This window comes from Copadichromis virginalis, linkage group LG12 (assembly GCF_057382275.1).
Source record: "Copadichromis virginalis isolate Kocher_CV1m ecotype Utaka linkage group LG12, C_Virginalis_male_GT1.1, whole genome shotgun sequence".
Lineage (NCBI taxonomy): Eukaryota > Metazoa > Chordata > Actinopteri > Cichliformes > Cichlidae > Copadichromis > Copadichromis virginalis.
In genome coordinates, this window is record NC_140629.1 from 35,899,692 (window position 1) to 36,021,587 (window position 121,896).

The 121,896-nt window shown below is 40.1% G+C and overlaps 6 protein-coding genes and 3 pseudogenes across 10 annotated transcripts; 6 read left to right on the top strand and 3 right to left on the bottom strand.

Moving 5' to 3' along the window:
* Positions 1 to 2,155: 2,155 nt before the first annotated feature.
* On the bottom strand, positions 2,156 to 6,649 carry LOC146697538 (natterin-3-like). Of its 2 annotated transcripts, XM_085476330.1 has the most exons (3): positions 6,600 to 6,649; positions 6,278 to 6,355; positions 2,156 to 5,589 (listed from the first exon to the last, which is right to left on the bottom strand). In XM_085476330.1, exons 1-3 carry the CDS (start codon positions 6,604 to 6,606, stop codon positions 4,430 to 4,432), a joined length of 1,245 nt encoding a protein of 414 aa, XP_085332456.1. In that variant the 5' UTR covers positions 6,607 to 6,649; the 3' UTR covers positions 2,156 to 4,429. The 2 variants fall into 2 exon arrangements, with proteins under 2 accessions (XP_085332456.1, XP_085332455.1); XM_085476329.1 differs by lacking the exon at positions 6,600 to 6,649 and having other exon boundaries at positions 6,278 to 6,573.
* A 1,374-nt stretch (positions 6,650 to 8,023) lies between these two features.
* LOC146697539 (natterin-3-like) lies at positions 8,024 to 10,607 on the top strand. Its single transcript, XM_085476331.1, has 3 exons — positions 8,024 to 8,102; positions 8,929 to 9,022; positions 9,340 to 10,607. Exons 2-3 carry the CDS (start codon positions 8,929 to 8,931, stop codon positions 10,425 to 10,427), a joined length of 1,182 nt encoding a protein of 393 aa, XP_085332457.1. The 5' UTR covers positions 8,024 to 8,102; the 3' UTR covers positions 10,428 to 10,607.
* Positions 10,608 to 13,227: 2,620 nt separating this feature from the next.
* LOC146697540 (natterin-3-like) lies at positions 13,228 to 16,662 on the top strand. The gene is made up of 3 exons (XM_085474216.1): positions 13,228 to 13,307; positions 14,409 to 14,523; positions 15,520 to 16,662. The coding sequence occupies exons 2-3, from the start codon at positions 14,409 to 14,411 to the stop codon at positions 16,608 to 16,610; spliced, it is 1,206 nt and encodes a 401-aa protein (XP_085330342.1). The 5' UTR covers positions 13,228 to 13,307; the 3' UTR covers positions 16,611 to 16,662.
* Positions 16,663 to 17,128: 466 nt separating this feature from the next.
* On the top strand, positions 17,129 to 24,686 carry ptrh1 (peptidyl-tRNA hydrolase 1 homolog). 3 transcript variants are annotated; one of them, XM_085476332.1, is made up of 6 exons: positions 17,129 to 17,239; positions 17,368 to 17,641; positions 18,602 to 18,821; positions 19,964 to 20,063; positions 22,733 to 22,778; positions 24,092 to 24,686. In XM_085476332.1, exons 2-6 carry the CDS (start codon positions 17,447 to 17,449, stop codon positions 24,368 to 24,370), a joined length of 840 nt encoding a protein of 279 aa, XP_085332458.1. In that variant the 5' UTR covers positions 17,129 to 17,239; positions 17,368 to 17,446; the 3' UTR covers positions 24,371 to 24,686. The 3 variants fall into 3 exon arrangements, with proteins under 3 accessions (XP_085332458.1, XP_085332459.1, XP_085332460.1); XM_085476333.1 differs by having other exon boundaries at positions 17,130 to 17,477; positions 17,556 to 17,641; XM_085476334.1 differs by having other exon boundaries at positions 17,130 to 17,367; positions 17,556 to 17,641.
* A 26,322-nt stretch (positions 24,687 to 51,008) lies between these two features.
* Positions 51,009 to 55,522, bottom strand: tor2a (torsin family 2, member A). Its single transcript, XM_085476337.1, has 5 exons — positions 55,305 to 55,522; positions 54,593 to 54,858; positions 53,873 to 54,048; positions 53,483 to 53,610; positions 51,009 to 52,365 (listed from the first exon to the last, which is right to left on the bottom strand). Exons 1-5 carry the CDS (start codon positions 55,423 to 55,425, stop codon positions 52,121 to 52,123), a joined length of 936 nt encoding a protein of 311 aa, XP_085332463.1. The 5' UTR covers positions 55,426 to 55,522; the 3' UTR covers positions 51,009 to 52,120.
* A 2,785-nt stretch (positions 55,523 to 58,307) lies between these two features.
* sh2d3cb (SH2 domain containing 3Cb) lies at positions 58,308 to 116,882 on the bottom strand. Its single transcript, XM_085476335.1, has 12 exons — positions 116,755 to 116,882; positions 107,408 to 108,140; positions 99,968 to 100,007; positions 98,700 to 98,828; positions 95,175 to 95,569; positions 94,707 to 94,804; positions 66,447 to 66,907; positions 65,988 to 66,103; positions 65,309 to 65,480; positions 60,929 to 61,040; positions 60,591 to 60,800; positions 58,308 to 59,423 (listed from the first exon to the last, which is right to left on the bottom strand). The coding sequence occupies exons 1-12, from the start codon at positions 116,771 to 116,773 to the stop codon at positions 59,254 to 59,256; spliced, it is 2,655 nt and encodes an 884-aa protein (XP_085332461.1). The 5' UTR covers positions 116,774 to 116,882; the 3' UTR covers positions 58,308 to 59,253.
* LOC146697544 (UDP-glucuronosyltransferase 2A2 pseudogene) lies at positions 73,525 to 75,497 on the top strand (annotated as a pseudogene).
* LOC146697545 (UDP-glucuronosyltransferase 2B31 pseudogene) lies at positions 80,008 to 81,739 on the top strand (annotated as a pseudogene).
* On the top strand, positions 89,270 to 91,369 carry LOC146697546 (UDP-glucuronosyltransferase 2A1 pseudogene; annotated as a pseudogene). Its single transcript, XR_014923413.1, has 2 exons — positions 89,270 to 89,633; positions 89,738 to 91,369. The product of XR_014923413.1 is annotated as a UDP-glucuronosyltransferase 2A1 pseudogene (transcript).
* Positions 116,883 to 121,896: the final 5,014 nt, after the last annotated feature.

Here is a 121,896-nt window from a genome sequence, read left to right on the forward strand (position 1 = left end):
GTTTTATGGACTGATGAAATGAGAGTGAGTCTTGATGGGCCAGATGGATGGGCCCATGGCTGGATTGGTAAAGGGCAGAGAGCTCCAGTCTGACTCAGACGCCAGCAAGGTGGAGGTGGAGTACTGGTTTGGGCTGGTATCATCAAAGATGAGCTTGTGGGGCCTTTTCGGGTTGAGGATGGAGTCAAGCTCAACTCCCAGTCCTACTGCCAGTTTCTGGAAGACACCTTCTTCAAGCAGTGGTACAGGAAGAAGTCTGCATCCTTCAAGAAAACATGATTTTAATGCAGGACAATGCTCCATCACACGCGTCCAAGTACTCCACAGCGTGGCTGGCAAGAAAGGGTATAAAAGAAGAAAAACTAATGACATGGCCTCCTTGTTCACCTGATCTGAACCCCATTGAGAACCTGTGGTCCATCATCAAATGTGAGATTTACAAGGAGGGAAAACAGTACACCTCTCTGAACAGTGTCTGGGAGGCTGTGGTTGCTGCTGCACGCAATGTTGATGGTGAACAGGTCAAAACACTGACAGAATCCATGGATGGCAGGCTTTTGAGTGTCCTTGCAAAGAAAGGTGGCTATATTGGTCGCTGATTTGTTTTTGTTTTGTTTTTGAATGTCAGAAATGTATATTTGTGAATGTGGAGATGTTATATTGGTTTCACTGGTAAAATAAATAATTGAAATGGGTATATATTTGTTTTTTGTTAAGTTGCCTAATAATTATGCACAGTAATAGTCACCTGCACACACAGATATCCCCCTAAAATAGCTAAAACTAAAAACAAACTAAAAACTACTTCCACAAACATTCAGCTTTGATATTAATGAGTTTTTTGGGTTCATTGAGAACATGGTTGTTGTTCAATAATAAAATTATTCCTCAGAAATACAACTTGCCTAATAATTCTGCACTCTCTGTATTGTCCTCACCACAAGTGGCAAATAGAAAAATGCAGACATGTCCTGTACCCATTAAAGGATCTCAGCTTTCTGAGGTAGAGGAAGAGAATAAGTATTTCTAAATCACCACAAAACCCAAACGTAATTTAAAACAGTGATCAAATATTAAAATTAAAGGGCAGATTACTGTCTATCAGGTAGATATATTGTATTATGGAGGGTTTGTCACGGCGGGGAACGCCAGCGTTTTATGAAACGGACCCTAAACGCAGACACGGGAGAAATGAACAGGTGTTTAAACAAAAAGCGAGCCTTTATGCGGCTGATACAAAACAAAAACAGAAAAACAAGGCGAGGTGAAACTAAACTGAAAACCTGAACTGGGGAAAATTCTGACTAACCATGAAAACAATGACTATGGACAAGAAAATGAAACTGAACCGGAACATGCGACAACATAACTATGAAATAAACCAAACACGTGAACACACACAGACAACCCTACAAAGAACACAAGGAGACAGATGACTTAAATACACAAGAGGTTAATAAAGGAAGTGGAAACACCTGGGGAGACACAGCTGACACAAATGAACATGACGCCACAGGGGGAAGTAAAACAAAACACAAAGAACATGGAAATATGAGACTCTAAAATAAAACCGGAAATATGGAGAGACATAGACATGACACACAAGCTTGACAACATGGACACAACACAGACATGAAACATGATAGATAACTAAGGAGACCTAGATGTCACGGACCGGCTCTGGGGACTCGGGGTCCGTGGGCAATGGGGACTATGACTGTTGTTATTATTATTATTATTATTATTATTATTATTATTATTATTATCATTTGGTGTGTCGTCCGCACTGCCTCTTATCTCTGTCCGCATCCGTATGTAGGCAGGTATGTGTGTGTGTGTTGCTGTTTTCTGTGGCCAAGTTACAGGCATCTTCAGGCCTGAGGGGCGTGGCCTGGCTTGAGGACTGGCCACACCTGAAGTCCTTGCCACACACCTGCTCCTCATCTGGGCTCATCGGGGGAGCTATTTAGAAGAGCGATGGAGCTTCCACCGACGCTGGATTATTGCGTTTGACTTTACGAGGAATGTGGAACGAGAGAGAGCATTGAGCACGGGGAGTGCAGAGACACTGGAGCAGAGAGCACTACACTGGGACTTTTTGGGAAGAAGACACGACACGGGAGTCTGGGATACTAGGGGATTTATTGTTGCTTACTTCACCACCTTGTAAATAAACACTGTTTGCACTGAAGAGTCCGGCGTTTGGGTCCTGTTTCCCCACCTCCCCATGGTCTGCCGACACAGACCGTGACACTAGATGAAACAAAAACTAGAATAAAACTCAACACAAAATACAGCTTTTCTGATTAGTTTATCCAGTCAGTTAATATCAGCAGCTCTGATGATGCTCTCCCAACAGATCACAGCAAATTGACCTGCACAAAAAAATTCAAGGAACACTTTTTAAACAGAGTACATCATCAAGTCTGATCTAGTCAGTGAAGTAGCAGAGGGGGTTGTTAATCAGTTTCAGTCGCTTTGATGTTAATGAAATCAACAGCAGGTGCACTCGAGTAGCAACAGCGAGAAGACCCGCAAAACAGGAATGGTTTTAGTGGTGGAGATTTCTGACATTTTCACTCTTCATCTTTTCTTACTTACAGTGTTACTGCTGTTAGCATGAGGTAATACTTGGACCCTACAGATCTTGTACAGATAATCCATCTCTTCCAGGATTGCAAATTTATATGTATCATCGCCAGAATCTGTCTCCCAGGGCAAGAAGATGAAAGAGATTCCAGGAGACAGAAAGCTACTCTAAGAGAGCTGGACAGGGATGTAGAAGGCCCTCAACCCATCGCAGGACTGGTATCTGCTCCATTGTGCAGGGACAGGATGAGCACTGTCAGAGTCCTGTTTCTAGGAGGTTACTGATGTGAATGTCTCTGACCAAACAATCAGAAACAGACTTCATGATGGTGGCTTGAGGTCCTGATGTCCTCCTGTGGGCCCAATACTCTCTGATTGGCACTGTGGACCCTGATTTGCATTTAATTAAGCTATCTGGCAATTAGACACTAATGATAGCAGAACATAATCCCAGTGGTAATAGAAGTTAGGACATGACAGCCCTGGAGTTTAGACACTGATGGTGGTGAAGATGATGATGGAAGCTTGAATGTAGCTTCTAGCGTCATGTAGACCAGAGTGAGACAGATCTGGACCCATCTGGACACTTCACAATATTAAAAACTATATCTCCTCATCTGCAGGGTTCCTTGGGGTTTCACATACCAGAGCTTTATTGTGCATTTCACTGGAGAGACTGCCTGGCATAAGATTAGTGGTGGGTTTTACAAATACTAGATATGAAAAAATAAAGCTGCGTGGGGAGCTTTATACAGTTGGTCACATCATAAATAATAATATAGCCGGGATTAAGCACTAAAAATATAGAAACAAATTAAATAAAGCAGCAGATATGATCACCTTCATTTAAAAATCCAGTGTAAGTATGTACAGTAGAAACCCCTGAAAGGCCTAAACTTGAATATTTGATAAATCCAGCAGATGGCGCTAAAAGACCACTTTGCTTATCACACACTGTGGCCCAGTAATCCCCAGCTAATGATAGAGAGTCACAATATACAACCCGTATTACTTTGGCTGTTCTTCATGGACAAGAAAGCTGCAGCATTCTCATACATTCCTTTCAGGACCTCCAGAGCTGTGGGTTTGAAACTAAAACATTTGTGGTTGAGTGACCCATTCAGTTTGGATCAATAAGTGTATGTGTGATAAAAATTGACTTGCATGCTCCTATTTAACATATACTTTATTTATCCCCGTAGGGATTTCCTCTCTGCATTTAACCCATTCACTCAGAAAAGCAGTGAATGGGTTTGTTTTTACTATGTCTGTTTCTCATTGCTTGCAAGCATGTGATACACTGAAAGTTACTGATCAACAGTAAAAGTTTCTTTTCTTTTTTTTAACCAATATTGCATTTCACTCGTTGTATTATTATTACTCTTTTTGGATTTTAGTGGCAGTAAAATATTTTTCTATAAATCTTAGGTACACAGCACCATGATCCACCTTATGGTTTCTGTCATTTTGATTTCAGGCTTCAAGTCAGCAGCACCAGAGAATTTCTAGTAGCAGCTTCTATACTAACCTTTAACCACAATCAGCTACTTCTTGTACACACTCGTATGTCAACTACATTGCTAGCATCTGCTATGGTTTGTAAAACAGGTAATATCAAGAGTGTGTTTCCTGTCATAAACATACAATAAATGGTAAAACAATATCGTCATTTCCAGGTCTAAAAAGTGAAGCTAACATGAAGGAATGATATAGCTCATAGGTGTTTACAGTCATTAGAAAGGTTTGCATAAAAGTTGGTAAACAAAAACTAATCTAATAATTTGCTGTTTCAGTCTAATTCAATGCCAATGGACAACAGCAAAGGTCACCGCATACTGATTCAAATCCTGTATGAACAGGAAAATGATGTAAAGAGAAGAAAAACAAGGTGTACATTATCAGACATCACACTGGATTTGCATTGGACTGGACAAGGCTTGAATTTTACTAGAAGTTCACATCGATCGACCACAGCCTGGACTTTTCCAACCTGAATGCTGTCATATGTCCCAATGATTGAAGTTGTGTGGATCTTTCCATCACCATAAGTACGCCTGAGGAGTGCTGTGAATGACATCTCAACTTTTTCTTTGTGCCGAACAGTGGAAAATTTACAGGAGTGGTTTGGTGGCACGGTAAGCACCACAGAGGCAGTGTCAGTCATACTCTCTGTCACAGTGGTTCCCGTTGTAAACTGAAACTGCACCTCTGTGCTGACTTCAACAGTTCCTCTCACAGTGAATGGAATGCCAGCCTTAATGGTTGTTTTAGTCCCGAACTTGATAGAAAAGGTGAAGTCCCACCTCTGCTGCACCTGATATGTCTTTGAGAGTGTCTCTGTTTTCACTACTGGGTGACATTCATAGTTGCTCATGGTTGCTTCATGCATGACCTCAGGAGGAAATTTGAAGATTTCAGAATGATCCTTGTTGTATCTGACATTGTAAATCGTCTGGCTGATTACATTTTCACTGATGGTCAGGACCTCATAGTTGTTGTACCAATGTTCTCTTTTGTTAAAAGGCAAGTAGAAAGCCTTATCTTGAGTGGACACCTTCCCCAGTCCATAATGGTTCTTGCCCACATATATTTGCTTCCCTGGGCAGGTCCAGACTGAATTCTTCGGTACTGAACCATACGAACCAGCCTTCCACTCCAGGATCTCAAAGTTGTCTTTGTTAACCAATATTTCAAATGGAAAACCTCTCTTTTCTATTGCACTAGGATAGTAGCAATATCGACCCTTTCCGGGCGTATAAAAGCCAGCGTCACACTTGTACTTACAAATATAATCAACTCGATTAGTATAGCCATTGTAAAGTGAGACGGTATGATTAGGAAGAGAGTTGTTCCAGGTCACCCACATCAGGTTAGTGCCATTCATAGGGACAACGGAGGAAGACTGAACTTGCCTCTTCTGTCTGAAGTTATGAACACTTAGAAGTGGCAGATTTGTTAGCATCAGTCTGTTCACTGCAGTTGGAGGGATGCCACTGGAATCTGTTCATGTGGATAAAAGTGGATAATAAAAAAAGGAAAATGACATGCATGAAATTTTAAAATGCAAGCACACAAAAAGTAAAATGATGAAAAAATCATTAACCACCAGAGTAAAAGTAGCAGTATAAAGATTTTTGAGATTTTTATTAATTGCTTTCATTTGCATCATTTTGCTTGATGACCAGGTGCTATCGAAATACAACATATAAGAGCATCATTATACAGCATCAATAGGAAAAAAAATACATAATCATGATATATTATCATTTTACTTCTGTGTATTTCCTTATTATACTATTAAGGAAATATTATAATATTTCCTTAATATTTTACTTCTACTTTTTTCCTAAAATGTGATTGTGACAACATGTGTTGGGAACCTAACTCAATATAAGAGGGAAGGGAGGGAGGGGTTGTTTTTCTGCTCTTTTCTTGGAACGGAATTTCCTTTCCAGATGTTATCCAAGAGCTGGGCCCAACTCCAAATAAATATTTATATTCTGCTTCTGTGTTTTATAATACAAGTATATACTGCTTGGGCGTTGTGCTCTATGTCTGTTTGGCACACTATACCTATTACTTTTAAACCTGTTTGAAACAGTATGAAATTAAGTTATTAACCTTTGCTGTCAGACATTTGATTATAAGCATATAATTTACCAAATTTCTGCTGACAGTTTGTGCTTACCGTCTTTCTGCTGTGTAGTGTTCTCAATGTCATGAGAACTGGCTGAAGACAGAATTAGCAGGATCAGCAGCAACAACACTGGGAAATTTATGTGGGATATGAAAACAGGGGGGAAAATCATGTAATCAGGAGTGTATAAAATCAATAAAAGCTCTGAACCGCAAAACTATGAAGACACTGAGTCAAGAGTGTGAACTGTCTCAAGATGGGGAATTCCCTTTGAAAGAGGAGCTAAAAATATGTTTAACAAAAATCTTTACGTTTACAACCTGTTTTAAAAATGTGTAGCTTTTGTTAAAATTGGCAAACAAGCAGTGCTCACCTTGCATCTTCGGTCTGCTTTCGCTTGCTTCAACTGCCCTGTGACTTCCTTGTGATTAAGTATGTGTGTGCTTACTTTTCCTTTCCACTCCCTTATAAGGAGGCCAGTGGGATAAAAATAGGATGTGAGGGAGTTCCCTGAAAATATTTTGCTGTTATATTTCTGTGATGGAACACATATTTTGGTTTACTGCTTGATATCAATACTTCACCTTTGGTGTGATTTGTGAAAATGCTGAGGGAATAGTGCCAACTCTCTGCCTTTACAGATTTTTCTTTCCTGCAGCACTGTTGGAATAAAATATACTTGTACTTATAAAATATACACTGTGTTCTGTTGATCTTATGTGCTGCACAATAATGTTTAATATTTAGTATTTACTGTCATATTCCCATATATCATTGTGATGTTGTTTATTCTATTACTCTTGTTCTCGTCTGCTTGTTTTCTTTTTTCTTTCTCAACAGGTGATCCAGGTGATTGATATATGCATTTTTTCTTTCCTGCCCATTCTGTTGGTTTTTGTTTTTTGCCCTTCTCCCCCATCCCTCTTCTCAGCTGTTTCTCTTTCCCTCTTTCTTTCTCCCCTTCTTTCCTCCAGTCAAGTCTGTCCCGTATTCAGCAAGTGAAAATAAAATAAACAATAAAAGGTGAATCAAATGGACCATTATGGCAAGGCTGGGATGGTCCATTTGGTAAAGTAAATCCGTTGGGCATCTTTCTTTGCCTTTAGACAATAATTCTGATGGCAAAAGAGCCAAACGGGACAGGCAAAAAAAAAAAAGGAATAAAATATACAGAAATAAAGTAGTAGGAAGTCGAAGTCGAAGACAAATTCCTAAATAATTATTTTAACAGTTTGTTTAATGCTTGGCCATTAAGCACTCTTGATGTTAAATAAATGAGGTGTAAACCAGCTGTTAGACCCTATGCTGGTGCAGCAGGTCTCAGGTTCCTCCTGGTGCACGTCAATGCAAATGTGGCAAGGATGCAGGCAGTTCCTGAAGGATCAAGGTGCTAAAACAATTGACTGGCTCCCACGCTCACCTGACATATGTTTACTAAGGTTTAAGTAATTTAGGAATGGTGATGCTATTTCCTGGAGAAATATCTGGTGAATTGATTGGACAGGTGGCAGAGAAGAGGCACAAAGAAGTCTAATAAGGAAAAATCCTCACGCTTTTGTTTCATTTGAATCATTTATGGTGACTTAAATGCAAAAGAACACCTCTACGACATTGTCGACTATGAAAACACATCTTATGTGTTATGTATATTAATGTGTAAATTAATAATTATGTTCTCTTTTTGTCCTGGTTATTTGGATGAAGAAGTCACACATTCGTGAAAAGGAAGTTTATCTTAATCTGACAACAATCCCCACAAAACCAGTAGTATCCAGACACAGTGAAAGTGCACAGTCTGCTTTATGATTCAGCCATAAAGCAGCTATATAAACCTGGAGGTGTCCCGAGGTGGACTCACCGGAGAGCGACAGTAAGGGTGAGTGCTGATCAGTACATTCATGCTCAAATTTCAAATGACAATAATCTGACATATTCAGATGTTAATTTCCTTATGAAGTGGGATATTTCTTTTTATTTTATAAATGTGTTTAAAATAAAAACCTAATCAGATGTGGCAAGAGGAACTCTACTATTTTAATATATAGTGTGGTTTTAAGAAATGCTTTAATATTACCATTTTAAGGCAATAAGTCATCAAATGTAAAGTTATTTTATATGCTATATGTGTGTTTATAACTTCCACCTGACCTATAATGGAAATAATAACATGATTGTTTTTAAAAACTATTAAAAATATAAATCAAATATAGATTTATAATGCTTTAAATTTGTATTTGTTTTGTTTCACTGATGCATACTACTGTCATAAATACTGTCTCTTTTGGGTCGGTGGGATGGGGGGAAATGTAGAATAAATAGACCCAATACACCCAAAAATGTAACATAGAAGATAAACTACATATAAAGCGTTATTGTGGTGGCACAGATGTTTATTTCTTCTATATTTTGGGGGTTTTCAGTGAAAATGGAGTTCACTATGTTGGATTCTAACCTTTCAGAGTAAAGTCAAAAATAAACTGCTGTAAATTTAGTTCTTTGTCGTTTAAGGTGTTTGACACTGGTGAAGATAAACATTGTAATAACTGAAACCAGCTGAAAGAAAGAAATAATATTTGAAACTGTAAAATATTACACTAATTTGTCATTTGGATAGCTGGATTGGTGGAATAATATATTCTGATGTTAAAGATTTAGTTTGTAAAAAGATCTCATAACTTAGAGGTTTTGTGTTTCACCTTCAGATGAAGCTGTCTGTGTTGTTGCTGTCGGCCCTGCTGGCTCTGTCCTCAGCCAGTCTGCAGGACATTGTGAAGAAGAGCATACAACTCAGAAAAGGTAAGCATATCATGCGTTTTATGACATATTGTATAGAGATATGGATAACAGCTTTGTAGTAGCACTTAAACCGAAGTAAACCTGAAGTGTGTTGCGTTCAACATCCAAAGATCCCCCACAAAAATGTAGTTTCTGAATATTTTGCATATTTTGTAGCTAGAATAAAAGAAAGGAAAAACAACCTTAATTCAGGATCATTCAAGTGTTAAGAGGTTAAAAAGAGATTAAAGCTTGTTGCCTGAATTGAGGTTGATGTGTTTGACACTTATCTCTTCTGTTTTATGGCATTTTTTCTTTTCTTTGTCTCTCTTATATAGTGTCCTTATTGAAACCAGAGGTGGAGGGCCGGGTCCCTGAACCAACTGGTAACAGAAAGGTGTTGGGTCCTCTAAATCCTGCTGATCTGGAGCAGCAACAGGATCTGCCTTCCTCCTTCCTCTTTGGCGATAATGTCAGCCTGCAGTGGCTGACCTGGGATGGATCTCTGCCCAATGGAGCCGTTTCCATCTACAACGGCTATACCGAGCGTATTGACTATGTCTGCAAGTACAAGTGTGAGACTGGCTTTTATAACCCTAACCTGGGTCCTTACTGCCGCTACCCCTATGGTGACCGTGAGTATTACGCCCCTGAGTTTGAGATCCTGGCTAACAAGGACAACTTTGAATTCCTGGAATGGAAGGAAGGCTCCTACGGTTCACTGCCACAACATTCAGTGAGGACGTGTGCAGGAGTTGACATCTACGTTGGAAAGAACAAGTACGGTCTCGGGAAGGTTGTTCCTCAGTTTGAAGCCTTCTTCCTGCCCTGGGAAGGTGATGAGTACTGGTATAAGAATTACCAGGTCCTGGCCATCAACAGGGACACCTACACCCAGCACATCTCTGATGTTAAGTACGGCATTGATGAGGTCACCATCTTCCAGTATCCTCCTGAGACCATGCGTATCTCTGGTATCACCAACAATGAGTGCCAGACAGTGGTGAAGACAGTCACCATCACAAAGACCTCAGAGGTGGAGACTACCTGGAACATCGGACGAGCCACGATGCTTGGTGTCACGGGCAGCATCACAGCCGAAATCCCCTTCATCGGCTCCGGGGGCATTGAGCTTGGTGCTGAGAAGACGCTGCAGTTCTCCAGGGGAACCACCGTAATCGAGACGCTCAGCCACTCTGTGTCTGTGGAGCTCAGAGTCCCACCAAACCACACCTGCAAAGTCCGCATGGAGGGACGCAAGATCAAAGCCGATATCCCCTACACGGCTCGCCTCAGCCGAACCTACCGCAACGGAGAAACCCAGTGGACCACCATCACCGGGACGTACGACGGCGTCCAGATCGGAGAAGTCCGGGCAGTGGTGGACCGGTGCGAACCTGTCATAGATGCCAAGCCTTGCCCCTAAAACCTGGGAGAAGATACACGAAATAGTATTTTTCTGATCTTATCTGGTGATTGTGATAATGGAAGCAAATGATATGTCACAATAAAAAATACCACTCATGTCTTTGTTGGTAAATTTAAAATATCTTTCATGTGCGCAAGTGTATGAGTTTATTCAAAAATAAAGCAATTTGGCACGTTTCTCCTGTTTTCTGCATTTTGTTAAATTAGCTCATTAAAATCAATCACCAGAATGTGCCAAAAAAAGGGTATCTGGACAATTGAGGCCAGATATGTACTCAAGCACGGTTTTCTATTTCTGCTATATCATTTGTAAATTGGCACAATAATTGATCTACTTTCAATAAAGACATATCCCTCTATTAACCCACAGCATAGCAAACATAGTACTATTTCAGATTCATTAGAAGGCATAAATAATAATTTGACTTCTGACACACAGTTCTGATGTCATGCTTCTCATTATTACAAAGCTGTAATTCTAACAGGTGAACCAAGACTACAGGTTGAGTTACACAATTGAAAAGTTTATCTTTATTTTCACTGTCAGAACTTGTGTTTTTAAAATGTTTCCTAAGTTCTAAAACATTCAAATTTCTCTTTTTGGAAGAAAATATTTACCCACAGCTTTCATCTGGTCTCACTATAGCAACCCAAGGCAGCATCAGCATGGGTTTATAGGCATAATAACTCTGTGATAGGCCCTGGGGTATATATATTTTTTCCCTTTATATTATTCAGTTCTTGGTTAAACTTTTATTCACAATTCACATTAGTATCATAGATATAAATGTGTTTTGGTAGAAGACTGAATAAGCGGAAAAGAGACATTAGTTCAGTCATTTTTTCAAGACAACGACACAAACTGATTTCAAACATGGGTAAGAAAATAATTTGTTGCCGTTGGACAACTACAGAAAAACTTTCTGGAAATGATGCGCTAACACATAGTAGAGTTTTTAAAAAGCGCTTTTAATTTGTTTTGTAGCACAATCCATTGTCCAGTTTTGATAATGAATAAAATAATCATTTAATTTGAAACTGTAAATCACACTGAGAACATTTAGCCTCTATTGTGTGAAAATAAAATGGTGAGACAGAAAAACATCATCAGCTGTCTGACTGAATAACTGCTTGGCACGCTCACTGATATAGGCTGAATCTGAATAGCATAATATAAATGTTCTTTACAGACAGAGACTGGATGCTGAAGCAGCTGAAACTGGTGACTGTGCAGTTTAATCAGTGCAAATGACCTTTGCACAGCCTTGTTTGATACACAGTCCTCATTCAGACCTAAATAAATAAATTGATAATAACTTTCTGTCTGAAGGACGCACAGAGATGGCCCTGACATCAGCGATTTTCAATGATAGCACTGTGTGTGGAGAACAATGTCCGTGCTGAGCGGCTTCTTCTCCAGCTGAATCTTGGCAGCCAGCGACATTACGCAACAAGGCCCGTCTTAATCACTGACCCGCTATTACAGGAGATCTAATCAACTTGTTCTCTGTCCGAGCTTATCTGAACGTACAGGATCTTTTCATCAGCGGCGAGAGAGAGGCCACAGCACTTTGGACATCATGTGATCGAGTAGATACGGCACACTAAATCCAAGCAAATTTATTTATGAGGCACTTTTAACGATCTTATTAAATAAGAGCAAGGATCAATAAGGAGTCCTGTTATCATCAGGCGCATGAGGACTTTTGTTTCCAACACTCGTGAGCTGCAGGCTTTCAGGTCAAGGTCAACCGCAGCCATCCATTCATGAGTCTTTAAGCTGACCTAAATTCTTTGCAAATTTAAGGAAAACCCTTAAATCTTGACTTCCACAGTGAAGGGAAACTGTGGCTGGCATGTTTTGGGTTCTCACGGTGACTAAAAACCAATACAACAGATGAAAGTGCTCCTCATCTATAGGCCAAGAGGGGTTTGATGGGGAAGACAATGCTGTAAGCTAGGCTCCTCATACATCTGTTGGAGTTTTGTACACTGATAAAAAGCTTTCATCAAACACCAAATGATGGAATATCTCAGTGTCTTGATGTTATTCTAAAAAAATAATCAGTCCACAAACCCCCTCAGGAGCAGCTCTTTTTTTTGCACAGTACATTGAAAAGTTTCGCCACATACTATTAAACTGTTCCACATTATCTAAGTACCTGACCTGTCCCTATGTACGCACATAGGTACGAGTGAGTTCACACAATTTTTCCAGCATTTCATCACTTCATAGAAGATATTAACAATTCATTTTGAGGGCTGAAAAAATGTAAGTTGTTAAAACAGTGCAACCAAATTAGTTTTCTCCTTGGGTATCACAATGGAAAAACAAATTCTTTCTTACTTCTTTCAAAATTATTTTACTTATAACCAATTTTCAATTCAAGTTTCAATAGCAAAACTGCACCAATTCATCATCTGCATTGTAAAGTAACAGAAACAAGCATTCGTACCCTGGATGTTTGACCTATTTTAGTTTTTCAAATCCTCTGAGCAGGCAGAAGACTTCATGACACTCACAGCCTCTGTAAGACTGTGTCCTTGAACAAGACATTAAAGCTGCCAATTGGCTGTAACTGTCAGTATGATTACACACCATATGAGTGTAACGGTATGTTGCAGAAGCTCAAACAAACTCAGTTAGTTTTCCTCCCTCCATAGAAGTTTGATTTGAAGTTTCACGTGCAGTTTTTTTCTCTTCAAATCCTTCGATAAAAACATTTTGATTCAAAGTGAGCTGCAGGACAGCAAACTGTGAACCAGACAGACGAGAAGCTTTATCTCTCCTGTTTATTGAGGGCAATAAGTCTGAAGGGAGGTTTTAAAGCTTCGCACTTACTGCAGGTAAGAGTCACTGCAGAAGGAACCTGTCAAGGTAAAAAAAAAAACAACAACAAAAAACCCAACTTCTCTATATCTGAATGAACGGCTGCTGTGGGCATGAATTTAAGGGGTTCTGTTTTCTTTTTTTATCTCTGTCTTATCTGTCATGTGAAATCAATAAACAGATCAACAAATTTCAGGTCAAAATCTTTCTTACTGTTTGGTTTTATACTCGGCATTCAGGAATGATTTCTTAAGTCTGATCTTCATTTAGTAATCTTATAAACATACAGTAATGGGACACTCAGTTTATAATTTACTGCCTTAATTACTAATTTATGTGACGCTAATCCTGCTGTGATATCCTGCAGATGTGACTTTCTTTTATTTCATTCACTTACCTGAAGTAATTTCTATACATTGTATGTAAGGGCATGTGATACTGGTACTATTTAGATTCAGAGCTGGTTCTTTTTTCATTCATTTTGTTTCATTTTTAGAGAAAGATTTCTGTAAATAGGGATTTATATTTGATGAATTGTAGCAACATAGCTGTGTATATGGGTACAGTCATTTATAAACACCAGTGATCTTTACATAAACAACAAAATAACAGTCTTTTCTAACAATACACTATTTAAATATATATATTTTAAAGTACACAAGCTAAGTCAGCTGTGTGTGTCAAAGGCTCATCACACACAGGCAGAATAATCAGTGTTGCATATATTATGCATACAAATGTAAAAGTTTATAAATGCATCTTATTGTATAAAGTTCTCACGTCTATTTTCTGACTAAATATTTATATCAATAAACTAAAAGTCAAGTAATATAATTTTGATTGCCTCGGACATGAATAATAATTCTTTCAATGTATTCTGACTTGTCCAACGCAGATTACTGGTAAGTATTCCTCTATATCTGTTTAATTAAAAATAAGCAAAAAATTAATTGGATTAAATTTGACTCCTATTTTTAATAGTTTTCCATTTTTTTTCCATTGATTTAAAACTGTGTTGACCACATGAGTTTTTTAATGGTTGTTTATTTTTAGCTTTTAGAAGTGTACATTTCCATGTTGCAGCGTTCGCGCACAGTGATTGCCAACTGATGATGACATACTACTGCTGGTGTTTCTTTGTGTGTCCAGATGAGGTGGTGTGTTGCTGTTCTCCTGGCAGTGCTGCAGCTGTGCAGCCCGGCGCTGCAGTCTGACCCGCTGCTCTACGTTTTCCAGCTGCAGGATAGGGAAGAAAAACCCAGCAGTCAGTCACATTATAATCCTACAGTTTATCACAGCATGTTACTTTAATGACTACATGACTCCTCCCACTAGAAAAATAAGAACCGTATCTGAGCTCCAGTTCTAATCACTTGCACCTGTAATTTCAACACTCGAACTTGCACACAGCTGAATCATCTACTTCTGTGTCAGACTGATAAAACCTGTATGTCAAGGATCATCAGTGTTCGTGAGAGCAAAGTCTGCAGTTTGAAGACTTCTAACTTTTAAAAAATGCATTGCTTAAAAATGTGTTTTAAAATTTATTTAGGTTTTTCAGGGGAGAAGAAATTACACTGATAATTTAAAGTCTTAAAACTTAAATAAACTCATGTATCAAATATGACACACTGGGCATTAAGGGGTTAAAGCAAGGGAGATTTTTCTGGCCACACCAACCCTACTCAGCCTTCTTGGCAGATTTGGATTTCTTTATTTTAGTTTTTTCTCATTTTGTTTCCCCCAAAATATATTCAAATGATGCATTGGTCTTTTGGCTCTGTAGAACATGTCCAACTTGCATCCGAGATGTGTAAGTCCAGTTAGTCAGGCAGGGACTAAAAATAAGAAGAATGTTGGAAAAGGTTCAGAGGAAATAGCAACCAGGTTTAATCGAAGGGATTGCTTTGTAACACTTTTTCCCATCACCTCATGTATGGTGTTATGGTGTGTTAAGATTGTGAAGGTGCTGAATTTATATTAAGACCCTAACCCAATAACTGTCACTAGTGGATACACTTTCATCCTCACGGTGCTTAAAAAAATAGGTATGAAACTACCTGATGTCAACAATGTTTCTTTCTGCTTAACACTTTGGTTGAAAGCAAGTGTCAGTCTTTCATTCAAACTCGATTCTGCTTTTTTTTATTTTTTAAGAACACGTCTTAACAGTTTTGGTAGTAAATGTTTCAAATGAGTTGAAACTTTTGTTTGTCTAGATTAAATCCTACAGCCACTATCTTTCTATATTGTCTTACAGAGCCATGGCTTAACCCCACCTTGGGAAATGTTGTTCCTTCCCGGGGAGCTCTCAGCCCCCCTAAAGTTGTAGAAACCTCAGAAACTGAGACGACTTCACACTCAAGCCCCATGTTTGGCGAACATGTCAACCTTAGGTGGGTCACATGGAGCGGTTCCCTCCCAAATGGCGCTGTTGCCATCTTCAACGGCTACACCGAACGTACCGACTATGTGTGCAAAGTCAACTGTGAGGCTGGTTTCTACACTCCCAGCAAAGGGAACTTCTGCCAGTACCCCTACGCTGACAAAGAGTATGCATCCTCCAAGTTCGAAGTCCTGGTTAACGTGGACCACTTTGAGTTCCTGCAGTGGGTTGAAGATTCATATGGCTCTGTTCCTGAGTATGCCATCAAAACCTGTCCCAACTCAGACATATATGTGGGTAAGAATAAGTATGGTCTTGGTAAAGTGGTGACCAAACATGAAGCCTTCTTCCTCCCCTGGGAGGGGGATGAGTACTGGTACAAAAACTACCAGGTGCTTGCTATCAACAGAGACAGCTACAGCCAGCATATCTCTCATGTAGAGTATGCCATTGACCAGATGGAGCTGTTCCACCATCCTCCAGAAGCCCTGAAGCTCACTAAGGTCACCAACCTGGAGTGCAGAGATGTGGAGAAGACAGTGACACTGGAGAAGACCAGTACAGTGGAGAAGAAATGGGACATCGGCAGGGAGACCCGCAATGGCTCTGTGTCCACCATGACAGCCAAAGTTCCTATCTTTGGTCCGGGTAATGTGGAGTTGTCCAAGGAGCAGACGGTGACCTTCTCAAAGGGGACCACCATTGTGGAGTCAATCAGTCACGCTGTCTCTGTGGAGCTGCTGGTCCCACCCAATCACTCCTGCACCGTGAGGATGGATGCCAGAAAGATGAAGGCTGACATCCCTTTCACCGGCCGGCTGAGCAGGACCAACCACAACGGAGACACCCACTGGACCTACATCACAGGCACCTATGACGGCGTGAGTGTTGGCGAAATCAATGCTGTGGTGGAACGGTGTCAGCCAGTGCCTGATGCTGTCCCCTGCTCCCCAGATCAAAACTGATGATGAGTCTGCTGATGCTTTGTTTTTCAAATAAAGCGCAATCAAAATTCAAGGTGAATCGTTGTTTTGTATTCTTTAATTTTTGGAGGATTTAAAAGAATTTTGACTCATTGAGCTCCAAAGCCCTACTGCTTATTTTGATATCTACACACTAATTTTAAACATGTAGCATGCATTACATTTTGCTGTTCATCCGTTGATGAAAAGTTTCCAAAAGTTCAAGTGAAAGGGAAATTGCCAGAAATTGGGAAACTACTGTGTTCCACCACAGCCACAGCCATTAAACACAACAACAAAAAGTAGTTCTAAATAGAGAAGATGAAGTAAAATAAAGTAAAATAAAATTCAGTTTGTACATAAAAACACATTTCGATAAATGTAATCAAAACTCGTTTAAATTCAATATTTATTGAAATGTAAATAGTGTTAAAAGGTTCATTGTTTGCTATTTTCAGTCAATAGACTTCCAAATTTGTGTTTGCTGTAATAATCAAGTCGCCGAGCTAGATGGCGCTGTGTCCCCACAGAGGAGAAAAAGTCTGTCCGCCATGTTTTCTTGCTAGCGCTCGTTGAGCGGTTGGTAGCATGACAGGAGGGCAGGAAAAGGTTACTTTACATTTTAAAGACTGGTAATAATTACGGAAATTCTTATGATTAATTACAAACAGATAATAAATATCTGACAAAGTTACAGTTCATATAGTGAACCCCAGACGAAATCGATGAATTGACAGAATCGACATGAATGCCCGAACAGGTACTGTTGCTTCATGACTGTAAATACATGTGGAAACGCCTGATTTCTTATTAACTGTCAAGAGAAGACAATCGGTTCTATGAGCCGAATGAAAAAGGGCTCAGTTTTAAGTAAGTTTTGCCAGTATTTGTTAAACTTTTTCAAGAAGTTGATTAACTTTCTAATGATGCGACGACTTTTGACGAGAGTCATAAACAGAGTTCTGCTGAGTGATCCGTTTTCACCTGCGATGATAATCGAAGCAGAAATACACAATCAAGGCCGCCGAAAGATGGTAAGTGTTAAACCTCGTAATCAGCTACATACTGTCTACTACACTCCAAGTTCTCGGGCAGCTGTATGTGTTTACTGCTATAGGTTTTGTAAGCCCCTAAAACCAGTCGTCAGATCTCGCCAAACTCCATTGAAAGATCTGAGAACTTAAAATTTTTGTAGGGTTTGTCATATTGTTCATCAACTTACTACATTTTCAAAACACTTACTGAGTTACTCAAACCCCCCTTTGTAATTTGGCGTAATTGTCCTTAAAGTAATTACTGGTTAATGTGGGGATAATTTTAGAAGGAAAATGCTTTCTGAGCCAGCTTGGGTCTTTCCTTATTGTTGTATTTTTTTCTATTTTATTTTAATCAGCATATCTAACAGTTTTATTTTAAAATGATGTAAGCTGTCCTCCCCTGTGTTAACTTGTCTTTGCCTTCATAGGCTTTTGTTAAAAATGAATGAAACCTCAATAAAGACCCTACAGTGTTTGCAGTTTGTAACATTACAATGTTGTCTATAGTTGTTTTTCCTGTTAACAGAGCTGTTACTGCTGCCACTGTATCAGTACCATCAATACAAGGCAATGGCTGTATATTCTACGTGTCCAAAACACAAAATATCTCGTGTTTCTGTTGTTGTTGTTTTTTCCCCCACTTAAAAACATGATCACTGCTCAGATGAAGCGAATACCAAATGAACGAAATTTACACTCAAGTTCAGTTATATCGCTGAAGTTTGTGTTAATGAGTTTTTGGTCATTTTTAAGTCTAAATCTAGAATCTCTCTGTGTTTGCATCTAGCTCCAGTTTAAAAAAGCTTATTTACTCAGTTGCTTTTACTTTGTCTGAATATATGTGTAAATATGTATAAAAATGTAACAGTCTGCTTCCTTTGACTCAGACAGTCTTCTGTTCCTGTAGCTTCACTGCAGAGGTGTATGCCTTTAACTGTGTGTCTGCGTTTGCTTCAGGTGGTGGGGCTGGGTAATCCGGGGATGGAGGGTACCAGACACAGCGTTGGTATGACAGTACTTGGTGCTCTCGCTGCCCGGCTCGGTGTGGCAGACCGCTGGCGTGGCGACAAGTACGTGTCCGGTGAGGTCATTTTGTCAGAAGTCCAGCAAACGAATGTGGTGCTGCTTCGTCCCCGGCTGCTGATGAATGTCAATGGAGTATCAGTGGCCAAAGCAGGTGAGGTCATTTCTGTCTTTGTAAGTGATTTTCATTAAATAAATTAGGCTTTTTTTCTTTCTTATCATCAGCTGTGAAATGTGGCATGTCTCTGCACAAGCATACTGAGGTGGTTCAACCTCCGTCATCTGTCACTCAGGCAGCCAGAAACAATTCAAGCTGGAAATTTAACTCCATTGAGGTTCAACCTGTGTTATTCAGCCCTGTCACTATATCAGACTTCTGTCTATGTGATTGAAAACAATCAGTGAATTATATTATTGAATGTAAAGAAAATTTAGTCCATGAATTGGAGACTTGTACAATATTTTATGTAGAGAAGCAGCTGCTCAGTACATGCCTTGGATGGATTCTGAGAGTTCTGTCTACTCATTCCTGCTTTTATAATATCATAATTGTAGGAGCCATTTTTGTGTTGTTACCTTATGTGTAACATTTTTGTGTTTTCACAGGATGTTGTGTTTATGGGACTGTATAGACGTGTAATTAGCATCAGGTGTTGTTGGTCAGAAGAAGTGAACAGTTTGTGACCGCTGCGCTGTTGTGAGTTATGTTAAATGACGTTGGATACTAAGAGAACTGTTGAACAACAAATACAACCGATGGAATGCAATAAAGATGTTAAACAGACAAGATAAGTACGGCTCGAGTTATTGGACTAAGTCAAGTTTCATTCCTAACAGTGGCACCGCATGACCCCCACCATCGAACACCTCAGTGGCTTCAGGCGTAGGCTTAGCCTCTACAACAATAATAAAAATGTTCAATCTCACAGAAAACCAAAAAGACTCGACCACTTCACGCGGCCTTCATTGGACATCGCTTCTGCTGAGAGGAGTCTTGTGTTGATCTTCTGATTGTGTGCTCAGTTTGCTTTAGGCTGAATAAAGACTTTGACACATCTTCTTTATTTTACATGTGAGAACTTTGATTTTTATTATTATTATTTCAGACTTTTTGACAGTTTACAGGTGTACGTGATGTCTGTGTGTTTATTTTACTTGCACATTTATATGAACAGAAGGAAGCTCAGGTTCAAAGTGTTTAAGGGTTCTGTACTAGTAAAGTTTTGTTATCCTGCTATATTCTTAGAAGCAACCAAACTAAGAAACTTTTTTTTTTGTATGTTTTGATTTGTTTAGCTGCCAAATATGGCGTCAAGGCTGAAGATATCCTGCTGGTCCACGATGAACTGGACAAACCTCTGGGGAAAATCGCCATCAAACATGGAGGAAGCGCCAGGTGGGTCATCCTCTATCATAGTGTTGGGTCTTGGATTGCTTCGGACTCGCCGCGATCTGTTTACATCACCAACAGTATTCATTATCTTAAGCGATGTATTGACAGTGGTGAGGGAAAGCAGTCACTAAAGTATCGTCAAGGAACATTTAACATTAACTTTAAGGCCAATAAACAAATATATTTCTGCGTGGAAGTGCAAGTGCGGCTTTTAAACTGCATTTGCACTCATTCGTCCAAACTTTCAGACTGGAAAGTTTCTGTCTTTGTGGGGAAAAAAACAACAGCAACAAGGCTCCACTATATTTTAAAGACCTGACAGTGTCTTGTCCCAATAGAGCACTTCTCTCTCACACTGCAGGTTTACTTTAGAGCTTCCAAAAGTAGAATAGGAGGCAAAGCCTTCAGCTTTCAGGCTCTTCTTCTGTGTAATCAGCTCCAGTTCGGGTTCAGGAGACAGACAGCCTCGCTACTTTTGAAACTAGGCTGAAAACTTCACTTGAAACTTATTTTTTAATCAAACCTGGATCAGATGGAGGGATCAGGTGACCTCAAAGCATCCATTAGTGATGCTGCTATAGTCTCAGGTTGTTCAGGGACTTCCCATGATGTGCTCAGCACTTCTCTCCACCCCCTTTATTCACTCCCTGTGTGTTTATGCGTCACCACTGCAAGTCATTAACTCGAGTCTTCTTTCCTATGCAATTTGTGTTTGTCCTTATTCTCTCTATACTCTCCTTGTTTTTTCCACTTCTCTTTTATCTGTTCTCTCTAATATTTTAGGGTCTTTACCTTTCACTATTAAGCAATTTGAAGCAACTGCTGTTGGGAATTGTCTTTGTACACATAAGATTGAATTCTCTCTTTTTTTTTTTTTCTTTTTTTTTTCTTAAATGACATCAGAAACAGCAGTATGCGACATTACGTGATGGCAGAGCTTCAGTTCATCCTTTGTCATTTTTTTTTTTTTTTTAATAAATAGGACAGGGGGAATGAATGAGAGAGAGAGGGGGAGAGAAAGAAAGAAAACCAAAGAGGAGAAGAGACGGTGAGAAGGGGGGGGAAGAGAGAGAAAAAAAAAAAAGAACTCCTGGGTCACCTGTATGGAGAAAAAAAAAAACAAACAAACAAACAAAAAAAACAAACAGAGGAGACAGCAAACAACAAAGAGCAACATAATAATAGAGAAAACAAAGCACCATCACAATAAACTAGCTAGTCATAGATATCAATATTTACTAAATAATAAACGATATTGTGCAGCACGCAAGATAGACAGCGCACAGTGTGCTTTGAGGTAGCAGCCAAGAAAGCTTTAGTCCGCGTCTGTGAATACCCATGTGTGCATACCTGTGTGGATCAGCATGCTTGCATTCCAAAGGTTTCTCCATGTAATGATCTGCTAGGGAGTGTGGGGGGGCACAGCCCCGTCCTCCAGGGTGTGAAGCGGGTATGGAGGAGATCAAAACTCCAGACATCCAGAGGCCCCCAGAACACAAGAGACCATGGAAGACCAACAGAGGGGCAGCCGCGCCACTGTTCCAGTAAGAGCTGAGGAGAGTCCCAGATGAGGGCTCGCCCAGCAGCCGCGGAGCAGAAGTCAGGGGGAGTTGCAGTGACGCGCCCGTGAGCTCCGCCGGCCCCCAGCTGCGCCTGAGTGACCGAGCCCTAGGCCGAGAGGCCGGGGGCACCCCACCTCCAAAGGGGCCCGAGCGAGCCCCAGGCCCCAGGCCCCGACAAGCGGCCGCCAAGGAGTGAGCCGGTGTGTACCCGGACGCCCACCCCCAGACACAAAGAACCACCAACACACCGACACCTGAGGGAGTCCGCCACCGGCAGGGGAAGTGGTGGTGGGTGGAGATAGGCCTCCAAACCTTGGAGGGCCTGAGGTGTCCCCAGAGAGGTGGCGTCTGATACCCAACCTGACATATAGACACAGACATACAGGCACACACAGATACAAACATCCATTCCCACCCTCATGCTCTCATATGTTAAGATTGAATTCTCAACACCTCAGTGTTCAAACTTGGAGCATGTGTGAGCTGCCTGAGCTCTGCCTGCTGTAAACCTTGGTGTCTTCCCGATGTCGAGACGAGAAGACAGAAGCAGCACAACCAGAAATAACAGCGAAATGAGGCCTGTATTTTAAAACCAACAAACTTCTAATCAGCACACACAGCTTCTCTCTTGGGCCTTAGTCATTCTGGTTCGTCTCTTGTCTCTTTTCTTCCTCCTGCTACTATTTTTTGCTCTTGATTGCGCTGTTGTGATGAAGCCTCCCCGAGCTCTTCAGACTCTTATGCCTGACTCTCATAATGTTGCAAATGGTCTGTTTTTATTAATTTTATGCCATGACGCTGGTTGTATCTCATTAACTGTTTTGTCATTTTACTTACTAACAATAAGAATGGTGTTCAGTTAAGAGGCATCCCCTCTCAGTACGTTTCTCACTGCTACTCAGAACAAGCTGGATAAAGCAGTTTAATCCTGCTTGAAAAGCTACGTTAGGCATTCCAGCCGTGTATAACCAGATGGTGATTTATGAAAATTTAATGTAATGCAAGAAACTGCAACTGGTGCATCTGGTATCCTGAAGATGGACAACAAAACCAAAGAAGAAAAGAGGTTGTCAGATTGATAAAATAAATCTCGCTTCTCCTTCCCCACAGAGGTCATAATGGAGTCCGCTCCTGTGTGGACTGTCTTCAGACTGATGTAAGTCACTGCTCTGTGTGTGTGTGTGTGTGTGTGTGTGTGTGTGTGTTCACTATCACACTGAATTCTGCTCTTTTTTTTATTTTAATGTCAGATTTATACTGAGAAACGTTTCGTCACTGCAGGTTTCCCCAAACGTATAAACAGTACATTTGCATAATGACTGAAACCAGTCCACTGAGGGAACAATGGGCTGGGAGGTCAGTTAGCTGAGACTGAAGAAGTCACTTGGATGAGTGACGAAACGTTTCTCCCACTACTTTGTTTATACTTTGTTAGGAAAATGGGAAATAGATGTAACGATTTACTGAAACATGCAAACATACATGGAAGTGCAGTTTTCAGTTCTAGCAGGCTGGTATGACCACCATCATTCTTATTCAACACATTCTGAACTCTGTGAGCAGCTTTCTTGTCATTTCTTTAAATAGTCTTCAGGAATAGTTCTCCAGGCTTCTTTAAGGACACTCAAAGCTTTTCTTTGGATGTTTCTGCATTTTGTTACAATCTCTGTTAAGATGATCCCACACTGCTTCAATAATGTTGAGGTCCAGGCTCTGATGAAGCCAATCCATGCCTGGTAGTGCTCCACTGTGTTTTTCTATCCATGTATGCTTTTACTACACTGGCAGTGTGTTTGGGATAAGTGCATCAAGGGACAGGTGCATGCATCAAGATGTGTTTGGGATCATTTAATGCTTAAATATGAAGCCATTGCCAATCAGATGCTTTCCAGATGGTATTGCATTGTAACATTTTGCACTTCATTATGTTCATGACTTATTCCGTTTTGACATGATCCCTAACAGCACTCGCTGCTGTACCTCTTTCTCGACCTCCTCTGTACATATTGATGACAGTTTGAATCATGACGCTTCCTCAAACAGTAGATGGATCAGCTGCAGGTCTTTTCTGGATTTTTCCCCCACAGTTTCTTAGGAACCTGACTTTCAGATATCTAGAGCAGATCATCTGCTGTAGATATTATTTAGGCATGGCACTCAGCAAAAGAAAAGATATTGGTCAGGTAAAAGGACTGGACTGAAAAAGTAAAAAAAATAGGCCGTGTCCTAAGAAAAAGTTTGAAAACCCTTCTGAAAGGTGAAGAACTATTTCTCAAGCTTTAAAAATTGAGGTGTAGAGACTTTAGTATTTTACTGTAGTCAAATGCACTTTGAAAACATGGACATATACTCAACCAAATCTAAAATAGTAGCAAATAACAATTAGATGAAGATATGTGTTTACAGCTTAAAACGCAGAAATAAAAAACATGTACATTGTTTAACACCAGGATCTTTTTTCTCCTGCAGGTGATGCCTAGACTTCGGATCGGGATTGGCCGCCCGACAGGGAAAACGTCTGTCGACCGTCATGTTCTGGGCAGATTCACCACAGAGGAACAAAAACTCCTGGATTCTGTTTTGGTCCAGAGTGTGGACCTCCTCCTTTCCCAGCTTTCCCAGCAGGACTCACAACAGGACTCCCCGCTCCCCTCCTCACCAGCAGGGGGCAGACAAGCTGCACAGAAGAGAAACGAGAGGGCCCGCTCAGGCTCACCAGCTGAGGACTCTGCAGCAGCTCAGAGCTGAAGCTGAAACCTGAACTCTGTTATCACACATAGAACTGCCTCAAAGAGAAAACATGAACCACTTTATCTGTATTTATTCACTTAAAGGTGATGTTGTTACATGAAAAGTCTCAGAGAACAAGAGGAGAACCGAGAAATCTTGTTGTCTTCAGGTTTGTTCCCTACACGATGAACCAGTTTTCTTTATTCACTTCGCTGAAAAGCCGGAAGTGAAGCCAGAAGCTTGGCTCAGTCTGTAGCAGAGGACAGTCTGTCTGTGAGATATGAAAATAAATCGTTATTAAACGAAATAAATTTGATTATCTGATTTTCATGCACATTAAGAGCAGTTGAGCATTTATTTACATTAAAAACATTTAAAATCTGCAAACTATAGACTCTCTGACACCAGTACTACTATACTAATACTAATAATACCTGCCCTGACCGACTAATTCTAATAAACTCACTGACCACTTCATGAGCTTCACCGTGCTCATACAGGTCTGGACTCCCTTTTGCCTTCAGAGCTGCCTTAATTCTACCTGGCACAGATTTAACAAGCTGCTGGAAACAGTCCTCAGAGATTTTGGTCCATGTTGACACGATAGCATCACACAGATGCTGCAGATTTGTTGACTGCACATCCATGATGTGCATCTCAAAGGTGCTCTATTGGATTGAGATCTGAGATCTGTTGAAGCTGTTAAAGTACAGCAAAGCCATGATATGTTCAAGAAGTTTGAGACGATTTGAGCTTCATGGTGTGTTTTCCTGCTGGAAGAGGCCCCTCTGATCATAAAGTGATGGACGTGGTCAACAACAATAGGTGGGCTGTGGCTTTAAAGTAATCCTCAGCTGGTAATAAGGGGCCCAAAGCGTGCCAAAAAATATTTATAATATGAATATGTCCTCACAAAGATAGCCAAACTAACATGCATGTATCTGTGTGAGAGTCCTACACACAGAGTGGAGCAGGCGGTCACTATGCTGGTAATAGAAAACAATTTTGAGCCAAACCACCACCCTAATCCTACCGCACTCACTCTGATTCACAGCAGTTCACTCATAGTTGCAGACACACTGACATATCTAAAAATATTCAATTTACCTCCCACAAGTGACGCATACAATATATGAAATACTCTTCTTAATATGTGATGGGATGCTAACAACAGTTTATTATACTTTGCACTCTGCATTTGCACTTTCTTCTTGCAGTCGGTCAAAGGTCAAAGTCTCTGAGCCTTCAGTCGTGTGTTATTGATTTTTTTGTTCTTTATTTGATGATCATGTTCTTTAAGTTAGAGGCTTCCTGGGTGTTTTTTATTCGTGAGCAATGTCAGTAGAAGGAGCTGAACCGCTCTAAAACAAAGACTTGTTGAAGCTCATCTTCTCTTTTTTTGTATCTGAGAGTCCACATGTGACTCTGCCCCCGACATACAGTTCTCCTCTCCAGCTCGTCCTCCCTGTTGTGGCTCTTTTGGCCAAAAACATATTGATTTCCTCTTCCGATTGTCCCACTAATTGCGCCTCTTCATCAATTATGTGTCTTTAATGAGTTGCATCCCGTCAAGAGGTGCGCTGCATTCTCACACTGCTGAGAATGCCAGAGGAAGGTTAGCGGAGGAATGGAGGGTTCGGCGGGGGAGGTGGCGTACAAAAAAAGGGCAGAAAACAGCGGAAAGAGGCTGACGAGCCGCTGAATGAGGGAAATCAATACAAAGGAGGCCAGTAGATTGCGATGGAGGGCAGAAGAAGAAAGGCAGGCGAGAAACAAAAGGGGGCAAACATTGTTTAGACCCAGATTTTTGAGGCCTTCTGTCCTGCTGTAGCTCAGAGGTACAATAGCTGTAGGGACACACTTGTGGACATGAGGGAGAAAAAGGGGGGAGCTCAAAGGAAACTTCTATGACACCCCCCAGCACACACACACACGAACACCCTTCGCCCTCCTAAACCCCCCATCTTTCTCTGCTGTGACCCCGTTGAGCCACCTTTTGCTTCCATCAGGCCACTTTCCCAGCCCTTCCTCTCTGGTCAGCTTTATGAGGCCTTACCAGCAGCTTCAGTAACTTTTCTTCTGTGTGGGTCAAAGGTCAAAAGCAGGCTGAACACCCAACCTTTAGAGAAAAAAAATAAATTTATTCAAGAACAGCCCTCAAACCCTCCCCCTGCGCTCTATTCCCTGGAATAGCAGCCCAGTGGGGGGTCTTCCCTCTAACTCTGAAGTAGCACAAAACGAGCCCTCGGACTCCGCTGGCAGTGGGAATTTAGATAATTTAGCTTATTAAGCAGAGCTATGTTAATGGTATGTATATGTTTAATCAATGATACTTTATATTTGGCCCTTTAGAACATCATTTTCCACACTTGAATAAAAGTTGGTCCTCACTTGGTGAACCCTACTCCCGACTTTTCCCAAAGCTTGACCAAAGACTTATATTTCTGAGTGAAATGTCTCAACTTTAATGGATTATTTCGCACATTTCTAGCTCCATGTTTTTATACTTTGACTCTACCAGGGCAGCTCAGGGCAATTCAGAGTTCAAAATAATCCTTATTCATCTTACATTGGGAAGTGCTGCAGCCCCTCAGTTTATCCCTAATGTGAAATAAGCTGTTGGGGGTCCTCTTTCTTTAAGGTGATCCTGCCTTTAAACTAGCTTCCTTCTGATTGGTTTCAGGAGGTTTGAAACGCAGGTAGGTGGGGCTTCCTGTCTTTATGACAGCATACTGATCCAAATGTAGGAAAAAACTCCTTGAAACTAAGTGTCTGAAGCCTGAACTTTTGGGATAACAGGGATTGTCTTTACATGCAGTGACCTCATAATATGATTATCTGAACCTTTAGGAATGTTAAAGGATAAGGCCTGAACCTCCATTTTAGCAGAGTAGACTTCCCTGGAAAAGCACAACAAGTCTTTGATGAGTTTTGATTAGGCAGAAGTGTGGGGACAGCAGCTTATTGAACTTGAGGATGTTTTTTCAGTGGGATAAACAAAATCAAGAACTATCCTCAGAGTATTCTTGGGTTTTTCAAGTTAAATCTAAAACCACTAAACTAATGTCTTAGCTCTGACTCAGCTTAGAGGTTCATAACGTACATACAGTGTCAATGATCACGTACTTCCATACTTTAAATATGTACTTTGACTCTGTAAATGTTGTCATGCTATAAAAACAAAGCTACAATAACTATTATCAGAGAGAGAGAGAGAGAGAGAGAGATGCCTCTTTAATGACACAAGTTTGAATTTATTTTGGATTTTCTCTAATACACACAAGGTCAAAAGTATACATAAAGGCTCAAATACATACACTCACTTAAATCTTTTAATAAGTGGGGCTAAAGCTTCTTCTAAGTTGACAAGGCCTAACCTAACTTCTCTTTAGTAATCATGATTGACTATAGCTGGTAGTTTTTCTTTCTGAACTCATCGGATTGATCATTGTTCAAAGCAGTGGGAAAGTCCAAGAATAGTAGAGTTGCACAATTTTACCTAAGTACAAGTTATTCTAATATGTCGCCCCTTTGCCAGCGTCTGGAACAACACCCAAAATGTCACCAGTGCAGTCCAGAAGATAATTGATTAGGATGTTCAAGAACAAACCCAGAAGCCACCAAGACTCAAGCCTGCCATGAATTGAAAGTGCTGGAACACCAGGGTGCTGGCAGAGAAAGAAGCTTCTGCTCAATGACTGACATGTTCAAGCTTGACTGAAATTTTCTGCAAGCCAAATGCCTTCTGGAGAAAAAAGTTTTATGGTGAAACGAGACAAAGCTGTCCGATAACTTCATGAGTCTTTGGACAGCCTATAATGTAAACTACATAAGTGGCCAACATCATTGTTGGAATTTATGCTGTGGTGGTACAATATGTGCAGTTGTGGCAAACGCGCTCCTGTGAAGTCCTCCAAAATCCTAATTGTGCATCTTTGGAAGATAAATCCTGTTCCATAAATGCAATTACATCAAGTCAGTGCAGTCCACAAAACTGTGACTGGTCTGATTGTTCCTGTGAACTTTTTCTGTGCTACTTTTTGGCGGCAGTATTGTGTACAAAATATGTACAAATATATTTGCCCCCCCTCATCTACATCCTAACTTACAACGTAACCAGAAACCCCTCTTAACCGTACACAACATTTTACGCCATTCATGTTGTAATGGGCTGGGTGGACCCAACATGTAGTTAAATTTCTCGGGAGGTGCACGTCAAGTTACATTGAAGGTTAAGGTAGGGTTTAGAGCTGTTTCCGGTTACGTCATAAGTTACAACGTAGATCTCCCAAAGCATAATTAAGCCGTTACTCCTTAAGTTGCGATGTAGGGTTTCAGAGGAGTTTGCACCTATGTAGCTACGGCACAGATTTCCCGCTGCAGTAACAGTAAAGGTGAGGCTTGTAAACCTAAGAATTCTATTTTTGTTGTTGTTTTTCTGACTGGTGCCAATATTTTATTTTACAGCTGAAATTTTGTTAACCTATTTAAAATTATATTCTTACAATGCTGTACTGAGTTATGATGATAGTATGGCTGAGAATACCTTCATGATTTCCTAAATATATCCTTTATATATCCTAAGGGACTCACTGTGGTGCTAAATAGTAAGCTAACAGCGACCTTAGTGTGTTTTATCTCTTCATTTATTACTGTAATGTTACAGCAGGGACATGTGCTGCATCTGAGGTCCTTCAGTATCACTACAGTTTCTTTTTTTTTTCTTCCATCATCACAGAATAGACTGAAGCCATCCTGGTTTCCCATGGCAGTTCAGCGTGTTACAGTGAATCCAGGCCCATTGGGGACCCCTTTCTCATTCGCCTCTTTCCGATGAGCAAGCATTAATAACGCGTCCTTTTCTCCTTTCATAGCCATAATCTCCAGTGATCTCAGGCCTCCCGCACTAAATTATTCTTACAGGCCCATGAAAAGGCAGCAGCGGGGCCCTTTAAGAGGCAAATGAGCATCCAACGTGCAAAGATGTTCCCAGCAACGGAAATGTTAACTCACCGTATAGAGCAGAGCAGGGCAGAGGGAAACCACTGGCATGTCTGATGAGAAGGGATGGAAACATTTGCCATCGCCCTGAAGGCAAAGCCTGCTGGGTAATTTATCCTTTAACCCCTTGTCTAACTGTTTACATTTGGCTTTAAGCTGATGGGTTTATTTAGAGCAGTGCTCAAGGAGTGCAACCGTAGAATAAAAAGAATGTTGACTCCACAATGTAGGATTTATTTCAAGCTTTCAGACCACCATGAAAAACCAAATGTCAACCATGACCGATGCCAATATTTAGATATACTTTGGATTTCACACACAGCCGTACATTTCTAAGCATTTCTCTCATTTTGTATAATTCTGCACCAAGTGATTTTTGTTTGTAGTGCAGTAGGTAGTAACACTTTCAAAGTAAAATACAATTTATAATCATATTGTTTCCAAAATCCTTAACATACTGTAGTTGCCACATTCAGATATTTTAGAACTATAGAAATATTTTGGTAAATGTGTAAAATACACAGCTTTGCACATAATTTTTGCCAGAATATCTTTCTTTTTCTTTAAAAGACATCATTTCATAACAGAGACAGCTGAAACAAGTATTTACACTGTCATTTTTCAAATAAAATAACACATATGCTATATTATTACTGTTAAACCAGATATAAGAGGTTTCTCTTAGATGGCCCTCAAGGTTTCAGTATAGGAAAGGGCGCCTCTTCTGCTAATTTCCAGCTTTAATCTTGCATTATACAAAAGTGCTTGAGTGATCCAGACCTCTATCTATGTTCGGTTGGGCACTGGAGCAGCCCCTCAGTTAATAGTCTGTCTAAAACGAGCTCTTTTACCCCCCCTCCCTGTGAGACAACTTTAATCTGACTGGTTGCCCCTCATAAAGAGAAAGTTTGAATAGCAGGTGGGTGGGGCTTCCCTGCTTCAGATGACCATATTAGGGATGTCTCTTTTAATGACATCATACAGATCCAAGTGTTGAAAAAAAAAGTCTCACAAATTCAGCCTGTTAGAACCGTCTGAAACCTGAGCTTTGTTCTTATAAGATTAATGGTTGACTGACTTCATCGTTTGAAACTTTGGCCATGTTTAATTTAAACATTCACCATGGAAACAATGTATAAATACAACTGAAGGTAAGGATTAAGTGATCATGTATCAACCCTGCGCTCATTGAAGTTCTCATCTTTTTAACGTGCTATATCAGTCATTGAAAGCTGAGTCTTGGGCCAACTAAGATTTAAGAGTGGACATTAAGCTTAGTTTCGGGAGATTTTCATAGCACATAATCTAAACCATGTAGAAACATTGTAATGATCAACCTCATGTTGTGGATGGACTTCTTTTAGATGTTTTCTTTGCAGATGTTTGATACATTCATCTCCTTTAAGACCTGAGGGAACAATTTAACCCTCACATTTTCCCCATACTAAAGTGTTTAATTAGCCTAACCTTAGTACTAGCTATATCGTTATATGTCAGCCAGCCCATTTCACTAACCTCGTCAAGCCTCTATGGCATTTAATTTTTCTTCTTTGTTTGTGTACAAAATTATAGCAATTAAATGGCAAAACATAAGGAGCTATATTAGAGGAAACAAAAAGGGTTGTTTCTGCCACTGTAAAAAAAAAAAAAAAATCGGATCAAAATTTCAAGTTATTTCCTCAATTTTGAGCTATTGTCCCAGATGTTAGTGAGTAAACTGTTTGACCTCAAAAAACTTTTGAGATTTTTTATTTTTATTTTCTGGTAGTGCAAACAAGCTCTCTTGGTAATGTGATTTTTATCATTTAAAATAGCTACCAAACTGAGAGTTTGTGATTTGTCTGTGAGTTTTACTTTTATGATTGTTCACTACCATAAACTGTGAATATGTTCACAGCTGCTGACAATAAAGTAATTGCACACTTATATCAGTAGATATATGAGGAAAAGTGTTCCTTGATGGGTTAACAGTGATCAAAACAGGAAAGTTTACATTGTTATTAATTATTATTTTCAAAATCTAAACAAAGGTCATTTTTAAAAAAAATTTTTAATTAAATTTTACATTTCTCTTTAACTTTAATATGGTAAGTTTATTTATATATACTTTACTATAAGTTGGATTAAGGATAAAATTTAACAAAAACCTCTGTTTATGTTTTCTTAATAATCTGATGATAAATTGGAGAGAGTTCTTTATGGATTAACCAAAAGCTTAACCACAAAATATTAATTTGCGTCAATTAATTTTTTTAAGGTGTTAGGTCTGCAACACAAACATGGCTCAAAGTGTGTTTATTATTTGACTTAAAAAAATTATGATTCATTAGCAGGAATAGATTTTTATGCTTATGTTGACTTACAAGGTCAAAAAGGCTTTTACTTGTTTTTTTATTTGTTTTGTTTTGTTTTTTGTGGGCAAACATAGAAAAGCTGTAGGAAAGTTTAGTTTTCATGATCCACAGCTCATATTACAACATCTGTTCTGTCACGTGATAGAAAAAAAGACGCATTTTTTGCATTTTTACAGGTTGTTGACCACCTTTAAATCCTTCTTTAATCTTTATTTACTAATGAATTAATTTTAATTTGTCTTGTACAAAGCTCCATCTTCCCAGTCAGATGGAGAGACCCAGAAGAGAATTTCATTAGCTTTTAGCTTAGCATGATTACTGAGATAAGGTGGGAAATTCTATAACTGCTCGCTGATCGTGATTTCTTTCATGCTCCTAGTTAAATTAATGAACAGCTAGAATCTAGAATTTACATGCTAATAAATGTACAGTTTTATAATTTACATGATTTCTTTCTTAATTAAAATATTTTCCAAGCACATACATAACAGACATATTCAAAAATGTAATTATTACAACCAACGAAAGTTTCTCTATATTTTTAATTATATATTTTAATTAAGACTCACTTTCACAGGCTCCTGTGATTGGAACCAGCAGCATTTCTTCTTTAAATGTTGTTTCTAACTTTCAAGCTCAACAAAAAAATTTGATCTGCTTCAGGACAGAAATAAAGAATATAATAAAGAATGAATAAAGACCTTTTCTTTAAAATAGGGAGCATTTTACGGGTAAAAAAAAAAACACTGGCTGTTTATGATGCACAAGTTTCCTTAAAAAAAATCTCTTTGCTTGAGGTCACTGTGATTTTATGTCCCCCTCTTTGTTTGTTGTTGTTATTGTTGTTGTTTTCCCACCATCACATCATCAGCGAGGGAAGTCTCTGCAAGCTCCAACTATCTTAGCAAAAAGGAAAACGTCATGCACACACAGTGTGTGTGTGTATGTGCGTGCGTGTGTGTGACAGAGAGAGAGAGTTACAGTGCAGTGTTTGTGTAGGAGGGTTAACAGTGTTTTGATTGTAATTAGGAAAGAAGAAAAAGCTGAAAAAGAGAGAGAGAAAGGGGGAAAATGAGACCGTTGTTTCTTTAAGAGGTTTGCTCCTTCATTGGCAGCTGCTCTCTCTCTCTCTCTCTCTCTCTCAGTGCAGATTCATTACTTCTTCTTCTTCTTCTCCTCCTCGGGGCACAATGGGCATTTATCATCACCCCCGCGGTGCGTGTGTATGTGTTTATTCAAATCTCTGTACCAAGAGCGGAGCGGCCCCACTCCGGAGCTCTCTCTCGGTGACACGGACGCACGGGGGCTCATTGTTGGAGGAGCCCCAGAAAAAGCCCACCAAATCGGCCAGTAGGAGAGAATGAGGAGGATGAAGAGGAGGAGGAGAGCAGCAGCGACAGAAGGAGTCGGGAGTCAGCAGCTGCGGTGCTGTTGATGGTAGCGGCATGCTGTCCACTCGCACGCCGTCTCTCCATGCGACCATCCGGGGGAGCGTCCAGCTTCGCTGTCCGTCTCTTTGCTTCCATTTCCAGCATCTTTTTCTCTCTTTTTCTCTCCGTGCTGCTGGAGTAGCCTGCTGCTTCCAATTCGCTCTCCTGGAACTACACGCGGAGGAGCAGGTGCATCATGCAACCTGCGTGTCATTTGTCCTTTTTCTTTTCAGGGGAAAAAAGATGAAAAAGAGGTAGATGGTAGTTTCATCTTTTCTTTTCTTTTAGCTTTTTTTTTTCTTTTTCGGGGGGTAATGAGGGGGGGCGACAAGGGGAAAGGAAGGATGGGAGGATGGAGGAGAGATGCGTCTTAACAGGTGCAGATATGGCGGAGAGGAGGGTTTTTTTTGTTTTTTTTTTTGGGCACAAAACTGCTTTGATTCCCGGATTCCTCCTTTGGTCAGCAGATGAGTTCGTGTCTGGGTTTGGTGTTTGTGAATGGAGGGAGATTTCCTTTTTCCCGCTCCATCAGCTGCTGTTTTGGGAGATTTTATTTTGGAGAGTGGCTAATTAACGGCTGTAATTGGATAATGTGGCTTTATGTGGCGCTGCTGTTGACCTCACTTTGAGCTCAGATTGAATCGTGATGAAGGAGAGTCACTTGTAAACACCTGAACCCCCTCCTTTAAAGCCTCTCTCTCCCTCACGAGCGTCTCAGTTTGGCTCCTTTTCCTTTTTCTGGTTCATTTATTTGTCTTATTTTGAGCTCTAGCTGCTGATTGTCCAAACGCAATTCTTGTGAAATTTCAAATCCAACCCGAGAATTGTGCCTGGACATCTGTTGCTGGACGCTCCTGCACCTCCTGCTCCTCCTTCACCAGGATAAAGTCTGTTTTTTCCCTCCTCTGCATGTTCCTCGTTTGGTTTTTCTTTTAAAAGCATGATCACGTTTAACGCGTTTGTTTCCATTTTGATGTGTGCTGAGGGATTTCTATCAGAGGACCACTGTAGTTTTTTTTCCTGACATCTTAAACTTTCATTTCTCCTCATTTTTGATTCATTTTAGCGAATCAGAAAACATTTAAACACTCGCTTTCCCTCCCCTCCAGATTTCGTTTCATTACGGGCCTGCAGGAGTTGGAAGAGAAGGAGGAGGCCAAGCAAAATAAGTAAATAAATAAATAAAGACTGATAATTAAGTATTTTACAAGCTGAGACGTTTTTTCCAAGTTGTTGGAGTGAAACTAATATTTCTCCGGCAGGCCCAGCTCCACAGCTTCTCTCTTTATTCGCACTTTTCCTGCTGAAAACCTCGCTGGGAAGGTTTGTTGTCGCTCCACTGGTGAGGTTTTGTTACCGCCTTTTGTTGGCGTTTTGGGGATTATAATTTGCATAATTCTTCAGGAATGTATCATTTTAATTTTGTTTAACAAACCGTGACCTTTTCCAAACCCTTTATCCTTTTGATAAAGGACGCCATTACAAGCCAATAAAGAGGAATTCGTTTGTACTCATTCTACTGTTAATGAATAATAAAGAATTAATGATCATTGGAAGAATCCGATTTTTTTTTGTTCCATTTTTCTTCTTTTCTTCATGTTTTTGTGTTTATTTCCCTCCACATGCATCACTTTTTTTTTAATTATATTTAATTTATCAGAGCATAAGTTAAAGTTTATCATGTTAAAAAGTTGGAAAAGGAATGAATGAAATGAAATTTTCTTTTGATCCAAAAGGCCCACCATGTTCAGTTTCTTTGGGTGCTTGGTTTTGGAGTCCCAGTTTATTTTCTTTTTCATGAGAAGTTTGGATTTTGGCAAAGAAAAGAAAAGAAAAAAAGAAATAAACGGCCAAGTTTGGGAAAAATTTTGGTTCTTAAGTTCATTAGATGTAAGACAAACTAAATAAATCCATTAAAAAATACAATTGCAATTCATATCAATATTTTTTTTAATAGAATTGTTCCCACAGTGAGATTTTTCTATCTGAAACAACCCACTGAAGATTTTTAATTGTATTTTTTCAGTTAAAATCGTGTGAAAACTGTGGCACCACAGGAATCTGAAAAGCTGTCAGCAGCAGGGTAAACCAAACGCTCAGTTTAACTTTGGCCTCCTTTGGGTTTGGGACAGGGGTCTGTTTGATTTTCACACCACAGCATCACCTCAGCTCGGATGCGTTGGGTGTCCTCAGACTAATTTGCTGCTGTAATCCGCTCTCAGCGTGTTGCCTGAGGAGCCGAGCTGCTCTGGGATGGAGCTCACAGGATTAAAAACTCAGGGAGGTGTGTGTGTGTGTGTGCGTGTGTGTGTGTGTGTGTGTGTGTGTGTGTGTGTGTGTGTGTGTGTGTGTGTGTGTGTGTGTGTGTGGTAAATGCACCACCACCCAAGTTGGGGAGACAAAAGAAAGAAAGAAAGAAAACCACAATGTTTGTCTGCTGAGTGTCACTGAATGCCCCATAATGAGTGGATCAGACAGGAGACCCTCTCATATCCAAACAACATCTTGAGATCAGGAATGCTTTAAATTTGAGTTTCAGGTAACAAAATTAGCCATAATTTGGATAAAACACTAGATTTTCCTTTAAAACCAAAGAGTGTTTTATTCGGGAAAAGTTCTTGTAGCTGGTATCAGTTTTGAATTGGCAAAATCTGGAATTATGAGGTTAAAAGTAAAAATCAGAAATCTCTGTTTTCTGATTTTGTTTCTTGATGTACAGACTCAGACTGGTTAATCAAAAAATGTCTGGTTCTTCCACTTTTCTGTAAAACTCTACATAAAACCAGTTCTCTTTTTGCAACCCCTCATCTGTGCTCGCTTTCATTTCTTTTAGATGCCCGAGGAGATAAAAATCATCAAGTAATTTACTAGAAAATTGCAAAATTTTAAAGCAAGAGCCCTAAAACAAAAAAACTAATAACTGTGTAACATTGGCAGGGATTTCTGGGCTTCTGACTAATTGGTTTAAATTTGCTGGATTATTACATTTGGTTTGATTTTCAGCTTTTTAAAAAATTATTCTGAGGAATAATTTTTGAAAATATAAAATTATAAATGATAACATTTCTAGTGGGAATGTTATATAGTCATTCAGCTTTGAAGAGCATTCAAGCATAGAACCAAACGCTCAGTTTATTTCCCATCATTTGAAGAAATTCTACAAAGTCGCAAAAACGTTTGCAGCTGAAGTGCTGATGTAGCTGAAGCTTCACTCGTTGTGGCATTGAGGGTAACTTCAGGCGCACTTGCAGCTGAGTGCAGCTCAACGAGGGATTGATCAGTATCGGCAGTAATATTGATGACAAAGATATCTTGAGGAAACAATTAGGAGAGCAGTGTAATGATTAGAGGGATCATTAGAGCCATTTAACCTCCATGGCATCTGCTGATGAGGTATGGACTGATCGCTGATGTGTTTCCACTAACTCTGGGGTCCTGAAAGCTCGATTGTGAAACTCGGGATTGTTTGGTGTAACTTGAAATCTTTGTGCTTGAAATCACAAACTATAGGGGGAAAAATGAGCATTTGGACATATAGGTTTGAAAAAGCTCCTTTGTGAGCTGCCGCTTCACTGTTTCAGGCAGACATCTTTGGCCTGCATCTCAGAACAAAAGGACGAGTTCATGTCCGTCTTCATGTCTTTGTCTCATCACACATATTCTCCGGATTAATTGAATATAAATATGATTTCAGGTGCTGACGCAGCTTTAAAACCTTTGAAAATGCTTTCTCTTCCGGTTTCGGCCTCCATGTTGGTCACCGCCGGACGGCATTCGTCTCGCTTGCGTTCTGCTCTGGGTCACTCACTTCCTCCTTCACATGCCACCTCCTTCTGTTCCCAAGAACACCATCACTTCCACAGTCACATGGCCCGAGGTTGTGTCATCGTCAGGACACACACGCGCACACACACATTTAACGCCGCAGAGTATAAAGCACGGAGGACGGAGATAGAGATGAAGGGAGGGGACCGGATGTGGGCGGAGGAGGAGGTAGAAGAAAAGGAGGGGGTGTGGGAGCATCACAGAGGTGACGTCACATCACGACCTCCTTCCCAGCATCCCTCCCTCCCTTATTCCCATCACACACACACACACACACACACACACTCAGGCAGCAGAACCAGCATCTCACAGGCGCCTACAGGAACGCCACGGAAATGACCTCCTGTGACTCCACGGAGACGTGACGTCTTTTCAGTAGACGCGAGGAGGCCGTTCGTAGGTACATCTGTGTGGGTGAGCCCCTTCGTCTGCAGAGGCGGTTGTGGACAGGTACAATAAGCGGGTCGCCCCCGCTGAGTGCTGGTGAGGCTGAAAGGGGTTAATGCTTTTGGTTGGAGGTGTCAGAGGGACTGCAGATGTCCATATGATATGATCCCCTCCCCTTCTCATTCCCAGCAACGCACACCCACCCAAACGCCATCATCAGCGGCAGCAGTGAAAATATCACCGCCGCTGGCGCTTTGCAGGGAAAACTGACGGCCATGTTTTGGCCCTTAAAACAACGGATCTAAAAAAAGTGGCTACCTTTACGACTCACGCACACGAAACACTAAAGTGCGTGCTGCCTGTGTGAACTTACACCCTTTTCATCCTTACATCCTTTTCTTTGCGCCGCCATTTGCTCTACCATTTCATCGCCAGCCAGCAACGCCTGGGACGTCTTCACCCGTCTGCGACCGGGCTGCCATCACTACCATACCACCCCCCACCACCACCACCTTCTCTAACCCCACACTGCACCACTGTTCAATCCCAGTGCAGACACACAGCTGCAGTTCAGCAGGGGCGCTCTGACATCACCGCCTCCTTCCAGCCAATCATCTGCTTTGTTTATTTTAAGCAACATTTACTGCTTGGCCAGTGGAGGACATGCTTTTTTTATGTAGCAGCAATTTCACATGTCTTTGTGGTCGACTGTTCCTGTAACGAGGAGTAGAGGTGTTTTAATCAATATCGTAAAGAGGGTGGGAGGTTTTTTGGGGTTTTTTTTAAACAGTGAATAGAAAGAAAAGTCCTTCAACTATCAACGCAGCAATGCATCACTGCGATGACGCCTGTGCGGTTGCAATAAATGCAGCCATGCAGAGTTTGGCTAAAGTGCCACAAATAAAAAAAGACAGCTTTAAAAAAAAAGCCTTCATGGAGGAAAGGCCGGACTGACCTCAGGTCGCGGTGCTTTCTCAATAAATCAGTCAAGGAATTCCTTTCATTCATGTTCAGCACTTTGCGTTGGCTCTATTTTAGGCTGTCGTCTTGCTTTCAAAGCACTAATATTTAAAGACAATGTTATTAGAGCTCTTTAATTCCCTGATTTAATTACTCTGAATCATCACTAACTGATTGTGTCTGGTTAGCAGTTGGAAAGAGTCAAAGAATCTGGGTGAAGATTTATGGGTAAATTTGTTAACAGTAAAGATGCTGGTTGGAGTATAACTTCCAGAAGTTGTTTAATTGTTCAGTTGAAATGATTATTTTCCTTCTTTCCCTGATTTGGGATCTTACCCTATCCCAGCATCCTCCTGTCACACCAACTTCATTACAACCGCGAATCTTCTCTGTGGTCTTCCTGGCAGCTCCATCTTAAACATCTTTTAGCCGGTACATCCACTATCCCTCCTCTGCACCTGTCCACTCCATCTCAGCCTTGCCTCTCTAACTTTATAAAACTGCCCAACCTGAGCTGTTGCTGTGATGAACTCATTTCTAATCCTGTCCATCGTGGTCACTACCAATGAAAATCTTAGCATCTTAACCCACAAGAAAGTGGTCCGTTTTTCATAACAGCCTCCCTGCTGTCAATCACAGTCTTTAATCTGGCATCTGGCAACTGTACAGAACGACTGAGGCTCCTTTTAACAGAAGTGTTAAGGATTTTCTCAGGAGGTGTGAGTGTGTATACTGCTCTAATAATAATGTTTGACACAGAAAAATCAGAAGGCACACCTGGCCATGCCTCGCAGCATACCAATGTACCTCAGCACACCATTTGGGAACCATTAAACAACAGAGGTGTCAAAATCATTTTGGTCCATATACAAATCAAGTAAAATCGCTGCGATCCATTCTAAAAAACCTCCAAAACAATGCTTCCAGCTGTATGCTAGACACTCCTGGTTAGAGGATAAACTGACTGGGTTATAGTATTTTTGCACTGTTGAGAATTAGAAGGAAGCTCCAAGGATTTTGCACCTGTGATTTAGACTATTATTGAGCAATTTTGGAAGAAAAAGAAAAGTCATAGCACCCCGCTGTCTCGAAATATAATTGTCCTTTCCTACAAAGAAGTGATTAGTTCTAGATTACTCTGTTTAAACAGTGTTCACATGAATAAAAATGTAACAAGGCTGTAAAGTGTAGATTGTTTTCTAAATGAAATAACTTGAAGCAATCTTTCTTTTCTCCAAGTTACATGATTTTCCTTCTTTTCAGCGAATAGATTTATTTATACATTTTGAAGAAAAAAAATAAATCTGACACATCTTGGATTAAAGGTTTCAGAATTTGAGAAAAATATTTTTTAAAAAGCACATGTATGGTGGGGAAAAAAACAATAAAACAGTATTTAACTATTATTTTTAAGCAAACAATGTCTATAAAATGTTAAAGTATTTTAAACTATGTGTTAAACTATGTGAAACCCTTTGATTGGATTATGATATTTAGACTGGATACAATATGAGGTTTAAAAAGTAAATAAATAGTCAATTCAAATAATTTACTATTATTATTACCTAAGGGTCAGGAGGGTTTTGTGTGTGGGAAGGTTAAATTTAGAGGGAAAAAAATCTTTAAATGTGCAAAGACTATAAAAGATGGAAAACTTAATAAACACATATATTTCCTCTTCCACACATACACACCCATGAGGCTTTTGGTGCACTCATTCCTGCACGTAAACAATCTGCCTAAATGACATCTACTTTTAAAAGCAAACACTGCGATTGTGCTGCTGCTTGTTCGGTGGGATCAGCGAGCTGTGCAGAGCAGCTGCAGAGTCGCAGCTCCTCATCTCTTTCAGCGCTATTACCATAATATGTGGTGGGAAAGAAATCGCTCATCAATCAGAAGTGTTGGGAAAGTGACCACGCCAAAGACCCGGGGCTGGCTGTTTGAGCAGCAGGCTCACAGGGGTCAGCTGGGGTGCTCTGTGTGTGTGTGTGAGCGTGTGTGTTTTGTCATTAATCACTGCAGGTTTGAAGAGAGCGAGAGGCGTCACACCCTTTATCCTTCCCTGCTCTTCATCCTCTGCCTCCTCCCACACGGCCGGTGGCCTTCGCACCCCATCTGACCATCACATTGAGGCCAAGGTCAACCTGATCACACCCCCCCCCCCCCCCCCCCCCCCGACTAACAACTCATCTCCCATCAGCCCTCTCCAGGAATCAACCTTCACCCCCAGCCCACTCGGAGACGTCCTCGCCTCACATTCCCCCCACTGCGTCCCCTTTGTTAACCTGTTGTCCTGGAGACTCGATTGCCACTGAGACCACCCTCTACTGTGTGTCCATGTGTGTGTGTGTGGCAGAGGTCAGGACAGAAGCTAAAATAACAGATAATCCCACAGAGCACCGATCAGGCTATGACACCATGGAGGCCACTCAGAGGCAACCTAAACAACAATAATTTCACAAAAGGAAAATTACACTTATCACATAAAATACGCGCACAACACAGAAACAAACAACTTAAAGCTTTTTTCCAAAACACCAATCTGGAAGCTTTCTGGCTTCTCTTTAGTCTCCTTCTATTAGCCAATCAGGTCTGAGCAGGTAGCGTGCCGGTTAATAGGGAATGCCAAAAAAAGGGAACGCCAAAATTCAACGTTGGAACCTCTGAAAAAGCCAATTGCAGACAAATTGGCTTTTTCATTGGGTTTTTTAAACTCACCTGCTGCTTTTAACAGTGACTGACACATGGAACAGGACGTCTTAGCTAAAAGCTCTGTGAGGCACCATTTCAAGGTTAATGCTCATCTTGGGATGTAAAATAAGGCAACTCTATCACATGGTACAGGGGTATTACCTTGTCGCACATTATGTCCTTTGGGTGCCTTGATGCAGTGGCTGCAGTCAAACAGGCCACTGAGAAGTAACGGTCCAGTTTAAGCTATATCCACACGTACACGGTATTTCTGAAAATAGAGATTTTACTCTTTCATTTTTACAAAAAAACCCTTAAATCCATAAATCTATATCAAGCATGCTAAAGCAACAAGTAATGATATAACCCCAAAAGTATCAAAATGTTAGCTAATCAGAAGCCTAAAGGTAAACGTTATTAGGCGAACACAGATGAAGAAATGAGTCTTCTATTTAGAGAAACAATAAGGCTGAACTAGTGTCAGTGTCACTCTGGAGAAAACGTGGACTGGGAGACACGTCGGGAAAAATCCGTCGACATCTGTGCTCTGTTCTTACTCACTCCGATGCCTCAGTGTTTCTAAGTGTGGGGACAGTAGCTGTGGGCAGACAGTAAGATTAACAGCAACTGTCATTTACTATGCACTGAGAGATCAGAGTGATGGCAGCTACATAAATTGCTGGTTGGTCGACCAGCTGGTTGGAATACTTTGTTTAGTTTTTTTCCCCATGCTCATTAGATTTAGGCACTCAAAAACATGCTTTGATCTCAAACATTGTGTTATTTCCTTCTGAATTATTACTTAATCTAACTGTTTCATCCCAAAAACATAATCTTATTCCTAAACCTAACCTAAAGTTCTTTTTTGTCAGGTTGAAATCAAAGGTTGACCCAATGCAGACCAAAAACAAACAGGAAAAGCAACTAAATGAGAACAAATCCAAAATGCACAGGCTCAGACAAAGAGGAAGGAAGGACTATTTATACACGGAGGAGTAACCAGGGACTAGAAACAAACAAACAGATGAAAGTAATCAAGACAACAATCTATCAACCAATCTACCAAAGTAAAAAAGGTCACAACCTAAAACACCTGTTCCTAAACATGGAGACAAGAATACTCCCATCAAACACGAAAACACGATGAAGGGAACACAGAAGGACAAATGCATAAACACAGAAAGCGAGAAAGGACAAATGAAAAGGGAAACACTGAGGGAACTAAACACTGTAATAAAACTAAAGTTAACCATCCAAGAATACTAAAGAAGAAAAAAATCAGGAATAAAAAAAAAAAAATCTCACTTAAAATCAAAACGTCAAACATAACAAATATGGTGAAACCTAAGCAGAAACCCAAACTTGAATATATTAAAAGAGTTATCTAGTGGCGTGAAAATTTAGGAGGTACTGACACAAGTATTTTAATATGGCGTGTCATGATCTGCCATCAAAGAGCACCTTCTGTGTAAAGGAACCATATCTGTTTAATAAAGTAGCATTTTACATCTGCCAAGGCTGGCAAAAATGTCACCAGATATATCAAGTATAATCAAAATGTTGGACTCGAAATAATAGTCTAGTCTGCTGTAAGCTTTGTTACAGGTTACTGAATGGTACATTCCATTCTCCTTTCGTGTCCCCACCATATTGTCTAGTGTGTGTATACACCCCACCAACCAGCCCTGTGTTTGCTGTCCATTGAGATGAACTGGAGAAGCTGGGTTGGATCACCGTTCCTATTGTAAAGAGGACTGCAGCACCTTGCAAGCTGTAAATAATTATATTAGAATGACAGCTGTGGTTGTAAATTGTTCTGCACAGGTTGCTGTTCTTGTCTAGTTTTTGGGTTTTTCTGGGGTTGGAGACACTTTGTTAAATGCTAAATTCTGAGACTTTGTTTCTAGCATCTCACCGTGACTTCAGAAAGACACAAGAATGTGACTTTTCCTGGAAGAGAAGAAGAAAAATTGCTAGTGAGTCTGATCCAGGCAGCAATTTGACAAATATTTAGTTGGCAAAAGCATATTAACTTGAAGAAGGAAAGCTTCTGCAGGCTTTTTCACTAAACCACAGCTGTCAGCACCACAACATCTGGTGGCAGGTTTTCTGATCCAGAAGCTGCAGTGCTTAAAAAATGTATTCGACCGTATTTCAGACATCTGGCAACTTGTTTAAAACTTATTTATTTGGCAAATAACAAACAAAAATCAAGTTAGTGGCAGCTTAAATTTGGCTAAGTCGGTAATTAATTAAATATAGCATTCCACCATTAAAATGAAAATATTCTGTTCAGGAATGCAAGTAAACAAAAGTAATTTAACAACAAAATAAGCTCTTTGCCATTTTTTACAGCTTCTTTGTAAAACAGCACATTTTAAAATTCATTGATAATGACAGCAATTGTATTTTAGCATTAAAATATTATTTTGATTATAGAGCTTGCACATAATGGTAAAGTGACGCTTACAGAAACATTATCTTAGTAACTACCAATGCTATTTATTTACGGTACCTATTAACCACTATCTATGACTCTAGCACGTCAAAAGTGATTATATTGAGACCATTGTAGTGCTTAGCTGTCAGCTAATGCTACCAAGTTCGGTTCTTCATCAACAAATGTCATGAATGCAGCAAAGACACAGATACTTCCTAATTAGTGATGAGTAACATGCGTAACCTGTGTCGTTGTTGTATCATTCTGTTCTGTCTGGGGTTGCACTGTCTTGGTTTTGGTTTTTTTGTAATTTTTGCACACTTGCACTTTATGTAGCCCTGTGTTGATTGCCTATGTCACATGTAGCACCATGGTCTTGGAGGATCGTTGTCTTGTTTTGCTGTGTACTGTACCATTGCACATGGTTGGAATGACGACAAAGCAATTTGACTTGACTTGACTTGAAAAAAACAACAACTAAAATTACACTGACGGCAACGCAGACTTCTTGAATGGTTGTGAATACAATTAATCTCACAACAACCCAGATTATTGGTCACATAGTTGCAGTAAAATTCCTTTAAGAGACTTTAGCAGAATATGTAGCAGTCCATTTCAGTTACTCGATTGTGGCTTGGACAGTCTCGGTCGTTGTGTCCTTGGGCAAAACACTTCACCCATTGCCTACTGGTGGTGGTCAGAGGGCCCGGTGGCGCCAGTGTCCGGCAGCTTCACCTCTGTCAGTGCGCCCCAGGGTGGCTGTGGCTACAATGTAGCTGCCATCACCAGTGTGTGAATGAGTGGATGACTGGATGTGTAAAGTGCTTTGGGGTCCTTTGAGACTAGTAAAGCGCTATACAAGTACAGACCATTTACTCAGTTAGCTGAGAGTGTACTTTGCAGACATTTTGCAGCTGGAGCTACCTGTGTTTCAAACACACCTGTTAATCAAAATATCTACATCTCTTCTCCTGTAACCTGCTTTGTATACCAGCTATAATACTGGGGGATACTGGCTACAGTAAACATGTTTACTTCTCTGGTAAAGCTGGGTTTTTTAAAATGGGAGTCCGTGGGGTCGGACTTGCTTTGGCAGGCTTCTTTCTTTCTTGATTATTACATCATGTGTTTGAACTTTATGGTTTCGGTTAGATGTCAAACACTTGGTGTCTTCACCGAGTGCTGCTGCTGTCGAAATATAAATCATAAAAGCCTGACACTGCTGAAGCTGCAGTATTGTACACTGTACAGGATCAGATATGTTTGGAAGTCAAACTTCAGGCAGTAGATTACTAAAATGACGGTTATTCCATATTTATTTTCCCCATTACATTTAAAGGTTGATAGAAGCCAGCGTGGTCACAATTATATTTCCTTTTAAAATCTATGAACTTTTGCATATGATGGTATGCTATTCTACACACACAAATTTATTGAAATATCATGTGCAACTTTTGAGTGAGCTCTCACTCTGGTCATTCCTACACCTCATTCCTACATGCCGTCCCATTCCTCTCCATCCTACTGGGGGGACAGCCGGCTGCAGGAATGCAGGCCCGTCCCAACCGTCCCAAATGACTGCACACACAAAAAAGGATTTAACTCTTTGTCACAATTGTCCCCTCACACTCCGGCCTGCAAAGGGAGGAAAAAAAACAAAACAGCACAAGACTCCTGAATCCACTGCCCCTCCACCATCTCGCCACCCTCAACCATGACCCACCCCCCTCCCTCCACTGTGGCCCCTACCTTTCTCCTGACCCCGGCCGCGTGCATAAAAGACCCATCAGAAGTATCGCTGGCCACATTTACAAGTGAAAGAGGCTTAATAATGGAGCGGTTAGGGAGAAGAATGAGAAGACAGAGGGGCACTCACAGATGTGGAGGTGCAAAGGGAGGGGGGAGGAAGGAGCAGCGTCCCATTGTTGCCCCCGCCACCGTCACCACCCAGCTCTGGTGGAAGGAAGGAAGAAGGGAGGGTTGGCGAGGGGTGAGGAGGTAAAGTGTGAGGTGAAAGTTACTTTTTACACAGATTTTGATGGAGGAGCAGAGAGGAGGAAGTAAATGTGGTGAATAGGAGGTTGGGGGTGGAGCACAACATTAAATTGCAGAAGAATAAATTAATACAACTACACTACTCTTACCTAGGAAAAAATAAAGGCTTGTCCAGCTGTTCTACTGGGAGCGTGTGAAAAAAAAGCTCAAAGGTCGCGGTGTGTGTGTGTGTGTGTGCGTGCGTGCGTGTGTGTGTGTGTGTGTTACGGTCATCCTGGCTTTTTCTTTCCCTGCGTCTCTCATTGTCCTGAACTACATAGATGGCAGCACACAGCAACAGCAGCTGGGGTGAAGAGGCCTCTAAGCTGACCTTTGAACCCCTCCTCTTCCTCACACAGCCTGTGTGGTGGTGCTATTGGTGGGTGGGGTGGAGGGCGGAGAGCAGAGGGTGGGGGTTGATGAAGTCATCACAGCAGGGTCGTGGTGAGATGTGGCATATATAGGAGGCAGCCTGGTGCCTTTTGAAAGGATGAGGAGATGTTTCCAAAATTTCATCAAGCAGAGAGGAAACTGAAGTTTGGAGTTTTGGCTGGTTTCCTGTTTGGGCGGTCACCTCCAGCAGGTGAGAAAAATGGCAGTTGGGCATCTCCAAAGAAACCAAGTTGGCTGAGAAAACAAGCTACAGTAATCTGTAGTAAATCTGGCAGCATCTGAAAAGTTTTCATTGGCCTTGGCTCAAAATTTGACATTTAAATGACAAACTTGACTCTAATGTTGTTTAACTTGACGTTTCTTGGGGTGCATACTTCAAGCACATCTCGTTGCTCAAGAGAGTAAAATCTGACAAAATGAAGAAACAATATTTAAACCAAATTTTGTCTCACGCCAACCTCATCTCCTAACATGAATCTACAACCAAACTGCTTCATTATGTTTGAGAAACGACCATGTTCTCAAATCTCTGAAGCACCGTGCACCATGATTCTTACTTTGGATGACACCAACATGACCTACAGTTCTTCTGTGATGAATATTTTTGATGATTTGTGATTAATTTATGTTCTTTAATTCAAATAAGTCTGCCTTCTTTCATCTGGGAATACTGGTAAAAATCAGAAACTTCCAGTAATGCACCTCTCCTCCAGTTTTCCCATGAATTTATGTGGCACAATTCCTTATTTTGTGTAGTTTCTGCTCACACTCTAACCAGTCACTTTAGATAGCTGCCCCTCCCTGAGCCTAGTTCTGCCTCTTCGTGTTTAAAGGGAGTTCTTCCTCCCTACAGTTGCCAGGTGTTGTTTAAACAGGTAAATTATACTTCTGTGTCAGATCATCGTTACTTACATCATGACGGGACCCCATTTTAACTCTACGTCGAAACCTGACGTGCACCTCCCTCCCAGGAAACGTAACTACACGTCGTGTTGACACATACCACGGCGTGAATGTGTGAAAGTGCAGTGTGGGGATAAAGGTAGTTTCCGTTTACATCTGTTAGGTTTACCTAAAATAAAGACAAACAAAACCTAGAAGTCTGTCGCACAAAGAGAAACTCAAGAAGTTAACCCAAAGCACACTGCTGCTCACACACACTACCAACAAAGGTATTCTGGCACTGGAGTGCTCTTCTTTCTCGTGCTCCCTTATCTAATTACTGAATGCGTTTAGCTGTAAGACGCGGTACCTAAGGCAGCAGAGAGAAAATGCAACACATGTCCACACATGCAAAATGGGCGCTACACAATAAAACTGAATTGAAATGAACATATGAAGATGTAAATTTTTAAAAATAACTTTCACCCCAGAGTTTTGACTCCAGGGTTCATTTTTAAATCTCATGTTTAGGTGACTGTGTGGTAGGATTTAGAAAAAGCCAATTCCAAAAAAAGTGGCCAGACAGTGTAAAATGTAAAGAAAAACAAATACAATTGTTACAAATCTCATAAACAGTTATTTTATTCACAATATAGAAAACATATCAAAACTTTAAAGTAAGAACACTGAATACTTTGAAACCATACTGTTAATGATAGTATGAGTGCTTTTAACAAGCCAGAAGGCCACTCTCCTCTTTAGTCTGGAGGATGGTGCATCCATGTTTTCCACTTTGCCTCAGTTGATAATAAACAAGCTTTGGGCCAGAGAATGAGATCTGTACAGATATGACTTCTTCCATATATAATGGAGCTTTGCTCTGCATTTGTGGATGGCTCCATGAGCTGTTCAGACACTGATTGGTGGAAGTGTTCCTGAGCCCATGCAATGATTTCTATGAATTAATCATGCCTGTTTTTTAATCCAGTGTTGCCCTGCAGGCCATAAGATCACAGGCATCCAATTTAGTTTCCAAACCTTTATCCATTACACAATCTCTGACTCATTTGATATCATGTACTGTAGGTGATGAGATATTTTATACTTTATACTGCTCGTATCATTCCCAATCATGTTACTAATCTCCATCTATCCTAACCTGTTACCAGTTAAATACACGATATTGCTCCAGCGGTTTTCTTTAAGTAACACCAACGTTTTACAGCATTTTGCTGTCCCTGTCTCAACTTTTTTGAGACATCTTGCTGCCATCAAACTCAAAACTAGCTCTTTTGAAATATATATTTTCTAATTTTTTTTTGTGATTAAAATGTGCATCTATGAGATTTGCAAATTATTGCATTCTTTTTTTTTTATTTACATGCTACTCAGTGTCCCAATAGAGGGTAGATAAGAAATCTGATGGGGTGGTGCTTTTACCTAAATATTAATATCAGCTGATGTGATGATGTTTATCAGGTATAATTGTCTAGGTTAGGTGGATGAGAATCTCAGCCTCAACATGAACAGGAACATCTAGTCTAGGGACTGTGAAGTATTGCCAATATTTATATCGAAATCAATGCAAGAACTTTTTCACAAATTGTACATAAAATAATGTGAGTTAGTTATAAATTCAGTGATTTGTCCCATATTTCAAGACCATCTTGCACCAGCCTTCCCTTTTGTTTCTCCAGTGAAACGTCCAGAATTTGATCGCTAAATTTTAATTTACAAAATGGTCAATGGTAGTGATGAAGAACCACTCACCAGTGCTGTCACCTATTGGTTAATGAACTCCAGTTTCGAGGCTTCGTGCATTTGAGCCGCTGTTGTGTTGAAATCAGATGTGACAGCAAGGGACAGATCTACTGGCTAATGACTTGTCAATCTCAAATTGTTAATTAACGAGCATACCCAGGACAATTCTCCTTTCTGAAACTTGAAAATCATAACCATGTGAGATAAAATGAGTGATTTAGCCCAAAAACCATCATCAAAGTTTTTTCAGTCCAAGACCTGTTTCCCCTTAGACTTCTGTGGGACTTGAAGATGTTTTTGCAAACACGTGTATCGCCCCCTGTTGGCAATTAAAGAATGCAGCTGGATGCGTAATGATCACCATGTAATTTAACCCCAACTGTGTCTTTACCAGAGAGAACCCACACAGAAAGGATTCAAACCCAGGACCTTCCTGCTGTGAGAGGATGGTGCTAAGTACCACCCCACTGTGCCAACTCAGTGTAAAAATGAGGTGTCATGCGTAAATGAGTTGGATCTAATGTCAAGTAAGTTAAGAGAAATGTCCACACAAGTGAGAATGTAGCTTCACGGACTGAAAAGAGTGAACAAACACAGCCTCCTGAAGACCTCTGACACCTGTTCATTTCCGATGGAGAAACTATTAATTTCCTGCTCAACGAGATATCAGAGCTACGTCTTTCTCAGAGATCTAATCAGCATCGCATCTCGTACAGAGAGCTGATACACAGCAGCTCCAGTCATTCACAATCAAGGACAGGTGGATAAAAAAAAAAAAAAAAAAAATCATGCTTCACCCTTTTTGAAGCAATTTGTAATAAAATACCAGAAAAACAGGCTTTTGTAAAGTTTTCAGTGCTGGATAATGTTGAGAAAGGATGAGTTTTAAATGAACAACATGTTGTTGTATTACATGACCATTATCTACTTGTTGAGTTACAGCAAATAACAGTCGTTAACCACTTTATGTGAAGAACACTGACTTCACTGCAGGTTTTACAGATGTCTTTCAGTCTCTTGATATTTCAACTGTTAGACTATGCATATGTAATTACCGTACAAAACAGTGACTTATCTTTAAAAAGCATCGTCAGTGTAGTAAATTTAACAGCAGCTTTTTCATGCACAGTCTTGACCCCCAAAGTCTTGATGCATGCTCAATCATCCAGGTAAGTAAATCTCAAAAGGTTGTTTCTGTTCCTGCAGTCAGCTGAGACTGAAGAAGTCACTTGGATGTAGCGTTTTCTCCCATTGAAAATGCTACGGCCGGATGAACAAAATCAACCTTTTGGGGTCTTGCTCCTCAAAGTTTTTCAATGAATGCGGCAGCAAATGTCTTAGTTTTTTGTGATTGTGGGGTCTTACTAAGCATTTTCAGTATGAGTGTCATTATGATTGGAGGAATAATTATCTCAGATTGAGAAACACAGAACTCCGAATTTATTTACGTTAAACAACTTCTCGATTCAGTCGCTCCGAGCACTTGGGTTTCCAGTGTGGCAAATAAATCACAATAAATGATAAACAGAAGAATGAAGGTAACTTCGAGTTGGTTAAGCGAAAAAAAAAAAAGAAACTGGAGATTAATTTAGCAAAAGAATGGGGAATGCCAGGCCTCAAGGGCCGGTGTCCTGCAGGGCCTTGATCCAAAACAGCTGATTTAAATGGCTAAATTACCTCCTCAACATGTCTTGAAGTTTTCCAGAGGCCTGGTAACGAAGTAATTATTGGATTCAGGTGTGTTGACCCAGGGTGAGATCTAAAACCTGCAGGACACCGGCCCTTGAGGCCTGGAGTCCTGCAGTGACCTCTGCAGTGACCAGTTGCCTGATTCAACATAAAGCACCCAAAGGGTTAAAAAGTAATTGGACCCTTTACTATCTTTCTTTGAAATCAGAGTGGTGATTGTTAAAAAACTGAATCAAAAATAAATAAACAAATAAAGCTGTAGTTACATGTCATATTCACAGAAGTAATAGGAACAACTTTATTAGGTGATCAAACGCGTTTCAGCTTATGGCCTTCACCAGGATCAACTGAGTCTTCATGCCATCAGATGTTTGATCTTTTCCATGCACCTTGGAATTGGTGAAGTTGTCCCAGAAATATTTGTTGATATTCTCAGAAGTAAAAAGAATATTTTCTATTAAAATGCAAGAAAACAGAGAAATCTCCCTGTTTTAATAAATAAATACTGGACAAAAGGCACAGAACACCTTTCTTGTGCCATTACATTTTATTTTTGCTTTACATTGTAGCAGTAAAAGGTGCACAATACCTCAAACGCTTCAGTCACGAATGTTCAGAAGCTGGACCTGAAACTTGTGTAACTCAGAAGAAACAACAAGGACGATAAGAATTTCATCTTCATCCTGTGAACTCCGTTACCCTTGTTCTTCACTGCATTTAACACGCAATTTATTACAAGAAAAAATTAATACTTTATAATTAGTAATTTGGTGTAAACAATCCAAACTTTTGGAAATATTTCATAATTGACAAAGAACACCAGGTCTTTTTAATACTCCATAAAGTGCACTTTCAGTGTTTTAAAAACATCCCTACCTGCTGCCTTTACAGTACAGTTTAAAGCAATGAAACAAAATAAAAGCACTACAGAACTCACTCACATGGGAGTAAGTGAATTAAAATGCACTGAGCTCTTGGTGAACTCAGCTTCACCTCCGTTACACTTGTCTAAAACAAAGTCTTTACTGCCACCTGATGGCAGAAGTGGTCACATGCTCCCAAAATATGGCACCGAGCCTGCAGGGCTGCAGCACACAAGTTGGGTTTTTTTTCCCCAAAGTAAAACTCATCTCTTCTTCTTTCATTTGTTTTAAAATGATCTGGCAAAGGAGCTCCTTTATCCTGTGACCTCTTTCAGTCCTAAAATATATTCTACTTTCTAATAAGCCGACTGATGACGTGTACTTTCATGTCAAGCTCTCTTTGCCACAAGCCAAATATGTCGCTTCATCCGGGTGAAAAACTTGGATAATGATCGTCGAAAGTCAACACTTAGCAAAAATCCCATTGCTGACAAATGTTACCCAAAATAAAAACAATCTTGTGTGATCCCTTTTGGGAAAAATATTAGAAAAATGAAATGAAGACAAAACAAACAAAAAAAGGTCTTCGCTCACTCAGCAAAGAACCTCCAGCTGTTTAGTCCGCTCTGGACACCTGTGACAATTCCTCATCAGTGTGACCATGGAGGGATGGCAGTGTTGACAAAGAATAAATTAAGACTGGATAAATAATGAGCCTAAAAACAAGAAAACATCAATTAATGACTTCCAGTTGAAGCCTTTGAAACCTGAAACCACAACATACCAACAAAAATATATAAAAATTAAAAGGTAGAGCTGGGTTTGAGGTAGAGTGTGGCATGACTCCTGAAAAAGTCAGAAAATGCCAACTATACCTTCATGGAGATTGCAATATACAATCACTGATTGCAAATCCGGACAGTCAGGAGTTTCACTCCCCTTGATTTCATGCTCCCAGGGCATCCTAGCCTCCAGATGCTGCTCTGACCTGCATGTGAGCATCTTTCTCAGATTTTCCCTTTCAGTCCTAAAAGTTAAACCCAGTTCCCCTCAGCTCACAGGAAAAAGTTGATTTTGGCAGGGACAGTCTTACAGCCAGTGTTGGAGAAGTACTTTCCCTTAGCTGGAGTGTAGTTCATGTCGCCCCCTACTGCCTCCACCACGTCATTGCGGCTGCAGCTGCCCCGCTGGCAGAGCTGTGAGTGCACGCAGCGCTCAACGTGGTATCGGCTCAGGGGCAGGAAGGGAACAAAGCGGGTGATGAGCTTCTGCTGAATGATGTTGGACTTGAAGAGGCCGCCTGAATGGGGGGTAAAAACTCACTTCAGTTACTGAAGTAATGAAAGCTTTCATCAGCAATGTACTGGAAAATTAGCTCAAAGAGGCTGCTTAATTTCTGTGTTCATTATGATGCACTGCTGCAGAGCAATGATGCTGCTTCTATTATGGGCTTTAATTTTATATTCATGATTAACTTAAATGAATCAAAGTCAGAAGACCAGTTTTAGCTCTGGAAGAGCACCAAAGCATCAGTATCACTGCCTTCTTCCTCTTCTAGTGAACATGCAGTAAAAACAAAACAAAAAAACACTGTGTTTGAACAAACCAAGGTGAGAACACTGACATGAAAAAAACTATTTTACCTCCTGACACCAGCATTTAAAATGTCTTAACCTTCTCACACTTTCAACATACATCTTCACCTGCTTCAACTGAAAATCCAGGTTGTACAGAAGCCGGAGTCATCACATCACACCTTTCCCTAAACCTCCTGATAATGGCTCACAGTATGACTTAGAATTGATTTTAGGATCTATTTCAAGGTCCTTCATGGCTTCTCTCTGTGCTACATATCTGAACTATGAGACCTTTACTCAACAATCTGAGTCTTTGTCCAGGCTCTCATGTGACTGTTATCTGGTGCTGAGGCTACAGCCTACTGGCCAAGCGTTTATGACCCATTTCATTTGATTGCAGTTACTTCTTTTTTAATTTATTTCTCCCTTTAAATGTTATTGAACGCAAGTATTGATCTGTAAAGCATTTTATGTGCTCTGTAAATAGAAAACATTAATATTTTATCATGGTTATTGTTACTTTTACTTTTTCTACTTCAAGCACTTTGCAACTTGTTCTCTAATATTTGCCTTCCTCTTGTTTTTGTCTATATTTCTCCTTTTTGTTATTTCTACTATATTTACTATTATTTATATTTTATTCAGTTCTCAGTTGATCAGCTGAGAACTCCCACAATTTCGTTGTACATGTACAATGACAAGGGCCATTCTATTCTGTTTTATTCTATCCTATACACAGAAAATACCGTACTGAACTTTAATCAAACTCTGAAGCGGTTTGGGATGAAACCACCTTACCCTAAGAGTGTGGAGTACTTAAACATGTAAAATGAGTCTTACTTGTGTTATTGTTGTAAACTGCCTGTGCGATGGCCTCCTGCAGGTTGTCCAATTTGATCTCCTCTCTCTCTCGTCCAGCCTGACGGTTCTCCAGAGCCACTTTGTTTATCACCTCCTCTCCTGCAGTGCTGCACACAAGAAACACAAAATAAGCTGCCTGTCCCTTTGTAATAAAAAAAAAAGTTTCTTCTTTAAGCATCACCGGGAGAGAAATAAAGTTTTGAGCATTAACCGTTCATGAAAGCTTTAAGTTATTTTGACAAAGAGAATACAAGAACTTCTTTTGGAGAGAGTTCATATCCGCAGAATTAGTGTCATATAGATCCTTCTTGGTGCTTTAGGAAGCTAAACACTGGACATGCCTCACTGGATTAGGGGAGTGTTAAGTACCTGATAAAGAGGTATATCGCCTTGCGGTAGTTGGTGCGAAATACAACATGAGACGGACCCAAAAAGGGCTCCAGGACATCAATGAGGCCTGGAGGCATCTTCTCCATCTCATCAAAAATGAAAACTGAGCGAGCGCACTCCGTCAGGTTTCCCTGCACCCAGTCCTTCAGCTCCTCCTACAAAACCAAAGGATGGATATTTAATTTCACAAGCTCCCAACACATCACCTATGACTGCAACTAACAATGCTTTTAATTACGTCTGCTGCTGTTCTGCTTTTATTACTTAATTATAGGCTGTGTAACATGTATAACTGCAAATACTGTTGTCTGAAAGGCGGCACTCGCTTGTGAACTTTTAGTATATAATTAAATGATTAGTAACTAGTTCCCACTTAGTTAATTCTATAGACAGAGTCTGCTGAACATAAAACAAAAATGATCATATGAGTCAAGTATCTTTTTTGTGTCTACTTGTGTGATCATTTTTGTTTTGACCAGCCCATCTTCCCTGAAATTGGGAGCAAAATCACAGGACTCTCTTGTAAGTTCTAAATGTATGTTCCTAAGAAGAAAGCAGTGTCCTGTTTGCACATTAGGAATGACAGCATTCAAACTTCCCTTTGTTATGGTCAACAAACATTTTATATTGAACACACAATAAAACGACTAGTACATTACTTCAGATTTTAGATATAACCATTTGTATTTCTCAACATACCCTGTACTGCTTGACTCGGTGGGGCAAGGGGAAGTGCAGCGTGGGGACAAACTGGTGGACATACGGGCTGCTCATGGCTGAGCCGTACAGATGATTTCCCAGCATAGAGCTGACCAGCGTCTTTCCTGTCCCAGAGGAGCCGTGGAAAGACAGCACCAGTGGCTGACTGGGGCTTTTATTATGAAGGAACCTCCCCACCTCCTCTGACACAATGTCCTGAGCCAGATGCTGTCCATAGACATTCTTGTAGAGGTCCCACTCCAAGTCTGGCGATCAGAAAAAAAGAACAGTCACAATCTTTGTTGGTGCAATACTACAGGGGTGGGGTGCCCTGTAATAACCACAATAAAGGGTTATAGGAATAAGCTTCAGGAACAAAACAGAGCAAGAAAAATCTACTTCTCGTGGCTGTTGTCATGAAAAACCTGCAAAGTAGACAACTAGCTAATTTAATTACAGATATTGTAAGAAATTTCTTTTATTCAGCCAGCTAGCATACCAGTTAGAAAATCAGCAATAAGCTACAATGAAAGCCTTAATTGCCTCCTCGGGAACACTGTACACTAAAAAAACAAAAAACAGTTAGCGGATATAATTTTTATAGGAAACATATGTAGTATAATACAGCAACAATAAAATACAGTTTCATAAACAAGCTAGCTTGCTAACACGAAGCAGCCTCCGTAGGTTAGCATCCACAAGTACGTCTCACCTCTAATATTCGGCTTAAAGTCACAGTCGCAGCTGTCCGATATGGTGCAGTAAAGTTTCTGGAAAACGCAGCAGACTGGGTTACAAAAGAACAAAAACAGCACAAACAGTGTCGCCAACATTTTGGCTGCCTGCTTGTAGACAGAAAAGCTCAGTTTGGAGCTTCTCCTTATCGCTACCGGCTGATTTTGTAGTTTTTTCCTCCCCGGAAGGCGCCCAGAAAGACGTAGCTCAGTGACAAACTGGACTACAATTCCCAGAGAGCATCCAGCACGGGCCGTGAATTGTAGGACACGTTGGAGGATCACAGTCCAGAAAAACGTAAGACTTTGGCAAACTTTACTAGAAATCTTCCTGACAGATTACTTTAACTGGAATGGGGAATAAGAGGGCGAAACGGTCTGGTATCAGGATTTTTTTGTTTGTTTGTTTGTTTGTTTGTTTGTTTGTTTGTTTGTTTGAAAGAAAGTTGTGACAGCACGTTTAACAGAGTTGTTGCTAACAAGTCACAAACTTTCTTGTTTTTAGTCGAAACATCAAACCTGAACCCGAGACTTACAGTTAATTCACAGATATTCCATATGGCGTTTAGGTAACAGTGAAACAGAAGCAGAAGGTAGACTAATAAGTGCGGAAAGGCCACATACATAATGTAGCCTTCAATTTTACTAGATAAATAGAATCTTGCATACTGGAACATGGGTGAAAATAGGAAACATGGTGTAAAGTAATAGGTTATATAATTTATATTCATAAACCTAAATGGGATGGATCTAAACCTCATTTTTTATCACTTTGATGTTTATTTATTTATTTACTTATTTACCTGGTATGATTCCATACTTTCTAGGAACTTTAAACAACAGGATATTAAAAAAAAAAACGTTGTTGTTGTAGCTCCAAATGAAACAGAGACAAACCATCTGGATTAAAATATCATACTTAAAAATGCAATTCAAGTAATTTCTTAAACATGTTTAATATCCATTTTATGTAATTATGCATGTAGATTTTTGAAAAATTCAAATAAAATGTGTTTGTGTTTGTGAAAGGTCTTCTATTAGCAAGTCAAAACAAAAAACAAAAAAACCCCAGAGCTATAAATCCAAGTTGTGTCCTGCATACAGCAGAGGGAGCTATTAATGTGAAAATGATCTTTGATGGAGTCATGTGTTATAACATTCTGGGTCCTTGCAAAATAAAATAACTTAATTTGTTTGTTTAGGGTTTTTTTCCCCTCACTTTTTGTCATGGACAGCACACTTCAGATATGCACCTCAGTGAGATGTCTGTTTTTGTAGTTTTATTAACAGTGACCTAAGCTTCATGCATATGATTAAACCTTTTTTTTTTTCAAACTAAAATACAATATTTTGCAATGTTACATTATAAAACATCTTGAATAATGGTAATTGGGTGTATATTTCAGTTCTACAGGTTTATGGTTTTGAGGTTTGGGGAACAGACTAAGGAATGTTGGTGCTGCTTCAGCACAGGATGTGCTTTGAGCGTTTTAGTGTTTTGACTTCCTGTCTTTGGTTTATCACTCTAGAGACTCTTTTCACCTAACCAGTGTTCCACTGTATCATTTTTAATGAGAGTTTTCTTGCTGTTCTTTGTAGTTGGGTTGTTTTCCTTTATACTCTGATCATTTTCTCTAGTTTCTTGACTCAGACTTTTTGACTGATTGTCTTCATTGCTTCCAGCTGTCTCCTGTTTCCCATCCCTGTTCAGCTCACAGTGTAAAAAATAGACCTGTCATTCTCTTGTGATGTGTTATCTCTACACGTTTCTGTTCCGTCTTCTGCAGCTCTTTTAATTTATTCTGTTGCTCCCCTTGCTTAAGTTTTTAAACTTAGAATCTTCACTTAAAACTTGAACTTTTTGTTCAGTGTTCTCTACCTCCTGCATATGGGTTTTGGCACAGACGCATTTTTAATGATGCATTTCCATGATTTGTTTGTATATTTTTTGTACTCATGTACATGTTACCCTAAAAGAAAAATCATGAATTTTTAATTCAATTCAATTCAATTTTATTTATACAGCGCCAAATCACAACAACAGTCGCCTCAAGGCACTTTATATTGGAAGGTAGTCCCTACAATACATACAGAGAAAACCCCCAACAATCATATGACCCCCTATGAGCAAGCACTTTAGCGACAGTGGGAAGGAAAAACTCCCTTTTAACAGGAAGAAACCTCCGGCAGAACCAGGCTCAGGGAGGGGCGGGGTCATCTGCAGTGACCGATTGAGGTGAGGGGAGGAAGACAGGACAAAAGGCATGCTTGGGAAGAGAGACAGAAATTAATAACAAGTTTACAAGTAAACAGGTATTTTAGAGATATTGAGCAAATGGTAGTAAGTAGTCCTACATATTCCAAGGTTCCTCACAGTGTTACTGGAGGCCAAGGTAATGCCATCCAGAGTAAGATATCATATTTCTCATCATATTAGACTTTAGGTCCTATTACAATAACCTCAGTTTTATCTGAACTTAGAATCGCAAAGTTACAGGTCATCCAGGTCTTTATGTCTTTTCCTGCAGTTTAACTAATGAGTGTCAAAAATCTGAAGTGGTTTTGTTAATTTCATTTTCCTGATTGTAACTGAGTTTAGAAGCAGGTGATTCACTTTGAAATGTAAATTCACCACAGTAGAAGAATACAGGAAGAGTTTGGCATGTTCAAGTTCATCACTCCACAGAAATATGCCACACACAGACTGACATTGGGGAGTGATCGGTAACCCCCTCAAGCCTGTAGGTAAAAGCTTTAATGATGGAAGCACTGAAACAGTAGGGCAGTGATTTAGAAAAGCTTCAGCACCGACATGTCAAAGGCAGAGAGGGGAAATTTACAGCTAAATAGACCACAAAAAGTAGAGGTTGGCTTTGTTATATGGCCCGGGGAAAGTGAGGCATGTTAGTGTGTATGCTGCAGCGCGGCTCGAGTTGCCAGCTAGCTCACAAGCATGACTGTTTTTATTCAATAAAACAACCTCCAGTGAAATAAATGTTTATTTACACTTTTTGATAAATAAAGAGTAAAACTGTTTAAGATTACAAAAATGATCTGCACCTGTGTGCCGTACTCGTGCAGTTAGGATCAGTTCACTCCCCTTACATTAAAAGTGACATTGTTATAATAAGAAGAAAAGGAAACAAAGAGGAAACACGAACTGACCCCAGATTACATTTAATAATCTCTTCAAATTATAAAATCCTAATAATTGAAAAGATACAAAAAACTAAACAAAAACTGAAATGCAGATGTACAGTTATTCTGTTATTACATTCTACAATGTGACATATGTTTGTGGATTTAGCTAAGGTCCAGCCTTTAGGGAGATTAAAACATTTACAAACATGAGCCTATCAGACTGAGGCACAGCCTCGGTAACCTAAAGGGCACCAAATATTTACACTTCCAAATCATGTCGCCCTGTGCCACTGTGGAGTACATGCAGTCCTTTGTTAGGTAAACTAACACAGGACAATGTTGATCTGTGACGTTGTTGAAGGAGTGCAAGTCCTCAGTCAAAAATAAAAACACCCTCTGGAGACTCCATCAAAGCATTTAGTGGTTTCTTTCACAAACTGTTGTCATTCTGCTGAAGCTTTCAGACAAAGTTCCTCAACCTTGAGTTACATCAGTTTAGCTTCAAAAGAAACTGGAAAAGTGCTGGTATGGGAAGGTAAGCATTTATAAAATTTCAGTCTCACTCTTCAAGTATCCCGGTCTGCTACATGTGACAGATTTGAACTAAGTGAGTGCACTGCTTCGTTCTGGTGTCTACACGCTTAGGAAGCCTCCTTGTTTGAAAGATCACAGCGCTTTCCCTTTTAATGAGCTTTCAGTGGAGGAGCTTCTCAGTGTCCAACACAGTAATTGTCCATGTATGTAGGCATGAGCTCATAAACAAGGCCTCTAAAAACAGTGCTGGGGTCAGTGTCGTCTGATGGGTGGCTCCAGCTTGTTGGACAGGGCGGTGAGCACCTGGTCAAACTTAGAGTATCGCAGAGCCTGTTGCTCCTCGGCCCCCCGGCTCCCCCACAGCAGCCGCATCTGGAAATCAGTCAGGAAAAGCTCCAGGACTTCGGCCTGCTCCCCGAAACCTGCAACATCACATCAGTTTAACATTATTAGCAGCACAGGAGTGTAGAAAGGAACCGGAGACTACCATTTCTACCACAGAGGTCCCTGTAACTGGACCTGTCTCAAACATGAACAAGAACAGAATATATGTGTGTGAATAAGAGGGATGAACAGGGAAGCTGCAAGGAGCAGAGGTAATGAAGGTAGAGTTTAAATATCGGAGGTCAACTATCAGAATAGACATAAAGTGCACAAGAAAGGTGAAGAAGAGAGTGAAGCCAGGGTGGAGGGGGTGTGGATGAGCACGAGGGGTGATGTGTGACAGAAGCCAGAGCAAAGAGAAGTTTTATTACATGGAAGTGAGACCTGCGGTTGGCGTGACAAGAGGTGACATGACATCATACCCATAGGGAATAGGGTGCTCCTGATGGATGAAGACCCCATCAGGAGCAGAAGAAGCAAGGAAGAGTTTATTTACAGGAAGTGAAAGAGGAAGTTCTTGCAGTTCACTATACAGCCTTGGGTTGTTCATTTGGCCTACCAGTCATGAAGCTATTTATTACTGATTGATAATAATATAAACTTAAATAAACATAAACTTAAATATCAACTTAAAATAAACCATCAGATCAAGAATGACCTTAGAATGGGATTTAGGAAATTAAAACACTTTTCCTAATTATTTTTTTATAATCAGATTATTTAATGCTGCAGCATGTACCAGTCTCTTCAATAAAAGGTTTCAAATGTAGTTTGACTTGCATGCATTTCATGCATGCCTCAATCTGACTTTATTATATTTTATTGCAGGTTGCCACCTGGTTGGAACCAGTGTGTTGGACTTTTTCCAGATTGAAAAAAAATACATGCTCTAGTCTACCAACGCTTTAGTGGCTGCTAAGAAATGCTAGGCTACTTTTCTGCTAGAACTTGAGGAAAGCAGTATTTAAAAAAAGAAAGGGGAAAACGTGAAAGCACATTAGAAACAACATGAAGAACAGCAGTAAGCTGCAGCACCTAACATGCGATCCGTGTTCCTGCAGTGGAATGGCAACTGTGTGGAGAGTAAATACAGCAGGTCCCAAGACGGATCCCTGTGGTCTTTCGTGTTTAAATTTTCTAAAGGCTTGTATTTAATTTGCTAATGTTATAAAGCAGACATACTGCATTTTGTTTTCGTCTCTCACCTTGTAATTTGCTCTCAGCGTTAGAGCGGTAGATGCCCCCTAGCTGGGCAATGGTTCTCGCCGCCCCGAGGTGGAACATGACCACTTCCACCCCAACTTCCACCGTCTCCCATAGTTCTGTCCCCTCCTCACCCACCACTGCATTCTTCTCCATCAGAGTCAGAAGAGGGAGGACGTGGGGGAAAGTGGTGTTGGACAGCGGACAGCTTTCTGGAGAGTTGAAAGACAGATACAGAGATCATGTTTGTTGTGGAAACAATGGTGTAGCACCAAGATATGAGCAGGAATTGTTTCTCCATGCTTTTATCATGTGGTGTCGAGTTCAGGAGACGCTCTACCTCTTCCATCGTTCAGGCTCTTCATAAATGGCCTGAGAGTTTTTTCATAGAGAATGGCACCTTCTGTGTGCCGCTGCCGTAACGCCATCCAAGTCTCCTGCAGACGGGACACCTGAAAGACCGAAGAACAACACTATTGCTTTTGTGCCTTCCTCTCGTTTTGTATATATTTGTTTTATTCAATTTGTCTTACTATTTGTATTACCTGCACAGCTGAACCCACAATTGTTTGACAGCTAATCTTATAGAAATTGTCCCTGTCTTTATTTTTTTCAGTCTGAAAATATAGTTGAGATGTATATGATTCCTAAAAATATTCAGAGGTGATGTCTTTTTTTATGTAAAGACAGTTTTGAATATATACAGAAACTTTGCCAGAAAAGACAGGCCAAGTTAAAAATACATATTAACAATAACTAAGAAAAAATATAAAATGAAGAAACTTTTCTGCATTTGAGTTAATAAAATCACTGAAAAGTTAATAAGTTATCAATAAATGACTTTGCACCTTTTGTTTGAGGATGTGATGAAGCGCCCTGATATCAGAATTGTGACATTTTACAGCCTGACACCTTGAGGCAGGGAAACCCAAAAGAAGGCCGAAGGCTAAATCATGTAAGTGATAACATTAAATATCAGTGGGCCTCTTAGCTATTCCTGAAATTAAGCATCTTCACTAAAGGTGAGTCACAGTAATAATAATAATAATAATAATAATAATAATGGATTGCATTTATATAGCACTTTTTGGGGCCCTCAAAGCGCTGTACAATTCCACTATTCATTCACTCTCACATTCACACACTGGTGGTGGCAAGCTACAGTTGTAGCCACGGCTGCCCTGGGGCAGACTGACAGAAGCGAGGCTGCCATATTGGGCCATCGGCCCCTCTGGCCATCACCAGTAGGCGGTAGGTGAAGTGTCTTGCCCAAGGCCCGGGGCTCGGACAGTCACATATTAAACAAATATGTAAGACTGCGGTCTTCCATTTGCGCAACATCTCTAAAGTTAGAAATATCCTGTCTCAGAGTGACGCTGAAAAACGAGTTCATGCATTTATTACTTCCAGGCTGGACTACTGTAATTCATTATTATCAGGATGTCCAAAAAACTCGCTGAAAAGCCTTCAGCTAATCCAAAATGCTGCAGCAAGAGTCCTGACAGGGACTAGAAAGAGAGAGCAGATTTCTCCTGTTTTGGCTTCCCTTCATTGGCTTCCTGTTAAATCCAGAATTGAATTCAAAATCCTGCTCCTCACATACAAGGTCTTAAATAATCAGGCCCCATCTTATCTTAATGACCTTGTAGTACCATATCACCCTATTAGAGCACTTCGCTCTCGCTCTGCAGGCCTACTTGTTGTTCCTAGAGTATTTACAAGTAGAATGGGAGGCAGAGCCTTCAGTTTTCAGGCCCCTCTTCTGTGGAACCAGCTTCCAGTTTGGATTCGGGAGACAGACACTAGCTCTGCTTTCAAGATCAGGCTTAAAACTTTCCTTTTTGCTAAAGCATAGTTAGGGCTGGACCAGGTGACCCTGAATCCTCCCTTAGTTACACTGAGTTATTAATCTCTGTCTCTCTCAAAGCAGCTATCTGAACGCTACCCCAACAGAGGTCGATTATCTTGTTAATAATTTCACCTCCTCACTACGTACGACTCTGGATACTGTAGCTCCTGTGAAAACTAAGGCCTCAAATCAGAAGTACCTGACTCCGTGGTATAATTCTGAAACACGTACCCTAAAGCAGATGACTCGTAATCTGGAGAGGAAATGGCGTGTCACAAATCTAGAGGATCATCATTTAGCCTGGAGAAATAGTTTGCTGCTTTATAAGAAAGCCCTCCACAAAGCCAGAACATCTTACTATTCATCACTGATTGAAGAAAATAAGAACAACCCTAGGTTTCTCTTCAGCACTGTAGCCAGGCTGACAAAAAGTCAGAGCTCTTTTGAGCCAACCATCCCTTTAACGTTAACTAGTAATGACTTCATGAACTTCTTCACAAATAAAATTTTTATCATTAGAGAAAAAATTACCAATAATCATCCCACAGATGTAATATTATCTACAGCTACTCTTAGTACCATTGATATTAAGTTAGACTCTTTTTCTCCAATTGATCTTTCTGAGTTAACTTCAATAATTACTTCCTCCAAACCATCAACGTGTCTTTTAGACCCCATTCCTACAAAACTGCTCAAAGAAGTCCTGCCATTAATTAATTCTTCGATCTTAAATATGATCAACCTATCTCTAATAATCGGCTATGTACCACAGGCCTTCAAGCTGGCTGTAGTTAAACCTTTACTCAAAAAGCCATCTCTAGACCCAGCAGTCTTAGCTAATTATAGGCCAATCTCCAACCTTCCTTTCATATCAAAAATCCTTGAAAGAGTAGTTGTCAAACAGCTAACAGATCATCTGCAGAGGAATGGTTTATTTGAAGAGTTTCAGTCAGGTTTCAGAGCTCAGCACAGCACAGAAACAGCTTTAGTGAAGGTTACAAATGATCTTCTTATGGCCTCTGACAGTGGACTCATCTCTGTGCTTGTCCTGCTAGACCTCAGTGCAGCGTTCGATACTGTTGATCATAATATCCTATTAGAGCGATTAGAACATGCTGTAGGTATTACAAGTACTGCGCTGCAGTGGTTTGTATCATATCTATCTAATAGACTCCAATTCGTGCATGTAAATGGAGAGTCCTCTTCACACACTGAGGTTAATTATGGAGTTCCACAGGGTTCAGTGCTAGGACCAATTCTGTTTACATTATACATGCTTCCCTTAGGCAGTATCATTAGAAGACATAGCATACATTTTCACTGCTATGCAGATGACACCCAGCTCTATCTGTCCATGAAGCCAGATAACACACACCAATTAGTTAAACTGCAGGAATGTCTTAAAGACATAAAGACCTGGATGGCCGCTAACTTTCTGCTTCTTAATTCAGATAAAACTGAGGTTATTGTACTCGGCCCTGAAAATCTTAGAAATATGGCATCTAACCAGATTCTTACTCTGGATGGCATTACCTTGGCCTCCAGTAACGCGGTGAGGAACCTTGGAGTCATTTTTGACCAGGACATGTCCTTCAACGCACATATTAAACAAATATGTAAGACTGCTTTCTTCCATTTGCGCAACATCTCTAAAATTAGAAATATCCTGTCTCAGAGTGACGCTGAAAAACTAGTTCATGCATTTATTACTTCCAGGCTGGACTACTGTAATTCATTATTATCAGGATGTCCAAAAAACTCACTGAAAAGCCTTCAGCTAATCCAAAATGCTGCAGCAAGAGTCCTGACAGGGACTAGAAAGAGAGAGCATATTTCTCCTGTTTTGGCTTCCCTTCATTGGCTTCCTGTTAAATCCAGAATTGAATTCAAAATCCTGCTCCTCACATACAAGGTCTTAAATAATCAGGCCCCATCTTATCTTAATGACCTTGTAGTACCATATCACCCTATTAGAGCGCTCCGCTCTCGCTCTGCAGGCCTACTTGTTGTTCCTAGAGTATTTAAAAGTAGAATGGGAGGGAGAGCCTTCAGTTTTCTGGCCCCTCTTCTGTGGAACCAGCTTCCAGTTTGGATTCGGGAGACAGACACTATCTCTACTTTTAAGATTAGGCTTAAAACTTTCCTTTTTTCTAAAGCATATAGTTAGGGCTGGACCAGGTGACCCTGAATCCTCCCTTTGTTATGCTGCAATAGATGTAGGCTGCCGGGGGATTCCCATGATGCATTGAGTTTTTCCTTTCCAGTCACCTTTCTCACTCACTATGTATTAATAGACCTCTCTGCATTGAATCATATCTGTTATTAACCTCTGTCTCTCTTCCACAGCATGTCTTTATCCTGTCTTCCTTCTCTCACCCCAACCGGTCGCAGCAGATGGCCGCCCCTCCCTGAGCCTGGTTCTGCCGGAGGTTTCTTCCTGTTAAAAGGGAGTTTTTCCTTCCCACTGTCGCCAAAGTGCTTGCTCATAGGGGGTCATATGATTGTTGGGTTTTTCTCTGTATCTATGAAGCGCCTTGAGGCGACTTTTGTTGTGATTTGGCGCTATATAAATAAAATTGAATTGAATTGAATTGAACCGGCAACCTTCCGGTTACAAGACGAACTGCCAACTCTTTGAGCCATGATTGCGCCCTTATCAGTATACACAGTAGGCAAGGGGTTACAGCCTCATGTTTGTTGTACTACGCTGTTCCATTAAGTCAATATTTGTTAATCTCTTACCTATACCCTGGTTTAACTTTACCCCGGGCAACCTTTGTTACACATCCCTTGCTCTTCCGGCTGTTTCCTGCGTGCTTCCCCTATCTCCATGAACACAAATAACCAAAGCTCCGTGCAGTGCATGTTTACCTGCGGAAGCTCCAAGGCTCTCATGACTGCAGCGAAGCCAAACATATTGCCCATTGTGCTCTTGAGCTCAGCAGCGATTTGGATGATTTTGTGAAGCAGGCAGGCTCGTTCTTCAGTCGTCCCCGTGCAGCCCAACACGTGCACAGCCAACATAATCGACATGGTTTGAAACCTGCAGGAATGTTATGTTATATCAGGTCATGTCAGCCCACACAGTGATCACACTTTGCTTAAAGAGATCCTTAAAGTCAGAACAAGACTTCCAACAGCAGGAATAGGGAGACAACATTGAAAGGGAAAGCAGACATATGACTAAATAAATCACGTAGTTAAAAGAAGGCTAAAAAAAAGATGGAAAGAATTATAAATTACTATGAATAAATTAGGAATAACACACCATGTCATTGCTGTTGTGACACTCCTGTGTATAAATGCCCCACTTAACAGCAGAAAGTCTTATAGCCTGGTAACAAAGCCAGGTTGGTCTCTCTAGTCTAGTCTACTAACTTAATTAGCAGCATTATAGTTTATGGTTCCAGTTTGTAAAAACATTTGATAGTAGATAAATTTGCAGATAACTAAAAACCAACTTGGTGGACAAAAGTCTAATAAGGCTCATGTCAGATATACACCGTTCTATCACGCTAATGAACAGCTGAACTGGTTGAACAGTATTCACCTCTCCAGCAGGTCTAGTCTTAACTGTTGTCCATGTGGCAGCGTGAGCAGCTCCATCCCGGAGGTAACGCCCATCATTCTTTGCACCTCTGGCGTGACCTCCAGAATTCTGGCCACCTAGGAACACACACAGATGTAAGAACTGCTGCATTAGATTTCAGTTAGCGGAAACAGGATGAGCAGGAAAATACACTTTAAAATCTCCTGAAACATCTGCATGTTTTCACACATCAGTAACACTTTGATTTAGAAATGGTTTAGAATTTGCATTCAAACAAATACCCCATAGTTTACCTGTTATCACTAACGCATAGCTAGCCCTAGATTTCCTTCAGCATAGTTGCCACTGCGTTCAGACTAAAATAAAGAAATCCCTAAACCTTTCTGCAGAGCTGCAGTCCATCCTTAAAAAAGTCCCTATTACTTTACAAATATTGATTAGAGCAGCTATAAACAGTACCATGCAGTCAGCCTTGGTGATGTGTTTGGCCATTGTCCTGGGATCGACCTCCACCAGAAGCTCCTTCACCCTCCGCAGGACGCCCACTTCTAGAGGCTTATTCTCTTTTCCCATCAGTGGTGACTGGTACCTGCTGGGTTTGAAACAGGAGACCGTCTCCACCACAGGTGAAAAGTACACATTCCCATCCTCGGCCCTCAGTGGGTCGACTCCCGCTGACCCCTCTTCTGCCTGCAGCCTCTCCACATAGCTCTGAGGACCAGGGTACAGCTCTGTGTAGCAGCTCCCGTCTGCATGAGAGGAGGGAGAGACCTGGGTGTGGTGAGGTTGGGGTCTGTCAAGATGCTGTCTCTGTAGGGTGCTGCTGGGAGAGGGCAGAGGTTGGACGGTGTCCGAGCGCCTCGGCAGGGACGGAGTCACAGTGGGAGTCCGGCTGCTGGACGGAGTTCTGGATGTGGGGGCTGAAGAAGAAGGGAGGGAAAATTAGGAAAAAGATGTTTACAAATATTTATCCGAATAAAGCAGAATAAATATATACATTTCGGACACTACTTGAGATACATAATAAGAGGAAGTGGCACATTCTATGTGGATGATTATTATAGACTAATGAACCCATGACAATGAAATATACTGATAGAAATATCATCAGTATAGCTGATCACTGTGGTTAATAGTTTTGAACAATTAATTTAGGGCTCTAAGGCAGAGAGGAATATTATACCATCATGGCTTTTGGGTTGACTCATAGTTAATTAATGGTAAACTTTCATATTTGTGCGCCTCTTATTTTCACCTTAGTCTGTGTCTTGGTGTTTCCCTTTTCCAGTTTAGTTCCTGCTTTATTTTGAAGGATAATTTCTTTTTTGCTTTCTGCATTTTCACTTCCTTTCTGTCAGTTTATTTCTGCCTTCATTATTGTCTAGACTGAGTTTACTGGTGCCATGATATTTCTCTCCCCGATTTGGATCTTTACTTTCATGTCATTTAGTTTATTCACCGTCTTGGTTTCTTTGACTTCACTCAGTCATGTCAGTTAATATCAAGCGGCGCTGCTCAATTTGTTTTTTAATAAACAGAAATGTAGATTCCTTTTTATCTTTAATTGTTGTCTCTGACTGCAATTAATCTACCGTGTGAGGACATCCAGTAGAATCATGTGAATCATTTAATTAATTAGTCAATTAATAGGACACACCTACAGTATAATGTATCTTTTGAAGACTTGCATTAACTCTTTCGAACTCTATTGCAGCTTTACTTGGGAATTTTTTCTTGTTAATGTTTTTTTTCCTGATCATTAACTCATGGCCTGCTATTTGCTTTAATGTGCAATTTATTTGTCTTGTGAAACAACACGTTCACTTTTTTAAGTCAGAGGGCGAGGTAATGAAGATCATGTAGATGAACTCACTATTTGAACACACTGTTTGATTAATGCACGCCAATAACCTTCTACTTACATCACACTCAATTACAACAGTTTATTTCTATGTTGCCTCCAATTTTTCAATTACTTCCATTTTATCCTCAAATGTCTTCACCCAAAACCATTCATTCATTTCAGATACACTTGCCTTTGTCTGTAGTAACCTGTAGCAACAGTGTTATCTACTACATCTATAGATCAGAGTTCACAACATTTGATCCAGTTTTCTCTTATACAACCAACCTTGCTGCTGAAAACTACAAAAGGCTCTGAACCAGAGCCCGATGGCAGTCATTCACTCAGAGACCGGTGAAGCAGGCTGGACACACAACCAACAGGCTCTGGTTGAAACGTGAGATCTTTTTACAGGGACGCTCTAGGTAAGTACTTAGATCAAAAACCCAAAATCAGCAAGAGTTTTAGAAGATAAAATGGCATTTTAATGTAAACCCCAAATACCTTTAATGCTGTTTTAGAGCATTTCTTTGTGTAGTTACGCTGCGAGTTCTGTTCTGAAATATGCATGACCGACCAGCTAAGTAGTAGCATATGGATTCTCACAGAGGAACAGAATATTTCCCAGATGTCTCCTCTCAACAATAACAAGGCTGAGCTTTATGATTGCATGGAGGAATCTCACTATATAAACCATCCTCATTCACAGTCATAGTTTGTTCTGATCACAAGGAACAAAAGCAAGAAAAAGAATGAATTGTTTTGGAATCGGATGCATTTCAGCTTGGAAATTTGTTTTCTTTCGAAAAAAAGAAGGAAGCTTCAAAGGTCACACAAGTTCAGACTTTCTCAAATTAAATACAGAGAGAACATGGAGTTACTTTTTTTGATGCAAAACAGAAAGATTTTTCTTATAAAGTTTTGTTTTGATTATTTTAATTTTGGAACTAAGGAAAAAATGTTAAGTCTTGCAAGCACAAAAGGTCTTTTGACTGGTGGTGGTCAGAGGGCCGGGTGGCGCCAGTGTCCGGCAGCCTCGCCTCTGTCAGTGCGCCCCAGGGCAGCTGTGGCTACAATGTAGCTTGCAATCACCAGTGTGTGAATGTGTGTGTGAATGAGTGGATGACTGAATGTAGTGTAAAGTGCTTTGGGGTCCATAGGGACTAAGTAAAGCGCTATACAGATACAGTCCATTTACCATTTAACATTAATCAATGGCAGCTTTTACAATATTTATAATTGTTGCTTTATAATTGCTTTATAATTTCATACCCACTAATGCTGGCAGCTGTGAAACAGGGAACAAAAAACAGCTTTGTTGCCTGCTTTTAAACCTCCTGAGATTTAGAGGCAGGAATTTTCACACTGCAGTTGAACCAGTGAGCTGCAGAAAATCTGGAAGCTATGCAAGTATTAAAGTAGGGTGCCTCAGCTTAGTGAAAAACTACTGGAAATCCTTTGTAGAAAGACTGGTGGTGGTGTGAATCAGGGTGGTTTTAGCTATACGGCAACCTTTGCTGTCAAACATAAACTGAAATGACTGAGTTATGTTATTTACTCAGATTAGTAATCTAGATCACTAATGATGTACATTGTAAAATACCACAGTATTTTACAATGCCACATTCCCAAAGTGAAATTACAAGGCTCAGAAGTTACCTTTTTAAGTACATCCCGACTTCTAATCAGGAAAATAAATTGGCCTCTTGGATTTGACTGTCATTCTTATGTTTAATAAGAATCACTAGATAGCATCTAATGTGTTCTTAAACATTCATAACTTTTTGGTTGTCATCATTGCAGGTTGCAGAAATCCATTGTCATTTCTTGATCTGGAGTCACTACATCACTGCCAATATCTTCCAGTGTGTATGCAGGAAGGAATTTTCTAAATCATTGTGTGGATGCTTAAAGGCATCCACACTATTGTTTTCCTGTTTCTCTTTATTCTTTATCCTACTTTATTGTGTGGATGCCTATTCAGGCATCCACACAATGAAACTTTAACTTTTAAATGTTCACAAATTATTGGGCTATTCATGTATTATTCAGCTTTTTCAAATCTTTTACCATTTTACTTTTATGCCTCTTAAAGTTTTGAGTTTCATTTTTTTTGATTTTTCACAAAATACATGCATTGTTATGGTTGCTGTGCTCTTGGCTTCCAGTGTGCCACTGAAGGTTTTGCAGTCTTCTCTTCATGTCCGAACAACTTCTTGCTACTTGCTCAATTTTCACTCAACTTCCACACATTATACATCAAAACGTAGGTATTTTTGCTGGCTTTCAGAAAATGTCACTATCATTGTTGTGGGATTTATAGAATTTTGGCAAATCTCCTCAGACCAACACAAAGTCAGAAAACTCTCCATATAAAGTCAATGGAGAGTTTGTTCAAAATCACCGCTGCATTTCTGTAATGAGAGGCATATTCGAATCGTCATATCTCCTTAACGAAGCAAAGTTAAGACATGAGGCTTGTCCCGGTATATCTTCAGACACTCCTGACGCTCACAATTTAAGATTTTTTTTCTCACCTATTACCATTTGGCCATGAATTACGTTTGTTTGAGGGTAGGAAATTCGTCCTTCGCTCAGATTTCTTCAGATTTCAAACTCTGGAAATGAACCACTTTTTTCTCTCGTCATAACTTTTTGTTGGATTTCCACAGAGACCTGAAAATTTCCATGACTGTTCACCAAAGCCTGCTGTCTCTTATGGTGAAAGAATGATATCGATACTCCAAATAGATTTAGAGTTACAAAGCGTTGTTTGAGGGCAAGTCAAGGCAGTTTTTGCTTCGCTCTACTCAGTTATGGTGCATTAGAAGTCAAATATCTTTAATAATTCATATTTTAATGATAAATTGTCAACACTTTAAGATTCCCCCATCTCTTCTGAACAAAACGGTGTAAGAATGACCGTTCTAGCTCCTACGGTTAGGAAATTATGGTCATTTGTTTGAGGGGAGTCGTCATTATGAGAAATTAAAAGGCTCTCTCTCTCTCTCTCTCTCTCTCGCTGTCTCACACACACACACACACACACACACACACACACACGGAGAGAGAAGCAAGTTCTCAGTCAAGCAGCCTGGGAGCTGCTGAATTTGAATCCACCAATCAGAGAGGCTGTGCACTTTTTCCCGCCAAAACAGGTGCACAGCCTCTCTGATTGGTGGATTCAAATTCAGCAGCTCCCAGGCTGCTTGACTGAGAACTTGCTTCTCTCTCCCTGTGTGTGTGTGTGTGTGTGTGTGTGTGTGTGTGTGTGTGTGTGTGTGTGTGTGTGTGTGTGTGTGTGTGTGTGTGTGTGAGACAGCGAGAGAGAGAGAGAGAGAGAGCCTTTTAATGGGATGATCTCATTGTAAGATTCAAATTCAATATATTTAGAGTGGTTGACTGAATTGGATCTTGTGTGTGTCTCTCTCTGTGCATGTGTGTTTCCATATGTGTCCATATTTGTGATTGTGTGGCTGTTATATATTTTTTTTGCCGATTTTTTTCATTTAACAAGTATATTTGAAGGACCCTTAGCACGTTCAGCATTTTTTCAGCTGTCCATTTTGCTGTTTCTGTTTTTCTGTTTAAATTATTACTATTGTGCTAAATCATACTATTTCTGCTATTTTATAAGATTTGTGCCAAATATAGTATTTCTGATTAATTATAATTTTTCTACCAAATCATAGTACAATATTTTTGCTTTTTATAGGATTTTTATAGGATATTTATATTGCTTAATATAGTATTTCTTCTTTTTATAGTATTTGTGCTAAAACATAGTATTTCTACTAAATGTAGTATTTATGCTTAATCATACTATTTCTGCTTTTTATAGGATTTGTGCTTAATATAGTATTTCTGCTAAATTATAGTATTTCTGCTTTTTATAGTATTTGTGCTAAAACATAGTATTTCTGGTAAATGTAGTTTTTATTCTTAATCATACTATTTCTATATATTACTGCCAAGTCCCAAGGCAGCCAATCCTCTGTGAGGACTGGGACATTCAAATTTTCAAATCAGGGCCTGCACGGCTTCCCAGCCAATCATATATGTGGGCTGAGGCATTCAAATTTGCATATTGGGGCCTTCATGGCTTCTAAGCCAGCCAATCATATCTGAGGGCTGAGGAATTCAAATCCACAAATCAGGGCCTGCACGGCTTCCCAGCCAGCCAATCATATATGTGGACTGAGGCATTCAAATTTGCATATTGGGGAATTCGTGGCTTCTAAGTCAACAAGTCATCCATGTCATATATCTCTAAAAATTCATATTTTAATGATAAATTGTCAACACTTGAAGATTCCCCAATCTCTTCTGAACAAAACGGTGTAAGAATGACCGTTCTAACCCCTACGGTTAGGAAATTATGGTCATTTGTTTGAGGGAAGTTGTCATTATGAGAAATAGACTGCAAAAATCCTGTGTCTCTCTGTGCTGCGTGCACCTGTTTTGGCGGGAAAAAGCGCACAGGCTCTCTGATTGGTGGATTCAAATTCAGCAGCTCCCAGGCTGCTTGACTGAGCTAGAAACTTACTTCTCTCACCCAGTGTGTGTGTGTGTGTGTGTGTGTGTGTGTGTGTGTGTGTGTGTGTGTGTGTGTGTGTGTGTGTAATAGAGAGAGAGAGACCCACTTTAGGGCAGCATCTCATTGTTGGAAAAACATAATATATACAGACTGGTTGACTGGCATAGACCCTCTGTGTGTCTCTCTCTCTGTGCATTTGTGTATACATATTTGATTTTATGTGTATCTGTTGGCTGTTTCTTCTTGTTTTTTAATTTATTTTTATTTCTTTATTTTTTTTCACAGGTGAACAACAATTAGTTTTGAGGGAACTTAACCATGTTCTGTTTTTTTTTCATCTTGTCATTTTACTTTTCCAATATTTCTACTTCAGTTATTGCTATTCTGCTCAATCATAGTATTTGTTCCAAATCATTGTTATTATGCTATATTGTAGTATTTCTGCTAAATCATAGTATTTCTACTATATTATATTTTTCTTTCTAAATATAGCATTTCTGCTATATAATTGTATTTCTGCTATGTTATAATATTTGTGCTAAACCAGAGTATTTGTGCTTTATCATAGTATTTCTGCCAAATGATAGTATTTCTGCCAAATTATAATATTTTTGCTAAAACATAGTCTTAATTTAAAATTACAATATTCATAGTTCATCACAGTGTCTCTGGTAAATCACAGTATTTCTGCTGTGTTGTACTATTTTTCTAAATCATAGTGTTTCTGTAATGTTCAAGTATTTTTGGCTAAATATATTCTTTCTGTTATCTTATACTATTTCTCCTAAATTCTTGTATTTTTGAGAAGTTATGTTTCTGGTAAGTTACAATATTTCTGCTAAGTTCTGCTATGCTATTGTATTTCTGCCAAGTATTATGTTTCCTCTAAGATATTGCAGTTCTGCTAAGTTATTACATTTTAGCAAAGTTCTTTTGCTTCTGCAAAGTTTTTACAATTTCTGCAACTTTTCAGTTTTTTCACCTACTTTTTGCATACAGCTTCAGCTTTAAAGCATCCACACTGCATTTTCGCAGGAAATGCAAATTTTTCTAGTTTTTGTTTGTTTTTAAGTTCATAGAAACCCTTAAACTCAAGGCCCTTACTAAACAGAAGGAGAGATTTAACATCTTGACATCTTTGTCAGAATCTCTTTCAGAGATGTGCCATCCAAACTTGCTGGCACTTGCAGTGCTGCTATGCTCTACATTATTGGTAAATGGAGGGAAAGTCTTGGTGTTCCCTGTGGATGGAAGTCACTGGATCAACATGAATATCATCATCGCAGAGCTTCACTCCAGAGGTCATGAAGTCACAGTGGTGCGGCCAAACGACACCTGGTACATCAAGTCAGAGTCCCCTCACTACAAAACCATCACTATAAATTCCTCAACCGGATTTGATGAAGAGCGTTATGGGGGATTTGTTATGAAAACACTAATCATGCGTTGACAAGGTGCTTCACTGTGGACTCGATTATCAATGGAGCATGACTTAGTGAAACAGATGTATCAAATACATGTCAAGGTGCTTGAGATGGTGGAACGCATGTTTGAGGATACCAACCTGATGCAGAGCCTCCGTGATGCCAAATATGATTTGGTTCTGACTGATCCTACGATTGGTACAGGTGTTCTTATGGCTCACCGTCTGCATCTTCCACTTGTCTTTAATGTCCGATGGACTATTCAGGGTGAAGGCCATTTTGCAATTGCACCTTCTCCACTCTCTTACATTCCCATACCCCTGTCAGAGCTGACTGACAAGATGACTTTCATTCAGCGTGTCCAGAATATGCTCTACTTTTTCTTCTCAACTTTAAAAATTTGGTATATGACAGAATCAAACTACAAACCATTTGTCCATCGTCATTTTGGCAGTGATGTACATTACATGGAGCTGTTTCAGTCAGCAGACATCTGGTTGATGAGAAACGATTTCACCTTTGAGTTCCCTCGACCCTCAATGCCAAACGTTGTCTACATGTCAGGATTTCAGTGCAAACCCTCCAAGCCCCTGTCTAAAGAGCTAGAGGACTTTGTGCAGAGCTCGGGTGAACATGGTGTCATTGTGATGACACTGGGGACGCTGGTAGAAGAACTTCCAGAGGACATCGCTGAAGACATTACTGCTGCTTTTGCAGAACTTCCTCAGAAGGTGATTTGGAGGCACAAAGGCAAAAGACCATCCACCCTGGGTAATAACACATTAATTTTGGACTGGTTACCCCAAAATGACCTCCTGGGTCACCCCAAGACCAGAGTGTTTGTGGCCCATGGAGGCACCAATGGGATACAGGAGGCCGTTTACCACGGTGTGCCCCTGATTGGCCTGCCACTTATGTTTGACCAGGCTGATAACTTCTTCAGGATGAAAGCAAGAGGTGTGGCCAAAGTCCTTGATATTGCAACAGTGAACAAAGAAAACTTCTTGGAGGCGCTAAAGGAGGTACTCTACCAACCATCCTACAGGGAGAAGATGAAGAAGCTGTCCAGCATCCAAAGAGATCAGCCTATGAAACCGCTGGACCGAGCCATGTTCTGGATCGAGTTTGTCATGCGGCACAAAGGAGCGGCGCACTTAAGGACGGAGTCTTACAAGATGTCCAGCATCCAGTACTACTCAATCGATGTAGCAGCCTTTCTGCTTACAGTTATTCTGCTAGTATTTACCATTTTTATTTCAGCAGTCAAGTTTCTGTTGCATAAGTTATTTTACAGAAACAAAGTCAAAAAGGAATGATGATTGTTTTGCAAAAATTGTATGCTTGTCGACTGTTCTCTATTCAGAAGAAGGACAGAGATAAATTTGTACTGGTAGTGTAACAAACCTGAGTGTGTGTGCAGCTCAATTCAGCTATACAAATCTCACATTTTCTAATGACCTCAGTCTAGCCATATTTCAGATGTATTTTTGCTTATTTGTCAGTATCTTAAAAACTTAAAATAGAAATTATTTTCAGTGTTGTTCAGGGAAAAGTTAGTAAATGAAGCAAGCAAATCAATGAATCAGTTATGGGTTTATATTCATTTGATTTGGAATAGTCTGCTGTTTAAACACTTTAAGAATCACCACATTTCCTACAATTGTCTAACCGTTAAACAGGGACACAATTAAATGTTTCTGACTGTCGTATGGTGATGATGCCTAATCCTTTATTAAGAGCACATAAGAAGAGTTTGGTCTCATGCAGTTCTCAACAATAGAATATATTGTTTTTATATGTATTTTTGTAGAAATTTCACAGAATTTTATGGTGATATTTTTTAAATTTATTACTAAAACTTATGTATCCTGACCAACTTATTCACAGTAATATAGAACCAGTGTGCAAGTAGCTGACGTTCACTATGTACTGTATATTTTCCCACTCTATTTTAAACGTTGTTGGAATAGGGCTTTGGAGTTGACGTCACGCCGCAATGCATTGTGGGAGCGCAGCTCCATTTTCGGGGTCTACGAATCAAAACAAACACACTGTGTTGGAACGACGAAGAAACATGCTTAAAAGCAGCTCAAAAGAAAACGGACGGTATAGAGACCGATTGCGTCCAGAGGCGAAGCAGCGGTACTTGAAAAAAATAAAGTGCATCGCAAATCTGGACCCATATGAAATACGGCAGTGGAGTAAAGACCCAGACGACTTACTGCCACTGTCCTACCCCGATATCTTCACGTATCTTGTTTGTGGAGTAAGCGCTTACACAGCGAACCAGTTTCGTAATTACAAGTCACTGGAGGCGCACATCCAATTTACAAATGGCTGGGTGCAAGATTTGGCTATTTTCAAGCCGCCAAACTCTGAGTACGTCATCAAAGTAAGTCAGCTGGAGTGCATCGAGTGAAATAGCCATTTTCCACCCCCCACCATAATTAATGTTATACATTTATCATTGAACTGCTAAAATATCGTTATCATATTATATGCCCGTAATTGTAAAGTACATGCAAATTAACACATTGATAATTGGGCAAATTATTAACGCCAATTTGTGTCCTTCCTGTCTCATTTCATTTATTGTCTTTACATCAACCAATCAAGTCACTCCATTCGATGTTTGATCGCAATTTCTATAACTTCCGAGACCACCAACGATGATATTATTCAGCTATAAAGTGTGATGTGAACATATTTAGAACTTACCGGAATGAAAATGTCTTGAGCACACCAACTGATATCTGGAGACGTAACAGAACTTGATATCAGCTCGTCTCACGGCTGCTATCCAGGCTAGACGCCTTCGTTTGGTAACATCCGATACATGAGCTCCTTCATGTTGCTTCCAGGTTGGGAAAGCATAAAAAGACAATCCAAACTTATTCCCGTGCCGGTTGTAAGATCGAACATTGCAGCCGACCACACAGCAAGTACGAACCATGGCTATGCTTTCGCTCCTTACTAGTGATGTGCGGATCGATCCTGAAATATCGATTCCTCCGATACCAATCATTTATGTTCTAGAATCGATTCTCACATTAAAATATCGATATTTTAGTAATTTAGAGTAAATTTGTAGTTTATCATTAACAGGAACACAGTGGAAAGAAACTATAACATTCGGATTGCCTACATTCAAAGGAACTACTTCCTCTTCCGCCTTTCATAGTCATGTGCGAAATACGGCTGTATAAATGTCTCGCAGCCCCTTGGCGTGCGCACTCACAACAATGGCTGAGCGTAATTGTGCGGATGTATTTTACCTCCACAAACAGCTGAGCCGTGGTTTGCAATAAATGTGGCAAAAAAAGTGAGGTGTTGTGGCCATACTTGCCAACCTTGAGACCTCAGAATTAGGGAGACATTCAAAGGGGCTGTTTGGGCGGATAAATATATTTTGCAGGGTTTATTTATCGGATAAAATACGTTAAATGTCACCGTTATTATTGGCCGGCCCGGAAACAGCGGGGGTGTCCAAATTCAGAGGCTGCTTCCACCTGAGGACCGGCCTTCGCGGTCTAAAGAAAGCCGGGTAGTACGTCACGAGCTCCCTCGGTGGAGTGAAACTCTGCCGTCTGCTCCTTGCTGTCTAAAATATAACCGGACACTGACGTAAACTCTTCTGTTTAATCAGTTTTCTGTTTGACGTTTATTCAGCTGTGTGAAAACCCCGGAGGAACCCTCCCGAGGGAATAATAAAGTTTAATTTAATTTAATCTAATCTAATAACTTTAATCTCAGCCAAACCGATTTACTCACGAACAAATAAAACACTGAAAAAGCCAAACAAGAACATTTTTAAGTTATCAAAGTGACTTGTACATCATGTTTAACCCGAGTGGTGAAAGACCGCGGGGGTTTGAAGACGATGTGTCGGTCGGCTCAGATATTTGAAGTTTACACAGCTACATTCTCACCTGAAAATATGTTAAAAGTTTTTTTGCGACCCAGAAAGAGAAATAAGAGTGATATTAAAACTAAGTCGCTGCCGTCATTGTTGGAAACTGGAATTGGCTGGGCCGCGCTATGAATTCTGCGATATGCTTTTTCAACTTTGTTGTCCGGGTGGAAAATCTGGAGAAAGGTGGGATTCTCCCGGAAAAATCGGGAGGGTTGGCATGTATGGTTGTGGCAACATCACTAACCTTGTCAAACACCTCAGAGTAAATCATATCACAAAATATGACGAGCGTATGTTGAGGCGAACTGAAGAGGAGGAGAGGGACAGGTGCTGCTAGGGTGAGAGTCTCTCACGGAGTCCTTTAGTCCTCCAGGCAGGCAAGGTGTTCAAATAGCACACAACTTTAGTTTTTTTATTTCTATATGATGAACTCTGCATTATTAAGTGATAAGAAGAAGGTATTCTGATGTCCTGTAATCATTATGACGCTATAATTTGAGATACAATAAATAAAATCCGTTTTGTACAAAGTATCGGTATCGGATCAGTATCGTCGATACCACCCTGAATATTACTTGGTATCGGATCGGAAAGGAAATCAGTGGTATCGCACATCACTACTCCTTACTTAGACCCCCAAAATGGCGGATCGGGCCAAAATCCTTTCCACGCCCACCCCCGTGACATCACGCTCCAAAGCCCTATACAAAATAAAGTAATTTGAAAGCTGATACAACTTGATACACGCACTTTATTACATTTAACTATGGATCACTATTCATCACTTTGCTGTTTTAACAAAAAATAAATACAGAAATGTCTTCATTGTTAAATTTAATAACATGACTACATTTAACTAGTTAAAACATATATTCAGGATTCATTAAAGTTTTCCATCTGACACCTATTTATTATGCAATTTTTCTTTTTTCATTGAGGGATAATTGAAGTCACTATTTTTGTCAAGTTTCAGCTTTACCATTTTGTTACATGAAACATTTTAAAAGTTCTTATTGTTTTTACTCTTAAACTTTTTGAGGTCGAAGTCATCATCAGCAATTACCCCCAACCCCGAGTAGTATTTATTTAAAACTGTTTCCTAAGGTTTTGATCATCAGACAAAAAACTACTAAACATTCTCACTGATGATATATGAAAAACTATGAAGGGTTAGGTTTAACGTGATTACCTTTCATGAAGCACTAACGTCTTATTTGATGCGTGAGTAAAGTGAAGTATTGGACTGTATCACTTTACTGGAAGAACGTGAAAGCTGAAGAATTTGTTCAAACTGGTCTTATCCTGAAGAACAGAAATTTTCCATCACTTTCTAATAAGAAATAAAGAAGCTTATCGGTGTTTCCTTACATTATTTAATTTGACCTGAATCAATGCAAGTTTTTAGTTATTGAAACCAAAGAAGACTTGTAGGACAATCTCATAGTGTTTAGAGTTTCACTTTAGTTTCTCAAATTCACCCGCATTTCATTATTTTATTTTTATTTTATTTTATTTTTTTCAAATGGTACAGTGAATTCTGCCTTTTTTCCTCATATTTACACTTTAATTAAGATCATATTAACAGTCTGGGGTTCCACACCACAATCACCTTTACTGTGCAACATGCTCGTCTCTAGCTCCCAAACTTCTTGTCAGCCTCTATTTACTGAAGGAACACAAACTTTAACTTATCTCTTAAAAGAAAACAGAAAATGAGCAAAGTCATATTTAAAAACAAAAAGTAAAAGATTAAATGTTAAACATGAATATTCATAAGAATCAATGAAGTTTACATATATAAATGTTGACTCTAGAATTCAAATAAAGTACACAAAGGTTTAGCTGATTGTAACGTTTGAAATTAACTCTAATCAAGAGGACAAGTTTCACGTTTTTTGTTGGAATCATTGTTTAGTCATACAGAAATTATTTCCTGTTTTGCTGTTTCTTTGTGACTATGGTGTTAAAAAGGTATGAAAATTTAGCGGCAAAGTCACTAACTTATCAATAATGAGATCAACAGTAGGAGATACTCACTGCTGTGAGTAAGAGGCTCATGACTTTAAGATAATAATCTACATCTATAACTTAACCTTTAAATCTGAGTTTTTATCTTAAAAGCCAAAACCAAAGCAGACCTGGCAAATACATCTGACCTCCAAATTTATATATTGGCCAGTCCATATTTTCCCAACTTAAACTTTATCTCAGGTATATCTGTCATTAGTTATTAGGGTGATACAAGCTCTTGAACTCAAACCATTTGCTTAAGAAATAATCTAACATCTTGACATTTTTGTCAGAATCTCTTTCAGAGATGTGCCATCCGAACTTGCTGGCACTTGCAGTGCTGCTATGCTCCACATTGTTGGTAAATGGAGGGAAAGTCTTGGTGTTCCCTGTGGATGGAAGTCACTGGATCAACATGAATATCATCATCGCAGAGCTTCACTCCAGAGGTCATGAAGTCACAGTGGTGCGGCCAAACGACACCTGGTACATCAAGTCAGAGTCCCCTCACTACAAGACCATCACTATAAATTCCTCAGCCGGATTTGATGAAGAGCACTTTGGGGGATTTGTTATGAAAACAGTAATCATGCGTCGACAAGGTGCTTCACTGTGGACTCGATTATCAATGGAGCATGACTTAGTGAAACAGATGTATCAAATACATGTCAAGGTGCTTGAGATGGTGGAGGGAATGTTTGAGGATACCAAGCTGATGCAGAGCCTCCGTGATGCCAAATATGATTTGGTTCTGACTGATCCTACGATTGGTACAGGTGTTCTTATGGCTCACCGTTTGGGTCTTCCACTTGTCTTTAATGTCCGATGGATTATTCAGAGTGAAGGCCATCTAGCAATTGCACCTTCCCCACTCTCTTACGTCCCCATACCAGGGACAGAGCTGACTGACAAGATGACTTTCATTCAGCGTGTCCAGAATATGCTCTACTTTTTCTTCACATGTTTTCACATTTGGTACGTCACAGAATCAACCTACAAACCATTTGTCCATCGTCATGTTGGCAGTGATGTACATTACATGGAGCTGTTTCAGTCAGCAGACATCTGGCTGATGAGAAACGATTTCACCTTTGAGTTCCCTCGACCCACAATGCCAAACATTGTCTACATGTCAGGATTTCAGTGCAAACCCTCCAAGCCCCTGCCTAAAGAGCTAGAGGACTTTGTGCAGAGTTCAGGTGAACATGGTGTCATTGTGATGACACTGGGGTGTGTGGTGGAAAAACTTCCAGAGGACATCGCTGAAGACATTGCTGCTGCTTTTGCAGAACTTCCTCAGAAGGTGATTTGGAGGCACAAAGGCAAAAGACCATCCACCCTTGGTAATAACACGCGAATCTTGGACTGGTTGCCCCAAAATGACCTCCTGGGTCACCCCAAGACCAGAGTGTTTGTGGCCCATGGAGGCACCAATGGGATACAGGAGGCCGTTTACCACGGTGTGCCCCTGGTTGGCCTGCCACTTGTGTTTGACCAGGCTGATAACTTCTTCAGGATGAAAGCAAGAGGTGTGGCCAAAGTCCTTGATATTGCAACAGTGAACAAAGAAAACTTCTTGGAGGCGCTAAAGGAGGTACTCTACCAACCATCCTACAGGGAGAAGATGAAGGAGCTGTCCAGCATCCAAAGAGATCAGCCTATGAAACCGCTGGACCGAGCCATGTTCTGGATCGAGTTTGTCATGCGGCACAAAGGAGCGGCGCACTTAAGGACGGAGTCTTACAAGATGTCCAGCATCCAGTACTACTCGATCGATGTGGCAGCCTTTCTGCTGGCAGTTATTTTGCTAGTATTTACCATTTTTGTTTCAGCAGTCAGGTTTCTGATGTGTAAGTTTTACAGAAACAAAGTCAAAAAGGAATGATGATTTTTATGCTTGTCATCTGTTCTCTATTCAGGAGAAGGACAGAGATAAATTTGTACTGGTAGTGCAACAAACCTGAGTGTGTGCTCAGCGCAGCAATGCAAATCTCACAATTGTCTAATAAACTCGGTTTAATCACATTTCAGATGTGTTTTTGTTGTTGTTGTTTTTCAATCTTAAAAACTTAAAATGTATATAATTTTCAGTGTTTTTCAGTAAAAAGTTAGAAAATGAGGCAAGTAAATCAATAAATTAGTTACGGGTTTAAATTCATGTGACTTAGAATATTTTGCTGTTGTAAACACTTTAAGAATCACCACATTTCCTAAAATTGTCTAACAGTTAAACAGGGAGATAATTAAATTTTCCTACACCCGTATGGTGATGATGTTTAAACCTTCATTAAGAGCACATAAGAAGATTTTGGCCTCATGCAGTGCTCAACTATAGAACATATTTTATTATATGTATTGTTGTAGAAATATTACAGAATTTGATGGTGATATTTTTCATGTGCATAAAAAAAACTTCTGTAACCTGACCAACATATTGACAGTAATATAGAAACAGTGTGCAAGTAGCTGAAATTCACTGTGTACGGTATATTTTTCCCACTCTATTTCAAATGGTGCTGGAATAGAAAATAAAGTAAGTTGAAATCTAATACAACTATTTTGGTGCACTGAATTACATATTACCATAGAACACTATTGATCACTTTGTTGATTTAAAAAATATATATACAGCAATGTCTCCATTGTTACATTTATTTTTAACTTAACTACATTTAACTACAGAGCCCCACAAGAGACATTGGAGGAAAAAAAATAATAAAGATGAACTTCAGTGAAATCTCGCAAAATAGGCTGCAATCCTTCACAGGTCGCATTTGAAGGCCGAGTCGGTGTTTCCTTCGTGGCCCAACCTATCCCAGAATTCATAACACGGCCCAGCCAATTCCAGTTTCTAACAATGGCGGCAAATATCTGGACTTTTTATCAAGACATCAATTATTTGCAAAAGTGCGCCGATGTTTTCGGAGACATCTGTTACCCACCAGCTCAAAGCTGACCGGGAAGTCGAGGCCCACTAGAGCTGGGGGGAACACCGTACTCGCAAAAGTTTTGCGAGATCTCACAGAAGTTCATCTTCATTTTTTTTTCTGCAATGTCCCGTGTGAGGCTCCGTATTTAACTACTTGAATCATATATTCAGGATTTATGAAAGTTTTTCATCTGACACCGATTTATCGTGTGAGTTTTCTTTACAAGTCAAGTTCTTATTGTTTTTACTCTTTAACTTTTTGAGGTCTAAGTCATCACTGGCAATGACCCCAACCCTAACATTAACCCTATGCAAACAGAGTAAAGTGAGTAAAGTGATATATTGGACTGTACTACTTTACTGGAAGAACGCAAAGGCTCACGAATTTGCTCAAATTGGTCTCATCCTGAAGAACACAAATATTTGGTCACTTTCAAATAAAAAATAAAGACGCTTATTGGTTTTTCCTAAAATTATTTAATTTGACCTGAATCAATACAAGTTTTTAGTTACTGAAACTAAAGAAGACTTCATGGAACATTAAAATGGTTAACAATTTAAAGCTGTTCTGCAGCAATGGAGGTTGATCAAGCCTTGAAAGCTGGTGCTACTAATTCCTACAGGTGTCCCAACTTTTCTGGATCACTTGCACCCCCCTCTGTCTGCATAAAAGCAGTGTAGGAACACACTGTGTTACCAGACCCTAATGAGCATCTGTCAGTGCGCCCCAGAGTGGCTGTGGCTACAATGTAGCTTGCCATCATCAGTGTGTGAATGTGTGTGTGAATGGGTGGATGACTGGATATGTAAAGCGCTTTGGGGTCCTTAGGGACTCGTAAAGCGCTATATAAATACAGGCCATTTACCATTTTGAACAGTATTGTACAGCAGAAAGCAGTGTGTTGCTACAAAAATGGCGAGAAAAAGACAATTAACAGTGGAAGAGAGCCAGACCATCATAGCAATTAAAAATGTAGGTCTGTCTTACAGAGAAATTGCAAATAAAGTCAAGGTGTCAGTGAGTACAGTTTCCTTCAACACCAAAAGGCACTCAGAAACTGGGCAAACTCTGACAGGAAGAGGTCTACTCTGGCAGACCCAAAGCCACAACTGAATCAGAGGACAAGTTTCTGAGAGTTAACAGCTTGAATGATAAGCGGCTCACAGGACAACGGCTTCAAGCACAGCTTAATGTCGTAGTAAGCAAGTCTCAGCTTCAACTATGAAAAGAAGACTTTGAGCTACAGGTTTGAAAGGACGAGTTGCAGCAAGAAAGCCATTGCTAACGTGTCATAATAAGACAAAAAGGCTTGCCTGGGTCATGAAACGCCACCATTGGACCACTGAAAACTAGAAGAAGGTATTATGGACTGACGAATCAAAACTTGAAATCTTTGGTTAATCAGGCAGGATCTTTGTACGCCATCGAGTAGACGAAAAGATTGACTTTGACTTTGACTGTGGAACAAAGTCAAAGTCAACTTTATTTGTCAATTCTGCCACATGTACAGGACATACAGAGAATAGAAATTTCGTTACTCTCAAACCCTAGATGAAATAGCAAATGAACATTTAAATATAAGAGAGTGATTAAAAAATGCAAATAAAATAAATTAAAAAGTAAAAATTTAAATAAATACAATACAATTTAACAAGAAAGCTATGCAATATACAATATACAATATTCAGGTAAGGGTAAATGACATTGAGTGTAAACCAGGCAGAGTAGTGCAAATAGGCAAATAGTGCAAATGGAGATTTAGTAATATACGGTAAGAGATAGTATAACAACAAAGTCTTATGAGGTAATGGCAGTCCAATGCTCCACAAAGTGACTGGTAACTGGTGCAGGCCAGTGAGTGAGTCAGAGAGTGTGTGTGTGTGTGTGTGTGTGTGTATGTGACAGAGTTCAGTGAGACCATGGAGGAGAAGAGGGGAGAGGGGGCAGAATCGGGAGGGAGTTAAGCTTCCTGACAGCCTGATGGATGAAGCTGTCCTTCAGTCTGCTGGTCCTGGCCTGGAGACTCCGCAGTCTCCTCCCTGACGGCAGCAGCTTGAAGAAGCTTTGCATTGGGTGCGTGGGATCAGCCGCTATGCAAAGGGCTTTTTTAGTGAGACGGGTGCTGTAAATGTCCTGGAGGGAGGGGAGAGAGACACCAATGATCCTCTCTGCAGCTCTCACTATGCGTTGGAGGGTTCTATGACAGGACGCATTGCAGGCTCCAAACCACACAGTGATGCAGCTCGACAGGATGCTCTCGATGGTGCCTCTGTAGAAAGTGTACATGATGGGGGCTGGTGCTCCTGCTCTTCTTAGTTTGCGGAGAAAGAAGAGACGCTGCTGTGATTTCACTGTGATTTCACAGTGTGTGCCATCCACTGTCAAACATGGAGGAGGAAGTGTGACGGTCTGGGGCTGTTTTGCTGGATCCAGGGTTGGTGATTAGGACAGAATGAGCAGCACCCTGAAACAAAACAGCTACCACAGCATTCTGCAGTGCCATGCAATACCTTCTGCGCCTAGTTGGTCAGAGGTTCATCTTACAGCAAGTATTAGGAAAATATATTTTCTAGTATTTATTTGCTGTGTATTTTGTTTTATGCATTGAATAACAGGCCAGTATATTACAGGCCACTTTTCAGTTATAAACTGTGTCATAGGTCATTGCTTAGCAGAGATGGGCAGTAACGCCTTACTTGTAACACTGATTACTTTTTTCAAGTAACGAGTAAAGTAAGGGATTACTATTGCAAAAACGGTAATTAGATTACCGTTACTTTCCCATAGGAACGCTGCGTTACTGCGTTACTAAAACCGTGATTTTTTTGTCAGAATGTCTCACGACAGTGACGTAAGCGAGTGCGCTGTTAGTGACAACAGCTGTGTGCAGATCAACAATGGATCATATATCGAGTGCAGGAGAGCGTATGAGCGTGCAGCGTTTAAAGTGTGGAAGTACTGACCTTACTTTGAGTTTGATTCCATAAAAAATAACAAAAACATTAGCGTCCATCGTGCGTGGGAAGAAAACTTCTTTTTACAGCGAAAAAAACCCCAAAACTTCCAAGCAAGCACCAAGTGCACAACGACGTAATGGGAAATTCACAGAGAAACTCGCGGATTCTTCAACTGACCGCAGCACACCTGCACCAGGGTAAACCTCCGCCTCCCACAGTCCTGCTTTACAGGTGAAAATAGAGCAACAGGACCGCTGAGTCTTTGACTTTATTTATTTTCTGCTGTGTTTTACTTGCATCTATTTGAAAGAGTGAGTGTAAACACAAAAAATATTTTATTTTATGTGCGGGAATGTGTAGAAAATAGGTTTAAATGTTAAACTAATTTATTCAAGTCAGAGAATGTTGCATATAATTAAATTTTTACTTGATGCATAAAGTTAAAAGATTAAAACTGATAAAACAAGTTAAAAAAAAGAGACTTTTCCATTTGATTACATTTTGTATGATGGATTATGCAGAAAAAATAGAATTGGGCTGAAAGATCTATCGCTTTATCACCTATTCAGGTTGTAAATCGTGTTTTTAAAAAGTAACTAAGTAATTATTACTTTTGAAAATAAGTAATCAGTAAAGTAACGGGATTACTTTTTGGGGGAAGTAATCAGTAATTAGTTACTGATTACTTTTTTCTTTTTTCAAGTAACTTGACCAACACTGTTGCTTAGCAAGACTGAAACTGTGCAGAATAGGAAGCTGCAGAGTTGCAGAGAGCATGGCGTGCGTTTGCTCTGCTAAGAGAGAACAAAAGGAAACCCTGGGGCAAGAGGCAGTTAAGAAAGATTTCTAAGTAATTGCATAAGATCACGGAAAAAGGAATTGTGTCTTACTGTCACTAACGGTAACTGATGCGTGTTATGTTATCTGCTTACACATGAGGGGGCGTGAAACCTGACATATAAAACAGTATGACGTGTGCTTCCTCTTTGAGATCTATGCAGAGGGTGACGTTGTGTACATCTCCCACATATGTGTTTAATAAATAATTGTTGTTGACTGGACTTGATCTGAGTATTGGTTGTTTATTCTCAGCACATCAAAAAAGAATCGGGACAGTTTTTGGTGTTTCTGCCCGGTTGATGTGAGTCTGAGTGTTAAATTGAGGAGGACAGAGTCCAGTGTCAGACGGACAGGAATCAGCAGATCAATCGGGTGGACGGGGCCCACTAAATTAAAGGTAAGCACAACCTTTTGATTAATAACTGAATTGTGCTGAATTGGAAAGCTAAACTAAATTAGCACTTTCGTTTGTGGTACTGAATCTGATACATATCTGATGTTTTAGAAAGTGGCTGCTGTTTGAATGGTCATGTCGCGTTACGTCACTGACACAAGACAGACGCCAATTATCAGCACCGCAGAAGCGCCCGAGAAGACATCGTGAACGCTTCCTGGCCATCCAGTGAAACATGAACATTTTATTTGTACTGTATAATCTGCAGATTCTGACAGAAATCTGCAACTATCCTTTGAAGCACCGCTCCTCTCTAAAACAGCAATAAGGATAATTATTAGGCCATATGTAAATAACACCATAACTTTATAACTTAAAGCACAATTGGAAAACAAAGTCCGAAACAACTCTTTACATTAAGGGCCATCAGTCAAACAATACTGTTTGGTCTGGGTCTAAACAGAGCGCGTTGTGTGACGTCTTCTTTTGCGCATGTGGGCCTCTTTGAGGGTTCACACTAGAGCACGTTTGCTGTCACATTTTATTTGTAGTGTGAACAAGCAGACAAAAAAAATCGGATTAGATCAAAAAATCAGAATTGAGCATTAAGACTTGCAGTGTGAACGCAGCCTTAGTTGGAAACTGTGGTCCTTAGACTGAGTGTATCAAAGCAACGAGGATGTGGTTCTGATTGTGTTGTTTTTGTTAGACTCAATACAGACGAGTGAAAGCTAGAGCTGGGTGTAAGTATTATTCATTCATCTCTCCTCACTATTCCCCCTGCTTAAGGGCACAACATTAGGTTTCACATGATTACATTTAATGAAGGACTAAAGACTTATTTGCTGCATGAGTAAAGTGAAATATTGGACTTTACCACTTTACTGGTAGAACATGAAGGATCAAGAATTTGCTCAAATTGATCTTATCCTGAAGAACAGAAATGTCTGTCTCTTTCAAATAAGAAATTAAGAAGCTTATTAGTGTTTCCTTACATTATTTAATTTAAACTGAATCAATGCAAGTCTTTAGCTACTGAAACCAAAGAAGACTTGAATATGGGCTCAAAATGTGGTCATAAATATTTTGTACTTGTAAAAAAGATTTGTATGTGTAAAAAAGATTTGTGTGTGTGTGTAAAAAAGATTTGTGTGTGTGTGTAAAAAAGATTTGTATGTGTAAAAAAGATTTGTGTGTGTAAAAAAGATGTGTGTGTAAAAAAGATTTGTGTGTGTAAAAAGAATTTGTATGTGTGTAAAAAAGAATTGTGTGTGGACTTAGAAAAAAAAACCCTGCAAGTTACAAGTGCGAATTTTGACCCTATTTTTCTTCCTTTCATCTGATTGGTCAATGTCATGTCAATCACAAATGTAACAATCCAATCGGAGAACAGATGGGTTTGGCTGTCGGAGGGGCGCTTTTTTGAACTGCAGGTCCTTGAAGGGTGATACAGTTTGAAGCTGCAGGATCTCTATATAAATATCCGATAGCAGCTAGGTCCCCTAACTTTCAGTAGCTGTTGAAAGGATAAAGTTGTGGTATATCAGTGGTTAGAAATACCATTATTACTTTAGGATTAGTTTAACACAAAGTCAGGGCTGACCCAGGACCATTGCTGTGAGTCACAGTGCGCAGCATAAAAGTCCTTTCACATCGGACGCAGGATGTGCTGCTAATGCTAACTGCTAACTAAAAGCAAAGGATCCAGAATTTGTTGCGCTGGCTGCTGGGCTCTGTGGGTTTTTGCAGCAGCTCTACCTGTACTAGATGCACCTGCTCCTTGTCTTTTCTATCTCTGACTTTATGTCCTCTACAAGAGTTTCTGGTTTTTTTGCTGGTTCCTCAAATGTTCAATAAAAACATGTATGCTAATTCATAACGAAGAAAGCTTTGTAATGAAGACTGTCATTTCCAAAACACTGCCCGCCCCCACCCCGCGGTCCGCAGCGCTGTTGAAAAGGCTGTGGAAGTCCCTGTATTAAACACGTAGACCTGTGACACAAAAATCACCAAACTCGGACGACCACAGACTGTTTTCCTTCGTGGTGATGAAGGAAAACGCTGGGTTGGCATGTAAAAGGGCATTTATTCCCTTCAAAGACCTGCAGTTCAAAAAAAGCGCCCCTCCGACATCCAAACCCATCTGTTCTCTGATTGGATTGTTACATTTGTGATTGACATGACATTGACCAATCAGATGAAAGGAAGAAAAATAGGGTCAAAATTCGTACTTGTAACTTGCAGGGTTTTTTTTTTTCTAAGTCCACACACAAATCTTTTTTACGCACACACAAATCTGTTTTACACATACAAATCTTTTTTACACACACACACAAATCTTTTTTACACACACACAAATCTTTTTTACACACACACAAATCTTTTTTACACATACAAATCTTTTTTACACATACAAATCTTTTTTACAAGTACAAAATATTTATGACCACATTTTGAGCCCATACTTGAAGGACAATCTCATAGTGTTTAGAGATTCACTTTAGTTTCTTATTTCTTATTTTGCTTTTTGTGACTGCGATGTTAAAAAGGTATGAAAATTTAGCAGCAAAGTCACTAACTTATCACTAATGAGGTCAACTGTACGAGATGCTCACTGCTGTGAGTAAGAGGCTCATGACTTTAAGATAATAATTCACATCTTTATCTTAACCTTTAAATTTACGTTTTTATCTTATCTAAGCCAAAACCAAAGCAGAGCTGGCAAATACGTCTGACATCCAGTGGTCAAGTTTAAATATTGGCCAGTCCATATCTTCTCAACTTAAACTTTATCTCAGGTATTTCTCCTTATTTATTAGGGTGATTCAAACTTTTAAACTCAAACTCCATCTCCTCATAAGAGATGATCTAACATCCTGACATCTTTGTCTGACTCTTTCAGAGATGTGCCATCCAAACTTGCTGGCACTTGCAGTGCTGCTATGCTCCACATTGTTTGTAAATGGAGGGAAAGTCTTGGTGTTCCCTGTGGATGGAAGTCACTGGATCAACATGAATATCATCATCGCAGAGCTTCACTCCAGAGGTCATGAAGTCACAGTGGTGCGGCCAAACGACACCTGGTACATCAAGTCAGAGTCCCCCCACTACAAGACCATCACTATAAAGTTCTCGAATGGTTTTAACAAAGAGCACTTTGAGGCATTTGTAATGGAAACACTAATCATGCGTCGCCAAGGTGCTTCACTGTGGACTCGATTATCAATGGAGCATGACTTAGTGAAACAGTTGTATCAAATGCATGTCAAAGTGCTTGAGATGGTGGAGGGAATGTTTGAGGATACCAAGCTGATGCAGAGCCTCCGTGATGCCAAATATGATTTGGTTCTGACTGATCCTGCAATTGGTACAGGTGTTCTTATGGCTCATCGTTTGGGTCTTCCACTTGTCTTTAATGTCCGATGGACTATTCAGGGTGAAGGCCATTTTGCAATTGCACCTTCCCCACTCGCTTACATTCCCATACCAGGGACAGAGCTGACTGACAAGATGACTTTCATTCAGCGTGTCCAGAATATGCTCTACTTTTTCTTCTTAACTTTACAAAATTGGTATATGACAGAACCAAACTACAAACCATTTGTCCATTGTCATTTTGGCAGTGATGTACATTACATGGAGCTGTTTCAGTCAGCAGACATCTGGCTGATGAGAAACGATTTCACCTTTGAGTTCCCTCGACCCACAATGCCAAACGTTGTCTACATGTCAGGATTTCAGTGCAAACCCTCCAAGCCCCTGCCTAAAGAGCTAGAGGACTTTGTGCAGAGCTCAGGTGAACATGGTGTCATTGTGATGACACTGGGGACGCTGGTAGAAGAACTTCCAGAGGACATCGCTGAAGACATTGCTGCTGCTTTTGCAGAACTTCCTCAGAAGGTGATTTGGAGGCACAAAGGCAAAAGACCATCCACCCTTGGTAATAACACGCGAATCTTGGACTGGTTGCCCCAAAATGACCTCCTGGGTCACCCCAAGACCAGAGTGTTTGTGGCCCATGGAGGCACCAATGGGATACAGGAGGCCGTTTACCATGGTGTGCCCCTGGTTGGCCTGCCACTTATGTTTGACCAGGCTGATAACTTCTTCAGGATGAAAGCAAAAGGTGTGGCCAAAGTCCTTGATATTGCAACAGTGAACAAAGAAAACTTCTTGGAGGCGCTAAAGGAGGTACTCTACCAACCATCCTACAGGGAGAAGATGAAGGAGTTGTCCAGCATCCAAAGAGATCAGCCTATGAAACCGCTGGACCGAGCCATGTTCTGGATCGAGTTTGTCATGCGGCACAAAGGAGCGGCGCACTTAAGGACGGAGTCTTACAAGATGTCCAGCATCCAGTACTACTCGATCGATGTGGCAGCCTTTCTGCTGGCAGTTATTTTGCTAGTATTTACCATTTTTGTTTCAGCAGTCAGGTTTCTGTTGCGTAAATTATTTTACAGAAACAAAGTCAAAAAGGAATGATGATTGTGTTGCAAAATTTGTAACCACTTTCGTTTCTGAAAATGAGCTCAATATACAGTGGGGCAAAAAAGTATTTAGTCAGCCACCGATTGTGCAAGTTCCCCCACCTAAAATGATGACAGAGGTCAGTAATTTGCACCAGAGGTACACTTCAACTGTGAGAGACAGAATGTGAAAGAAAAATCCATGAATCCACATGGTAGGATTTGTAAAGAATTTATTGGTAAATCAGGGTGGAAAATAAGTATTTGGTCAATAACAAAAATACAACTCAATACTTTGTAACATAACCTTTGTTGGCAATAACAGAGGTCAAACGTTTACTATAGGTCTTTACCAGGTTTGCACACACAGTAGCTGGTATTTTGGCCCATTCCTCCATGCAGATCTTCTCGAGAGCAGTGATGTTTTGGGGCTGTCGCCGAGCAACACGGACTTTCAACTCCCGCCACAGATTTTCTATGGGGTTGAGGTCTGGAGACTGGCTAGGCCACTCCAGGACTTTCAAATGCTTCTTACGGAGCCACTCCTTTGTTGCCCGGGCGGTGTGTTTTGGATCATTGTCATGTTGGAAGACCCAGCCTCGTTTCATCTTCAAAGTTCTCACTGATGGAAGGAGGTTTTGGCTCAAAATCTCACGATACATGGCCCCATTCATTCTGTCCTTAACACGGATCAGTCGTCCTGTCCCCTTGGCAGAAAAACAGCCCCATAGCATGATGTTTCCACCCCCATGCTTCACAGTAGGTATGGTGTTCTTGGGATGCAACTCAGTATTCTTCTTCCTCCAAACACGACGAGTTGAGTTTATACCAAAAAGTTCTACTTTGGTTTCATCTGACCACATGACATTCTCCCAATCCTCTGCTGTATCATCCATGTGCTCTCTGGCAAACTTCAGACGGGCCTGGACATGCACCGGCTTCAGCAGCAGAACACGTCTGGCACTGCGGGATTTGATTCCCTGCCGTTGTAGTGTGTTACTGATGGTGACCTTTGTTACTTTGGTCCCAGCTCTCTGCAGGTCATTCACCAGGTCCCCCCGTGTGGTTCTGGGATCTTTGCTCACCGTTCTCATGATCATTTTGACCCCACGGGATGAGATCTTGCGTGGAGCCCCAGATCGAGGGAGATTATCAGTGGTCTTGTATGTCTTCCATTTTCTGATGATTGCTCCCACAGTTGATTTTTTCACACCAAGCTGCTTGCCTATTGTAGATTCACTCTTCCCAGTCTGGTGCAGGTCTACAATACTTTTCCTGGTGTCCTTCGAAAGCTCTTTGGTCTTGGCCATGGCGGAGTTTGGAGTCTGACTGTTTGAGGCTGTGGACAGGTGTCTTTTATACAGATGATGAGTTCAAACAGGTGCCATTCATACAGGTAACGAGTGGGGGACAGAAAAGCTTCTTACAGAAGACGTTACAGGTCTGTGAGAGCCAGAGATTTTCCTTGTTTGAGGTGACCAAATACTTATTTTCCACCCTGATTTACGAATAAATTCTTTACAAATCCTACCATGTGAATTCATGGATTTTTTTTCCACATTCTGTCTCTCACAGTTGAAGTGTACCTCTGGTGCAAATTACTGACCTCTGTCATCATTTTAAGTGGGGGAACTTGCACAATCGGTGGCTGACTAAATACTTTTTTGCCCCACTGTAAATGTCTTTTGAATTTTCATCTTGTCAAGTGTGAATACAGATAAACAAGACAATGTTGCTGACTGACATTACTGATTATGTATAATCTTTATAATCCATACATGTACCCTTCAAAAAGTTAAATGAAATTAAAATGTAATTACAGGAAAAAAAACATTCGCAATTTGGCCATTATATTTACCATAATACAGACACAGTGTGCAATATATATAATGAAAACCATACTGTTGCACTGTCTTACCTGTCAGCATTAATCACAATCTGTCAGGATTGGTTATTTAAGAAAATGGCTAAATGTTTTTATTGCTGATGTAATTATTAATCTTGCTATATTAATAATTATTACATGATTTTGGGATTTCTGCTATCTAATTAGTTTGCAGCTTCAAAAAACACAATTTAAATTCTTAATAATAGTTTTGTCTTTTAAACCTTTGATGTCTACAAATGTTTGGACACACCTTCTCATTTAATGGGTTTTCTTTATTTTCTTGAGTATTTACATTGTAGACTCTCTGTCAAGGCATCAAAACTATGAATAAACACATACCGAATTTAAACAAAAAAGTGTGAAATAACTCAAAAAATATTTTTGATTTTAGATTCTTCAAAATAGCCTCCCTTTGCTTAGATTACTGCTATGCACACTCTTGGCATAATCTTGTTCAGCTTCATGAGGTCACGCGAAATACTTTTCCGACAGTCTTGAACGAGTTTCCAGAGATCACAAGCACTTGTTGGCCTTTTTGCCTTCACTTTGCTGTCCATATCATCCCAAACCATCTCAATTGGGTTTAGGTCAGGTGACTATGGAGGCCAGGCCATCTGGCACAGCACTCTATCACTCTCCTTCTTTATCAAATAGCCCTTACGCAGCCTGGAGGTGTTGTTTAGGTCATTGTCCTGTTGAAAAATAAGGACAATGACCTATATCTATCTATCTATATCTATATATATATATATCTATATATATATATATATATATATATATATATATATATATATATATATATATATGTACACCTTTATCAACAGCCTGATGTCTTTATTAGAATTCCTGATTATTCTTGCCCAGATCTTGTTATACTTTGCTCTTTTTTCTGTTTCCTTGTTCCTTTTGTGTTTAAAACATTGAAATATAAATATTCTTCATTATACATTATACATAATCATACATTAAACTCAGAGACCCATCCTTGCATTAAACATCAGCTAGATTACAGCAACTATGTTTGTGTCCAGCCTGTCCACTGTCATGCTTCTCTTAAGACTGAACTAATGCACATTTAGTATCTAAATTCTGGATAAGGAAACACTTTAAGCTTTGAATAAATTTTGAATGATTTCTTTTAACTCTTACTATTCATCAGATGTCATCTTTTACTGGAAAAGCAAAATGACTACATTTAAAACATAAAATCATGTCGATTGTGAAAAATGTTAAAAGGTTAAAGTGTCTAAGGGTTTAGCCCAGGTCTACACAAGTGACCTGCTGCTGAGGTTATACAAGCCAGAGAGCAAACAGCCACAGATCCTCTGAATCAGGTTGAAGTTCCTGGCTGTTGACTAAAAGCCAGGCAGACCAGGCTGTTGGGGCAATAACAACCCAATTAAGACTCTTTTTTTGACCTTCTTCCTACTGCTGTACTATTGATTTTTCATAATACTGATGAGTATTTAGGGATTATCAAGCTGTGAGGCAAGAAGAGAAAAAGTTTAACTTACAGCGGCTAGAAGGAGTAGAAAGAAACAATTCTCCAGGACTCAGCTGGCCATCCTGTTCCCTGTTCACGTCTGCCTCCTTGTGGTTGTTAGAGGAAGGACTACATGGAGAGAGATGGCACATATTACAGAACCACAGTACTCATTTTAATTTCATCCACCACATTTACTGTAGCAGATTAATACAAGATTGTAAAGAGGATGAGTTCATGTTTTTAATTAACTGCTCTATGAAGCCCTCCATTGTTTTTCCCCAAGTGAATCAAGAAATTCAACGTGGCAAACTTTTTATTGGATTATGTTTTTCTTTCTTACTATAAAATAAACTTTATAGCCTTAAACAATCAAAAGTCAGACAATTCATTTACAGTCCTTGTGTGCCATAGTTTTTCACATGAGTTCACGCTGTGCGTTTATTATGTTACACATAAAAATCGTAACTTAAAAGGAATTAAACAAGTGGAACCGCACCTTCTCGGACAGACCCTCTCCTCTCCTCCCATGCTACCGTTCCTCAGCCCCCTTTGACCCGATGAGGTGACGGCAGTGGTGCGGAAAGCCGTCTCCAGGTAGCTAAGTGGCAAGGTCCTGTTGACTGGCTGGTGAATCTGAGCTCCGCTCCACCGAGTCAGAGCCGCCCGGCTGCCCACATAGAAATGAACAAGGGCAGGTAAGGAGTCGAAGGCCTCGCCCTCCAAGCTGTACTGAACCCGAGTGTACGTCTCAGCGGACTGAACCACCGCCTTCCCGATGAGGAAGTGAAGCGTTTTCTGCTCCCACCGGCTGGTAAGGACAAAGTCACCCTGACTGGACTGAGAGTCCCTGACAAGAAAGTCACCATGGTTCACCACAAGGCTCTCCGACACCTGAACAGATGTTTTAATTTCTGTTAGTTATTAGACGTTTCATCATTTTTACATTTATACCGATGTGATTAAAGATGCAGTGTGATGTTTGACTTTTATTTTATGTTGTCTAATTGATATATTAATTTTATTTCAAAAAATGCTTGGAATGAATTGGGTTAAAAAAATACAATAATAGTCACATAACTTAAAATGTATCTGTTTTTAATAGTGATGTAAACAATATTTGTGAAAGTTTTTTTACATTTGCACATCTAAACACTCAGACACAGAGGAAGAAATCCAAGTTAGTTTAAATCTCATTCCTGAAAGTGTTTCTCAAACTTTGAGGCTTGGATAGGGCTGCTGCTGGAGGGTGAAACCACCAGGGGAAAAATAAAGTCAAACTAATTTAAATAAACAGGAGTCATGAAAAATAAACACGCATTTCCAAACACTATCATGCTGACCTTTATTTCACTAAATTCCCTTTTTGTATTGACACTAAATGATTTATAAGAATTGTAGAAGCATCAACGTTTCTGCTTCTGCTTTTTTGATTTTTGTATTTAAAATGAAAACTAAGAATAGAGGCTGGCATGTATTGAACAGAGAGAAAAACCTTTTGAAGGGGTTTTGTAATATAAAGTATACCTGAACTACTCCTAACATCATTCTGTCTCCAAAGTTTAGCCAGACGCTCCCCCTTGTGGCCTAATAGCTACATGACTGTGGTATCTGAGTAAATGCTGTAGTAAGCTTTGCAGTCTGGGCTTTGCTGTGTGGGGTTTGCAGGTTCTCCCTGTGCCTGTATGGGTTCTCTCTGGGTTTTGCGAATCTGAATGTTTTCTGTCTCTCTGTTAGCACTGCGATAAACCGGCAAACTGTCCAGAGTGTAGCCACCTTTCACCCTCTGTCTGCTGGGACAGGCTCCATTGACTCTCAACTGGATAAGCAGTTAAGAAAACTGATGGAAGTTATTTCTACAGGTTCTGATTGTTCAGTTCTGCTCTGAATCCAGTTCTAGCTGGATGGGGCAAATGCATTTCTTTAAAACAAGCTTGCTTTAATAATATGTTTTTTAAAACCCAAAGATACTCTCTGTTTTATCAGGAAGCAATGCAGCAAATCTGACAGAAAAAGAAAAGATGCAAAAGAAAAGGTGTTCTAATGGTGATATAGTTATCCATGCTTCAGTGAGCTCATTAGTCTCTTAGATTGAAGATGCTTTTTAACCAGCATGCGCTTTTCCCCTGAAACAACAACCTTTTCCCTTCAGATAGCCTTCATTCCCACATCAGCCTATCAGCTTGTCCTGCCATCATAGGATGTTGGATACATCTGACTTTTTGATAGGTGCATTGCATATTTTTTAAACTTCATTTTATGTTTTAGTTTTCTTCTTTATTCTCTGTAGAACTACTTTGTTACATTACTCTTTATGTTACTTTTTTGTTACTCAGTATCACCTGTGTAGATTCCGATTAACAATCTAACACTAAACCTTTCATATTCACACATATCTGCACAAAACAATCCCTGTTCTAATAAGGAGAACACCTAAAAGTCCTTTCCTTTCACAGCCTAGACAAATATCTGACAAAACCAACAACCGATTCGGTGAAGAAACAGCCCACAGAGCACATCACAGGAAAAATATTTTTCCGTTAGTGGGCTCGACTGTATGAACAAGTATGGAAATGTACACTCCTACAAGACTTTTGTTGCGTGCTGAAAAACAAACTTTGACTCTTTGGTTCACGCTCACTTACACTCTGGGTCAGGAGATGTGTAGTACTCCTGAAGGTTTCCCTGATTGGTTAAGTATACTAATTTTCTTTAGCTCCAGTTGCTTCATCACAAGCCTCGCAACTTTGGTGATGAAGCAGCTGGAGTCCAATGTTTTAAAAAAGTGAAAGGAAAAGTAAAGAAACTAAAATTAAACCAACCTTTGAGAGCATACCCCCCCTCCCCCCATTCACTACCATCCTCACACCCACTTAACCACCACCGCCCACTATTTCCACTCTCTTGTTTTTGTTTCATTGCTGCATTTCTAATCGATTACTATCCCACGCTCTAGTCTGTAGTGACGTCGATCAGTAACTAAGAAACTAAAGCCATTTTTGTTACGTAATGTTCACAGCTGGTTTGTGGTGAAAACACGTGCTTGCTTGCTTGCAGGGCAGATGCTGGGAACTGTTTTTTTTCTCCCCCACATGTACTTTTCCAGATATTACCTGACGTAGCTGTCAGAACCACAGTTGGGCAATTGGACTATAAATAGACGTAGCCATTGTGAGATCACCCACTGATTTAAGCCTCTGCATTTTGAAGCTTCGTCTTTGGTCAATACCACATTTCTTAGTTTCTTAGAGCTGGAATATTCATACATATTTAAACTTACTAGCTAATGCTACCTACAACCAAATTCATGGAAAGTATTTACTACAAAGCAAGCCATATTATTTGCCAGATAACATCATTAAAAGTGCTCCGCAAGATACCAAACATGGTTGAGAGGTCTAGTTCGGTGAGTCAATTTAATGGAGGTCAGGCCTAGCAGGTAGTTGTTGGGTCTACCTGTTGACTCACCTGTCATTCAAAACAGTCATACCCTTAAGATTAATAAAATTCATACAGTGGATAAGAGAGCTCAATAGTGTTTTTTGAACAAGGCTGTAAACATGTCTGTTTGCTGGATATACTTTGACATGGGCGTCAGCCTCAAGTGGCCATTAGAGGAACTGCATGTTTTTGTCACTTCAGTGTTGGTTTCTTTTTGCAGCCCTGGAAATGCTTGGTCAAAATTAAACAGTCCATTAGAGTCTGGCCCGTGTGATGCCCAGTTCCATGCAAGTGACGCTGTGTAATTGTCTCGTAACAACTGAGTACCCCTCGATGCCTAAACATTGAACAACTGCTGAGTGCTGCATAAGTAACAGTGCATAAAGTCCAGAACTGATTCTCTCAACATTGTCTGACCTTAATGCATGAAAGCTAAAAACATCCTTTATTCATATCCTTTTTGTGTAACCCTAAATGACACAAGTAATGAGAAGCGTTTTTAAAAATTATGACATTTTCATGCAACAGCTGCAAAAAAAAAAAAAAAAGTGTGTATTTGCATGTGCGTATGTCAGAGGCAGACCTGCCAGGGGATGCATCCGTGGTACCAAGCGTGGCTCTTCAGGTTTGTGCCGCTCAGCCTCAGCTCTTCCTCCAGCTGCTTCCTCAGCTTCTCAGACGGCGGCTCCAACCAGAACTTCTCCTTGGAGAACTTAAAAGACATGACAGGCGCACGTTGAGAAACAACCTCCCCATGTACGAACACAGGAAGGCAACAACATGAGTTTAAGCCATTGTGTGACCTCTGCTGGCTAAAGGTCAAATCCCAGCAGAGTCTTTTATCTCCTGCGTTTTTCCTTCCTGAAAAAAAATGTAAACCAGATTGGCTTTTTAAAGAAATGGCTAAAATACAAGCATGTAGCCAATCTGCAGCCTTCTCTGCTGTTTTTGTGTGAATGTCTGTTAACAGAGGAAAGAGTGGGATGAGGGAGGAGGAATAGAGAGAGGGAGGATTGACAGCTCTGGCATTCCCACACTGGCATCCACAGTGGCGGCACCAGAGGCCCAAAACCCAGACCCATGCTGGAGTTTTGGCCTTGTCACTGTGGCAACGTCATTGTTAGATGGGGGTCATCGCTCAGCGGCCTTTGTCTGTCGTGTCTTTATGCAAAAAGAAGAAGAAGAAGAAGCTACTGTATACAAAAATTTATGTTAAGGACAAGCTGGGAATACTGGGAGTGTGGACACACACACAAACACATTCCTCAGCTTTATAGGTGACATGTTGTTTTTCTGGTCCCTGACACCTCCCACCCCCTTCTTCTTTGACAGAATGGTTTGCCCCGTTGAACTGGGAATCAAAGACTGGGAACGGGGCCAGGACCACTTCAAAACAAAATAAGATGGTGTGTGTGTTGTGAGGTAAAGACCTGGAAGCCTCCAGCTCTAATTTCATTAGCATTATCATTCACTGGCAGCTTGTAACATTTAGAGAAGTGTGTTTGTCAAGTATCTAATTATAAGTCAATGGAGTGGAAATCATCTTGCTCTCCGGGTCTCTCTCCACCTTTCCTAAACAAGGCCGCCGGCCGAGACGCCACCATTTCCAGCGGTAACCAAGTCAGCTCAAAAGTATGTCACCGCAGAGGGGCTGCATTCCCCGAGGCTTTTCTGTCACTGTCCTGATTGAATTAGAGCCACAGAGCCGAGTGTAGGGAATCACAGAGGTTTGCTGAGAGGTCCATATACAGCTGGAAAAAGGCTTGACCACAGGAAGTGAGAAAGCAAAAGGAAGCTGAATCAAAATGAGAGTCAAATGTACTTTAAAGTCGCACAAAAAGGTAAGCTTACTTTCACATATTCTCCTCCACCATCTGTCATGTCCTGATGCCTAAAAAACAAAGGAAACAAGTTTGATTTATTAAGAATATTAGTTTGAACTTTTTCTTGTAAGAGTCCCCAGTTACCTAACAGCTAATAATTCACAGGAAAGTTTCTAAAAAAAAAAAGAGTCTAATGAGGTATTAATAACAGGGCAAAATAAATATTGAACTAAGCAAATTATAGAAGAGGGTTCTCTCTCTTCAACACATCCAATGCCACAAATAAGCTCTAGGTGATCTGAGCAGAGTTTAGCAGATGTCAATCAAGTAAATAAATAAATAACTACGATTAACACATTTTAGAAAAATGTGTTTGTTTCATCTGTCTGCTAGAAAAAAACTAAATCACCAAATATCAGTATCAGTCTTTAAAATCCTGTATTGGTCAGGTTAGTATTTGTTTATTTATTTTTCTTCGACTTTTAATTTTTTGTTATTTATTGGATGCGATACAAGCACTGTGTTTTCATGAATGATGGCTGCTCTGAATAAATTAAGTTGTTTTTTTTCTTTGTTCATGAATTGCTCAGTAGAGATCAACAGAGCAGCTATGGGAAAAGAAAAATCGACCAACATACAATAAAGATCCAAGCAGGAAGAATCTGGGACCAATGACTAGTTTCTGTGTCGGAAAAGTCAAGCCAAAGTGGTAGTGCCCTAAATGTGTATTCTTTTTAATGACCACCAGGGGGACAAAGACGTTGTATAGAAGTCGATGTGAAACAGCACTCAGCGCATTGCTGTATGACCTCACTAAACACAATTTTAAATAGTTTCTGGTCTCAGTTGCTACTTTAAGCTCATATTGTAATCAAGTATGTAATCGGTCTGTCTGTTAGCAGTCTAGTGTTTTTAACATATGATTCTCATATTTTGTGTCTTCAACAGCATCTAGCGCTGATTTAATTTAGGTGAAAAAGATCACAGCAAATGTGACAATCATTAAAAACTTTATATTACCCAGAAAGTTTTTATGGATCGTCTTCAAACTTCACAACAGTAAGCTAGGCCTTGGGGGTCACGAGTACCTAGGTAGGGTAAGCATTTGCCCTTGATCATATTGTAATAAAAAAAAATGGCTGACGTCAGCATGTTATTAAAAAAAATCATAAAACATCAAAGTTTCAGTATAGCTCTCGTGTTTCTCAGGGAGCCTTGTTAGAGGAGAGAGAATCGCCCGCCGCTTGATCAGCTGCCAATGACTTGTAATTGAGAAGTTGTTAACTAGCAACTGTGGGGTGGTTCAGTCAGACCTCTCCCCCCGCCCACCTCCGCCTGTCATGTCTGGTTTCAAACTACCAAGAGGCCGCTGAGCTCAAAGCTTCATGACGGTGTTTTACTAACCAGTATGAGACGCCACAATATTTATGTCCAACTTTTATACAGTCTATAGCTGGGAGTCAGTTAAAACACTGCAGCTGAGTGTTTGCATGTCATGTTTACACCATACCATGTCGTCCTAACCCCCCATCTGCTCTGTGCAGCTACAGCTGGCACTATTTTTAGAGTTGCCGAGAAGAGGGTCGCTTCTGCGACGCGTCAGAATCAAAGTAGAGTCTGCAAGGTGGTGAAATAGCTGACACTGCTACATCATCCACTGAAGCTCCACAGGATTCAGTGTGTCTGAGTCAGGTAACTACTAAATGTAGCCAGGGGGTCTACAGCGCCTGCTGTTTCCAGAAACCACATTTTATGCAACTTTCAACAAACATTCAACGTGTTTTGTAATTTTCATCTACTGTGACATATTTCCTGTCGCACTCATGTAAGATTAGAGTTTAAACTGTTGCAGAGTCGTGGTCATTGACATAGCAACTCTATGGTATCAGATAAAACAGCAAACAACTGTCATCACGGTCACATTCAGCTTTTGTCTTTTATTGTTCAGCCTTGATTAAAGGCTGGAAATCCAACAGCCCTGTTTTCAAACAGCACATTTTCCTTATTGTTTGTCATCATAATTTACTTGATTTTTAAAAAAATCCCATATCTTGATAAGTGAGTAGCAGTATTATCAGTTAGTTCTGGTAGCAGCAGCAGAAGTTGTACATGCTTTATGCTGTCTGCTGTCCATTGGCCCTCTTGCGAAACTCTCTGACAGCAGCAGTGAGTTCATTCGACACCGCCCAGCAACAACATGCAACCCAACAAACTCCTCCAGGGAGGATCGGGAATATTCCCGCTCGTATCTGCAAACCGTCTGTTTTTCAAGACTGAAGCAAAAGAAACATTTTTTCTCCATGATGTCCATCCACACAACAGCTGGATCCTCACCAAATCTGAGGCCTGTGGGGCTCACAAAACTAAACTCAGCACCCAGAGGACCACTGACACTTTTCAAATGATGCTTTAAACAAAAAAAACTCCCAAAAAGCAAAAGCTTTGTTTCTTTCTGACAGCTTTGATGCATTATGTCAGCGCAGAAACACAGCACACTGGCAGGGTGAAACTCTCTGCTCTTCCTCAACTGGCTGCATACTTCCAAGAGTCAAGGGAGGTGACCTTTTGTTCCCAAATACAAACTCTGAGAACAGGCAGCACACACTCACAGATGTGGACATACAGCATGAGAAACGCGCTGGCATTCAAAAACTAAACCCCACGCAGATGATTTTAAGCCCTGATATACTGCTTGTGCTGTTTGGGAATGATGCCAACGCTCACTGGCTGTTTTAATTATTAGATTAAACCCTTTAGGGCTAGGAAGGAGGAGGAGGGTATTTTTATGGCATTATTGAGGACAATATAATAAACAGGAAGTCAGACGAAGACAAAACTCCCAGGTTACAACACGGCACCCCATTCATTCCAGTAAAAGCTGCTCCATACCTGCTTTTTCAAACTCAGGACTGAAAAACTCCAAGTTTCCAAGTATCAGGATGTTCCAATTCTGAGATCCTTGGAGCAAATAAAAACAGAGAGCACCTCTCCCTCACAGGATAAAATAAAATAAATGAAAGCCTCTTCTAGATGTTCCAAATGGTTCAAAAGCGAGTATGGATACAGTCGTTCGATGTGGATCAGATATCGGGTGACAGCAAACGACCACAGTGATAGCAGTAAATACTGAAAGTGCAAATGCAAATTTTTTTTTACACTTTTTCTTTTTATCTATCTTGTAATTGACTGTAGCTTATTACTTAACCAATAAATGCAGGTTCAGAACATTTATATTGTATTCTATTATATATTTGTTATATTCATGTAATTATTTATAAAAAGGTTAAGCTGATTTTTCCATTCAAAACACATAATGACTCAGTCATTTCCTTGCAATGAGGAATGTAGCTTATTACTTATTAATGACGAATTCTGTAAAAATAGGATGTGAACCTCCTTGAGAACAGGAAAAAAGCTGGTGGTTGCCCGGTGATTGTGTTTAAATTTTTCACTACTTTTCAAACAACCCAGAGGATAAAAGAGTAGCGCCCTCAACCCTGAGGTCTTTGTAAGGAGACGGCTCAGGTCACCTGATGTGAGATATAATGATAGATGTTTTTATCTCTATTTAAAGACGACAAACTGGAGACCTGCAGCTATATCTAAGAATAAGCTTATAACCAGCTTATAACCAGTGGTCAACATCCACTTATACGTGGACAGGATACTGTCACAAATGGTCAATATTCTTCTGCTCACATTTTTTCTTCACACTTGGACCGAACCACAGTTAAAGTCTGTTCACTGTTAAGTTATAAGACTGTTTGCAGTGGCCTTATCCATGAGGGGAAACTCCCTCCACTTCAGGGCTGCACTCCTCAAACCAGCACCAAATTTTACAGCAGTTCCTGCTCCGACTGCCAGCAGCTGTTACGCCATCAAGCAACAGCAACACAGTCAGAGAGACTCTGCCTGTGGTTTAACGCTTCCCTAATAACGACATTAGTTGCAAAGAGCTGAGGCTGACTGCAACAAACACAGAGTGGAAAAAGAAAGTCACCAAGCCTGGATGACTTTTTAAAAGCAGGTCAAGTTCAGCCTCAGTGACCACTTCTGCTCTGATGGCTTCTTAAACTTGAATTACCTCCTTTATTGCAATAAGGTGAGAATTCAGAACGTGCTGAGTTCGGGCAGTGCAATTCCTCCGAAACTGTGAACAGCTGAAAGCTGATATGACACCTCTGCGGCTGCGCTGCGGGTAAAACTACTCTTACTACTACTTACTAATAATTTGAGAAATCTCCAATTCGCCTGTCTCATCGATCGTTCGCGGGATATGCCTCAAACTTGATGGGTTTCTGGTCATTTGGATGAAGAGTTCCCATCGTTTTCCTGTTCTCAGTGAGTCCACTACTGTGACTGTGGCTCTACTCTATCTGCAGGGACGGGGCCCACACACCAACACAGCCATGTTTGTTTAAATATCTTTGTGAGGGCATTCATCCACATGAACGCACGTCACTTAGTTTAGCGATACCACATCTAAAAGTGTCCGACATGGCGGTGTTTTGGTCCCACACTGAGGTTTGAAGACCATCGTCTACATCTTAAGGCTTTGTAGTGTCCCGTGGGTGCAGGGTTGAAATGTGGAATAACAAAATTCAGACTGGTTCTCAAAAAGACAAACAGGCATTTAAAAAAAATGTTAGTCTTTGGTTTCCTGTGACAAACAGCTTAAGTCATCCAGTTATGTTTTCACTACACGCACATTCAACAAGTGTGACCATACAGCGGTCGTCTTTTCAAACCAGCAACTTTCAATTAACTGCACAGTCAGGGAAAATCTGTAAGTTGGGGCTACACTTACCCGGAACAGGCACTGCACCAGTAGTTAAAAGAAACACACTGTTAATGAGAGGCTGGACGAGTCGTCTCTGTTTATCCACAAATCCACTCTGAGCCTTTTCCCCTGACAGCTACAGGACACCATTTCCTCTTATTCTGCTACTGAAAGTCAATAATCAAACTAAAAGCTTTCCTTCGATGCTGATGTGAGTCTTAAAGCCGTTTAATGTTAGTTTTTTTTAACAGATACTGAGGATTTTTGGTTGGGAGATCTTCTTTCTCCTAAAGCTTCGAGTTTGAAAGAACGGGTGTTCGTCGACCCTAACTGGACTTCTTGAACATGACTCACTGTGTCTGTGTTGTTTGTGCTTTTTGGAGAGTTTTTAATAGAATTATCTGACCAATAATACGACTTTCTGTCTGCTACAAAACATCTGAGATGTGTTAGCGTCAGTGCTGGTGACTGATATTCTTAGCACTAGTTGATAGGTACCTGTCTTCTGTGTGATGCACACGTACAGTCTATGAATGAAGACAAACACCTTTTCCTTCAGATATGGTTATTTCTGTCTCCAAAACATAAATACATAAAATGACAGGAGCCAAAATGCTAACAATAAGACTTCATAATGAAACAACATAAGCCGATTTTTTAAGTAAAACAACCAAATATTCAGCATTCTCGTCATTTCAGACGTTCTTTTTTATAGATACAGACACATTTCCTTTTACTTTCACTCTAGCAGGTTAAGCGAGTTCAAATCAAATGATCAGGCTGGTGATAATTAGCAGGCCTGTTATTACAGCTGTCCGATGAACTGTATATTAAGTTGAGATTCTGGACGTATCAATATTTTGTTCAATATTTTGAGCATTTTTGTGATTCTGACTTTGTAAAATTTTGGCACCTCTGAGCTTTATTTTTCCAGTAATGCACTGGTATCAGATATAATTACATCTACACGAATCACACCGTCACTTCGCTGTTTTACTCAAATGTTTGGTGACATTTAGAAGCTTGAAACAGATCTTTGCAAACGAAAACTAACTTAAAGTCAAATTCTGATGATTTTTTTTCACAGTTTTACAAACTAAATTCTTAATTACAGCATAATGTTAACAGGAATAACAGGACGATATGTACTGAAAAAAGAAAAATACCAAAAAGTTCAATTTGGGAAGACATAATCATTTACTTCAGCTTGATTAAGATAGACTTTTACCTGCAGGGCCATAACATTTAAGTATTTTCATAGCCTTTTATTTGTACAAGAATCATTCATTTCTTTTATAATTTGGATTAAAGCAGCAGAAGGTGGGATGCTTTTCCTTGAAGCCAGCACTAAGCGACTGACACAAGGTCGCAAACCTGTGACAGCATGCAGCGGGACATACAAGTCAGGTGGAAAAGAGACGAAGTTAAACCTGCTGCTGCATCTCTGCCAAAGAAGTCTTATCACTCTTCAGAGTGAAGCAGCGCAGGATCAAATTCCTCCGCTTATGTAACTAACAGACCGGTCCAGAGCCAGCAAGCCGACTCACTTCAAAGTCGACTTGTAGCTAGTAAATGTTTTACTGATCCTCGTTTCAGGTTTTATGGCACCAAACTAACCAAAAACACGCCTCTATTTCCGCCTTTACAAATATACTTCAAACGAAAAAAAAGCGACCGAAGGGATAAAAATATCAAAGCCTCGGAGCTGAGACTGTTCCCCGAAGCAGATTAACAGATGATCGCGACAGATAGTTTTCTCTGACTGTCTCACTGTTTCAGAAAAAACTAACTGTGTGTGTTCTTATTCAAGAAACACAAACCCTGATCTCACAGCCTGGCTCCGTGTCATCAGTGGATAAAGAGTTAATAGCGGAAGCGGTTTTCTCACCTTTCCCTCCTCACCGCGCTTAACTTTAAGTCCCCAACTTCACACATCTTGTCCCGAGGTCAGTCCTCACGGCTTCGCCCAGCTGACTGATAGCCGCGGTGAGTGGGAGCGGAGCTACTGCGCATGTCCGCAGCGACAGCCACTTTCACAGTGCATTTTAATCTTCACGTGTTGAATATTTGAGAGTTTTATTTTTTAGAGAGTGTCATAATGTTACTTACTTTCTTTTCGATAATTAATTAGTTATTATTTTACCACAGAGTTACTTTCATTGTCTCTTCTGTTACAGACAATATTTTCTATTGTTTCATTATATTTACATTTTAGATCTATTCATTTTAAATATTTTCATCCAGCATTATTTGATTCAGTGACTCGAGCTTATAGAGTGTTGTGCATTTTATATTATTTTTTAATTTAATTTAAGTTGATTTAATTTTTATGCTCTATTTTTAAGATTTATATCTTTTTTCTTTTTAAACAGATAATTTAATAGATCAGTGATCGATTAAGTGACTGATTTATTTCAGGTCAACTCAATATTAAATTAATTTCCACTAACAAGCAGCTGGGTGTCAGGAGGTCATGAAACATGACCTTTTTCAATCTCTCGTGATTATTACTATTTTCTACTAATAGTTTAAGTCTCACAAAGACACTTTTGTGAATTTTCAGTCTGTTTTTCTTATGTTTCTAACTAAAAACGTTTTTCTACTGATATGAACTGACTGCCTGAATAACAATCAGGCTGTGTATTTCTGACCTGCATCTTCTGAGAGAAAAATAAATAAACATCTCACTTGTCAGCATACTCCACTTCCTGTGAGCTTTTCATGGTTGTGGTGGTTTCCTGTGTACGTGTGACGCCTCGCAGTCTCTCTGTTTGGGGGTCCAGGTGGCTGTGGGCTGTTTCAGCTATAGGATCCATCGGCACATACAGATCCTGGTTCGAAGCAGCCTTGTGGCTCTTAACTGAAGGCTCTCTGGCTGTTTCTAAATCATTCTTGCTCTTTAATGCCTCACTGCTGGTTAAAAATTCCACAGCAGGATCACAGCTGTCAGATTCTGAGGTCAAAGGTGAAGTCGGGCTGGATGTCGGTGTCACTGGCAGTGACCGGGCCAACGTAGAAGCAGGCTGAGGCTTTTCCATGTTGTTCGCACTAAGGCTTGTCAGAGCACCAAGCAGGGGCGAGTCCCGGACATGCTCTCCCGCCTTCAAATTGCCCTGCCTCTCACTCATCCCTTTCTCCTCCTCCTCCTCCTCTGTCTTGGTCTTCTTCTCCTTTAGCCCCTTGAAGCTCTTCTTCTGCTTGTCATTGCGAGGCACAGTCCCCACATGTGTGTACATCTCACAGGAGCGAGCGTAGGTGGGGCTGTGGAGGCAGGACTCCATGTCGTCCACCGACTGGTTGCCCATCCCTGCAGATTTGTCCCCGGAAAAGCTCCCATCATACTCCAGGGACGCTTTGGTGCTCTTCTTCCCTGTTGAGCGGCGGAAGGAGAGGTTGGAGAGGCTCCCGAACAGTTTTAAATCTGGAGAAGAAGAGTTAGTTAAAAAGGAGTTTAATTTTTTTTTAAGTGCAAAAACATTAATAAAAGCATTTTTAAATTACGCAGATGGAGAACACAGAAGCCAATGCCTAAGTGATTTTAGTCTTTCGAATGGCCAACAGGGGGCGACTCCTTTGGTTGCATAAAGATGTCTGAATGTATAGAAGACTATGAGAAAATTAGCCTCTTCTGATTTAATCTATGACATCAGTATACACTTTGCTGGTGACTTTATGGTCTTAATTGCCCGTTTAAAGTCCTCCATCCACATATTCTCTTCCGTTTGTCCTTATCAGGGACGCAGGGAGACTGGAGCCTATCCCAGCTATCATAGGGCGAGACACAGTATACACCCTGGACAGGTCACCAATCTGACGTAGGGCTAACACAGAGCGACAGACCTGCTTAATAAAATGTGATGTTCATTTTGTAAATGTTAGTCCCATTTAGAGTGAAATAGATGGGTAAGCAGGGTATAGAGTGTACTGTGATTTTTGGCTTCCTGGTCAGATCCCTGTATGAGGTCTGGTTTTATTAAAGAAAAAGAAGAAGAAGAAGAAGAAGAAGAAGAAAGAAACACCTGGCAGTGACCTAAAATGCCAGCTGTTTCCTCCCTGTTGTGTCGTATACAGATGTTTTCTCAAAGCTGTTGCTGTCTCACATTTCTGTCCAAAGGTTTTGTGCAGCAGGGCTCATTCTCACTCACAGCATGTCACAAATTGCAATAGCAACAAGCATCACATTCAAATGCAATAGTCGACCTGTAACCTCATATTTTGAACCAAACCACAGAAAAACCGCGTGTTTTTCAAACCCTAACCGAGTAATTAGTAGTGCCTTTATAGGGCCTAAACCATATATATAAACCATATATAAACCTAACCATATATATATAAAGTAAACAACACCTTTTTAGGAACAGTGATAGGCTTGTGTCAGAACTAGAGATGGACCGATCCGATATTAGGTATCGGTATCGGTCCGATACTGACCTAAATTACTGGATCGGATATCGGAGAAAAATAAAAAATGTAATCCGATCCATTAAATATCACGAAAGCACCTCACAAAACTTGCAACACGCCGTAACTCACCTCAGAACGTTAGCACGTCGGAGCAGTATGCATCACGTGATAGAGCGGCTGTGGCATGCAGGACCTGTCGGTGGTCTGGATAGCATGTGGAGCTTCGCTAGCAACCCGGCATTTCATCTCCGACAAAGTTATCCCCGAGAGAAGTAAAGCAAGTGTGTAAGTCCATCTCTGAATGTTTGTAAAGCATTCCTGTGTTAAGCTTAACAAACGATATATGGAGCGACTGCCTCTTCTTGCTGCTACTTCAATCATGAAACTGCTTAACGATCAGCTGATCGGCTTTTCTGTCGCCAGTCGTGTCTCTAGTTTGCTTTTGGCCCACTTTGCACCAGAAAGAGGAAACCAGCGGCTGAACAACAGCAGCACGTTTAAGCTTGATCAGCTGTTGTTAGAATGTATTTAATATTACTTTCTACTCGAGGATCTTTTTCTACGTAGCTGACGCTGGTAACTGTGCAGGGGCGGATCTAGCAAAGTTTAGCCAGGGGGGCCGATAGGGCATTAACAGGGAAAAGGGGGCACAAAGACATACTTTTCTTTCTTATTCTCATTTAAAATGTCTAGCTTTTAATAAATAATTATCTGACACCCAAAGTTTTAATTTGATGTAAAATGAATAGAAGTCAATTACTGTATATAGTAACTATTAAGTCTAATATACCCTAGTAAGCTATAGTACTTTTTCCTTTGGGAAGGTACAATCTGTGCAGTCTGCAATTTTGTTGAAGAAAGATGTTGAATCTATTTAATATTTCTTGAAAAATAATTGATTTCTGTGCATTTTTTTTCACACTGCATCAAATTAAGGTTGATTACGTCGATTAAGCATCATGAGGTGGCGCGTGAGGGGTGGTTCCCTATTTTTTATTTATTTATTTTTGTTGTTGCTGGGAGTTGGAGCCCTATTAGTTAGGTTGCTTAATATTTATGCTAAGTACTCTTTAAAATACCAGAATAGGGAGGATGGTGTAGGTTTAAGTTTATTAGATTGATCAGTATTGCTGAACTATGAAATATTTTTTTTTTGCATACAGGTATAACAGAATAGCTTTAGTGTAGTTGTTGTTTTAAACTTGAGTATGAACTTATACAAAATGCAGCAAGATATTTAAAAAACAGTTTTGTTGATTAAAAAACACTATATCGGATTCATATCGGTATCGGCAGATATTCAAATTTATGATATCGGTATCGGTATCGGACATAAAAAAGTGGTATCGTGCCATCTCTAGTCAGAACCACAGACTTTATATACCCACATGTTTGTTTTATTTTTTACAGATTTGTTACTTGCTAATAGACGTTTACTCAGTAAAATCTTTAGATGACTCATACCGTAACTCATACCAGGCAACATTGTTAGTCAGATTATTCCTGGAATCCTTTTAAAATACTGTGAGACTGTGTTTAAAATTATCTTCAAAATAAGAGCTCAAAAAAGAAAGGACATCATGGTAGCCTCCATCTTTTGTATACAGTCTGTGATTTCAAGCTTGTTTATCAGAATTGTTTTAGAAACATAAACATGCAGTTTTTTTTAATTGTTTTTTTAGTTCATGACGTCTTTATATTCTCTGGCTTTAGATCTTTAGTCAGAGAGTTTCTCAACTTTTTTGCTTGCTGAGTGAGTTCAATCAATTTCTTTGTCATCTTTTATCTTTTAAAAAATAGAAAAACAGGAAAACACAACGTGTGTGTTAAAAACTGAAAAACCCCAAATTCATCAAGATTAAACGCGACAAAATGATTTTAATCTGGCTCGTTTTGCAGTGATGCACTGGCTGATCCCTGCACAGGGTCATCTTTTTAATTTGGGTTAGCCCCTTAGTGACATGAACATGCACATTTTAAACACACATTAGCATCAGTGCAGAGCCATTATGTCCCTATTTAGACCTACAGCTGCAAACCAACATGTTTTCTTTGCGTTGGAGGCATTTGAGGAATGTCATCGTACCCTTGTTTCTCTCTTATGAGGTGAAGCTCCCGAACTTTCACCAGTGTTCAAGTGTTTTCCCAAAGGACCAATTAGGCTCTGGAGGCACTGACTGTTGTTTATTTAATTCAGCAGCTAAACATGGACTCATGATTTGGAGAGAGATACAAAGATGGGGTTGATGGCGGGTGGATGTTATCTTTTACACTTGAGCCAGCATGTGTCACTTCCACATTGTTCTTAATCGATTTCCATGACCATAAAAATGAGAAAATGTTCTTTATTGCCTGTCATATTTTAGAGTAAATCCCACTCAGTGGAGTTAAGTTAAACACTGTAGTACTAAACAATCAACTTAAAAACCTCCTCTCTTTCCAATAAACAGATATGGGCATTTCCCTTTGTGTCATTTATTCCTTATTATACTGTTGGGTTTTGTTAAGTTTATGGTCAGTTTTGCTTCTGTTTTTACTTAATTCATCCCCTTCTCTGTGTTTTTTAGTGCTGTCCTGTCTCATCTCAGAGAGAAGTGAACATTTGTCCTAGATATGGCCCACATCTGTGGTTTTCTATGAACCACACTGAACCTTGAGCCAGAGGTCAGATCAGTTGTGACATCTGGGGCACATCTGGCCCACATAGTACTTTCTATAACCCATGCCTGACCTGCTTTATGCCCACAGAGCACCTGATGGTGCCATAACTGAACCGTACGTACCAAAAGTAGCCCAGACCAGGCCCGACTGTGCGTGCCTGCTACCTGGACTGTTTTTCACTCCCTTTGTCTCCCTCTGTTTGTTGTCAATGCATGCTTTGTCTCTCTGACATGCACTTCCTGTTTTATTTTGGTAGCAACTGTATTCGCTTGGTTGTAGAAACATTCAAAAATCCCAAAGAACTTGTTAGGCGTTGAGTTCATTCTGTTTTTAAAATGGTTTCGCTTTCTTTGAGATACAATTACTTTGAGGAACTAAGGAAAAATTATCTACTGTTAACTCTAATCAGATTTATGTATATAGTGCCAAATTATAACAGCAGACAAGCAGATTTTACAAAATTTGCAGCTACGTCCTTTGCCAATTTCTGTTAAGAAAAATAATGCCACGATGTTCCAAAATTAATGTTTTTCTGCAGCAAACAGATTCACTTCAGCATTTATGATCCTTGGCTATTTCTGTAAATGTCAAAGGACAACGTGACACTTAAAGCAACAACGTGACTCTAAAATTTGAACTTTTTAAAACTACTCAACTGAGCTCCATTGGAGGTTTTTGTTGTCCCGAAGCCTGAAGCTGATTTGTTTTCACAGAGCGAATAAATGTCCTCAGGCTGCCTCAAAAAATCAGTTTTTATAAGACAGCTACCAAGTCAAGCAGCAGAAGAAGAGATGCACAGAGGCCTGTTGTCCTGTCAGCAGGAATTCGCTGTCTTTTCTTAGCTCAGCTCTGTGCGCTCAGCCGGGCCGCTGTCCCTTCAAACAGCACAAAGGCACGTCTATGCTTCGTTAACAATGGAGCAAAAAGATGTTTGTAAGTGGAACAGTGGACAAAGCAACAGCGGACACACTGGAACGAGCGCCAATAGAGCACATTCATTTATGGGCTTGCACAAATAAACTTACATCAGCCTCTTTTACCAGACTCGTCTAATACCACTGTCTCTGTGCTTCTACTACTACTTTTCTACTTCAGCTCTACTAAGAGTTAATATATAGTAATATTATTCATGTCTTATGTACCATACATACAAGACATTTTCAAATATGTTTGCTTTAGATTACTTCCTCCGCTTTGATACAGTTCCATATTATAATATTTATAAATGTAACCTGTGATAAGTTACACTAAGGTTTTGGGGGGATTTTTAATGCTCAATATATTTGTGACTGATATCAACAGATGTTAAAGAAGATGTATTTTATCATATCATGGTGTGGGTCGCAATGTCGCATCACAGGAAGAGGTTCCTGTTTCAGGGCACTTCTTTAGTGTCATGTGTTCTCTCCTGATGCTCCAGCTTCCTGCCGCAGCCCAAAGACATGCATGTTGTGTTGAATGGTTATTCTGAAATAATCTAAGGTATGAATGAGTTCAGATTCAGTTCAGATAATGGATGGTTTTCATTCATTTTGTCTCCAGCAGACTTAGAGTCTCCAGCAGACTTAGAGTGCACTGGGGTTCAAGTTTATGGTGACTGAGCGTATATAGGTAAGTAAGGATTGTGCCCGATCTAAAAGTGGCCACCTGAGCTCATTTTATTTATATGCTTTTACATATAACCACTAGAGATTGCTTAATTTTAAAAATGCTTCTACACTGAAAAAGTGTTGCATTGCACTCCACTGTAGCAACAGAAAATTGGGATTTCTAGGTTAACACTGTTTATTTCACTGTACCTAAAATTAAAAATAACTTACCATGAAAATAATCAACACAAACAATTTGTCAAAGTGAGAATCTGTACTTCAAGTAAAAGGTTTATATTAAATTACAGTCTGAGTACAACTAATAAACTTAGCTGTAACAAAATAGGGTAATTATTAAAGTTGGTTCAAAGTAACATTTCTTTTCAGTGTGTTACGCTAAAGTCACACCAAGAAAAACTGTGGTGGAAGACGGCGGTCCAACTAAAATTACTGTAACTTTGTGCAATGAACAAGTTCCCTACTCGCTTTTGAAATGGTTGCTTCGAAGGACTGCGATCACTCACTTCAGTCTCACTTTGGTGCATCAAAACTGAGTTAGTCTGCTCTTATTTTTTAGATTGAAAGTTAGCAATTGCATGAAATCGCTTTGTGAAAATGTGGCAACTAAGTATGATAAATCAGTGAAGATCACATATCTGTTGCCATCCACATACACAGAAACCTACTTTCATAATCCAGCCAGAAGCTCAAAGAAAAATAAATTCAGAAATTCCTCCACAAACAGTGACGTAGCTGCTGCAGTATATCATTTAACTGTAACATGACAAAGGCGTTTGCAGCTTTGCTTTAAATGGGAATATAACATGAATACAACCAGCTGAATAAAAGGAGAACCTCCGACTGCAAAGACGCAAACTGGGTGCTGAGTAAGATTGACTGCCATGCGTAGGCAATCTGTTTGCATTTACAAATAAGTAGGTAGTTATTAGAAAGTCAGTCAGAGAGTGACTGTGTCAGTCTGAGTCTGCTAGGACAGGCTGCAGGTTGTCTTTAGGAGACCAGACTCAAAACCAAATTTAAGACGCTGCTTTTGTCATTTGGCTGCTCTGATATTCCAATCAGATTAAAAACATAATTTAAAAACATACAATAAACAATATCTGGTTGCAAATTTAATAAATTGTTTCAAATTCTTTTGGCTTTTATTAATAAATGATGAATCCCTCTTCAGCACTGAGGCTTGCTGTGAAGTCCAATCTGTCCTCACTAGTTATCTGTAGCCAGTGCAAATATCCTTTCTATGGAAGCAGCTTGCCAACCAGGCCAGTGAGCTTCAGCTGACAGCTTTACCTTTGCATGTAGCAGTTACGTCGGGCTTTGGAAAAATAAGATGGCAACAGCAATTTACCAACAGTCAAACACATGAAAAAGGTTTGCAAGCGACAGACAAAAAAGCAAAGAAAGTGAACTGAACACAAGTGAACATCAAAAATGGCAGAACTATTAAAGACAGCAACAGAATTTAGCTAAAAGAATAAACAGAAGACCACAGCAGAGGGGGAGGTGTTTGAACTATCAATTACAGTAAAATGTGCAGCACCAGCCGCAGTGATAAGAGTAAGCAGAAGTGGCAAGGCAGCAGTAAAAATATTTTTGTGTCAGGAAGTCTGACTGAGATCAAGATCTGCTTTGCAAAAACAACACTGATAACTACTTTAATACACAAAAAACAGCCGTCACACACAAATTAAACATGGAGAGTGTTTTTATATCCGCTGTCCAGTTTCTGCAGCTTCCATTGCAGATACACAGTCACTGGACTTTTCTACAACACAGTTTAGAACATTTAATGGTAATTTATCACCTGTGTGTAAAACGTTTTTAAAAATTTATGTCTTCAAACGGCTTATTAGGCTTACTTCCTACTTCTAAGCTGGACTGCTGTAATTATTATCAGGATGTCCTAAAAACCCTCAAAGTTGCTCCAGAATGCTGCAGCCAGAGTTCTGACAGGGACTAGAAAGAGGGCATATTTCTCATGTATTCTCATCAATCCAGAATTGAAGTTAAAATCCTGCTCCTCACATGCAAGATTGTGAATAGTCAGGCTCCATTTTATCTCAAAAACCTCATCGTACCATATCAACCTGTTAGAGCACTTCGCTCTCAGACTGCCGGCTTACTATTTGAAAATAGAATGAGAGGGAGAGGCTTCAGTTTTCAGGCCTCTTCTGTAGAACCAGCTCCCAGCTTGGATTCAGGAGACAGACACATCTCTACTTGTAAGATCAGACTTTCTTTTGTGCTAAAGTGTACAGTTTACTGCTGGATCAGGTGACCCTGAATCCCCCCTTAGTTATGCTGCAATAATTCTAGGCTGCTGGGGGATTCCCATAATGCATTTCTTTTTCACTGACTATGTGTTAATAGACCTCTCTGCATTTAATTATTACTTGTTATTAATCTCTGACTCTCTTCCACAGCATGTCTTTTGCCCTGTCTTCCTCATCTCACCCCTACTGTTAGCGGCAGATGGCCCCGCCCCTCCCTGAGTCTGGTCCTGCTGGAGGTTTCTTCCTGTTAAAAGGGAGTTTTTCCTTCCCACTGTCGCCAAAGGTCTTGCTCATAATGTTGCTGGGTATTTCTCTGTTTTATCATATGGTCCTCATCTTACCATACAAACCACATTGAAGCAACTGTTGTTGTGATTTGGAGTTATATAAATAAAGTTGAACTGAATTGAACTGAGATCCCCTCATGACCCTGATAAGGATAAGCGGAAGAGAATGGACGGATGGATGATCAAGATCCCAAATATCTATTTACAACATGTCACATGAAATTTGTAGATTTATCTCAGAAAAAGCTGCGTGCCCGGCAGAGAGACACAGGCTAGTTTGATGCCACAACGTTTGTACTATTACTTAGAAGGATTACACCTTTCACCTAAATTTAAACATCCTTGTTAGTAGATCTGCAATGTTGTAAGATGACTGATAAGTCATCCAACAAAAATGTTGGAAAATGACTGTTTCAGTCCTGAAACTGAGGTTTTAAGCTTTGTATAGAACATAAGCACAACTTTAATTCATGTCATGCCCAACCAGTTTTATCTTGTGACCTTTGGACGATCTAAACTTTAGAAAAAAATATTGCTGGATTTCAGAGCAAAGATTTTTTTTTTACTGTGTATGCTTTGTGTGAATTCTGCTGTCACTACCTTTTCTTTTTAGTATTTTACACCAAAATATAAAACTTTAAACAGTTTTTAAAATCAGCCTAAAATCAGAGAAAGTTCAGTCCACCATCAGGTGCTTCTCTCACTGACGGATTTGATTTACTTTTGCTGGATCCTTTAGGGCGACAGACGACAAGTACTTTTCCAAATAATTCCCCATCAGAAAAAAAACCATAACTTACTTAGTTTCCGTTTGCTCATGGCTCACTGGTGGAGTGTGTGGGCTTCCTAATAACATGTAAAGCACTCTTTAAAAGTGTCCTCCACGTCTTTCCAGCACCATGCTCTTTACTCAACAGAATGAATCTACTTCCTGTCTTGTGAACGCAGCGGAAGCTGGGGGTAAAATTTCAAGTTTTTGCTGTGCTGTCTTGTAGCAATCAGATGACAAGTCCTATCGTCACTTTACACTGGAAGTGAGAGGTGCAACAGCAAATTACTGTTTTCTCACTAACTCACTACCCAACCAACAAACCAACAAACAGGAAATCTCATTGTGGTTTCTACAAGAAAATTATATATTTTTACTTTAAATATAATTTAAATTCAGACACTAGTAGATACACAATGGTAGCTGGAAACTCTTTTTTTGGCATCTCTATAATCTATACACAAGAAACATTAGCAGCAGTTATGAATTTAAAGATATATTCAAGACGTGTGGACTGTTTACCAATAAATCATCTCTTGTCTGTTGTTGCCTTTTAGCAAACTGTATAATGTTTGATTATGTATGTATGCCATAATCAAACACGTGAAGATGTTTACAGTATCCATCGGTATCTAGTGTGTGTGTGTTTTAATATACTTATTTTTATTTTATTGCTTTTCTTCTTTCATCACATCTGCATCATAAGCTTTATCCATACATTCAGATTTTTGATCAAAAGTAGAAAAAAGAGACACTGATGATCAATAAAATAATGCATCCTTTAAGTAACGCAGTCCTGCCTGTGTTTGGCATGTTTCTGCTGTACACCATACCAAGACAAAGCCTAAAAAGTCTAATTTAAACCAATTTTTAAAAAGTCTTTTAAAAGCAAACACTGCCATTTAAATAGTTTCACTTCCTGTTTCAGTTCTTAAAATCACTGGGTGGTGTCCAAACTCCCCTGAAACACCCTGCATGTTAAACATTTCTAAAAGGAGTGATTCAAAATCCTTTTCTGGCATGACCCAACTGCAGAAGAAAAAAAAATCTTATCTTGTCCCCATTTTTAAAACATTTTAACCCCCCCCCCCCCCCCCCCCCCCAAACATTTTTTTTTTTTGGGGGGGGGGGGGGGGGAGTTCCTCCAAATTATGTCATTCGTGGTTCTGTGCCCCACTATGGGGCCCGTGCTGCAGTTTGAGAACCAATGTGACAGAATTGAAGAATAAAAACACGTGAAGTTTGGCTTAAGAAAAATATCCGCCCATCCATCGATCCATTCACTTCTGCTTATCCTTTTCGGGGTCGCGGGGGGCACTGGAGCCTATCCCAGCTGTCTTAGGGTATATATGTGGTGTTCATCTGAACAACAGACTGGACTGGACTCATAACTCAGACGCCCTCTACAGGAAAGGGCAGAGCAGGCTGTACCTGCTGCGGAGACTCAGGTCGTTTGGAGTGGAGGGCCCACTCCTGAAGAAATTCTATGACTCTGTGGTGGCTTCTGCTATCTTTTATGGCGTGGTCTGCTGGGGCGGCAGCATCTCTGCTGGGGACAGGAAGAGACTGAACAGGGTGATCCGAAGGGCCAGCTCTGTTCTAGGATGCCCTCTGGACCCAGTGGAGGTGGTGAGTGACAGGAGAACGGCGGCTAAGCTGTCATCCCTGATGGACAACATCTCCCACCCCATGCAGCAGACTGTGACAGCACTGAGCAGCTCCTTCAGTGGGAGACTGCGGCACCCACGGTGTGGGACGGAGAGATTTCGCAGGTCTTTCCTCCCCACTGCTGTCAGACTCCATAATAAAGACTTTAACTGATCAAGCACACACATCCATACATATGCAATAATACTAAGTGCAATAATCCTTTCTGTCATCGTTGTATTTTTACTCAGTTGTATATAGTATTTGTATTTGTATTCTATTTGTATCTTATTGTATATTTATTTTATTTTATTCTACTGTATATAGTATTTTATTTTATTCTATTCTGTACAGTTGTGTACTGTATTTATTCTTATTGTATTCTAATTTTTGCCTCATAACTTTTGCACTGTCCACTTCCTGCTGTGACAAAACAAATTTCCCAAGTGTGGGACCAATAAAGGTTATCTTATCTTATCTTATCTTATCTTATATATATATATATATATATATATATATATATATATATATATATATATATATATATATATATATATATTCAAATGTATTTAAATAAAAGCTACAATTATAGACAAGTGTAGTGCATAAAATATTACAGAATGTTAAAGAATATGCAATAGCAAGTGTTGCTGTCTGCTCGTATTCTCATTGCTTTTTTCAAGCTGTTATAGCACAGAACATGTTCCTCTTTAACAGACACGAATCGTAGGAAAGGAAAACATGTAAGCGCAGCACGCGGACTTTCATCTGTTTACAGGCTCAGTAGGTGGAGGCACAGAGCTGTCAGCATCTTGCAACATTTCCTGCCAACATTTCCTGGTGAAGCAAAATCCCAACACCAACTGAAAGGATTTTACATTCATCTGCACCTTTGTAACTTTTTTTAACCACTTCCACTCAGTGACGTTCAAAACTCTGTGACCATATCAGACATCAGTCCTCCTTTCATGCAAAGCTGAAGACTAGTCAGAAAGTCAGAGGCGGCAGGAGCACAAGATTTTCTGAAATGATGAAATATTTCAGATTCCGCTTTATTTCCAGGTCAGCAATCAGACTGAAGCAGATGTCATCAGTTATGTTAATTCCAGCATTCAGATGATTCTCAGGTGGTTTTCATTTTAATCAGCCTCCGAGAAATATGTATGTGCCTCAAGCTTCCCGCACTAAGCAACAATGGGATTTAGTTTTATTCTTTATTTGTCAAGGACCACTACTGTGGCCATGACTGGTTTCTTAGAAACAAAATCTAAATGAAAAAGGAGACTCTTTAAAGGCGGAGCTTCTGTTGGGAACTTTACTGTAAGCGGCTGATGTGACAGCTGTTTATGTATTCTGAGAAAAAACTGCAACTCGTTTCCATAGTAGCAGTTTTACAAAGTATCCTGAACTGTTGAGATGAGGTGAAACAGGACGTACGCAGCTGGATCAGCTGGGCCCAAAGCACCTGTAGTGAGCACAGCATCAGAAGATCAATGCATCACACTTGGTTCAAATAAAAAACAGAACAGAAAATTCTTTTAAAATGCATAGAAGGCTTTGTAGTAATGCTCTCAGAGGACAAGCAGTGTCTCTAAACCATTTCTTGGAAGGAGACACAAGGAAAACCCCTCAGGCTGCAGGACTCAGAGAAACCAGTTAAAAATCCCCACTGAATAATTCCGGTTAGAGATCAGTGGCAATAGAAAGGTGACTGTGAGGCGACAAACACAAAGGAAAATGAAAAAGAATGCACAATAAGACTTTTCATTACATTTAACAAATTTCAGTTTTCATTATGGACATCTCATTATTGAGATTGCTCTGTTAAAAGCCATCACACTGAATTATCTAACATTGAATTATCCACACAAGTCGACACAAAATAATAATAATAACAATTTAATACTTGAGCCACAAGAAATTGAAATCCTGGCTGAGTTTGGAGCTGAGGAGGTCTCCAAGATATTCAGAGAGGGACAAAACCAAATGACGGCATCTGGTGATGGTGGCCACTGATTTTTCAAACGTGTCTGCTTCAGTGTGGGCTGTTTCGAATGGATTTTGATTTCCTGAATCCGAATACGACAGTTAAAACAGCTGACTGGTGGTCGTTTACACACATCTACATTATCTTGATGAGTTGGATGTCTTTTACGTCTGTTTGTGGCCACTTTATCTAAAAATCTGAAAAAGGGAAGCAGTTACACAGCGGCTATTCTACCACAAATAGACTGACTTTATTTTGAACCCAGCGAGGCCAGATCCAGTCGTTGCTGTTTCATCAATTACCCAGAATATTATGACATGATGTTAGTTTGTTTCATCACTTGGCAACGTGCCTGTTTACAGATGTCTCTACAACCAACCTTATTTATTCAGTGATACATGGCACGAAAGAGGAAAGACACTTCAAATTCTGAGGAACAGTAAATCAAATATATACTCTGCTCAAAAAAATTAAAGGCACGCTTTGAAAGCCCTTCAGATCTAATGGGGACAAAAGGCATTCTGGATGTCTGTACTGATATGGACAGCGTGATGTGTTCAGAATAAACCTACAGAGAGTTGAATTCAAAGACGCCCTGAAAATCAAAGTGAAAAAATAATGCAGCGGGCTAGTCCATTTTGGCAAAATCTCAGTAGTTTGCACGGCCCCACATGCTTGTATGCATGCCTAACAGCGTTGGGGAATGTTCCCTATGAGACCACGGATTGTTTCTTTGGGGAGCTCCCCTCAAATCTGGACCAGGACATCATTGAGCTCCTGGACAGTCTGAGGCGCAACCTGGCAGCCACCCATGGACGAAGCATAATGTCCCAGAGATGTCCTATTGGTTTCAGGTTAGGCGAGCGTTATGGGTCGGTCAGTGGTATCAATTTCGCCTGTAGAGATCTGTGCATCCCTCCATGGATATGTTGCCCCAGACGATCATTGGACCACCACCGTTTGACATCGGTGGTATAGCTTTGAAATCGGTGGTGATTGGCCCGTAACACTCGCCTAACCTGAATCCGAGTTAGACTAATGAAGGTTATCTCTCTCATCATGTCAAATGATGTCACAGGTAACACAATGTTCTCCCCACCCTCTTCTGACCTTTTCACGTCTGTCGCATGTGGTCAGGGTCAACCTGCTCTCCTCTGTGAAAAGTACAAGGTGCCAGTGGTGGACCTGCCAGTTCTGATAAGCTCTGGCAAATGCCAATCTGGCTCCATAGAACCAGGAAGTAATCACAGGTCCCACTAAAGGACATTCAGTTCTCAGGCCACTTTCACAAAGTCTGTTTCTGACTGTTAGATCAGACATATTCACACCAGTGTCCTGCTGGAGGTCATTATTGTAACTCTGGCAGTGTTCATCCTGTTCCTGCTTGCTTGAAGAAGCAGATACCGGTCCTGCTAATGGGTTAAGGACCTTCTACAGCCCTGTCCAGCTCTCTTACATTAACCGACTGTCTCCTGGAATCTCGCATGCTCTTAAACCTGTGCTGGGACACACAGCAGACCTTCTGGTAATGGCATGTGT

Excerpts from the sequence above, each read along its gene's own strand:
- sh2d3cb (XM_085476335.1), bottom strand. Across the intron at positions 94,805-95,174 it reads GAGAGGGTCTGTCCGAGAAG|TCCTTCCTCTAACAACCACA; the intron begins GTGCGGTTCCAC and ends CTCTCCATGTAG. Across the intron at positions 65,481-65,987 it reads AGACTAGACCTGCTGGAGAG|GTTTCAAACCATGTCGATTA; the intron begins GTGAATACTGTT and ends ACATTCCTGCAG.
- ptrh1 (XM_085476332.1), top strand. The coding sequence starts at position 17,447 with ATGAGCCGAATGAAAAAGGGCTCAGTTTTAAGTAAGTTTTGCCAGTAT. Across the intron at positions 17,642-18,601 it reads ATCAAGGCCGCCGAAAGATG|GTGGTGGGGCTGGGTAATCC; the intron begins GTAAGTGTTAAA and ends CGTTTGCTTCAG. Across the intron at positions 20,064-22,732 it reads AAACATGGAGGAAGCGCCAG|AGGTCATAATGGAGTCCGCT; the intron begins GTGGGTCATCCT and ends CCTTCCCCACAG.
- LOC146697538 (XM_085476329.1), bottom strand. The coding sequence starts at position 6,398 with ATGATTTTCCCCCCTGTTTTCATATCCCACATAAATTTCCCAGTGTTG. Across the intron at positions 5,590-6,277 it reads CACTACACAGCAGAAAGACG|ATTCCAGTGGCATCCCTCCA; the intron begins GTAAGCACAAAC and ends CCACATGAACAG.
- LOC146697540 (XM_085474216.1), top strand. The coding sequence starts at position 14,409 with ATGAGGTGGTGTGTTGCTGTTCTCCTGGCAGTGCTGCAGCTGTGCAGC. Across the intron at positions 14,524-15,519 it reads TAGGGAAGAAAAACCCAGCA|AGCCATGGCTTAACCCCACC; the intron begins GTCAGTCACATT and ends ATTGTCTTACAG.
- LOC146697539 (XM_085476331.1), top strand. The coding sequence starts at position 8,929 with ATGAAGCTGTCTGTGTTGTTGCTGTCGGCCCTGCTGGCTCTGTCCTCA. Across the intron at positions 9,023-9,339 it reads GAGCATACAACTCAGAAAAG|TGTCCTTATTGAAACCAGAG; the intron begins GTAAGCATATCA and ends TCTCTTATATAG.
- tor2a (XM_085476337.1), bottom strand. The coding sequence starts at position 55,425 with ATGTTGGCGACACTGTTTGTGCTGTTTTTGTTCTTTTGTAACCCAGTC. Across the intron at positions 54,049-54,592 it reads ACCGAGTCAAGCAGTACAGG|GAGGAGCTGAAGGACTGGGT; the intron begins GTATGTTGAGAA and ends TTGGTTTTGTAG. Across the intron at positions 53,611-53,872 it reads GCGATATACCTCTTTATCAG|CACTGCAGGAGAGGAGGTGA; the intron begins GTACTTAACACT and ends TCTTGTGTGCAG.